The 144,179-nt window shown below is 39.6% G+C and overlaps 2 protein-coding genes across 12 annotated transcripts in view; both read left to right on the plus strand.

Moving 5' to 3' along the window:
• The first annotated feature begins 14,778 nt into the window (after positions 1-14,778).
• Positions 14,779-82,859, plus strand: ACTN2 (actinin alpha 2). 4 transcript variants are annotated; one of them, XM_061365722.1, is made up of 22 exons: positions 14,780-15,194; positions 39,397-39,511; positions 40,068-40,187; positions 46,062-46,148; positions 47,211-47,298; positions 49,338-49,416; positions 52,721-52,802; positions 56,144-56,229; positions 57,655-57,747; positions 58,764-58,994; positions 60,128-60,275; positions 61,783-61,933; positions 68,064-68,172; positions 68,940-69,080; positions 69,474-69,656; positions 70,807-70,941; positions 71,421-71,600; positions 71,957-72,103; positions 77,803-77,880; positions 79,027-79,092; positions 79,995-80,153; positions 81,511-82,859. In XM_061365722.1, exons 1-22 carry the CDS (start codon positions 15,060-15,062, stop codon positions 81,667-81,669), a joined length of 2,772 nt encoding a protein of 923 aa, XP_061221706.1. In that variant the 5' UTR covers positions 14,780-15,059; the 3' UTR covers positions 81,670-82,859. The 4 variants fall into 4 exon arrangements, with proteins under 4 accessions (XP_061221705.1, XP_061221706.1, XP_061221704.1 ...); XM_061365721.1 differs by lacking the exon at positions 79,027-79,092 and having other exon boundaries at positions 14,779-15,194; XM_061365720.1 differs by lacking the exon at positions 77,803-77,880 and having other exon boundaries at positions 14,782-15,194.
• Positions 82,860-91,293: 8,434 nt separating this feature from the next.
• MTR (5-methyltetrahydrofolate-homocysteine methyltransferase) overlaps positions 91,294-144,179 on the plus strand; it is a 54,344-nt gene continuing 1,458 nt past the window's right edge. Inside the window, exons 1-30 of one of the 8 annotated variants that reach the window (XM_061365719.1) lie at positions 91,294-91,356; positions 98,333-98,547; positions 101,078-101,167; positions 101,979-102,048; positions 105,368-105,460; positions 105,552-105,658; positions 106,799-106,858; positions 107,218-107,312; positions 111,856-111,956; positions 112,305-112,366; positions 113,296-113,363; positions 114,270-114,346; positions 115,478-115,590; positions 116,934-117,074; positions 117,733-117,918; positions 118,471-118,650; positions 119,645-119,761; positions 119,873-120,013; positions 123,162-123,251; positions 123,875-124,027; positions 124,611-124,718; positions 128,394-128,494; positions 130,556-130,623; positions 131,464-131,584; positions 135,917-135,998; positions 136,782-136,880; positions 138,099-138,174; positions 139,360-139,515; positions 140,195-140,391; positions 142,822-143,022. In XM_061365719.1, coding sequence (XP_061221703.1) covers positions 91,320-91,356; positions 98,333-98,547; positions 101,078-101,167; positions 101,979-102,048; positions 105,368-105,460; positions 105,552-105,658; positions 106,799-106,858; positions 107,218-107,312; positions 111,856-111,956; positions 112,305-112,366; positions 113,296-113,363; positions 114,270-114,346; positions 115,478-115,590; positions 116,934-117,074; positions 117,733-117,918; positions 118,471-118,650; positions 119,645-119,761; positions 119,873-120,013; positions 123,162-123,251; positions 123,875-124,027; positions 124,611-124,718; positions 128,394-128,494; positions 130,556-130,623; positions 131,464-131,584; positions 135,917-135,998; positions 136,782-136,880; positions 138,099-138,174; positions 139,360-139,515; positions 140,195-140,391; positions 142,822-143,022 — 3,405 coding nt within the window. In that variant the 5' untranslated portion in view covers positions 91,294-91,319. Of the gene's footprint in view, positions 91,357-98,332; positions 98,548-101,077; positions 101,168-101,978; positions 102,049-105,367; positions 105,461-105,551; positions 105,659-106,798; positions 106,859-107,217; positions 107,313-111,855; positions 111,957-112,304; positions 112,367-113,295; positions 113,364-114,269; positions 114,347-115,477; positions 115,591-116,933; positions 117,075-117,732; positions 117,919-118,470; positions 118,651-119,644; positions 119,762-119,872; positions 120,014-123,161; positions 123,252-123,874; positions 124,028-124,610; positions 125,485-128,393; positions 128,495-130,555; positions 130,624-131,463; positions 131,585-135,916; positions 135,999-136,781; positions 136,881-138,098; positions 138,175-139,359; positions 139,516-140,194; positions 140,392-142,821; positions 143,023-144,179 lie in introns of those variants that run through there. The other 7 variants (XM_061365714.1, XM_061365715.1, XR_009727288.1 and 4 more) reach the window with 7 other exon arrangements.

Genomic DNA, 144,179 nt, shown 5'->3' on the forward strand with positions numbered 1-144,179 from the left:
GGGAAGTGCGGGACTCCTATGAGGAAAAGGTCTTGAAAGCTACAGCAGTGTGTATAGGCTAGATCCCAGTTGCAGAACCATAGCTTTGTAGGATAGAAGAGCCCTCAGCCAGTCTAGCCCCAGAGCAGGGCCAGCTTAGAGCAAGTCGCTTGGAATTTTGAGTTGCATTTGGAGTATCTCTTTGGAGAATTCCACAGCTTCCCTAAGCATCTCATCCCAGGTTTGGTTACCTTCAGATTAAAAAGAAATCGCTAACATTAAAACCCATGTTGGACAGGTTGAATGGGGCTTTGAGCAACCTGGTCTAGTGGAAGGTGTCCGTGCTCATGGGGGTTGGAACTAGATCATCACTGTCCCTAGAAGTGTTCACAAACCGTGTAGATGCTGTCAGTGACATGGTTTAGCAGTAGACTTGGCAGTGCTGGGGAAGTGTTGGACTTGATGGTCTTAAAGTTCTTTTACAACCTAGCTGATTCTATGAGCCTGTGACTCTATGGGTTGTGACAAACCAGGAGAAGCCTGAAAAAGGAGGGTCAGAAGTCAAGCTGACTTCAGTTGATGTCAGCCAATGGACAAAATGGTGCCAAATGTAGCCATCCCAACAATTGATCTGGAAAATTATTTCCATGTATTGCTGAGAAGCTGTATAGCTACGGCAGAAATAACAAATTTGTTCACATAGTCAAGCTGTCTTTATTGGCAACCATTTAGCATACAGCAGAAATACAAAAAGCTGATAAACATTTAGGGTTGCAGAGGATTGTTTAAATGCCTAACCGTACCATTAGGAGTGTACACTGGTTTCAACAAGACTCTTTGCTTACATTAAGTTAAACCTGTGTAGGAGTGGGATCAAAGGGAGGAAATGAAGCTGGATGTCTGACTTTGTGCCTAATTGTATTTACTGGTGCCTTGTCAGCATGTACTAACTATATATCCTGTTATTTCTGACATGGTATTACCTGGATGTAATGACAGCAGCTGCTGACCTGTTAAGAGTCGTTACCACTGGAGTTATAACAACCTTAGGGTGTTTGAAGGATATTATTGATTGCTATAGTTTTTCTGATTGTTCTAACACTGAGGTTCTGATCATCTGGCAAATGAGCTGGGTAGGGGTGGTGCAAACTAAGAGACCAGATTATTGCACTTTTCCACATTCCCTGTGGTTTCTGCGCATCTGGTTCCTTTATGAAGGAATAAGGTCATGTGACCTTATTTTTAGCATAGTTTAAATCTGCATAAATATGCATGTTTCTGTGTCTAAAAATACCAAACATTAAAATATGCAGATTTCACAAGGGACAGAAAGCTGTTTCTAAACCAGAAAACTAGCAATTTTTTAGCAATATGGTTCATTATTTAAATACTCTAGCCAGAAAGATAAACTAGAGAAGTTTCAAATGCTAAAATGTGTTCTTCAGGTTTTCCAGTACTCCAGGTTTTCCGTGGAGAGCTGCAAGACAAGAGTTTTATACCTTTGTGCTTTCTGTTCCATCCTTATTTGGTTTCAAAGTAAAGCTGGGATTTCCTTTGGAAGCTGATTGGAGGAACAGAAATACCTTCTGCAGAAGGAAAAATATTTGTTCTTCATGTCATTCTAAAAACCTTTTTCCTGGGGAAAATTCAAACCTAGAAAGTCTATTAAATATGCTTAGTTTGCACTGTAATTATCCAGTGGTGAAGCTGAATATCACAGAGATTTCCTCCATGCTGGACTACAAGGAAGTGCTTTTCCAAACTTAAATCCAAGCCACTTTCAGCTAGTTGCCTCAGTTCTCAGTGCCTGTATCTTCACATAGCTCGTCTGTACAGATGTACAAAGCCATACTACAGGAGAGATCACCTCTGCTGATGGCTGCTATTAAACTGCATTTGACCAATTAGATTGCCTGTTAATAAAAACCACTAATCTTTATATGGAAAAAAAGATCTGTTTCAAGTGTTTTCTGCCAGCCTGTTCACTCATAAGCATTGGTGTTTGACAAGATTTGACAGAATTGCAAACGTTGTGGCATATTTAATGTTCTTTACATCTGGGTAAATTTGTGCTATTGCTGGGGCAAATATAATTGATGTCTTTGCAGAGAGAACTATCTAGTCTTTATATCCCTTTACTTCCAAGTCACCTCACCAGCTGTGCGTATATAGGGCTATATCTACCTTGGGAAGTGATGCAACCCAGGAGGAAATTTGTAGAATGAAGTGGTGCTGAAGAACCCTCATGGCATGGTGTGTCAGAGGTTTTATGCAGACTAGATCTTGTTATGCCGTATACACCAAATTCCCATTAGGTACAATCCCAGAGTCCATCTTCTGGTTTGGTTTCATGTGTAGGCAACAGATGGTGAGGGATTTCATTTTAAGAGGAAAAGAGAATAATTTCCCATACAGAAAAGGAGTGTACAGTAGCATTCACTAGCAATAGATCAAAATGAAGGTAAAGTACTGCCTATAGAATTTATTGTTTACATACAAAGAGTGTTCTTAAGTACTCTTAAAAGCTTATTAATTCATTTGCTAAGATGATGCTTCTTTTTCCTTCTTGCACCACCTCCTGTAGTCCTGCGAGCCACCATGATTTTGGATTGCTACAACAGTTTGGAAGGAGATTGAAGGGAGCCACCTTCTGTGTGCTTCACTGTCACTTGCTAATAATCTTGGTATGTTCTCTGACGTTTCCCCATGCCATTTCTAATAGGGAGTTTGACAGTGCCTGACATCTAAAATGTAATCTGATTGCAGCATAATGAAGTAATACTAAAATCTTTCTAATACGTGTGCAAAGGAGACTGTAACTTCCTTAGAGTGTATCAAGTTTTCTAAATTTTTAAGCAACAATAGATTGTCTAAACAAACAGGTATCTGTGTTTAATGTGGCTACAGGTATGCTAACTGACCTGTAAACCAATCTGTATTCTGGAGCAATGGCTTCATATTTTGTAAGTCAAAGTAACCTTATTGTCAAAGGATGTATTTTGTTTTGCTGTTGATTGTAAGAGGCATGCCAAAGTTTTGTAGTTTTGCAGGCTGTGCAGTTAAATCTGCTACTAGGAGCTAATCTGTGTCCTTTGGTCTTAATTTGTGTAAACATCTGTTCCCTGTTGGAACTTTAAGATTGCATCAATGGTCTCTGAATTTATAGAGTTACTGTAATTATCAGGAAGAACAGTGCTTCATGACTTAACACTGCAGTAATGTATTTTCCTCTGTTTTCAGTTCTTTGTGGTCTCTGTGCCAATGCAGCAGTCACTCTTCACCTCTGGGCATTATGAAATGACGAGACAATACCCTTCTGCAGTGTATACTTTGATAAGGCCTTGAGGCCATTATTCATTGCCTAAGCTTTTGTTAGAAGCAATGAGATTGGAGCCATTTTATCATGTAGCAATGCAAATACATAAACCAAGACAGTTAAGGTTTGTTTTCTCTACCTATACTTCTTTCGTGCTCATGTTAGTGAAACTCGGGGGTAATTCTGATGAGGTCAGTGAAGTTGTATGAACGTACAGCTGATGTAACTGGAGGCAGAAACAAGCATGATTTGATGATGGTTACAGGGAATTGTAGTTCTCATTGCTGGAACATGACTGAAGAGAGAATAAACCTTCAGCTGAACTGAAGGGCTGGAAGAAGCTTCCATGCTAGGCAGTGTATCAAGCACGTCATCAACTTACTGACCACTGTGGCAGGCAGTATCACATTTCCCTGGCTTTTCTTGGAAAATCTACTGCAGCTTCCCCCAGCCGTAAATTCTCATGTGTAGCTGCATTCCAGATCTAATAATAAATAGAAGCCCTCTGGATGGGGTGATGGGAAGCTATTTGGGGGATTTTACTGTATCAAAGGCTTTCTGATGTGGTAGTATAAACTGGGTGCTTTTGCATGAAAATTATTGTAAAGGAAGAGTTTAAATATGTATTCTGAATAATTACAAATAAAACCCAAATAAACAAGCTAGCTTCAGCTAGGCACATGCAGAGAAAGCATTGGCTTGAAAAGGGTAGGTAATAGTCATCTTTGTAATTTGTAGGTCTAGTTTGTCCCAAAAACATCACAGAGTGTAAGGAAGATAAATGGAGGTGGTGAAAAATGGAAGAAAAAATCAGTCCTTTCAGTGCTGAGCAACTTGATGAATTGTGATTTTTTTTGTTTATTGTTTGAAAACTCAAACTAGAAAGTTGAATTTTAATGACTGAACAATTGTTGCAATGAAAAACAGGAAGATGTCTCATAATTGCTGTAACTGTGATAGTCCCTTGTCATGATGTGATTATTTATTAGGCTGGGAAATATAATACTGTGTGCATATGTTAGCTGTTTATTATTGTGAAATTGTGGTACCTGTGCCAGCCAATATACTGAGAGAGTAGGTGTTATAGATCTACTATGTGGTAGTTGTGGGTCACGCTGTTTAATATATTGGGAGAACTTTGTAATCAGAGTATAGCAATGTGGCCATTAGGGACTTGAATGTAATAAGCAGTAAGGAGAGTTTTGTGTATGTGTACTAGATATGTCTCATTTTTCACAGCAGGGCTGTAAACAGTAAAAAAGACAACAAAATGAAGGATGTGGAGAAGGAAAAAGGGATCAATAAGGAACTTACTTAACACAGATACATTTCTTACTGCAGTATACTGTCTTGCTATCATCTCCTTCAATTGCCAGTTATTCAGACAACTGCCAGGCACTGGAATAGGAGTAGATTTCATATGGTGCAACTATCCATTCCTGATCTGCAGCTGTTGGAACCTCTATTTGCTTGTCAGACAACCATTTGTTGGGGGTTTTTGAAATGCTGATACGGATCACAGCTCTTACCCTGAACAAGAAAGTGTCATTCCTGTCTGGACACACATTTCAGCCTTTTTCCAGGCTGGCCACTGGAGCCAGTGCTGCTTTCATTTCTTCATTTGCCCCAGTCATTGCCAGTCCATGGGCCTTGTCCATACCTGGTGAATATGTGGTTTGAACTAGAATGAGCTCCCAACTTTACATGGTAATGCCTGAAAACAGTATGATCCACATTTAGTAGCAGAGAGAATAATATATATCTGCCAGTTTTGCTGTTCCATTATATTCAGTTACATGTTTTTAGAGAAGAATATATATCTGCCAGTTTTGCTGTTCCATTATATTCAGTTACATGTTTTTATCTATCCACTTTCAAAATTTTATTTATTTTATATATTTTTTTTGTGTAGGAATGAGTCATGTGTTCATGTAGTGTCCACTGGGAACACTAGGAGCAACTGAACATATTTTAACATATATATATGTGTGTGTGTGTGTGTATCTGAGTTTCAGTGCCATTTTAAAACATTTTTTGCTTTTGTATTTGCTTTTATTATGCATTGGAAGCTGTTTACGCTCTTATGTGTCTTTGGAATGCTTGTGAAAAGCCCCTGTTATTAGAAGAAATAATGTGTTTGATTTAGATGATGAGAGCATGCAACTGAGTTTACTGGTGGTAAGCCTCGATTTCCAGATTTGCTGATTTACTAGATGTGCCATGTTTACAGAGTTAAGATAGTGGCCCTGCTGTCTCGAGGTGATGTAAAGATTCTGCTGCCTTTCATAAGATAATCTTGACAACTGGAAGTGTTCCTTGTAACGGCTAATAACTTACTGACAAAAGTATATGTCAGTGTTTTCTTTGATGCATTTCTTACACTCTCATTCCGCACACTATGTGTATGCCGGTGACTTTAACAGAGTTCTCTGCAGAGAAACTACTTGAGAGAGAATTAGAGGCCCAGTGACATCAGAGGCAGCTCCTCTGCTATTTCTGCAGAAGGCTAGACAGGCACTTAGTATAGCAGGTAGGAAGGCAGCCTCATCTTGAACATGTGGTGAAGGGCAGTGTGTGGTGCTAAGAATCACATGATTCTGCCATTGATGCTGATACGTCTCTTATAAATAAGCCTGGCGGTCAGGGATAAAACAGTTCCTGCTGCAATGCTCTCAAATACAAAACCACTTCAAAATCTTACTTGCTTTACTTGTAGTAGCATCTCTTTGGTTTGCAATGCCATCTGATTCTTAACAGTATGGTGATGTATGTGCCTTGTTTTAGTCTGCGGAGGGGGAACAAAAACGTTGCAAACAATTTATGACTCATTTAATCTTGAAAATATGCATTGTCTGACTGTGTCATTATAACACATTTAAAGACTTTTGTGTGAACTACAACAGACAGATCTGAGATGCAAAACATGGTGATCTTTCTTGAGCAGAAGCTGTAATGCTTATGTAACTGTAAGACTGCACTGAAAACCTTGAATACTTTCCTTAGTTTTTTTATTAAATGTCGTTCAATTTTGAGCTCATTTCTAATTATTTAATTTATAATGTATTTATAATTAGTTGTAGAGTGTATATCTTAAAAGACCATCAAGATCACAAGTCAGTGGTTGATGGACTATGCCAGTTAAGTTTTCTAAGTGATCTTAATTCAGCTGTGTCACAATGCAGACCTTGGTTGCATAATCACAAACTACTTCACTTCCAGAAATCCTTTTTCAGAGTATTGCATAAGCAATAAACAGTGCTCTGCAGCATTATGATTTTTCTACTCAATGAAGATCTGTTGCACTAATCTGAAGCACGTTCATGATATGTAATTTGTGATTTTCAGCTCTGGTCATCACAGTGTTTGTGTTTGTCTTCAAGTATTCCACATCTATTGGGTATTTGATTTTCACATATTTCCTTATTCTTCATAGCATTAGTATTATTCCTGGCCTACAGAAAGAAAACTGAGGCACATACTCCAAACTGTGGGTAGTTTTAGGAGAATGAATGCTGGTACTATGAAATTTGTCTTTTCCCTAAACATCTTAGTACAATTACATACTGTCCTTTTGCCTGCTTGGTGTTTTGCACCTTCAGGTCCAGCAGAATCCTGTATTTGTCTGGTATTTTCATCGCACGTTTTAAACATTTTCTCCTGCAATTGAAAGCACAGTCTGAGACTCTCCTGACTTCCACACTTGTACTTACCAGTAAAAAATCAGGCCCTGCAAAATAAGAGCCTGATTGGCCTTATTTTCCGTAGATCGTCTGTGTGGCAGGTTTACCCATAGAGAAGATGTAATGGGGATTGCTGAGCCATGTGGAACAACTGAAAAGGTGTTTTAGTGTTCTAGAAGTGCATCTGTAACTGAATAGACTCCCCTAGAGAAGTCCAAGCTATATTTGAATCTGCCTATTTGAACTGCAAAATAAGCATTCTGCTGAATGCTTTTATCCTGGGAAAAGAGGCCAGGAGAAGATGTGCTCAGACATCCTAACTAAAAAATGAATTCCTAAGTTTGTATAAATACATGCCTTCCAGCCTATAGGGGCAGGTTCACTTTTGTCCTGGTTGCTGACTCCACCTCCAGTAACTGTTGTCCATATGAACTGAAAAAATACCTACAACAGCATCTGGCTTGAAAATAAAACCAAGTCTTGAATTTGGCTTGAATATGGAATTCTGGAAAACTACAGGTATTCTGGATTTAGCTGTGGGACACGACAGAGATCTAGACTGCACATTAGCATAACTCCTCTGCATTTATCCTGTAGACAAACTGATTTCAAAGTGAAGAAACACACAAATACTCTCCTCTCCTCTTTTGCTTATGCTAAATGGGACTTACACACAGCGAGAGCTGAGCCAGTTAAGAAATAAAGGACTTGTCCCCATTCAGAGGGACTGAGATTCTGCAAGAGCCTTCACCATGAGTAGGTTTTGCTGGTAAATCTGAAGAGCAGCTGGTCTCATACTGGAAAGTATGTTGTGCAAAACTGATATCATTGCTCCTGAGATGAGAATATGGCCAAAGTCAGTGAGAGAGATCATAGTTGGACAGAGAACAATTGTCTTCAGAACAGGAATTGGAAAATTCAAGCCTTGCTGTTTTCATGTCAGGCATAGCAGGAACGTTGCTCGTTTTCTCAGTGTTGATTCTTAATACAGCTGAGTGTCAAAGTAAAGCTTTGTGGGGCAAGATGTAAGCGCAACAGTTCTGGAAAAAGAAAACTTGCCCTATACATGTTGCAAAAAGAACATGTTATCCTTGTTTGTCAGTAATTCAGGTTACGCCTAACGCTGCCTTAGAGGTGAATTAATTGTCCCTTTTACCAATCTTTGTATTGCTGCTGTGAAATGAATAGTAAGTTGTAGCTAGTATTCATTGTGACAGACTGGCAATTTGTTCAACCAGCTTTCCTTTTTGAATGTGTAACCTTAATTTCATTAGTGTTAGTGAAATTACACCAGTATATCTGGAAAGAGAAATGAGGGCATTAAGACTGCAGCTTGTCTGAGGTCATTGGGTCAATCCATACAAATGCTGAGTGTAGAACACAGCAGTGTCTGTTATCCTGTGCCCATAATCTCTCTACCTCATACCTCAGTGACTTAAAACCTGCCAGGTCTCCTCTGTGCCCATTAGATAATTATTGTCTGGAAACTCTGACTTAGTTGATGTTTGTTTCTAGATAAATAAAGGCATGTTGTCTGTGCATTCCTCACACACATCTCTGTTCTCTCTTTTCAGTGTGGCCAAAACTATTGCTGAATAACATGCTTTTTTAGACAAATAGTCTTGAGTAAGTCAGTTATGGGTCAGAGGCTGGCTCACTAAGGGATGTTTTAACTAGTTCTATTCATGAAGTACAAATTGTATAGTCAGTTGCAGGCTTTCACATTGCTCTGGTCACACACTTTCTTCCTTGCCTTAATATCTTTGTGTGATAAGGCTAAGCCAACATAAAACAGGAGCGCAGCCAGGATTCTGGAAACACATGAAGGTTTCTTCAGGAGGTTTGTAACAGGCCATGCTATACCCCTAGTCCTGCCCATTGCATTCTCGTCACTGAACCATTTTTAAAATCCTGGATCTGCCTCACCATTTTTTCCGATGTTATGCCAGCACTATTTGTAGTTTCCCCACCTGTTCCTGTGTGTATTACGTTGTAACTGTGCGTATTGCTCTACTTCAGAGTGCTAGCAGTCCAACTGCACCGTTGTGTGTGAATTGCCATATACGTTTACGAGTTTTTCCTTTGATGTTACATTTCTAATCTGTGCAAAGCATTTGTTGAAGCTTCTGATATTATTTATTTAGTGATCTGTCTTTGTGAGTTGCGTCTACCCAGACAAGAACCATTAAACACAAAAGGCACCCACAAGAGGCTAGCTGAAGGGATAATGGTTTATTCTGAAATGTTTAATAGAAATACACCAGAATGTAAGGTCTGAGGGCTCTTCTCATTCAGGAAAGGCGTTCTTGTGTAGTGTTGCCTGGCAGTCGCCATCACTAGGGGGTTTGCCGCCTGCTGTATTAGGTCTTTCAGCACTCACATTGCTGTTTTTGATTGTTATTATGTAGCACACTACTGCCTAGTGATACTGTGACAGAGACCAGATGTTGAACGTTTGCTACTACTGTCTGCCTTGAAACCTCTCTAAGAATCAGGACCATCTGCTGCGAGGGCTGCAAGGCAGCAAGGGTGGCCCTACAAATAGTAGGGACATCCCCTCCAGAGTCCAATGCCTGAGCAAGCCTGACATACTAGCTAATGCTAGGCGTTTTCTGGTGCAAGCTGCACACAGACACGAGAGACAAACAGAGAGGTGAAGGGTGTACGACAGGTAAAGCATGCTGTAAACGTTAATTGTAGGCTTCTCAGGGCTTTTAGACAGGAAAAGCCTCTACCTCTGAGAACTTGTGTTGTAGGTGGACATTAAGGACCAAAGGAAGTATTGCTGACACTATTTTAGAGATGGGATAGTACAGCACAAGAAGCTTGTTTCTCTTTCTGTCAGCAAGGATAGTCTGATAGGCCAACACTTAGCTTTTGGGCAAAATTTTATCTGAATTGACATGCTCAAGGTCACACAGGGCATGTTAAGCCAGTATGGATCATCCCATGTCTCAGCCCCGTGATTTTTGTTCCACACAAAGGGTTGGCAAAAGCCAGTGATCTCAGCGCAGTCAGCATTTTCTCCATACTCCTGAAGGCCAAGATATGCTTTGGTAGTATTTGTCTGTCCTATAAATGCTTCTTGATACACTTCATCCGTGGCTGAATTTCAGGGACAGAGTAAGTTGTCTCTATATATAGCTGATGAAACACTTTGGGATCTTCTGACAATTACACTTACTACTATGAAGCCAGCAATGCAGTGTTTTTCAGATTTCTACGCTTTTATTTCCAAACCTGTCCCTTGAAACAATATACTTAAAAAAAATATAAGGTACACTTGGTTCTGTATTGTTAATATCATCAAGTATGAATAGAATGGGTATTTCTCAGTCAGAGTTTGTGCCTCTTGCTTCAGGATATGGGAGGGCTAATATGCGCAATGCTCTCAACATTGCTTAGCTCAGGCTAAATCAAAAGTTTGGTTCCCAGATAATGTTCTTTTCTTCTTCCTTTCTGCCTTTCTTCTGTAGTGTTCACCTTGGGAATATGAAGCGAGTGTAACATTTATTAATGTTGTCTTTGTACTGGGTTTAATTCCTTATTTTGTAAGTTTTTCCTAAACTTACAAAATAGTGCATTTCCTCCATTGAAGAAGATGGGTTGTGTTTTTTGTGTTATAAAAAAAAAAAAAAAAAAGGCTATTTCTCCCAAACGAATAAAAATTAAATACATTTTATAGTACACCCCACCATTCTGTTTGGCTTTGTGTGGGAGATTTAGCATAGTTTTTGATACAATCCAACATTTTGGCCCAATCTAAATTATCAATGTCTTTAAATAATTCAGATACTTGTTGGCTAAGCTTTAAATGAGTGGATATTTACCGCAAGCAAAAGTACATTTTTAAGGACAGTTATGACATGCTTTGAAAATAAGAGGGCTTTTTGACACACTGTTATTATTCTAACAATTTACAGCAGAGGACAATGGCTTTGAATTTATTTTCTTTTATCTTTCATTGACTCCTTTCTTGAGAAGCCATCCGACTGTTCTTTTTCACAAAGAAACAGGCTGTGCCTACGAGAAGAGGATTGCTTGAAGACTCTTTAAGTTGTCATAAGGTTCTTTATTTTCCTACGGCCTTTCTGAGGCAGTTTTGGCAGAGATGAACTATTGTATTCCTGCACATAAGTGTAACACCTGAAAACTAATGGTAATCGTTTTCACATCAGTTGCCTGTTTCACATGTGATTAATTAAGTAGAGAAATCTGGCTAATTTCTTATTCTAAATCTCACTAAGTTCAAATAGAAGAATGATCTGGTGAAACATTGCTGCAATGTTCAGTATTTTGGAAGTTTTATTAAAAATCTAAGGTTTTGTGAGAACGAAGAGCAAGAAGCGGGTTGGAGGGATTGAAAGTCTGATGAACATCGAAAGTACAGAGGAGTGAGTTCTGGAAAGAATATGATGGCTTTTGGGGAGCAATGGGTATTAGATATAAACTGAGTGAAACAATTTTCATTTCATTATAAAAAATAATTATAAAGGTTGAGACAGGAGGTGAAAACCCTGTTTTCCTTTAGTTAGAAAAGCCCTTTGATTCTCAAGGAGCTTAATGCAAAGCATGCCAGGAGGCTTTCACTTAAGTGGTGTTAGATTCAAAGATCCCTCCTAAGTTGGAACAGTGATATGAAATGCTGTGTAAGTTCACCCACAGGTCTGCTGCTGCTGTCAGGAAAGTTCTGGCCTTCTCATGGGCAATGATATCTTGTTGTCACGGTGTTCTCCTGGGGTAAAGGCATTCTTCTAGATAGTCCCTTACTACCGTGTATGTTAGCATGAGCTCACAACTTTTCCCAAATAAAAGATAAAAATAGTTGACAATTCAGCTCTGCCATCTCCATTTCTGACCTCCCTGTGATACCTGATTTCTTCTGGTCTGTTTGGCAACCATGATGGTGCTTGGGTATCTTGCCATGTCATCTTAAAATTCTGTATATATGGTTTACTGTGTTTCTTCCTCTTTCTCTGCTTTAGGTTTTTGTCCTTTCTTTCCTGCTCAGCTCCCCTATTTCTGTTTTGATTTGATTTTCTTTCTCCTTAGGCATATATAGTTTGTAGCTGTGAGGCTCTGCCAGCTTCACTGGTGATAGTCCTAGCCTGCCTCTGATGTGGGAATAAGCTGATTGAAGTACACTGCCTTATTCATAACTACTCTGCTGGGGACAGCTTTCCTTTTCTCTAGGTGAGCTGGAAGAGGAAGATCCCTTTCCATTTCAAGTTTGGCATCAGAGTTCCATTTTGGCTCTCTTTCCACTACAGACCTCCATTCATATGCTTCCCATTTGCCATCCACACAGTTCATTTATAAAATTAAATTAAAGTAGTAAACAAAACACCAGATACTCCTATTAAAGCTCCATCTATAAATATCTCCCCTGCTACTCATGCTGTCTGATTAAGGGGAAGTAAGCAGTTATTTAAAGAACCTGAAATGGGTCAGATTCCATCAAGATAGGCAGGTTTTTAAAATGGGGATATTCTCTTTAGCTTGCTGTTTCATAGGTAAAAACCCAACTGTCTCAAATGCACACTGAGGAAGTCGAAACCCCTTATGTTGAATTTTAAAAAAAAACCACAACCAAACCAGATTTTTCATTCTGATATATTTTCTTTTTCATCCAAAATGAATTAACATAACCTACACAAAGTGGTTTTTGAAATATTTGCACCTTATAGAAAAATGTGAGTTTATTCCTGTTTGGAAATAACTTGAAATCTTTTTATTTTTCAGGCTAGATGAGAGATACTCTGGTTCTAGCTGTTGGTTCCCTTAGGACAATGGTGACTCCATCGCTAATCCATAGTGTGACTGGATACTCTTTGTCATCATAGTGCCTCAGGTTTTATTTCATGACATGAGCACTCTGGCCTGTGTTATAGGATAAGGGTCAGCAAATAAAACATGGCTTTTAACTAATACCTCCCTGTATGAAGACACCAGTACCTGTAAAGTTCCCCTGTACTGCACAGTGAGAGTGATGTCGTACTGTCTGACTTCATCAGCCCTTAAAGGTTGGAACAGATGATCCTTAAGGTCTCTTCCAACCTGGTGTTCTATGATGGCATTCTATGATTCATCTGAATAGACCCTCAGAGCAGGCAGTGCCAAGAAAAGACACGAAGCTGGTTGCAATGGCTCACCTGTAGTGAGGTAGTGCGTAAAAAGTCACAGATCTTGGCAGTGCAGAACTCTGCATGGGAGACAGCTCTGGTTCAGAGCATTACACCTTTGCATGTGTACTTCTGGGACTCCTCTGGCTTCTCCCTGCTTTTCCTCTAGAAACTCTTGTGCTGTGTATAGTGAATAAGAAGAAATCGTTTTACTGACTTCAAAGGCTTACATAGTCATTTAGGTGATTGAAATCAGACATGTATCACAATCTACAGATATCTGCCCAGCTGTAAAAATAAATCACACAAATTACACCAGGATACACATAATGTGTGCATACATTAAATATTTTGGTTTGTAATTGCTATTTGGTATTGTCTGAGAGTATCCTAAGAGAATGCTCATCACAGGTGGAAATGTAGCAACCTTGAGAATATTTGCATTGAGCAGGTGAAAAGTGTGTGATTCTGACTTTGATGCTTAGATTTGAAATTGGATTTGTAGACTGTTTATCTTACAGTATGTATACATCAGTCATGGGAAGTTCAGCTTGCTTTGCACGAAACGTGTTGCAATCCTCTTCTGAATTCCAATCTGCAACCTTAGTGCTACATTTATGACATTTTTTGAGCTGATGGGTAGGTATTAGTGGTGCATGTATGCATGTTCTTCTAAATTGTGTGGACTCCTGGGATAGAAGGTGGCTTGGCAGGAAGTGCACCTTTAGTTAGTAATAGGAAGTGGAGAACACATGATGTTAATTGCACTGGTTATTCGTTCACATTGGCTTTGAGACCTCTGGTTGCCTCTACTGAGCATAGTTCTCCCTTGTATCTGACTGTCTTTTACAGCTTCCAAAAGCTCAGCTTTTGTGAGCATTTTCTTTTTCCTAGGTAAGGTTGGAATTGTATCCAGTGTGAACACTGCCGGAGGGGATGACCTTGGCTAATGGTAGGTGCAGGCATTAATGACAAGCTACATGAAGAACCTAGTAAACTTGTCAGCTCCCAGAAGAAACATTGTCGCCAGGGCAACTGAAATGATATGTATGACATGGGAGATAAGGGACATGCTTGCCAGGATGTGTGATCTCAGGGCTGACTTTTCAGATTTTTCCCTGTGGAAAGCATGGCTAAATGCTTCCTGCCACATATTTATAAAGTTACTAGTTCCAGAGACCTTTGTATGTGCTTCTTGGGATGTACTGAGCATATTTCCTCATTAAAAAAGACGTATGTTGCTTTTCTACATTGTGCTCCTGTACTTTCTGGCTTAACACCAAACCTGAGCGCCGCTGGAAAATTGTTTTATCTTTTGAGTATCCTTGTCTGCACTGGCTCTTGGGAGCCTTCGTCTGGAAAGAAAAGCATAAAGAAGCGCAAGGGTCCACTTGGACTTCAGACTAACGGGAAACAGTGTCCAACTCCATTAGCAAATTACAGATGAAGTAGAAACCGTGTCAGCAGGGGAAAAAGGGGGATGAGAGCCAGGCTGGAACGAGGGAAGGACAGACAGAGGAGCTGGCAGAGCGCTTGCAGGCGGTGCGTTCCTTACCCCCTCGCAAGGCGGTCCCGCTGCCCCGCCCCTGGTGCGGGGGGTGGTGGCCGAGCCGCGGGAGGGCTGGGTCCCGCAGCCGCGCCATGTGACAGCCCGGCGGGGATAATAAGCGGCAGCGATGAGCCGCGCCGGGCTTCTCCGGAGGGTCAGCCGCAGGGACACGTACAGCAGCAGTAGCAGAGAGAGAAGGGGCAGGAGGGAGAGGGAAGGAAGGTCACTACAGGTCAGCACCTACCCGAGAGTTTCAGCTTCTGCTCTCAGCAACTCATCAGTATTCACTGCCTGTCACCTTGGAAAAAGAAAAAAGGAAAGAAAAAGACACTGCTACTTACAACCCATCAGCAAGTAAACTAAACTTAAAACACAGTAGAAGCCACAGCAGCTGAAGCTGATCCCCAGGTAGCATGAATAGCATGAACCAGATAGATACAAACATGCAGTACACCTACAACTATGAAGAAGATGAGTACATGACCCAAGAAGAAGAATGGGACAGGGACCTGCTCCTGGACCCAGCATGGGAGAAACAGCAAAGGAAGGTCTGGAAGTAATGTGTGTTTGTGTATGTGCCTCTGTGGTGAAGGGTGTCCTTTCTTACTGCCATGGTGCATCTGGAATTGCCAGGGCTGTGCAGTAAGGGCTTCTAGTTTTGTAAGAGAATGTAATTTACATTGTATAAAGTATGTGTATGTTGTATATTAGCTATGCCATATTTTGAGAATAAAGTATTCACTTTTTTAATTCTTAAAACCTATGTAAGGTGAAACTAATTGATGAGAGGAGTTTCTTTTTATATTGCACTGGAAGTATTCTGTCAGTCCCTCTATATTTATATATTGGTATTTCAGTAATTTTAACTTTAATTCCTGGGTCTTCCTTTCAGAAAGCAAACTCTGAAATGATGTCTGTGCCTGGTTGCTTTTCAAAAGCAGTAAATGGCAATTATAAACAGGGACACGAAGGAAATGGTTCACAACTGGTGTACTAACATTTTTGCAGTATTCCCGAGAACACACTGAGAAATCACTTTTGAGATTGTGATCTTGCAAGTCAGCTTTATCCTGACTGAATGGTCTGACAAGGAAAATATTGCCTAGAAATAGATCCAGGCTAGAACTGAAGAATTGTATTTCATGATTAGGTTCCCACATGCCAATTTGCTGACTGGGAAGAAACAGGTCTGTAAACTCCTTGCAATATACCATTGCAGAAGAAATGCTTCTTACCTTTTAGGTGTAAGAAAACTATTGCACAAGCGAGTACTGCGCATACTCTTTTTCTGAACACAAGCAGAGATTATATCCCATAGTACTTTTGTGAGTGCTTTGATACTTTAGTAATATTTGAGAATCTAATTTCAGAACACCGACTTTTACGCAGCATATAGAAAAAGAAGAATGTTGTAAAGGATTTGTTACTTCCTGATGTAAAAGGTGATGTTGAAGGCACAGCTGACAGATCTGGGATTAGAAGGTTATCTGCTGGTTACAAGAATGAAAAAAAATAAAGAGAGGGACTGGTGCTCTGGGCAAGAAGGTTGAATATACTTTTTGTGAGCAGCTCACTTAGTAGAAGTTGCCAGCTTATACTGGTGACAGTCTGGCCCACTGTTACCGTCACAGCTTCTAGAAAAGCAATACTATAAAAGTATAGCTATAAAAGTAAGAGCTGTTAGAACTGTTGGGGCCACTGGGTTTGCTTTCCATTAAGATTGCTAGACCCAGTATTTTCGTCTCAGTTTTTACTTCCAGCCTTCCTTCTTCCTGAGTTTTAGGTGGTTTTATTCATTTTCTTGCATTTACACTTGTTAGGATCCTCCTGTACAAGTATAGTGGGAGAAATTCTGGGGGAGGCTGAAGTTCACGTTTGTTGATCTACCACCTGCTGCAACTCCTAAGCAATTATTAAGCTGTACTCATCAACACATTTGTTTTAATTTAGATGGTGGACGATGCTGCTTTGTTTTTATAGTGACAATGGAAATTGTGTTGGTGCTTCAGTGCTTTAGTGATTTGAAACTGCTCAGCCAAAACAAGTCTTGATTACATCTTATTAGGATTCAATTGTCCAGCATTTCGGATAATTCTGTTTCCAAAATAAAGCAATAATGCACTGGTTACTAGATAGCACTAAGGTGCAGTTTTCCTACGATGCAGATAAATAAGGAAAAATAAAGCTAATTTGGATTCTCTGTACAGTAAATATCTTGAATTTTATGGAAGAGCAGGGAGCAGTTTGTATAAGACCCCATAGCAAATGTTTTGTTTCCATTCCTCCAAACAGACAGTGGTTTTTCAGAAAGTCCGGTTTCCACATTGATAAATTAAATCAAACTTTGCTTTACTTCCACAGAGTAGAAAGATTGTGGCTTTGCTCCTTTCTGTTGGCTTAGTTTTGATATTGAGGTGGTACCACTTCCAAATAAAATTCATGAGAGGCAATCCTCATTCCTTGTCCTGGAAAAGAGCCTAAATTTATTATTACATGAAAAATAGGTACTTCTGTGATAAAGGGCCTGCTAAACTTTATAAAATTTCAAGGCTTCTGTGTTTTTTTCTAAGTGGTGCTAAAAGAGTTGCAGCAAGTGCTTTCTTTATTTCCTTATTTATGAGGAGAAGATTGCAGATACGTGGGCACAGATCTTTGCTCTAACTGGTAATACAATATTGAAAAGTGATCTCAGTGGAGCCCTGGCAGTTGGCAGCATATATTTTCTATTAGATAGTCTTGGAACAACCAGAAATAAATGCCATTGTTTCTATTGTGGGCTGCCCTCTCCAGATTTGCCATTTCAGTGATATGCCTGGTATGAGATCTGTCAACAGATGCTGGTAACACATGATGACGTCCATAGGATTACAATGGACGTGACGCCTAATTATAACCATGGTTCATAGAGTATTATGGTCTGCTGTAATCCAGACTCCTTGGTGGTTGCAGATGTCAGATTAAATATGAAGTACACTATAGGAAAGGAGGCTGAGTTGTACCTTAGCTCTGTCTATTTTGGATGGGCATGTTGTCTTCAGTAGGAAATAATTAGAGAACTAATTACAGCCTTGGTGACTTCCAAACATGTAGATGGGAAGCATGAGATTGGTAACTTCTGAAATCTACTTGACCCAGCACACTTCCACTGGCCACGTGTGCTTGAACAGCAGTTGAAAGATCTATGCAAGTGGTCCCTTGTTCCTTCAGCACCACATGGAAACACAAAAGTATACAGGAAAACAAAAAGTCTGGCCAGAGGGGGTGGGATTCTCTTGTTCACTCTGCTCTGTAACCTTAGGCAAGGTCAGCTCACCTCAGACCTTGGTTTTCCCACGTTAAAAAGATGACAGCAGTGATAATTGTAACAACTGATAGAAGTGGTTGGTTCTGTGGGATGTCAGACCAGCGATTAGTGGTCTTTCAGTCCCTGCCCTGATGGAGTGGAAGTAAAAATCATGCTAGCTCATAGTAGAAGACTTAAAAACTCATTTCTCTTCTCTGGATGATAAATTTATTTCTTAAACTTCAAAAAAATTTCAACAGATTCCACAAACCTTTTAATTTTCACTGAGCCTGTGTCTTAATGTAACTAAAAGGAACATAGGAAAATGCAGCCTCCCTTAGCATAGGAAACCAAGTGCAACAGTGCTACTCAAAATGCAAACATACTATATACTGTTTGCAACATGTTTGAACTGCCAGCCCTGCTTAGCGAGCTGTGTGTTAAATGGTGCTCTTTCTTATTTGTAACTTTTGCTATAAATACTTTATTTTAGGAGTGTGGGGGTTTTGAGCTCTGACATGATATGTGGTTTGTTAGTTTTTCAAGGAAGTCTTCAGCCTTCAGGATAAAGAGCTGAAGCTTGTGATTTCTTCTTCAGGGCAGTTGTATTGTAAAGCACTCAGCTGGCTCCACGTATTTCATGTGGGTCTTCTCCAGTCATTCAGACATGTCTGTGACACTTCTGCATTAACACATGTAAGAAAATAAACAGAAACATACTTCTTGCCTTGCTTGTATTATTATAGATGAATGATCTTATTCTAGCTCACTTTATGGCCCTGATACCACTGCTTTCTTAATGCAGAATGGGTTTTAATGTAGGTCAGTGCAATTTCTGACCATTTTGATGGGCTTTTACGTTGGTATAGAATAAACAAGCAGACTCAGAATATTTATTTACCTTCATATTGCACTCTGTGAATGCAAATATTCTTGATGACACTGAATGTTGTGCGTGAGCGAGGACTTTGGAAAAGTTTTTTGGGAAAGAAGCTGTGTCTTTCCAGTCTTCAGCAGTACATAGCAGATTACATTTTCAGTGTGACCTATAAGGATTATCTGCATTACCTCCTTTGGCTGGTAACACAGCTCCTGTTGTCCTTGCAAATAAGTAAAAAAAAACAACAAAAGGCATTTTGAAGTTACATGCATGGCAAATTCTTTGGAAGAAACTACCAGGACTATGAATTATGGATAACATCCTTCTTTTTCTAGTGTTGCTGCAACTTCTAAGTTCAGCAGATTTGAGAGGTTCATTGCAGTCTGAAAGGAAAGTTGACCTTGTGCTCAGTCTGACTTCAGTGTCTATAAATAGAGGTGCAGTCAGTGTCCTGGATTCACTCTGAAGCTTGTGTGGTCTTCTATGGATGGAATCTAAACTGATTTCTTATCAGAAACCTTTTCCTGGGAGAAGTCTACTGGTGAATGAGAAGACGGATGTAGTGGAAAGCTTTATGCTTCAACCAGGAGGAGAAGGAGAGAAATAACCAAGCCTGAATGAATGAAAAAGAAATGTAAAGCAGAAAAATGTTGACAGGAGAGGCTGGGTGCTACTAGCAAAATTCAGTACTGTAGAACCACTCCTCAGGGATTTACAGGCTCTGAATTGAAATCATTGTCATGGAGAAAGTGCAGGTCTAACAGTAAAACAGTCAATGGAGAGGTGGTTCCAGCTAGAGATCCTCTCTTTCTGTCCCAGTACTCATACAGTATTGAAGCATGGAAGGGTCACAAGAAAGCTCAGGGGGTGCAATGAAAGCTGAATATATTGGAATGGAAAAATCCCTATTTTCACAGTTCATGTGGAAGTCCAGTGTTGTGGTGTATGTGAATGGTGGAAACCCCTTGTGAACTTGAGGGTTGGACTAAATAATCTTTAGAAGTCCCTTTGACCCAAAACATTCTGTGATTCTTTGAGAATACAGCAATATCTACAGTGTGTCCAGGGCATTCCAGCCTAGGTCTTGCCCTTTTACAGAGGTTATCTGGAAATAATCAAAATTGGGGGTTTGCGTGTGGTTTTGAGGGGAGGCAGTGTTTGGGATCAGCTCCCATAGCACACAGAGAAACCAGCCATCTCGAGGGCTTTAATGGAGTGAAACTTTTTACCCATGTGGAACATCAGTGGGGTTGTTGAGAAGGCACAGAAATTCATCTCAGCAGTGAATGTAGGAGGTGTGAGGGAGGCAAAAGGTACACTCCTTTCTAAGGAAGCCTTCTCATTACTTATTCCCAGTACTGACCTGTTAACAGTTGGATATTTCTTATAAAGGTGGTGGTCCTGGGTTGAGTATATTTAGGACTAAATTCAGGAGGTGATTGAATTTGTTAGGAGGCAAATCCTCCAAAGTCAAAAGCGGAATGGTAGCCAGTGGGAAAATCATGCGCTGTACTGAGACCTACATTGCAGTTCTTTTCCTCCCTTCCCCTTTATGCACCGAATTAGGATGACATAGGTACCTTGAGAATTATACAGCCTGAAATGCAGGATCTGTAGAAGAGCAGTGTCTTGCCAAATGATACATGCCACTATAGATGCTGGTGTGCCTTTTGGTAACATGAAGTTTCAGCCGTCCAAGGGCAAATGCTTCTCCTCCAGGTGCATCAAGAATTTTCAAACAGTGGATGCTAAAACCTCTAGCATTATGAACACACATGTGAAAAATGTTATTCCCATTTGAATCCTGGGTGCTCTTCAAGTGACCCTCTCAGTGGTAGGTGGTCCCACACAGGGTCTGACTCAGAACTTGCTAGTCAATGGTCGGACTTCAGGGTTTTTTTCCTGCCCCATCATGTCTTGATTTTTCAGCAAATACTACAACTGTCCTAAACATTAGACACTGATACAATAGAAGGGCATGAAGTTGCAGTTTCTCTCAGCCTAGGAAGAGTTGCCATGAGGGTAGAGGGACTCTGTATAGAAATATGGGATGTGTTTATGGCTTGTTCTGTACAACTGGCCTCTTAGAGATTAGTGCTTTTTAAAATAGTAACATGTTAAATTCCTCTTGCTGATGTTACTTGCATGGAATGGTGCTTGAGAGGAGCATGCTGAAAAGATAGTGGAACAATCATATTTTGTCTGTGTGCTTCATATTCTGTCTTGGAAGCTGTCAGTAAGGTGTGCAGCTAAAGAGGGCCCTAAATACTGTGGTGCTGGTGTAGGAAGGAAAATTCAAAGAAAGCTATTGTGAAATTCAGTTAACTAGAAATGTTTATGGAGGTAGTTTTTCTTTTGAATGGGAAATCAATATCTTACTCAATATTACATTTTTTGCTTAAACTCAGATGGCCCTCTGAATGCTGACCCCTTCCAGGCTCTGTGTGCTTTTGTTAGAGTCATCAAATGGATAATTCCTACAGTCCCAATTCAGCTGCTAATTGCTAATCACCCCCAAATATCTGCCAGCAACAGAACTTGATGGTTATGAGAATAAAAAAGAACCATTTTATAATGGGAAGCAAAGACTGCCTCCTGCCTGCACTCACAGTACACACCATAGCTTCCTCTGAAATTCATATAGAAAAATGTCTGCAGATACACTGATCCAATTAGTAAGACAATAAGGATGAGAAGAAAGTATGGGTCTAAGTGGGTTTCAGTAAGCTGCAACCGAGGTGCTTAAGAGCTAGAGAAAAGCTGTGTGTTAAGCAGTGGACTTTGCTATAATCTATTTGGGGTAGGAGGTCTGCATCTTGCTGTGGATGTGTTTGGATCACTGGAGAGCTGGAGAGGCATGGGAGGTGTTTGCTTGGAGAAGCAGTGAGAGTCTTCAGCTCTGAGACTACAGAAAGCAGGGAATCTGTGCTCAAACAGTTTGTAACCCTGTGGAAGCAAAGCAGAGCTGCGGTGTATTTTGTAAACTAATGAATTGTAGTAAGAAAATACCATGATTACATCATCAGTTTCCAAATTAAACTAAGTCAGCTCTGCAAACTGAATTTTGCTCTTTGCCAGTGGGGTAACACAGTTCAAAATCTTACACCAAACCCCTTCCATCCTCTTACAAGCAAGGCAGAAGTGGTTTCATCTTTATAATGGAAAAATTGGATACCAAATGTCTCATATAAATCTAATAGCTGTTGTAAATTCTGACCTTATTTAATTATGTTTAGTTTGAATAGTAATTTTTGTATTGCACTGTACAGTTCTACTGAATTCATTTCAGTGTAACTGAGCATTAGGATTTTCTTCAGTTCAGTTGTGAATGATGGAGGTTGAAGCTAGATGATCTTCAAGTCCCTTCCCAACCAAACTATTTATGATTCTGTGATAATGGTAGTATTTTAGAACTTGTACTGCAGAGCCTGCTTACAGGAGAATGCACTGGATTTGTATTTGGATTGCAGAGGGACATAATGCAGGAAGAATTGTGTCAGTGAAATAGAATTAGGTGGAAATTTGTGCTGCTTAGCTTTGTCCCAAGTCAAAAGACATCCCTCCCACATGTTATTTTATATCCCTGCAAGCAAACAAATATAAAAGTGCTTACACAGTTGGCAAAGTTGAGTTGTTCTGAATAGCTTTACTGCCAAGCATACTTTCTTCTGAGCTCTAATTGTCAGGATAAACAATGTGTAAATGTGGTTATATTCCTTTACTGTGAGCAGTGAAAAGTTGGTGACCCTGAATGTGTCTTTTATGGCTATGCATCCTTTACTCTCAGCTGATACCAGAAGGAGAATGCATTCACATCAAGCACTCCATTTCCTCCTAAATTAAATTTCATTCCTAGTAGTTTAGGGTGATTTTAAGTTCTTTAGTGTCTGAAGAACATAATTTCTTGAAATGCTGTGAAGAGAGTGCGTGACTTTTGTTCTTATAATTTCACTGGTTTTGTTGGTTTTAAATATGCCTCATGTTGAGAGGTGATGCGTGAAGCTGATCATAACTATAAAGGTGCTATACAGTGCTCCTTTTCTACCTGATAAAATCGGGCAGGTATTTAAAGATAGAAGTTATCTGTTTCCACATCATTTAACTAGCAAATACAACGTTGTGATCACCCTCTGTGACTGTTTATGTATTCTGCTGGCAGTACAAGTAACTCTTCAATACAGATCACGATGGCATGGTCCTAGTAATCCTCAAACTACTGCTATGAAATGATTACAGGCCAGGTGTTACTGCCCAGCAGAAACAGAGCATCTGCAGAGATATGCGCAGCACACTTTGAAATGCAATGTTCATCTTTTAGGAGGTGTTCCTCTTGAAACGGTAGCTGTGGAAATACATTTGGTTCTTTAGAAAGCCTGTCCAGAGGGAAGCAGAAGCTGACAGTTGTCTGGCTAATGTTTAGTTAGTTTGTATACTTGTACCTCAACTTTATATGTGTGCTAACAGGTGAGAATTCATGAATTTGTGTCCTATGTGCAAGAATGGGCACTGCTGCTCCTGTGTCTGGTCCTGGTTTCCCTTTTTGAGCTGTAAGGAAATACCACTTTATGTCTTCCTCTCAAAAATAGTGGTTGTAATACATAAGTCCTGGCTTTACAGATGAAAGTACTAAGTGTTTACCATACTTGGTATGGGTAAGATTTTCCCTTTACTTCAGATGCTTCCTCCCAACTATTCTTAACTGTCAGAATCCTTCAACTTGAAGTCTGATGCTTGTTCTTATTTCTTTTCAAAACCAGTGAGAAAATCAGTCCAGCCGTCCGTTATTTGGATAAACGGCAGAACCTAATTTAGAGCAGATGGCTTCTACTCTGACGATCCCCATAGAAAAGCCTTGCTCACCCCCACTACCATAGCAGGAATCTGTGGAAAGTGACTACCCTAGTCTAAAATTAGTATCTGTGATTATTCCTTAAGTGTCTAAGGAAACGCTCGTATTTTTTATAGGTGTTGAACACCCAGGCATTTCCACTGACGTCAGGAGGAACTTCTGTCTCTTTTGCACCTCTGAGAATCAGCCTGCTATTTTGGCACTCACAGAAAGGCCTCACATCTAGCATTAAGCGGTAGTTTTATTTAACTCCGTTTTATGTTCAGTCTTGGCACCAGTGTAGCTTTTCACTGCTGCACGACTTAAGACATTGCACTCTTTAATATGAAGAAAATTGTTACCCAGCTGCACTAAATACAAGCAAACCAAAAAAAAAGGATACTAAATGATTGTGTAGCTCTGGTGTGTTATTTCACCTGGAGGAGTTTCTTCAGGCTAGGGAAAACCTCTATAGCCCAAGTTTATCTCCAGCTGTACTCTGGAGTGTTAGTTCCACCATGAGTTTTCTTTGACAGAGCAACAGACCACCTTTGACTCCTGTCCATAGACTTCTAGTCCCCTTCATTCACTTCAGTACAAGGATCTTCTACTATATACAAGATCACTGAAGAAATTTGAAGCAACCCTCAGTGCTCTTAGCAGTTCGTAAACCAGTTTGCATTGCAGCCCCACAAGCTGTGTGTGTACACATTATGTAAATGAACTTACCATCCATCTGACATGGATACCAAAAGACAAACAAAACACCATACACGAGGCTGAAGTTGCTTTCCTTTTGTCTATAGCCTTTATTTCCACGACCAGGCACAGTCCCGGTGTGTTTCCTGTTAAGAACAGATGTGTAATGAACAAAGAACTGGGTGTTTAATTGACAGAGCAGTTTGCTTATCACACTGTGCTGTCTAAAACACAGGTGTTTATGCTTTCAGCAGTTACAGCCATCCTTGTTTGTTTACCCGTCTATTCTTAGCTAAGTACTTGAGAACAGGTTACTTAATTAAATTTCATATTCCTATATAATCAAGCCATCCAAAGATCCGGAGTAATTATTTGCTTTTTATTTTGGTTTGTGGTTTATTTTGTTTGGGTTTTTTTTGGTTGGTTTTTTGTTTTGTTTTTTTTTTAGAAAAGCTCAGTAATTTCGGAACCTGAAGCTCACTAAAAATTATTTAGGAACTCCAGATCTTTTCTGCAAGTCTGCTGGTGTACAGGATATTTAAAATAGCTACGGAAATGTTACTCTGTAGCTCATGTCTCATTAAAAAAAAAAAAAAAATTGGAGTTAAAAAAAGAAATCAACCCTATATGTTTTAGTAGTATCTTGAACAGCAGAGGCTACCAAATTCTTATAAAAACAGGTTTTTATAACAAACATGAAATAAATTTTTTTAATCATTATTTACAATAATAAAGAAATTAACACAGATTATATACTCTGTGCACTGAGAAATATTAAGTAAGGGTAAGCTGGCGTATATATCACAGAGGAATTTTCTGTTGCATAATTGGGAATTAACGCATGAGGTTTTCCTTTCTCCATCAGACTCTCAGCTGAAACCTTAGTTTAGATTACAAGTAAAACTAGATTGGGTGATCTTCAAATGTACTAAATAGGAGAGAGCAAAGATGACAATTTCTGTGCAAATATTGTGGGTTCTGACTATTGATATTCCTTTCCCATCATTTATTAATGCCTAGGACTTAAAGATGTGTGTTGGTTTGTGTGGAATTGAAAAAACTTCCAGAATCTGTTTTAGTTTTTTCAGTTAGAATACATGCTTTTCTGATTATGGAAGTGTTTTAAGGAATGTCGATATGTAGGACCATACTTTTATCTCACTCTGACTGTATTGACCAATTTACAATGGATTTACTTACTCACCTGGCAATGTAGTATATAATTACTGGATAAAGATAGCATGGTGAAGAAAATCAACAGAGAAAGCAAGGGAAAGACATTTGGAAATCCAGTCAACTAAATCCTGGATTAGCCTACTTTAATAAATCCCTCTATTTCCAGAGAGCATACCTTTAGTTCCTTCCATACTATAGTGTGAATATTTCTTTAATCTCATCCTAAATAGTACTTGGTTATTTAAATTTGTATCTGCTGAAACAAAAATGTTAGCCAGCCCTCTCTGCATACAGGAGCACTGTAGAGCACAGCTGGAGGAAGGAGGACCTGAGACTGGAAAGGAGAATAGAAGATTTGATCTCTTTATAAGAAAGCTCATTTGGCACCGACAGGGTAGTGGTAATGCATCTTCTTTGTTTAATATACTTGAGAGAAAGCCCCAGGCAGTATGAAGGGCATAGACTCCACCTGTAAAGCACACATGCAGATTTGTCCCTTTCAGATCCAGCACAGTATGGGACATTTTGGCTTTGAACTCTCCATGGGAAGAGGCAAATATAACAGAGATTGGATTTGTTCCATAATAGCAAATATGTGGCCAATTGGAAAAGAATATAGATGACAGATAAAAACCCAGAAAAATAACTGGTCTCAAATCTTTTATCATTGTTGAAAGTTTCCTCCAAACCTGTTGGCATTTTCATTGTGAATCCTTTTTGGAAGATGCCTTCTAGTTTGTTGGTGCTCTTGTGAAGTAGAAATGCTGAGCATGGAAGGTAGTGCTCCAGAATTAGCTCCTTTTGAGCCATGTTGCAATGAATGGATTTCTTTTGACCTCATGACGGTTTGACTTTTTGTATATGTTTTGATTCCATGACATACTAAGTACCTTTTTCTGCACTGTGTTTCTTAGTTTTTCAGTAGTTAGATCCAAAAAATGTGCCTTAAATGTGGTTTTGTCTAACTAGTGCTTATAGTGAAACCTCCCAAATATCACTTTGCTCAGAAGCGAGCTGGAAAGCACCAGAATGCAAATAGCTCACTGTTCCATTGATTGAGTATGCCTTCAAAAGTATCAGGAGTTTTGATTTTGTTCACAAACCTGTAAAGAGCAGGAGAGAGAGTGTGCATGAAAGATGTGGAAGCAACCATGCATCAGTACATTGGAGTTTCTAGCAGTACTACACTTGCTCTGCAAGCTCACTGCTTAGGTCCCTAGTTTCCTACATGATTGGCTGGGGAAAGGTAACTTTTGGGCAGCACTTTGAGAGATGAATATTTCTATATAAATGCAAAGATGCAGTCTTTGTTGCATGGGTGATAGAGTCCATTAAAGGTTTTACAAAAATGTGTGAAATGATTCTTTGCTGCACTCAACTTTGTGCATTGGCGAATCCCTATGACTGGGTATGAAGTGGCTTATCTGTAGATATGCACTGTAAAGTTTTGTGGTGTAAAGTCATCAGGAATGCTGTGTAAGGTGTTAGTTACTATAGCCATACTACTTCATGTTGCAGTGTTAGAATTATTTGGTTTTCTAGTGTAAATTCAAGGTCTGCAAAGTGCAGTGTATTAGAACAGAGACTACGTTATGTATGTTAGTATGCTCTAAAGTTAGGTTACCCCATTAGGGGAAAATACTGCAGTGCCATGCAAATAGTTGGCAGTCCTCAGAGGTTCTAGGTGCTGTACACTCCCAGCCATGCTGTATGGAAGTACTGTGGTACAGTCCTTGTGGGCAACGCTGCTCTATTTCTACAGATTTCAGTAGGAGACAGTTTAAAAGGCAAAATTTGGCAGTTACATGTAAAAAAACCCCAAACCTACCATGATCTGTTTATTGTTAAATTGTTAAATGCTAGAAACAGTATGGCCTATTGAAAGAGATCAGCATGTTCATAAACGTTTCCTTTAAAGGAAATATGAAATAAACACCTGAAAACAAAAGAAAACAGAATCCTTGACCAAAAATAGATTATTCAAAAATGCATACTTGAATTGCTCTTTTAGTCCCTTTTTTGTTTGGTTTTGGTTTTAAAGCTTTAATCTCATTTAAAGAATTGTATTCTGAATATGCTTGATTCACAGATACTTTTCTCAACAATATTTGTTTTTTGAGGCTTGTGAAATAAGTTTTTTCATTTGCTACAGCATTTCAAATTTGTGAAAAGTACATCAGACTGTAAAATACTGCACAACCAAATTGAGAGATGAACAGCGCCCTCCTAATTCTGCATTTAGAGCTCTTAGTCCATGGGGCATATTTACATTCCACCTCTGCTGTGGGGTGAAGTTTTTGGACAGATGTGTGAGAGGTTTTACTACTTGAAAGAAGTCGTACAAAAAAAGCAAGAAGTCAAATGTTGAGTCTTTACTTGCTGTCTTTTCACTCTCATTAGAGAAAGCAATCTGAGGGCTATTATAACTCAGAAATTTGTTTGTGATTTGAGAACTTTATGTTTCCTTCATAGATTATACCACTTATTTACCATTCTGTAGTGCTAATCTTGTACGTTGAGAGTTTTAAAGCGTTGAATAATGGTATGTAATCTGACAGAGGTATTAGTTCTAGTGTAACAAGATATTAGCATACCTGTTTTTTTACATAAAGGCAAAGAAAGTAATCAGAAAGGTGGTGTATAACTGTAAATGATGTCATGCATATTGTTATCGAAGATGAAGAGGTAAGATCATTTCAAGCAGCACTGAATTACTCCCTGTTACTCCAGGGCTGCTGTAACACAGCCAGATATTCTCATTTGAACAAAGTGTTCACAAAGAGTATTACCTGTGAGCTGTTTGTGATCATATTTCCTCAAGGATTCAAGCATATGATGTGAATGGAGAAACACTACAGCAAAAATAGTCATTTACGTTCAAGAAAAAGCTGACTTGTAAACCCCCTGACTTTCGTCACTGCTTTGCAAAGTGGTCACAATATTCATTAGAAGTATCAGTATTGCAAAGCCTTTTGAGTGGAATAGTCTAATAACTCCTACCCCCCAACTCATGATGAAAGATAACCTTGTACTGAAGATGGACTTTTAATTTATTGGTTGGGAATGCATGGCTGGGGGAACCTTTCACTTTTAGGTCAGCGTTTTGAACCCAGGCCAGGTGAATAAGTGACAAGGTTGCTAACACACGCAGACTGTTTGGTAATGTCTATGAGGTGAGTTGTACTCTCAGTTTAGCTCTCTGGGGGACAGGTGTCCCCATCATTTAATCCACCAGAAATGGCAGCTTCACTGGAGGTGCCCAAAACTTACCTTATTAGTGAGAGGTAGCAACAGTGACTTTTCAGCCTAGAGGTGAAAGCTAAAACAATTTCTGCATGTGAAAATGCTTTCTCAGATTGCATCTCTGGGGTTATTCACAGACATTGCTCTTCTATAACAGTTCACTTAGCAACTTCTTTCTCCATACTTAAGTGGCTGGCACATTTCATAATTCACTAAGTGTTTAAGAAACAAAAGATAAGTAGCAAGAACTAGATTTACAGTAGTAAGTAACTGGTTCACGCTAAACACCTACCTTTAATTTTTAAATGTAGAATTAGCTTTGGATGACTGAGAACAAACGTTGAAGATGTTGGTAATTGTGTTGTTTTCCATCTGTTCACAGTAGGTTCTGTTTCTGATTAGTTTTAAAGTTCTTTAATGACAAGGCATTTATAGTTTGTCAACTTTCTTGCTACTAGCTCTTTTTTTGGCTTTTTTAAGGGTAGTATTTGAGCACCTCAAAAGCAATGGTGATTTTTCCCCCACAATAGTACTGTGGAATATGGTGGGTTTATTATTATCCTTGAATACCGAAGTGGGACACTTAAAAATACTCAGCTATGGCTGACATCTGCTCCCATTAAGCTTATAGTCCCATATGAAGAATCATGGGTCACAAAATGCTTAGCATTTAGGACAAAAACATTGTTAAAATTCAAGTCTTAAATTACTTACAGGCTGTCACAAAGCTGGGGAGAAAGTACAAGTGTCAGGATCTCTTCTCCAGGATCATAATGCACACCTTGGGAAATGTGTCTACCTATAGAACAGATCATTGAATCCACTTTCATTTTAACCCTTCATTTTAATTTAGTTTAACTTTCCATGAACACTCTGCTGCCTGGTGATTCTGAATCTTCCTCTTTTATTTTTTTTTTTTATTTATTCTCTGCTTCCACCCTTTTACTTTCTGTTTCTCCCATATCCATGACAAATTTCCTCCAAGATTATATATATATATATATATATTTTTTTTTTTTTTTTTTGTGAAGGGACATTAGGGGTCATATGAAAGTAGGAGATGGAAATGGGGATCACCGTAGAAAGAACATGCTGACAGAACCAAAATTTGCAGCTATCTGTTGCATGCCAAGTGCTTGGATTCCTAAAAGGGAGATGCTTTCCGCTGCTGACTGACTTCTTCTTTTGTAGTCTTTGGATAACACATATAACTAAGTTTTAGGGCTTCTCAGCCACAGAATCTGTAAGGAGTCTTCTTGCTTATTCTCCCTTTTCAGCACTGCAGTGTAGATGCCAGTTAGGATGGAAATCTTTCATGAACATCATAGCAAGTATGGCTGGAAAAGAATTTAGTCCTACTCTTGGGCAGGAGCAAGTATAATCATGCTGTTCCTGACATGTTTATCCAACTTGTTCTTGATGATGTTCAAAAAGAAGAATTCACATTTACCCAGCCAGTCTCTTCCAGTACTTGGATGTTTCTAGAGTTAAAAGTTAATCTGAATCTTCCTCGTTGGTTTTTTAAGATCGTCTCTATCTATCTATCTATCTATCTATCTATCTATCTATCTATCCATCCATCCATCCATCCATCCATCCATCCATCTATCTCAAGCTCTATCTTCAGTGAACACAGAAAACTGGTGTATTCTTTTCTTTGCTGTGACTTCTTAAATGTTTGAGGCAAATATTACTCTCTTTTCAAACTCCTCATGGTTGAATCCATGCAATGGTTCTGTTATTCATAGATGAAGTTTTCTAGAATTTTACTCTTTTCATGGCTGTTCTGTGGCTTCTCTCCAACTGGTCCATGTTCTTCCTGAATTTCATGCCCCAAACAGGAGACAATATTACAGCTGATCTCTTTCCAGTATTGAGATTGGAAAAAATACTTCAGATGTTGATACACCATTCTTCTACGGAGGCATTCCAATATTGTATTTGCCTTTTACAACAGCACAACTTTTTTTTAATCAGGTTAGGTTGTGATCTGCTGTTACTCCTAGATCCTCTTCTTCAGTGCTACTGCCCTGCCAGCAGTTCTCCATCCTGTGTTTTTGCACTTTCTTGTTAGTGGAGGAGGGCAGTACTTCAGACTTGTTGCTAATCTGCATCCAGCTTTCTTCAAGTAATTTCCCTGATTTGTTAAGATCAGTTTGAATTGTAGCTCTGTCATGAAACATGCCCACAGACCCTTCATTTTGCTGTAAGTGAAGAGTACTACAGGAAATGCTTCAGGGCAGCTTCCTACAGAAGTATACTTAATAAGCCCTTCTACTTAATAGTGAGCCATTACCTACCATTCGTAGGAATAAACACAGACTTGCTAAACATTTATTTCTCTCCCTTGCCCCCTTGTATGGTTTTGCATTTAGTTTTGCTTTTAGATAAATAGCTCTCTGCTTTTGCAACCAGCTTAGCTATGTGATGTAAAAGAGGTTTGCTGCTGTAGAATCCTGCTGGGGGGGCAACCTTTAAAATGCTATAGCTTAGCTGGTGGAACTAGGAAGAATGGCTAGATAGGCAAAATCATGAGGAGAGGGCATGCACGTACCAAAATGCTGGCTTAGAAAGGTAACACACATGTATTTTTTTATTGCTTGTCCTTGGAAGTTTAATTTTTCAAATATAAGATTGGATTCTGCAGAAGTTGAAGTTATATTGTAAAAATAAGAACAGGTAAAGATGTCTTGCAAGTTTTTGTAGTGCAAGATAAAAGCATGCCTACGCTTTTACTAAAGATTTTAATAGTGTCCTTGCCTCTTTTATTTCTGTGTTGTTTTTTTTTTCCTGAGCAGGGTTCTCTTATCTGAGTGGTTCTTGAAATTCCAAAAATGAAAAGTAGACTTAGACAAGAATTGTACCTCAGATCCTGGACACTTTTTAGCTTCAAATAGGATTTTAAACATTGCATATGCTTTTACTTCTAAAACACCAATGTTTCTGATTGAAATACATTTAAAACAGACAGAATTATTTTAAACTGATCAAAACACTAAAGTGGACAGCCCTGTGGTGCTGCATGTATTTTGAGAAGTTGCACATGCAAAACTTTCAGATATGGGTGTCAGTAATGAAAAACAAAGGGGACTAGACCTGTTGTAGCATTATACTGATGGTCCATCTAAGTCCTGAGTTGTCTGAACACTTACCTAAATTTTCATGCTTAGACTGACACTTCTCTTTCACACATAAAGATGAGCTTCTGTGCTGAAAACTTCTCTATTTCCAGCTATCTTAGGTGATACAATAAAGGCATTATGGGTCTACTCCTAATAAACCTTGCAATATTTTAACTGGTTTAGTCCCTCCAAACACCTTGTGAAACCTCTTCTCTTCCTTCTTTTCCTTCCTGTTCTTCCATTAAGAAGAAAAAACTGAGGTGAGGGCAGTGCAGGCAGTGACCATGCTGAATTTCCAATACATCCTGCTGCCTCCTGAGTTTTCTTCCATTTTAGTCCAATGGGACAAAGTAACCTTTCTTCTTATCTCTTCTGAAAATAAGAGCAACACTCACTTTGTAACAAAAGGCTCAGTAATCTTGACATTTACCAGGGTTCAGCCTTGCCAAATTACTCTTGAAGGGATATTTACATGCTCTGTTTTTTTAGTTAATAGTGAGCAGTGTTAAACAGACGTGCAATCATTCAGTGCTGGGAGGGGGTTGCATGTTTTATGGGAAACCCTAGACTCTTGTAGGATTAGGCCACCTGCTTTGTAAGGGCTGAGGTCTCCCCATGCTTTTCCATGCAAGCAAATTGCAGAGTGCTACCAAGACATGTGCAGTGTCCTGTGTGATGAATGCATCCCTTTGATAATGTCTGCTGTGAATGATAAAATTAAGGAAGGATGACCAATAATCAAGGGAGGTGATTCTTCCCCTCTACTCCACTCTTGTGAGACCACACCTGGAGAACTGCATTCAGTTCCAGGGCCCCCAGTATAAAAAGAATGTGGACCTGTTGGAGCAGGTCAGCAGGAGGTCCACAGAGATATCAGAGGGCTGGAGCACCCCCCCTGTGGAGACGGGCTGAGAAAGTTGGGCTTGTTCAGCCTGAAGAAGGGAAGGCTCCAGGGAGACCTTAGAGCAACTTCCAGTGCCTAAAGGGGCCTACAAGAAATCTGGAGAGGGGCTTTTTACAAAGGCCTGTAGTGATAGGACAGGGAGAATTGTTTTGAACTGAAAGAGGGGAGATTTAGATTAGATATTAGGAAAAAATTCTTTACTCTGAGGGTGGTAAGGCACTGGCACAGGTTGCCCAGAGAAGTTGTAGATGCCCCATCTCTGAAATTGTTCAAGGCCAGGTTGGATGGGGCTTTGAGCAACCTGATTTAGTGAAAGTTGTCCCTTCCCATGGCAAGGGGATTGGAACTAGATGATCTTTAAGGTCACTTTTAACCCAAACCATTCTATGGTTCTATGAACTGAAAGTTGCCTTAGTTACTAGAGCAGATCTGCTGACAGTGCAGAGTATGCTGGCATGTCACCTCTGACACCATCTGTTCAGCTATATATATGGATGTGGTTAAGCAGGGAAGGATTTCCCCAACTTTGAATTTGGGGGGCTTGTGATAAAGCTTCTACTGACTTCTTTTTTAGCCAGTTTCATGGTATCCTCTCTCTTCTTCCCAGGAATTTGGCTTTAACATACTGCCTATGATTTGAGGGTTTCCTTTTAAAGACCTTTTGGAACACAGTAAACATTTCCCCTATTTTAGCCTTCATATCAGCCTTCATTATCCTTTCACTGTGTTTCACTTGAGCTGTTACTGTGTTCTGGTGTGTTCTGTTTTAAAATCCCATTTTGTCTACGAATTGTTTTGACATGATCAAGTTGTACTACTGAACCACCTCTCCTTTTATAGTCCTTCCAGCTTTTTTAATAACATGTACCAATGCATTGAAGCAAGGGGAAATAAGAGCAAGGGGGCAGTTAATAATAATTCAAACCAACAAACTGTAAAGGTCTATTTATTTTCATAAAAATAAGTTATTGCACCTAATATGCTAAAACTGCAGCCAATCTAGATGTTCTAGGAACATCTAAAAGATACATGCATAGTCATTGGTTCACATCAAGCTGATTAATAAAGGCTGTGCAATTTTCTGCTGTGTGTCACCTTAATGCCCCTTCTTTTGGGAGCAGAATTAAATAGTTGAAAGAATGGGAGCCAACACAGACCCTAGCCCAAGCCCAGAGAAAAGCCCTGATCCTGCAGTCATTAGAGCACTGTGTGGTTACATGAGCCAGGAGATCATGTTGCAGGTTCACAACTTGTATTTTAAAACATGGATAACAGACAGATGGGAAATTCTTCAAGGGGGAACCTCAGTCTGGCCTAGTGGGAATGTTCTGGCAGAGCTCTTCCTGTAACACCATTGCCGTGTGCTCAGAGCCCAGTAATGTTCTGTATAGCTACAGAGTGAATCACTGTATCCCATTTAGCCTAAAAGTAATGCAGACCCTCAGCTAGCTAGAGAGAAAAAAAACTTTAGAAGAAGAGTTATAAAGAAGAGCTTTAAGAAACAACTCTATCAGGCTGAGCTAATCAGGGATAACATGTATGTATATAAATGTGTTCAATGTTTACCTTTGAAGTTAGTTTTCTTTAAGTGTCTTCTGCCCCGGGTGTTAGAATTTAAGGTCCACTTGAAATGACTTGTGCTTCTGCTGTACTTAACAGATACAGGAAGTACCACGTTTCCTATAAATGCAATAGTTTTCATAGCTCAGGTAAAAATTGGATTTTGTCTTTATTTTCTTATGTAAATGTTACAGAAAGTCCAGAAACTCAAACCTGAATGACTCATGTGGGCTAGTAGCCTTTTTGGAAGCATCACAGACAAGCAGACACATGCTTTCTAAAATCAATATTTTAAAACTTGTAAATATTATAGCAGACAGGAATAGATTTGCAATGGAGAGAGTTAGGAGACATAGGTACAAAATAGGATACAGGTCTGCAATCCTCTATTGGGCTGGATCCACTTCTCAATTTCAGTTCTGAGGGCAAGTAAATAGATCTTCCTGGCATGTACCCTGTACATGTCCCTGTGCAGGGTATGCAGCTGTTTTGGTGATGTACATTTTGGACTTGCGGTAGGTGCCAAACTTGCCCTGAATCTTCAGCAGGGGGAACAAGTTGTCTTGTGGCCCACTGACGGGTTACAGTTTTGGAGAGGGTGGTTACCAGTGCCTTCTCAATTCTCTTTATCCCTATTATCACATGCACATATGAAAATTAGTATTATAGCATCTTGTTTTCTGGCTTTGAAGCATTATCAAAAGTAAGTTATCATTACACTCACATAAAAATGATGTGTGGGTTTATTCAGGAGTGTAGAAGAATTCATCTCTTAGAGATAACCACCTTTTTCCATCGAAGCATATTCCTTTACTGTGCATGTGTAAAAAATATTTGCACAGAATGGGTGTACCCTGTTATTTTTTTTTGGAATTAGCTGCAGTTGATTGATAATTGATTAGGGATAGCTTCTATTTCTGCCCTTTGGTTGCACTCCTACTTGTCAAGGGCTTGTAAAGTTAGGTGGCTCAAGTAAATTACCAGGTATAGTTCATTTTCTTTTTCCCCTCAGGTACACACTTTGCTGTCACAGCTTTATGAATCCAGATTATGGAGAATATGCCATTGCCACTCTTCATAATGAGGCAAAGCGGGCATAAGACATAAACTGCACTCCCTTTTCTAGAGTTAGCTTTTCTAAAATAGACCTGTGACAGCAGTGGATAATTAATAGTGCATTAAGAGAACATTTACCTGTGGGACTGCAAATTCTTTGGCTTCCTGCCCCGCAGCCTCTCTTCTGTGGTCTCTCGTCTAAGAATGCCAGCAAAGTTTCTTCTCTAGTAACAACTTTGGAAAGGAGAAAAAGTGATTTATTTATTTTTAAAGTTAGTACAGCCACCTATGGTAAATACATTATAAAAAGAAATGCCTAGCTTTCTAGGCACTTACTTGTATCCCTCCTGGTATTCGGCTTGGTGCCTTCTGTCCTGCCTTGTTTCTCTGGTCAATCTGATATTCTGAAATGTGCTGTACAGTTCAGCAGAAAAAGGAATTTGCATTGTCTAAGTCATTTAATAGCTTTTGAATCTCAGTGGATTACAAATTTGTGGCGTACTACATGCTGGCTGTATCTTGATCTCCCTGACTTAAACGTGCTTTGAATTGTTTCTTAATAGCTATGAATAGAATTGTTAGTTAAAGCCAAAGCAGTGAGAACAAGTGGTGTCACAAGAATAGAAGGATGATGGTGAAGTAAAACGTGGGTTATGGAAACTGTTAAAATTTGCAAGTTAAGTTTTGCAGTCGCTTTAATAGAGTCACTTATGGGTTGCATCACTGAAACATAGTAAACACTTCCTTAAGCAGCATTCCTGAAGCCATGTCTGGTCCCAGGAGAGTAAGCCAGTTTGTAAGGCATCAAGCTATTAAGCCACATGCCGAGAGTCTGCTGTAATGTACTGCAGCAACACTTCCCATGAGGCTCAAGACAACTGTCATGAAGGGATAGCACCATTTCATGACCTGGTGCACTGGTGAAACAGAAAGCTCTAAGAAACTGTGGTTTATATAAAAGATCTAAGTCTCATATTCAAGATACAGAAGATAATCTAGGCTATCTAGATACAGATAGTCTAAGTAAAGAATCCACACACAACAGAGTGCTTCAGCAGAACTTCATATGAATGGAAGCTTTCTGGCTAATTCCAAGTTTATCCTTTAAAATACTACAATATTGATGACAAACTCCAATGCTACTGGAAAGAATCTTAAATAACCTGCAGATATAAAAATGCAGCCCATAAAACCAGTGACTGTCATCAAACTGTTTACTGAAAACACTCTGACTCAGCAGTAGTAGCATCTTTTCCTTGTTTATATCATAGCAACACTGGCTGTTTAGTGTCTTCATAAAATGAACAAGGTTCAGAAGAGAGCTTGTTTCTCAGCAAATTCAGTGCCATAAAAATGTCTGTTTTCAAGAGAAACTATTTAAAATACATGAAAACTTTGTGATCTCTGGGTAAAACTTATGTTGTGTATCAGTGTGGCACCCAGTAAGTTGAGACAGCTGTTGTAGGGGCAAAGTAGAGGACCGCAGTGAGATTAGAGGTGGACAAAATTCTAATTTGCTCTTATATATATATATTTATATATACATATATAAGGTAAGGAGTGCCTGGTTCCATTTTTCCTTAAGAAACTGAGAAGTAGCTTTCTTCACAATAAGAATCAGATTTGTATTTTAAGACTGCTCAACCGGTGGGGTCATTGCCATTAAACTGTTAATTAAATACATTAAATAGTATCTGCAGAGAAGCACATCACTTAACCTTAATTCATGAAAGGCTCATGCATTTACTGGTTCAGCTTTCTAATACTTTTGCCAAATTGCCATGCAAAGTTCATGTGCATTTACCCTTGTGTTCTTTCAGCTGTTTTTTCTGTATTACCATAACATTGTTCCTTCCAAGGATACTTGTTATAATTTTTTGGTATTAACAGATGACTTAATGTGGTGCTAAACCTTTCTATCACTAGAACAAGATACTGCCTGAGGCAGGCAAATTAATCTTATAAACTGGATCCTACCCCTATAATGATCCAAACCAAATATTATCCTAAGACTCCATCATGTTGAGCCCTGAGGGTAGAGGTGCCTAGTATCTCTGCTGTGTTGCTTGATACACTGATTTCAGGTCTCCCTCAGTAAAGCTAGTTGCCTTAAAATGAGGAAAAGTTCTACCTTCCTGAGTGACTGCTTTTCAAGCTAATATCCCTTTATTAGAATAGATACATTTGCAGAGGTGCTTCAGTGCAGCTATACTTATCTTCATCTGTACATGCAAAGATTTTCTTATGCTTCTACTTGCAACTCATCCCCTGCAGGTCAACAGAAACCGCCCAGATCCACTTCCAGTACTATTTTTTTCTCTTCCCTTTGAATATCAAGAATTAGGGATTTCACTGAACAGCTCCCCAATATCCATAGCACTTCTTGCTTCTTCCTTTCAATTAGATAGAAGTGGATAAAACTAAAGTTTAGCAAGCTGTTCCTTGTCACTGTAGGAGCTCTGAGAAAAGAGCCGAGCAAGCTGCACATGAGTTCTTTGCATAAACTGAGTGTAACCCAGCAGAAAGTTGCATTTTCAAGAATAAGCCATTTTTGAAAATTCAATCTATATCTTCTTTAAGGTATGAAATCTGTCTAAAATTTATGAGGGTCAGTTTCAGGGAAAGTTTTTGCCTTTCTTATTCTGTTTCTGAAAGGTCAGAAATTAAATAGCTTAAAAAAACAGGCAAGAAAAAAGCCAACAAAAATTTCATCTTGACAATGGGGATTTAGAATGTATTTTATTTAAAAAAAACTAAATACATTACATCTTTTTAATCATGGTAACAATGTTTGAATTATATATTATAATATAATAATATTATTACCATGGCAAAAAAATATTTAAAACATGGTAATTTGAAATATCAAAGGAAGGAGAATTCCAAATATGTGGCAGTTTTAAGAAGCTGAAGTCTAACTTACCAAAATGTATGACCTTGTTGTATACCTAGAGTTAAATACCTGGTGAAATACCTAGTAATTTTTTTTCTGTATCTTAACTGAAAAGCAAGGAGAATTTGTCAGAAGGCTGAGAAGTAGTGGGCATTTGAAAAAGGCTGATTTTAACAACTACATTTCCTACTAGCCCATATTTTTATTTCATTCGTACAAAGGTAACATATATATGACCTGTGTATATCAATGGAGTTAGTTCTGCTTTTCTCTGCAAGTTAAAGCAGACTTGGTTATTCTGCATGGAGAGGGAAATGTGCATGGTTGCTTTTGTGACCTATTTCCCTGCATTTGTGTGTTTCCTGAAGCTGTAGCAGTTTTCTGAAAACCATACAGTTAAGAAATAAAACCATTGGTAAGGCAGCCCATAGCTACAAGATCTGAATGCAAAACTTCTGCACTTGAATTATTGTAAGCTTTCAAAATCTATTCTAATTGTCCATGTTTTCAAAAGGCATTCTGTTTCTCACTGTAGTTGCAAGTAAGAGAAGTCTTTCTTCAGTTACTTCATCCTAAAGAGTGTTCTCACAACTTCCTGCCTGGGAGAAATGCATGCTATTTGCCCCTGGCATAGATAATCTGTAGAAGAACTGTTTATCATGAGTTCAGGTAGTGGAATTTTTTGCCTCTGTGCTTGCTATTGCCTCCATTTTTCTGTTACAGAGCTTCCTTTATACTACATAAATCTTTCCTTCCAGAAAGAATGTGTAGCAGATAAGTCCTGACATAAAATTATGTGCTCAAAGAATGTTGAGTAATAATAACTATTAGATAACTTTTGCCTTTATGTGCAAATCTTTTTTTTTAGGATACATTTATGAGCAGAATCTACCATATTGCTTCTAATCAAGCAACTCTGCATCTTCGTGAACATCTGGGATAAGAATTTTGAACTCAGCAACGTGTAAAAAATTAATGGGAGTTGGACATCCAAATTTTAAGACTGCAGTAGTGGAAATCTCAGATGCAGCTTTTACTCACATGGCTTAGCAATTGTTTCAGAAAATGCCTTGTTGATAAGATTCTTTTTTAAATTATTATTACAGACATTTACAGCCTGGTGCAATTCCCACCTCAGGAAAGCGGGCACGCAGATTGAGAACATTGAGGAGGACTTCAGAAATGGCCTCAAACTGATGCTCCTCTTGGAAGTTATCTCAGGTTGGCTGAAATGAAGTTTGTTATGTATTTACAGCATGCTAACTGAAACACTTAAAGAACAAAACTGGTTAACAATTCAAAACAGTGAACACATCCTGCCTTCTTAATATTCAGCTACTCTACCACAGACAGGGGCAATGACCTAGAAGTTGGGTAGCAAGAAGCACTCACCTGTCAAGGCCAGGTTGGAAGAGCCTTGGGTGACATGGTTTAGTGTGAGGTGTCCCTGCCCATGGCAGGGGGGTTGGAACTTGATGATCTTAAGGTCCTTTCCAACCCTAACTATTCTATGATTCTATGTTTAGGGCAAAGATAAAAATTTACCCTGGTTTTACTGCTATATCAAGAGAAGTCTAAGTCAGATATTTCAGCATTTGAATTTTCTCCTTGGGGTGTTGTTTAAAGACCTATGACATGCTTTCAGAAAAATACCTGTTAGAACGACTGCTAGCTTTCAGACAGTGTTCAGGGCACATTCACTCCTGAGTTCTAATCGCTTGTGTGTCGGGAGCCAGGTGAATGTAACAATAAACCCTTTACATTTGTTACTCTGCAGGGGAAAGACTACCGAAACCAGACAGAGGGAAGATGCGCTTCCATAAAATCGCTAATGTCAACAAAGCTCTGGATTATATTGCCAGCAAAGGAGTGAAACTTGTGTCAATTGGTGCAGAAGGTATGTGACAGAGCTTGATAACGCATTGTGTCTAGATCCTAGGCCTTCACATGGCAAAGATGTCTGACAGAGACACTTGGCCAAATCACACGGGCTATTCTCCATATATGAATGCCTCAAAAATCCATTAATATCGATTGCTGACTTATATCTGTGAAAGGACAAGAGGTGGAAATTTGTGGACACCTGGAGAGAGATGGGGTATAAATGGTCTCTAAGATCAGTTTATCTTCAGTGTTAAATTGAATTGTCTGTGTTTCAGTGGGTGTTCACATAATGACTTCTTCTTTCAGAGCATTATGTTTTTCTTACACATTATTACAAGCAAGGAGCTCCTTTAGAAATCAGGTTGGATTCTAGGGTGTGCTTTATCCAGTCTGGGACATTTTTTTAACCTTCAGGAGGTATTATTCAGTTAAGACAAAGGCTGACATCACTACCAGGTGGCTGGGTCCTACTCCCCTTTTATGATGAGACTGACTGTGGATGATAGCTGTGTTTCTAAAATTTGCACGTTGAGTTAAGGGACTGATCAAAAGAAATGATAGCTCGGGAGAGACTGAACATATGAAGACAGTGGGGTGGGATGTTATTTACTAAAGTTATTATTTTTTTTATTGTTCTGTCGTTCAGGTAGTTAAATACCAACATGCAGTTGGCTAGCTAAATGCTCACAGACGTAAACTCTAAGCAAAAGAAGGCAGGCTCTCACTGCAAGTGAACCTACACTTCCCATGAAAGTCAATTCATTGTTTAATTAGGGTTAAAAAGGTCTGTCTAGAACTAGCTGCTCCATGGAGATATTGCTTCACAGCCCTAGGCCTTTTAAGATTGATTTTCTGATTTCTCCAGGCTTATATCTGTCTTTATTCTGGCTTTCAAACCTTGATCTCAGGGAGTTTAGTGTAATTGTGGCTGAAGCAGGAGAATTCTTAGGTGGGATAGGAGCACCTGTAGAAGTAGTGGAGAGATCAATCAGCATTCATTGATTCCTCAGTGGTTTGACCTAGCCCATTTTGTTCTTCAGGTACTGTTTTCCAACTGTGTTCAGTTTCTAGATCCAGAACTCCAAAATCCCAAGAAATATGTGTTCTCTGGGCAGAGCAGTTGTTTGAATTCACCTTTACTCGTTAGAGTCTGAACTGGACGGCCCATCTGAGGCTAAATCCATGCCATCTGTCTTTAGGCACATAACATGTTTTGGGGGGAATATGCCATCAGTGGGGAGAAACAGGCAGTTCCCTAAGCTATTTCAGATCTCAGAAGAGCTCTACTGCAGTTCAGAAGTGGCTGCCTCCCTCCATAAGCTGTACAGGCAGTCAGGGGCAGCTGGGCCTTTTGCTTAATTAAATGAAGTGGGATGGAAAAATATGCCACTACCTCTAAACCTCTGCTATTAAAGTTATTCTGAGAGTGACATGGCATTGAACAGACAGCAGAGGGTACTGAAGAGACAATTTATGTGTGGAAATGAAAATTTAGATCGCTGGTGCAGAAATACTGAGAGTACGCAATGTGGAGCAAATGAATGGTAGTTTGTCTCATATCATGCTGGGACTCTCAGGCTTCATGACAGAAAATAGGAGTGTAGCAAGAGTGTTCATGGGACAGAGTGGTGATTGTCTCTGATCACAGGTTCGTACTATGGTTTGCACTACTGTTGTCACACCTAGGTCCTTCAAGTAAGGCTGGAGTATTTAAACCAAGACACATCAGTCATATCTGCTCCTGAAAGGAGCAGGCCAGCCCTCTGCACACCCATCTCCCTCATTTTGCCCTGCTTATTGCAGCTCATTACTTCCATGGTACTCAGCCTTGAGCACTTTCTGTATCACCTGAAGGCAAAGCATCTGGGATGGCTCATATCAGCCATTAAGCTCATTTAAACTGTTCTCCTTGGCAGCAAGTGGCATGAGTTTAGATGCTCTGTCACAATAGGCAATTCCCTCTGGGAGTGAGGCAGGAACAAGAGGCAGTAAATTCTTCCAGCTTCTCAGCTAGTTGCTGTAAGGTCATGTCTGTCCATATACTCAATATTTCTTCCTGCATGTAACAGCAGGCCATACTTAGTGAGCCAGGAGATTAAGGTGATGTTCTTGGGTGTGCTGCAGGCTTTTATTGCCTGTTTCTGGAATTTTTGATCTGTAAAATGGAGGGATTAGAAGCAAAAATTCATTCGTTAGCATTAAAAGCCATGTGTTAAATTCTTGGATGGAAGCACAGGAGAAAAATCCACTGCTACTGTCATATCTTAGCTGCAGAGAGGATCCTGTCATTGTAAGACATTGCACTATGTCAAGTATGGCTGCTAACGCACTTTAGATTACATCCATGTGGGCAGGAGCAGATCGATTTGTGTGCCTTCCACTCCTACTCTAAGCAGACTGAACACAAAGCCAGGTCTGGCCCAGACGTGCTCAGTGCTCTGTTAAATTTACTACATCCCCTCTACTAAATTTCTTATCTAAGGCACAGTGCCGTGCTGATGCAGCAATGCAGTATCACATCTGACTGGGTATGGTTTCACAGTGTGGGATCTCTGGCACCAGTACATGTTTAAAGAGTCCCTGTGCCCCCTTGTCCTGCATACTTGCTCCCACACTGCCCAGCCCTACCCTGTCACTTAGGCTGACAACTGTTTCTTGAGCTATGCTGGAGGCTGGATCAGCAACCTGATCTGGTTTTAAAGCACACTTCAACTCTTTTTTGTCTTTTGTTACATTTTTCAGCATTCTTGACTGGGCAGTCATTTTAGGATGAAGATGGAATGAGTGCCAGCAAGAAGGCAGAGGACAGGCTCCTTAAGCTTGTATTGTTATCAGAGTCCTTAACCCCTTAACTCACTGTCCCTGTGTGTAAGCATCGGGTATATGGGCTTGTCTGCATCCATCTGTCTTGGCATTCTCTGAGTTACATGGATGCTTGGAATACTTTTTAATTTCCAAAGCATGAAAGTTTTGCATCCAAATCTGCTGAGGATCATGTTTTATTACCTGACATGCTGAGGGATGTATAGCGTGTAGGCCCAAGGAGACCAACTGGTATTTAAAATGGGGCCTCAAAACAAAGATTAAACTGTGATTCCTGTAGGAAACTAGTACAAAACTCAATTTAGTACTTTTAAAGAGCCAGGAATAGTGTAGCAGAGACAGGTGATCACCTTTAACTGTGCAGAAGTCTGATTTAGCTACTCTAATCTGCCTTGTGGAAGAGTCTTTCTCTCCACTGGTGATGAAATGAGACTAGAGAGTCAAGAAGCTAAAGCAAAAGCTGTGAAGGTAGTCCTTATGAGCCATGCACAGTCCAGGAGTTAGAAGTTTTCCCTTAAGCTTTAAGAAGTGCAATAACTCCATTTGTAAGGTAATTGCATCCAAAAAGAAATTAACTGAGATATGGAGAAACACAACAGCTAAGTATCTTGTTAATAGGAAACACTTCTTTTACAGTTGTTATTCTGCAGGGGAAATGTATTGCTTTTCCAGGGGGCAGGAGAAATCAAATCAAAAAAGATCCAAATGATCTGTGAATCTGCTACAAGGAGGTTAGAATAAAAATACATAAATAAACCCAAAGCAGAATGAACAAATGACCCTAAAACCTTTGAGAACTTGCCACACTGCCTTGCTTAGCTTTCTCTTGAGGTAGTTTTTATTGTTTTCCCTTCCCTTTCCCTTCTCTCCTTTCCTGTCTTCATAGGCCAGCAAGAGCTTTTATTTCCAGAAAGCTGTAGCTTTGTGTATGTGAGACATAGGAACTGTATTCCTCCCAGAGCAAGCAGACAGTGTGAAGAAAATACTGAAGTCTTTTTACTGACCTGTAGAGGAAAATGATAGGATTGAATAGGTATTTTTTCCTCACTGATACTTTTCAACATTTAGCAACTTTGTTTTCCTTCTGTTTAGATATTTTCCTGTCTTTTATACATGCCTTTTTTGTATGTTATGCTAGCAGTAGATAATAAGAAACCAAACCTGGCAAATTGTTTGAAAAGTCTCCTTGAGGCACAACATAGAAAAGTCCCTCTCTTGCTCTTTTATTCTGTCTGTGTGTGCATATGGGTATGTAAATCAAACCAATGATGCAGTGATTAGGCGAATCCATGAATTGATTGCTTGACAATCAGCAATGCCTCCTGAGTATTTAAACTCATGTATTTTACATTTGAAGAAATTATTCTTTACCGTATATACGTATCAGACATCCTATCAAAATACAATTAAATACTTGACCAAGGAGGCAGGAGTAGAGAGAATTAGCTACATGCCGTAATCGCCATTTGGACTTTTTTGGCTGGGAGAGTTTAGTTCTGAAATTTGAAAAGACTTGAGGACTTTCAGGAGTAATAGGATAGTAATAGTTCATGGAAGGCAGGCTAAGTGAGGTAAGAATTCTGGTAAATTAGTGCAGAACCAAAATGGGAAATCTGAAAAATAGCCATTCATATATCAAGTTGGGTTATCACACAAGAAAAGTAAGTATAGAATAGTGATGGGTGGTATATCTCCTACTACATTTGTTAATTCCATAGGTTCAGATGACAGCTTTGTGTCACATACTGCTGCAACTTAACATGTATCGTAAGTCTTGGAGGTAGCAGCTGCTTTGCTCTTTAAAAGTTGCCCCTGGATTCGGAGATCTTGTAAGTAGCAGAGAGACGGCATTTTCTGCTGGCACCTCTATTGGCATTTGATGTTAAATTGAGGAAATTCCTCCTGCTGCAAGTTCCTCCTGCTCCTTCCCTGGAACACCAGTGGGCCCCCAGGCAGCCACAGCTGCTCCACTGCTAGAGGAAGGCTGGAGGTGACTTTCAAGTAAGAGAGCAGCTGGTGCCTTCCTGCACCAGTGCTCTTGGTGTGGGGTGACTGGGAAGGCAGCCTGTAGTTTCCCTTTCTCCCTGTTCCACAGTCTCCCCTGCTAGTACTAGACCCTTATAGTCTCACTATGTTTTCCTGAGTCTCTCACCATACTTTTCAGGTTGATTTAACATTTTCACCATGCTTAAGTGGTCTGGCTGTACATTTTTTTGGTGTTGAGAAATTTAAGTGGTATCACTGTTCATATTACAATGTAGGAGCACTGAATTCTGACTTAGCTTGTGGAACGGACTCCCATGGATATGTGAGAAGGGTTGGAGAAAGCACCTTCCTACAACCCTCTGTTATAGGTTGACTCAACCAGTTCTGAAACAAATTGAAACCTCAGAGGTAGAAAATCCCTTTTAATATCAAAGATACATAAATGTGCATGGCATCAGAGCTGTAAGATATTACAACGTTGTGGCCATGTTTTTGAGCTGCTTGGCAGGAAGCTATGTAGCTTAGACTCAGGTAGTGCTATGTCTCTTGAGCTGTTCTTCATATCTAGTCTGTGTTGGTACTATAGATAAAATGTTCAAAAAGGTCTTAATAATATAGGGGAATTTTTGATATCTATTTTATTAAAAAATAATTGTTAATGGCCTGTAGTTTCTTAAAATTTGTGGCAAGACTGTATTTTTTTCAGTTCCTTTGTATCTGAAAGCAGTAAAGCCAATGTTGTTCAGACCTTAAGAATGAATTTCCCCTCAGGGTGTCTTAGAAAAGTCAGCCTAAAAGGTAAAGATCTGGAGCAGTTAAAACTACCTGGAGAGAAGCCTTTCAGTGTGGAAGGGCTGAAATGACCATGGCTTCAGTGATCTTCATTCCAACTGCCAGGGTAGCACAAGCCTGAGTTTGTTGAAAATAGAACCCAGATGAACTCTGTCTAGATAAAGAAATATGGTCAATAGATAAAAAATGTCTTAGATGCAATATATTATTTACTGAAATACATGATTAAAATAAGAGAAAATGGAAAAAAGTCTAAAAACTACTACTATCTCTTTTCTCACCTTAGAAATTGTTGATGGCAATGTGAAAATGACGCTGGGTATGATCTGGACTATCATCCTTCGCTTTGCTATTCAGGATATTTCAGTGGAAGGTAATAGTAATGCAACTATGTTAAATAGGAAATTTCTTCAAGGCATTTTTATGTGAATTGTGCCCAAGGGAGATGACTGTTTTAAAAATTAATTTTTTTTTGACAAAAAATGATGCTGAAAGTTCCCTACCTGGTGACAAAATAGATTTCTGGAGAGAAAAAGTAATTACCCTCCTTATCCTGACAGAGACCTTGAGTCAGCTTTCTAAATGCAGGAGTTCTGGGCATGTCTCTCAGTTATAGAGATAAATACATACGTGGGTTTCTGGGCTTCCATGGCCTCAAACTATGCTTACTTTGTATGGTTGTCCTATTCCCAGCATACTTTCTTAGTACTATTTATTCCTTCCATTCTTTGCAAATATTATCTGATTATATCCCTCTTCTTTCTAAAATTTCACCCCTTCCCCCACTTTGGATATTTTTTTCTTAACTCTCATTGGTAACTGGCTCCAAATGTGTGTTATAGTTACAAAATTATTTAAATCAAGTCTATGCTGTGAAAAGTCTAGAATTCTAGAAAACTTGTCTCAATTTTCAACACAAGTAGTCCATTCAAGATCAGCACCCTGTTCTACCCGTAATCTGTGGGACATTAAATGTGGACCTAGTGGTCTGTTTGATCGTTTATGTCCTTTACTTATGCATTCAGATGCCCTTAGGGTTCAGATAATAAAGGTATTTGTTCAGCACTTATACCTTCCCCTAAGCAAACGAATTGAGACTACAAGTGTTTTCTGTCTGGCTCTATTATGTTTGTATTAGGTATTTTTATCCAAATATACATTCCGTTAACCCATATAATTTCCTAAACTTCTAATACCCCAGAATTATTGTGCAGGCGGGGACTGTAGTCTGAGTTGTTGCATTTGAGCTGACTTCTGGGTCCTAATGGAACCTCATTAGGCTATTTGTATCAGTTATCTTTTAGGATTAAATGTTGGCTTATGCCAGGCAGTTTCAGGTGGCTGACCACATTGTAGATGACAAGAATTAATTACTTAAGCACTTGTTACATGATTCCTTTTATTTTTTGTTTAAACTCGCTGTTGTCTTTTACAGAGACCTCTGCCAAAGAAGGGTTGCTGCTGTGGTGTCAAAGGAAAACTGCTCCTTACAGAAATGTGAACATTCAGAACTTCCATCTTAGGTAAACTTCCATTATTTCAATGGCTAGAAGCAGTCTAAAATATTATAGGTAATTTTTTTCCTACAGTTGTGTAGGAATATATTTAATAGGGGAATTTCACTGTTAACTAGATTAGTTTCAAATGTTCATGCTTTATCTTCGAAGTTTTTTTTTGTTTAGCCTTTGACATTATTTACCATGGCTTACATAGCATTTAAAAGAAAAAAAATACTACATATAGAATGACCATATTACATTGTTAGAGGTCCTTGGTATATGGGAATATCTGCAGCATAGTGACTTGGCAAATGACTGCTTGCAAATGAAAGCCACTGTAGCTATAGACTGGTTTTGGCAAAAACACCAATGTGTGGAGTATGGAAATATCTAATTATGATGAATCAGCCTTTATAATTTTGTAATGTAACTATAAATAAAGAGCCAGAAATGCACTCAGTAGACAGCATCAGCACTTTAATTACATTTTTTTTCCAAATCAGGACCATGACCTAAGCTGGAAAATTTAGGGAAGCTCCAGCCTTGTGGTTCTGTGTTTTCATTAAGGGCTAGAAAGGGAGTTCCAGGCCATATGCAGGCTGCCTGGTTTTGGGATTTCACTGGGCTAGTTCCTGTAGCTCTGCCAGTGACCCACCTCATTAAACTATATGACTTGTAATTTGCACTGTTTAACCATGTAATCTTGCCCTCCCTGGAGCCCTTATAGTACTTAAAACAAGAGCTCTGTATTATAGTGTTCTAGTGTTTTGAATTAATTTGTTATGACAGCACCTAAAGTCCATGTAGTGATAGAGAAGGTACAGTTCACACATGCATCCACAGATAAAAATAATTTGTTTTATTTACAGCCCCTACATTGTCTTTAAGAGATTTGAAATTATGTGTTATTTTCCTTGAATGTACAGAGGTATATTTCAGTAGAGATTTATATGGGTGCAAGGTATGCTGTAAATTACAGCATGAGAATCTTAGTATATTTGCATATGTATGCTGGTCTAATAAATGGTATGGGGAAAACATCTTGAGTTGAAGCATCTTGCTTCTTGTTTGGGTCGATCAACTCTTACAGAGCTACTTTACAATGGGTTTTCCAGACTGCTTCAGTGTACACCTTTTGGAAAAAGAGCTTTTTGTTAGTTTGGTGCTCATTTTCATTCAGTTTTACCTTCTGAATGATTTTATACTATACACTGTATGCATTTTCTACTTAATTGTATTACATTTTTACTGGAGGTGGATCTATTATTTGACAGACCTAACCAGACATCTTCATGACAGGGATTCTAAGAGTCTTAACATGTTTAGTAAACACAATTACTGCACAGGGTAAGACCTCAAACTCACAATCCCAGTGATTGCATGAAGTGTTTCCATAAAGTATCTCTAAGAATAATTGATTCTGGCTGAAAGAAACCTCTCATAATCTTTCCAAATAGATGTTATTTGTAGCTCCATTCATTGTCTGTTCTTGCCTCAAAAGGTAGTGGTCCTGAAGTCACACTGAAGTGTAAGAGCTCAGATTGAAGCTGTCATACGTGTGACGTGTTTTAAATAAACTATGCTGATTTATGACTTCTTACTTCTATGAGCATGACATTGTTGTGCTATTAAAATTGTCTGAAATAATTGACACAGAAAAAGCCAGTCTCTTCAGCAAATTCAAGTAGTTGCAGGTCTGCTCTCCTTTTATTTTTTTCACAAACATGCTGTAGGTGTAATAGGAGATTATTCACTTTCATCAATGAATGTGTAATCCTGGAACACTGCACAAATAAAGCAACTGAAATTGGGACCTGTTGTACATCATGTACACTGTCTAGAAAGTATTGTGGAGTCCCTCTGTGTGTATGGAGTGTAGAGTAAGAGATGTACTACAGGAAAAGGAGCAGAGTAACAGAAAAGCTCAAAGGGATGAGAGTTGACAGAATGTGTCAGAATTTGACAGGAGAGTTTCTACTTAATTTAGGCCTTGAAAAAGGATCAGTGTAAAATGCCATGACTTTATTAACTAATCTTTTTCCGTTCTATTTTTTATTGTAAAGCTGGAAAGATGGACTTGGATTATGTGCACTTATCCACAGACACCGACCTGATCTTATTGACTACTCCAAGCTAAATAAGGTCATCAGTCTGGGTGGTACAGCATGCTATCCTGCAGTGATTTGGCTCACTTCTGGTTTGCTTAGCATGTTTGCTACAAGACAAGCTGAGGAGTGCATACTAATTCTGACTGGCTTTCTAAACTCCCTGAAAAAAAAACAGTGACAAGGAGGAAAGGACCCTGTGACTGTCCTGTGTCCTTTCCATTACAATGATTTTAGCATTTAATTGCAAATAACCTAGTCCTCAGTGCCAGGCAGTTGATGAAGTCTTTTGCACCGCCCAATATGGATATTAAATCTGATGCATTGGAATTCTCTATTCACCACCAGTAGTATTTTACAGTCTGTCCTATTCTGAATCTGGTGTATATGACTGTAGATTGCAGAGCAATAAACAATGACTTGATGATTAATCCTAAGATTCCTTAGAACAAAAACCTTGGTAATTAGGATTACTCAGTAAATTACTAGTCTACCATGGAAAACACCAATTTCACCATTATACTTTCAGACAAGTGGAAACGAAACCAATGCCTTTACTTCCTTAGGGTAGGACCTCATGGGGATTACAAAACTGTTTTATTACAGTGTGCTACTCTTGGCAAAATTCATGCTTTCTAAAAGATACCAGCTGCTTTGGCTTGAGGGGGAGGAATGAGGAGCAAGTAATAATGTGAGAATTTCTGAGTACCATTACTGCAAAATAGAAACTTAAAAGAAAGTGGAATGTTGTCTTTTCATGTTAGCTCTCAATTCATACATACTGTTTTCTGCCCCCTCGAATGAATGCATCTTAAGGTCTCACATAAACATCAGTAAATCAGAAAACTTAATCATGGGTTTAATTTGTTGAGTGTAACTTCTTACTGATGAGAGAGAATGGAAATCATAGACTATATTTTTGATTCCATGCACTTCCATTACATACTGATTTTACTAGGGATCAGCTGCTATTAGAAAGCCTTTGATGAGGGAAAAGATAAATGAATGAAATTATTTGAAAACTTAGTTTGCTTTATATATATGTCAGATCTATGCTGGGGTCTTCAAGGTGTGCAGTGATGAAAATTAAATGAACTAACTCCTAAACACTCAAGATTTTAATTTAGGCAGTTGTGAAGACAGCTGCAGATCTGAACCAAAGGGCAAAATATTAACTACCAACACTAGCTTGGTCTCTAATGTTATATATAACCTTTCCTACAGATAAACTTATTCATGGAATGAATGCAGACAGCTACCTGTCTCTGCATACATGTGCTAAAGCATGGCACAAACAGTAGTTAGCTTGATAGAGTTTGTGCTTTGAAAAGTGGTACACAGTAGCAAAGAACTTCACAGTACAACCATCCTATATGAGAGGACTGAGAGAAGGGAATAGAACATAAGCAGATCTGCTTCAGTATTACTATTTCCCTCTTAGAGGTTTCCAAAATAAGAACAGGTCAGGTTTCAAACTGAGGCTGAGCTGTGGCACATACAGCAGAAAAATCCTAAAATAGATCTTGCTTTTCTGACCTGGCTGTGTTTGATTGACTGCTCATTTTGGTTACATTAACAGCTGTCTTGGTGTCTTGTTTCGTGGTTACTTATCTCCTGCATGCTGTCCTTTCCTTTTCTCACCAATGTGTTTTGTGTGAACCCGTAGCTGGAAAGATGGCCTTGCTTTCAACGCCCTTATCCATAGACACAGGCCTGATCTTCTTGCTTATGACAAATTAGATGAGGTATTCCTTTAGCTGTAGCAGAGATTTTTAGTTACTGTAGCTTGTAGTTTTGTTTAAAAGGATGGATGATGGGGACCTCCAATTATTCAGAAGTGTCTGTGATTTTAAACAAATCCTTTCCCAGTAGAGCACTATTTACTCATAGACTTAGTAACAAACACACAAATAGGAGGTGCTCATCACTCATCCATAAGCAGTGTTTTAAACTAGTCAGTAGGTCTCACTTAGATTTAGTGTATTTTTGTCCCATTTAATTTCAGTAGGAGTTTTTGTATACACAGTTATGTACATACAAATGTTTTATTACATATAGTGTCTTATGTAATAGAGAAAAATAAGTTCATGGGTTTTAAATATTCTTCACATTTGAAGCTTCTCTTACAGTGATGCATGAAACTGCTAAATAATGATAAAGTGATAACTTATAATTAGAAACTTTGTATTCTATTATACCCAAGTTGTTGGGTTTCAAAATGTAAACTGTTCCTCATGACATTTTATTGAACATGCAACTTTTAAAGGAAAGGCTAACTAGTAGTGTATGTTTATATGATACCTGACGTGTATGAGCATGAGGAACAGACTTCTGTGAAACTTCAGCAGTTGCTGTCATTGCATATTAAATAATCTTACTAAGTTTATTTCAAAGGAATACAAGAAGCATGCTTGAGACTAGATCCCTTTCTAGAAAGTGTTTGTGTTCAAATGGAAGCCCTGGAAATTCCCCATTGAGAGCAAATTAACATTTTTTCAGTGCCATGCAACTTCTCTAACTTTGTTCTTCTGTGTCTTATTTTCCCAACCTCTCTCTGTAGACATTGGCATTGTTCAGAATATGTGAAAATAATGAAAGCATTAATGGCATGGACTGCCATTTCATGTAGGGTGTTTACTTTCCAAGCTGATACAGGAAAGACAAGCCTTAATCTGTCACTGTCTTCCATTGTCTGTAGTGTAAAATATGAAATATGTGCTGTTTATCTGAACTGTGCTCCCTGTTTCCTTTCTCTTTCCTTCAAAAAACCAAAACCAAAATCTCAAACCCAGAGGAAGTTCCATTTGTAGAGGCATTACAGATTTGTCTGTCCAAGCCAAAACTGAGAAATTTCACTCCTTCTGGAGAGTTGTTCTGTCTGTGCTTGCTTTCTCTCATGCATGCACCTGACCAACCAAAAACTCAGTAGAATTTGCATCACTAGAACGTAACATAGAGTAGCTATAAGACATGCAGGATTAACTTTATGATCAATTGTCTAGTATAGTCTACTGGACCAGTGGCCTTGACTGTATGCATTACTGCTGTACTTCATTCAGAATTAGCTCAGAATTATGAGTGTACACTGCATACGTTATTTATGTTCCCCTCCAGAATACCTGTATCAGAGTCCTAGTTGTACATGATAGGCTGTTACTGTTTACTTTTGAAAGTATAGCAGTAGATAAACCGAAAGTTTACCTAGACTCAGCTTTTTGAAGAATAATAGTTGTGACTCCAATTCCCAGTTTGGAAAACAGAGTCAGTTTTAGTGTACATACTGTAGTCTTGCTTCAAGGAAAGACTATCTTTAACTCATTGTCTTTTCTTCTTTGATACAGGATGACCCCATAGGAAATATCAACCTTGCCATGGAAATTGCTGAAAAGCATTTGGATATCCCTAAGATGCTGGATGCAGAAGGTGAGAGTTGTATCTTACTGAAGTTTGTGTTACTCACTAGTAGACCACAGTAAAACATCTTTTGTAACTAGGAAATTTTCAACATTCCTTCCACCGGAATCATTATGGAGCAACCTGCTTTGTTTTCAAACATTTTTTTTTCCTTCTTCTTCCCCATGTATTGGATAATTTCACCCTAGTGGTTTGCCATTGTCTATGTTTATTATAGTACTTTGGACCCTCATCTCAGGACATCTCAGCCCCCACAGTGATAATTGGGGTAAAATGCAGGATCAAAAGATAATCCTTGCCTTCAAGAAATAAATATCTAATAAAGGGAAATAGAACTGTTAGCAGTTTAAAACATATTCTCTTTTTAAAACGTTTAAGTGAGAGGGACAGAAATAGAAGTACAGAACTTTGAAAATACGCTAACAACATGCGTCCTGTGGAAGAGAGCTAGGTTGAGAGAAGCACATTTTGTCTTTATTTTAGCTGTAAACCTTTTGCAGCGATGGTTTTAACAATAGTTTGATATTTGGTTTCTCCAATAATCTTTGGAATTTGTTGACAAATAACAAAAAATATTTATTAAAGTTTCTGGAATTTCTTCAAGTCAACCAAACTTTTGTGCTCCGGCAAAAAATGCTGCCAAAATACTGGAATTTGCCTAGACTAGTGCAAAGCCTTCTTCGCCAAGTATGCAGACTCTGCTCTGGTGGTTTGTCAGTAGAGCGGAAGTAGCAGGAATTATCCAGAACACTCATACTGACAGTGTCTGCTCTTCTTGATGGCTTTGGCAGGAAAGTTAGGCCAGTCCAGAATGATTTGGAAAATCCAGGTTGTAATCCCTTTATTGAAGAGGTTTCTTGGTTTCACCTTTATGCTTCAAAACAAATTGTTTTAATCTTTGGAACTGCAATTGCCATTTGAAGTAATACTTAATTATTTTACTCTGAATTACTGTGCAAGGGAATTTACAGAAGTGCTACCTCCTTACCATTGAACCTCATTGTTTGCTCTTCACATACAATGTAAGACACCATTTTTTCTCCTCACCGGATTTTCTATGCATTCTAGTCCTTATCTTACTATTGTCCTTCTTGCAGAGGAGGAGGAAGTAAAATCATGCTGCTTCTAATAACCTTTAAGTATCCATCATCACTTTTTGCTCTCCTTATTTCCACTGTGTTCTCAGTGGAAACTTTGCAATGTTTAGTTCACAGCTATGTGAAGTAGATGCAAAATCAGTAAATACTTCAGTCCTGAACTTGGAAATCTCACTGTTAATACAAGAAATTGTCACCTTATTCCTGGGTCTTTTCACACCGGTATCTTCCCACTCCTTAAATTGGCAGGAATTCTTACAGCTTGCACTGGCATCCTTCAGCACTCAGCTCTAACTGGTGTAAAACCACCTTTTTCTACCTTTCTCTGTTAAGAACTCTAAAGGTCCATTTTTACCAATGTATCCGTATGTTGATTGAACTCTCTATACTTCTATTCTTTCTTGCTGTAATAGGGACAAAGCTATCAGCCAGCCAAGCCAAATTCTCCTGTGATTTATGCTGTTAACCAAAAGGACAGAGCAGTTCAGGGATTGCAAAACTGTTACTATCCAGGCTTTTCTTAGCACAAAATATATTTCTACACTGCAGGAGTTAACTGGGTTTCAAATATATGTCAATACCCTGCCAGTCATGGAGACCCTGTGCTAATGTACACTATACACTCTCCTATTTTGTGACTGTCAGTGGTTAACTCTGGAATAATTCTAGTGATTTAGATGAATTTGCTTTGGAGTGACAGTGAAGCTGAACGCAGTAGATCTGCCAGCCATGCCATTTGCTTGGAAGTTTACACAAACCAGAAGGTAGTGATACAGCCTCAGCCTTCAAATGCTTTTCCATTTCAGGGAGCGTTTGATCTTTTCCATTTACTGATTCCTAAAGCTTGGGTAGTTTTGCACTGGTATCAGTAAACAGATGCAACCTGAATAATAGTGTATTTATTTTGAATCCTTATAGCACTGAGGTGGCATCATCAGCATAATCTGGTGGAAGTACCTTGTGAGAATTTCTGAGCAGTTAACCCTCTTCTCTCTACACAGATGTAGTAAACACTGCCAGACCTGATGAAAGAACCATTATGACTTATGTTTCCTGTTACTACCATGCATTTGCTGGTGCTCAGAAGGTGAGATTGTAGATGATGGATCAGATCTCATCCTTCACCTTCTGCCTTGTTTCTTTCAGCAATTTTTCCTTTTCTGATCCTTTTCTCGCTAGTTTCTAGAACAGCATCTTATAGCTGAGCTCATTTCCTGTTGCCTGATTTTCTCTGTGAGCCGCTGTCTCAGTAGAGCCAGTAGCAGTCTATCCACTTGCTCCATAGAAACAAACCTTCCTATCTCATCTTTCTGTATATTTACTAATAATATCCAGTAGGTTTTTGATAGCTGGTTACTAAATGGAATAGAGGACATTATTCTCTTTAACTCGTGTTAACTGAACTTGTGTGCATTCATTTGAAGCATCTATAAAAATGCAAGATGAAAACAAACTCATAGTGGAAAAAACACCTACAGTAGCAGAATGCCATTGTTTCCCTGCCTGCTGGATATTATTCCTGTTACAGATGTCAAAATCATCATAATAGATGCCCAGAAAATAAACCCTTCTCTTATGCTTTCAGGATTGTTTTTAAAATGTTAAATGCATAATGGTAAGTACATAAATGGCAACATAAAATGTTTCTGCAATGCAAAATGGACACAGAATCATACAGAGGCATCTCAGAAGAGCTCTGGAATCATGTCATAATGCAAAGAGGGAAAATTTTAAAAAGCAAGGCGGTTCAGAGTTGAACATACTTCAGGTATTAATAATATAAACAATACAGATATGCAATGCTAAGGTTATAAGTAATCCACATGCAACTTCCAGAGAACATCTCCCCAGATCAAAATGTAGTCTGGCTTTCCTGTGTCTTAATAAACCCCCCCCCACATTCTAAGTCACCAGACATATAAATGCCAGTTCTAGTGCAAATAGTCCTGGCAAAACCAAGGCCACTTCCCTTGTGACAATACTGCAGGATCAAGCTTATTAAAAAAAGTCCATCTCTTTGTAAGAGCTTGTGTTGAATTTCTAGTGTACGTTTTATTCTGTCAGCACCCATCAATCTAACACTAAATTTATTACAGCTTCGTAGAGTTTCTAGAACACAGCGCTATGGACAAGAAAACAATCACAATGACACAAGTTGTGCTTTAATTTATGCATTCTGTTTTCTACTCTATTCTTTTTGGGGTTTTGGAATCTTTTTGGGGTTTTGTTTTAATTTCTCACCCCCTCTTGTAGATATTGTGAACACTCCCAAACCTGATGAGAGAGCTATCATGACATACGTGTCCTGCTTCTACCATGCTTTTGCTGGAGCAGAGCAGGTATCAACTGTCCCTTCAGGTTGCTGTGGTTTTGACTGGTTGTTTCACATTTCCAGTAGTGTATTAAAACCTCCCTAATTTAGTTCTTTGTGGTTTTCATTAACAATTGCAAGTATTATTTGAGCACTAATACTTGTTTTTAACCAACACTTTAACCTGGTTTAGTTACATGTTGTGTAGCAAGCTGAACTTCCTTAATTCCAATGGACCTTTCTGTTTCTAACTTTGGGTCTTTATTTGGTGGTTATAAAGACTATTTCAGAAAAACTATATTGGAAGATACTGTGAAATGGAGTTGTTGCTTGTTGCTACATCGACATCTTATGCAGCTGCTGCATAAATAATGTTTGACTTTTGGAGATGGAGAGTATTCTAGACATACTCACGCTGAGTAGTAATGTAGGACTAGATTTTCAAAGATGCCTAAAGACACAGAAGGGCACAGAAGACATCCAACACAGTATTTGTGCCTGCTTCCCACTGAATCCAGCAAAATTATTTGTGGATCAAAGTACTAATATAAAAGACAAGAACAGCAACAGCAGATCTGTCATACAGAATGGGATTCTCACTTACGTATGTGTCATTTCCCACTGTTCTGCTTCATACAGTTCCAGCCTGTAAATGGACATAAACCAAGTTATGTAGGTAAAAAACAACTAACCAAACCAAAAAGAACTTTTAAAGTGGGCAAATTTTGCTTCATCCTCAGGATTTAATTTCCTTTCCTTTCTAGTAGGCCCCCTACTCTCTACACCTATGCCATTGTGTCCTCTTGCTTCTGGGTATGAAGGTTTTGCTGTTTATGCAAAAGGGGGATTCCAAATACTCTGTAAGACAGGAGTCTCCACAGATATTTATTTGATTAGGTGTACTCCGGACTCACATTTGTATGGAAGTGTGACCTGTGATGTCAAACTACTAATGGAAATGTTAAATATGGCAGAGCTGCACAGTGCCTTCACAAATAAATTTGGCAGGAGGCATGAAAAGATTTGCTGTCAGTGGTTCAGCTGCGTATATTCTCAAGGGTATATTTACATATGATGTGCAGATATAAAGTGGTCTGGGACTCCTGAACTGCATGTGGTGTCTTTCCAGTGTAGCTAACAAACCTAATACTTCTTGGCGTGATTTAAAAAAACTAACCTAATGGGATAACTTTAGGAATTGCCTAAGTCATCTTTGGAAGTAAAAGATTAATGAGATGACTGTAGTAGCAGTGCGCAATTCCCCTTGTACGGTAAGGCCACTGGAATCTGTGACTACAGAAGGAGATAAAATATACATCCAAGTAACCTAGGAGCACAAATCAACAACTATAAACCAGTGTGATTTTTATTTTCAGCAGCCACATTCTTCAAGCCTGTACCTTGCTCGGAATGTGTTTATGAATATGTCCTGTTTATTTGCTGTGTTTTGCAGGCTGAGACTGCAGCTAACCGGATCTGTAAGGTGCTTGCTGTGAATCAGGAAAATGAGAGGTTGATGGAGGAGTACGAGAGACTAGCAAGTGAGGTAAAGCCAGCTTTTATCTGTAATATGGTTACAATTATGTTGGTAAAGTACTGAGAGATTCATGCACTCTCTGCAAGACAGCAAAGTGAAGACACTATAAGGATAAATGTCGCAGTGGTAGGGTACAAAGCTCAGATGCCCAAGGTATCAAGGTTCAGTGACTCCTTTGCCATAGACTTTCTGTGTGACCTCCAGAAAATCACTCAGTCTCATTAATGGGCCAAAAAGGATGTTCTGAGAAGTGTCATCGGTCTGCCCCAAAACCAAACTGGCTGTCCCTGTAACATCCAAAGGCAGCCACCCTTGTCCACATGTGGACCATCCAGATTCTTGTCACTCCAAGCAAGCCTGTTGGCTTTGTGCACTGTAAAGCACCCCCAGACAGGGTCAGTCAGCGTGTTCACAATGCACCTGTGAACGCAGGCAGGAATGAATGAAAAAGTGGACATGCTGTTCCCCTCCTGTCCTTTCTTGGTAAATGGCAAATTGTCAAGTCAGGACTACAGATGTGTAGTGCACAAGTCAGAGCTCACTTGTGTTTAACACATAACATGCAAAAACACACTGGGACCAAAGACACAAAGACAGTAGCACTATGCTGGTGCTACCTGACTTCTGGGTGAAGGTTTTTATATGACCTGAGTTACTTGGCTGGTTTCTGTCCTGATGTCGTAACTTTGACTACTTGGGACATCACAACCAATAATTTTGAAAGTGGCAAGTGATTTTAGTTAACTCAGCTTTTGAGTAAATAGGTAGAGACACCTTACATGTGTGTTCATCTTCTGAAAATTGGGGTATTTCTAGAAATACATAGAATGTCTGGGAAAACTAGTTACAGGAGTATTGCTCATCCTTAGAAACATTATGCTTACTTGCCTTTAAGGCACTGATACCAACTGAAGTCATTAATATTAAAATGGAGCAAACTCAATTAGGATTTGTGCATTCAATATGATCTTTTTTTGGTTGCTTTTCCATTGCCTTTATTTCAACTGTTTGTGTTGGTTTGAAAGCTTTTAGAATGGATTCGCCGGACAATTCCTTGGCTGGAAAACAGGACCCCAGAAAAAACAATGCAGGCTATGCAGAAGAAATTAGAGGATTTCCGGGACTACCGCCGCAAACACAAACCTCCCAAAGTCCAAGAGAAATGTCAACTGGAGATCAATTTCAACACCCTGCAGACAAAACTGAGAATCAGCAATCGGCCAGCTTTTATGCCGTCAGAGGGGAAAATGGTTTCAGTAAGTAAAGGAGGCATCAATATTCTGTTCTCCTTTTTATCAACATTCTCACAAAAATTTCAATGTGAAGGACTGAAATGGTGTTTTAAGTGATCCTCAGAAACTTCAGTTTGTTGCACTTTAATAATATCAAACCACTCTTTTTACTCATCACCTTTCATTCTAGAATCTTGCTTTCTCTTAAGCATGCTCATGCCTCTTTGACAGCTGTCCCTAAGAGCAAATTGTCTTGAAATGTGAGACAATACAGAGCTTCCTTTGGGAGTGTTATCAATACCTCTCTGTCAGTGAGGCCAAATATGGTTTATTTAAGCAGAACTCACAGTGGTTTCACTGATATGTTGGTCATCAGACTCACACAAATAGACATTGCTTGATGTATGTTTCTGCTCATTTATACTTATTAAATTTATTTATTCTGTCTCTAAAGGTGAGAATAGTCAGTACTAAGAATTCTCATCTTCTGAGAAGTATTGTGAGTTGGCTGTGGGTCACAACATTTCCTGTGGAAGACAGCAAACCTGTTTCTGTATTCTGTTCTATCATTGTGTTTTGGCTGCTCAGATTTGATAAACAGAGGATTGTGTTTACTGGAAAGGGCCATTGTCCACTCCCGTGTGCAGAAAATAAGGGCCGTGTTACTTCAGTTTCCTACTTATGCCTTCTGAGGAAGCTCACAAAACTTTGTGCACTACAGAAAGTGAAATGAATTTGTATTCCAGACAAAATATGCATCAAATCCTCTTGATGCTAATTATTTTGCTACTGTCAACTTCTGAGAGTAAAGCATTTTGATTCTGGGAATAGATAGGTTTGTAATAAAAGAACATTGTAAGATGGGAGGTAAAAGCAATGTATCATGAAGAAACTGAATGTGTCTACTCTTGAAGCCATTTATGAAGGGGTTCCTTTATGAACCTACCTGAATAGCAGGCACTATTAGGAATAAGTGTCTGGACTGCAAGACTTCCTGAGCTGCTTGACAACGTTTTCTGTGATTCTGTGATTTTACAAAATCTGGACATAAAAACTTCTGGGTTTGGAGCAAAATTGTGAATGAATCTGAAATCTGCAAATCTGAATTGAAAAAGGTTATAGTTTCATCCCTTTCCTCCCATGTATTCCCTCCACAGGATATTGCCGGCGCTTGGCAGAGACTTGAACAAGCTGAGAAAGGCTATGAAGAGTGGCTGCTGAATGAAATACGAAGGCTAGAAAGACTTGAACACTTGGCTGAGAAATTTAGGCAGAAAGCTTCCACTCATGAACAGTGGGCATATGGTGAGCAGAGATGGCTTCTAGCAATTTTCATGTATAAATGTTCGAAGTTGAACTGTCAGTGCTGAATATTTGCCAGCCAGGAGCTCACAAGTAGTTTGGACAGGTTTAGAAATCTAGAATAATAACAGATAAAATTGCAGGTTTTGTTGACTGTAGTCATGATCCTTACTTGTAGGCATTGATGCTAATGAAACTGTCAAAATGATACTCTTGAGGTAGTGAGTCAAACTTCATGGGAATATTCAGCATTTGAATAGAGGCCATTAATGGTAATGGATTCCTATGTATTTGTGCATCAGCAAACCAGTGACAGCACTGGTTAAGTGTGAAATTATTAACAAAGTTATTCTGAGTTGATTATCAGTTGGTCATCATGATGTTTTGAATAGTCCACATAAACTACATGATAATGGACTCATTTCTGCTTTTCTCCATACCGTGGATTAGACCTCATTTCTAGTTCTGTTTTTTAATGGTAACCTAACCTTACATGAAGTTGTAACAGCCAAAGGACCATACACTGACATACAGTTTTGTTTGGGACAATTAAACATAGATCTGCTCTATCATCCTATCGTTTGCTCTGACAACAGTCTTCCTGCTTCTGCCATGATCCTGTTTTTTTCCAGTGAGAATCTTTTCACACTGTGAAAGGAAACCAGAGTCCACACAGTTGCTTGAAGCATACAGTGCTGTAAACAGCTGCCAAGCAGATAATAGAAGGGAAACTAAAATGTTTATCAGCACCAAGAGCTTATTTTCTGAGCATAAACTACTGGTGACATGTTACATGTTATGCAGGGAAAACTTCACATAAACTGGTACATAGCAAGGAAACAATAGTCTCTTATGGCTCTAGAATTCAGAGAGCTGTGTAATGCCATGTGGTGAGCTGCAGTTGTAGGGGCTATCTGCATAGATTCAGTTGTCCAACACAGGAGCTACTCAAGAGTGGTATTTCAGTTTCTGGTTTCTGCTTTGCTTCTCTACTTTTGCAAATAGGTTGGCATTTTCCATTCAAAATTCAGTGTTTGATACAAAAGGCGGCCACACATTTGTTTTTTAACCCTCCTTTGGATGTGCTAAAATGAACTGAAGGCAGGACATGAAAAAGTATAAAAGGACATTAGTAAGAGTGAAGCTGAGCATAACAGTGTGATTTCTGGTTTCATAAGTCTACTCTGCAGACTTATCACAGCAGTTTAGAGCTTCAGTTTTTGCCAACACACCATTTTTATGCCAGTTTCTCCAGCAATGTGTTACTCGCTATTTTAGACTAGTATAAACAGACTATGTAAAAATGAAGGAATTACTGACAGATCTCTGAAAAAATGTATTTCTAAATAACACTTGTGCTGACAATTTCCTACTGACTTCAGTGGGGGTGGGACTTCATCCCAAACATGTGATTGCCACTGTGCCTAAGTTTAAAAAGTTGCCTAAATTTGCAATTGTTCTAACCAATAAATTAATAAAATATTACTAATACTTAAATTTCCTCCTTCAGGCAAAGAGCAGATCTTGCTTCAGAAGGATTACGAATCTGCTTCTCTGACAGAAGTCCGCGCCATGTTAAGGAAACATGAAGCTTTTGAGAGCGATTTGGCTGCTCACCAGGACAGGGTGGAACAGATCGCTGCCATTGCCCAGGAGCTGAAGTATGTTCCATTTAAAGGCTTGCAGCTGCTGACATTTAACTTTGCGATAAACTCTTTCCAATGAATTTGATAGTCATAGGTACCAACGTAAGAATTCCAGAGATAGCTTTGTAAGTATATTATCTGAGCTGGTCACCGAGACCTTTCCCTCATCTCCCCCTTACCCCCAACCAAATATAGACATTAAATAGACCAAAATTATTTGAAAACAAACATTATAAAAGTGACTTAACAATAATCTTTTAGCATTAGCACTACTGATGAGTCCATTACATGTTAATGGGGATCCTGGAGGTGTTTATTTTTCAGTTCATATGGTCTGCTGAGAGGTACTGGCTATGAGCTGCTTAACTTGGAAAATACTTTCACTTACACAGATTACAAGTCTAGCATCTTCACATTAAAACTAAGGATTTTCCCCCAGGTATATTGGTCCTTTCAAAAAGCTTCACATCCCTAAATTATCTCTATAGCAGTAGAAAGTGCACTGGCTTTTCTGAAGATTAGTTGTCTCTAGCGTACTTACTTTCTTATTATACTGAGAAGTGCCATTGTTTCCTTTTCACAGAAAGGACAGCGGGGCATATGGGAACTAAATAACTTGCTCCGAGTCACACAAGCAATCCAGCACACCTATAGGAGAGCAGGAGTTTTCACCTGTAGTTCTGTCAGTTTAGCCACAGGACCAACATTTGCTTACTCAGCATCCTATGCTCAGTTAAGGCTGTTAATTCACCTACGTGAAGCACAGTTTTGTCAGCAAAGCTCTGCTCAGGACTGTACTGTCACATACTGATGTCGCTAAGTAGTAAAATCATCTTGGTATATGCACCAAGGAAGCACATTTGATTTTGTAATCTTTTGCAGTTAATTGTGGTGGGTTTGTACTGTAAGTCAGTGGCACTACCCCTGATCTTAGCAATCTGGCACATAGTTAAATTCATTGCTCACTCACAGTATAAATCTGGAAAGCCAACAGGAACAAATGTGCAGTAGTGGTCGAAACAGGAGCCAAGATCAAAATTCTCATATTCCTGCCCTTGGCTTCAGCTCTCCAAGTTTCAATTTCTCACCTTCTTGAATAGGCAAAAGAGTTACTACTCAAAAATCAAGTGTTAAGAACCATGCCCTCTTTTCACCTGGTGAAGGACCATGACTCATAAACAGCTCCACATTCATTAACAATTTAAAAATCAAAGAGTTGTCTAAAAATGTAGTTCATTCCTGATAGCAGCAGCACTTACAGTAATCATCTAATTCAAATGGATTCAGAAGAAAAATCCTATTTTTTTCCAGACTATTTAAAGGAGGAAAAGTAAAGCAGGGAGAGTACTGGGGCTTAGTTAGTGTGAAAGAAGTCTGAAAAACACTGAGAATGGAGATTTCATCGAGTATGTGAACTTATGAAATACCTTCTGGCATGCCTTGATCTCTGCTGTGAAGTTATTTCATAGACTTACAAAATGCTTTGTCTTGGAAGGGGCTTTAAAGATCATCTTGTTTCAACCCCACTGCCATGGGCAGGGACACCTTCCACTAGACCGTGTTGCACAAAGCCTCATCCAACCTGGCCTTGAGCACCTGAGGGATGGAGCATCCACAGCTTCTCTGGACAACATGTTCCAGCGTCTCATCACCCTCACAGTAAAGATTTTTTTCCCTACTGTCTAATCTAAATCTCCCGTTTTTCAGTTTAAAGCCATTATGCCTTGTCCTATCACTACAGGCCCTTGTAAAATGTCTGTCTCCAGCTCTTCTGTAGGCCCCCTTTAGGTACTGGAAGGCTGCTGTAAGGTCTCCACAGAGCCTTGTCTTCTCCAGGCTGAACAACCTCAACTCTCTCAGCCTGTTTCCATAGGAGAGCTGCTCCAGCGTTATCATCTTCATGGCCCTCCTCTGGACTCACTCAAGCAACTCCACATTCTCCTTTTGTGGGGCCCCTAGAGCTGAATGCAGGACTCTAGGTGGGGTCTCATGAGAGTGAGTAGAGGGGGAGAGTCACCTCCTTTGATCTGCTGGTTACGCTCTTTTTGATGCAGCCCAGGACACAGTTGGCTTTTCGGGCTGGAAGTACACACTGCCGGCTCATGATGAGCTTCGCATCAACCAGCACCCCCAAGCCTCAGGGCTGCTCCCGAGTCCATTTTCTGCCCAGCCTGTAGCTGTGCTTGGGATTGCACCAAGGTTTGTTCCTCTTTATACTAAAGAAAAATTGTGGAACACCTAATCATTTTTAATGCAGGTTCAGCTTTACAAGTGTTGAGTAACTTTGGGAATGCAGTATACATAGCGCAGCATCTGCTTACCAGTGTTTTGAACCCTGTGTCCTTTACCTCTGGTGAGGCCAGTGAACACTGTACCCTGTCTATTTTAGGACTGTCTCTTCTCAGTTGTTTCAGTAATTTGCTGTGTGAAGTTAAACGAGTTATTTGTGTCCTGGTCTGCAAAGGTGCTGAAAACCCATTGCTTCTCTGCTTCCTTATACAATGGACTGTCAGTGCCTGATTTTTCACTGAGACTCATAGTTCAGTCAGGCTTAATGCCCTTGGAGAACACTGAATGAAAGGTCATATAGGTCAAGTTTTATTATTAGCTGCAAGATATGGGCAGCTTTTATTTAAATACTGATTTCAGGGATAATTCCTCACACAATGCAATTACAGAGGAAAACTCTAATTTATTTCTCCATTTGTATTTTTAAAGAAGGATTGACTGATGTCTGAGTGCCAAGAAATGAGCATTGGCTCCTGATAAGCATATTTTAGTCAATGTGGGTATTTTTTTCCTTTGCTTTTTTGTGTTTTTTTTTCATCACTGGATCAGGCCCTTAGAGAAATCATCATGAACTGTGTCTAAATGCCAAGGCAGTACAGCTCTGTGGTTTGTTTCAGCAAATCTCTTGGCTGCCTGATGTTGCTGTTTCCAAGCAGAAAAATTGCTGTGTGACCTTGCACTCTACCAGTTACAGTTTCCTCTCTGTTTTGGTATTTTCTGCTGCAGCAGCTCAGTTCACTGCACACTTAAAAGTCGCTACAAGCTTGTTCATTGGTGCTGTTCAGATAGAGGATTTGTGTTTATGTGCAAGCAGGTGATTCCAGCCAGGATACTGCTAGAAGACTGATGTTGTGTTCCAGTCTGTATAGACTTAGATATTCCTTGGCAATGAGGCATGACAAGGCATGGATAAGGCCATATACAAAGCTGTAAAAAGTCAGGCAATTCTAAAATGGAATTTGCCATTTATGACATAGCAAATGCTAAATAGAACTTGTGTGAACTGTACTATGAAATGCTGCATTCGTTTATGCCATACACATTTAGTAACTCGTGTTCATTTCAGTGAAAAAATTTTTAGCTTGTAATTTCTTGTACATCCATGACTTCTAATACAACAACTGATTTTCAGCCAAGAAGACCACTATCTGTAGCACTGATTTGGAGAGTATTTTTGTTTCTGGGAACCTGGGCTCAAATTGTGCTTACGTGTATGATTAACCTGAGCTGGTTCTGAAGCTGTATTAAAGCATGCTGCTCAGCAGGTTATTTTTGTGACCCTACCACTGTTGCTAGAGTGACTTCATACTTAAGTGCTTCTCTAGATCAGGGCAAAATTTGAGTAAATTTTTAATTCTTTACGACTGAATTATTTGTAGGACCAATAGGAATTGCTTACTGTTTTTTAAATTCCAAAGTCTGTAGACTTCAAACATCCAAATTAATAGAAATGACTGTTTTTTTAGAAGGTCTGTAACACATGTGCAGCAGTACTTCGTGACAAGCAAAACTTCCTTTTACAAAATGTCTCTTCACAGCTTAAATGTTGAAATACAAAAATGAATAGGACAAGGAATGTAAAGCTGTGCTTCATTTCTAAGTAGATAATCTTCTGAGAGTTGTTATTTCTACCTCTGCTCCTGCTATGAGCAGAAAAATGTTGTTTGATACCTACAATATACTTCAATATTATACATATAGATATTTGAAGTAAACTACAACAGGCCCAGACAGGTAGTGGAGCGATGCTATTTGATGCCACTTGGAAATTTAACTTACAATTTTTGACCCACCGGTGCCCTTTGTAAAAGTTATTTTGATATGATTCCTTTCCTACCTATTTGTCCACAGCACATACGCCTGGAAGAAATAGGATAGCAGAGATCTTATGTGGAATGACTGAACCTCTGGCAGAGCTGGTGGAGGAATGTTAGCACATTAACTTCCAGAGCTTTGACCAGAGCTTGTACAATCAGTCCCTCACTTTCATAGAATGTCACCTGCCCTTATCCTAATTGACAAAAGGAGATAAGTGATCCACTGAAGCAAAAATACAATTTGCAGTACTGTCAGGGATGTGACCTGGAGCATCTGGAAAATCACCCTGTCCATATTCTGGTATATTAGATATGGTACATGAAAAGAGACCAGAATACAAATCTCCACATCCCATCCCCTTAGTGAGCTCATAGCTCGCACAGAAGCATCATCTAGTAATCTCAATATGCTATAATGAAAAAAAAAACCCAACAAACCAACTTCCAGCCAAAAACTTATAGCAGCAAACTATCTCACCCTCTTTCATCCAAAACTCCATGCTTCTGACATGAAATTTCTTAACAGATAGATGGCTTTTGTTGTATCACATAAAGGCTTATAAAAAGGCTTGCTCCAAAGGAGGAGTAAGTTTTCAAGTTCAGGAGGCCTTTCATGGTATGACTTGGTAGCAGCTTTCTCTTTGTGTGTAACAGCTCTTTCAGTTTTGGGTTGGTGTTGCTATTTTTTAAAATTGTTATGGCATTTTATTTTTACTTGTTTTAGCATTCTTCACTTTCAGCAATCAATACATTGCAGCACATATGAAACCTCTTTAAACAGGAAGGTTTACATACATCTCAACTTCATCCCAACTACTTTGCTCTGACTGAGCTTAGAGGAGGAAGCATGAACACTGCCCCTGCCCTGCAGTGTAGCTTCACAGAGGAAAGCTACCTATTGTCTCATTTTGACCTCTGTGATTCTCTAAGTTACCAGCAAAGGGATCTGTACATTCCTCTTGCCAGTTGTCTAGAGACGAATGCTCAAAAGAAGAGAACAAATTTTATTTGTATTTAATGTCTTGTTCATGTCTTAAAGTAAATCTTAGCTTCATATTGCCACGCTGTCACGTATCATAGGCTCTGCAATGTTTAGTATTGTGCAAAGTGTCCTCAAGGAACAGCCAAGAGCTAAATTGAGTGGATGGTGATTCACCAATAAAAGTGAGCTTCTAAAGAGCCAAATACATGTCTTTTATTATGGTTATGATGGCTGCAGCAGAACTAAAGGGACTATCAGCCACTGAGGTAAAAAATTCAATTTGAGATAGACTTAGTGCAGAATCTCAGGACAGAGCCTTAAAAAGTTACCCAGTCTTAGGCAGAGTAGTAAGTTGCTTTCTGTCACGATAATATAAGCTTATTAAGCAGGTGAAGAAGCATGACTGCTACATCCTTTGCAGGTGTGCTGATTCGTGCTGGTGGCATACATGTGTCTGCTGATCCCTGTCCTCTGAACCATCCAGTTCTGGGGTGTAGCTCTGTGGGGAGTTCCTGGAGAGGAAGATGAAAATTATTCTCTGTCCCAGATCTGTGCAGCCGATGTTAGTATTGATGGGCTTGTGAGAGAAAGACTATGCTTTGAACCTGTGGTCCATTTCTCTGTTAAATCATTTCAGAGCATATGAAGCTGGAAAGGATCATTGGATTATTTAAAATGAAATGTATGTTTCTGAAACTCTACCAATCTTCAGAAACTTGATGAATCCCCAGACTGAAGCATTCTGTTCTTCAGGAGATCAAATTGCTTATGCCACAGGAATAGCTGAGACAAAGATGGTTAGACACCTTAGTTCTCTTTAATACCTGGATGTCACAGATAGATACTTCATTTTTCTCACAGTAGAGGAGGCTGATCCTGTTCCTGTGCTACACTTCTTGAAATGCTGAATGTCTAGATCAAACATGTCTGTACTGCCACACTTGCTTACCTGGAGGAGAAATATCACAAAAAAGAGGGGAGGTGGAAGACTGTGGACAGTGCAACTGCTCCTGTCTTTCAGAAAGTCACACAGATTTTTGTCTTCAATCTTTCTCAGTGAACTGGACTACCATGATGCTGCAAGTGTCAACGATAGATGCCAAAAGATATGTGACCAATGGGACAGCCTGGGAACACTTACTCAGAAAAGGAGAGAGGCACTGGAGGTAAGCCATGTAACAGTGATCAGCAGCTCAGCTGAGGCAGGCAGGGCAACGAACCATTTGTTTCTGAGCTGGAAACAATGCCATTGAGCATCCCCTTTGGAATCCAAAGAACAGGAAATCCTTTCCTTAAGTCTCCGTTTTATTTTAGTGTGCTTTAATTTGCGGGTAGAATTGCTCAGAGCAGACTTGACAGTACTCAGCTGTCAATGACAGTTCTAAAGAAACAACAAATGGCATGCAGTTTGTAGCACCACTCTTTGGGAATTTAATGTCCAGCAAAGATAACAAAAGCCATTAGTTGCTTACCTTTTCACACTTGTTTGAGGTTAATCAGGTGAGATACAGGATAATAGCCAGCACTGAGTTAATCTTTTGGTAGTGAGTATTCCAAAACACTATTCCAAAACCTTGCTCCTTAAGAAAAGAGGAAGTCACACACATGTATGCTAAGCTGGAAAACATATGTTTTAACTCTTCCTTTCTATACTTACAAAGTAAGATAAGCAGACTTTAATTGACTTGCAAATAGTAATTTCACCTGTCATCCTTATTTTGGCATGTACCCTTTTTAGCATGTTGCACATGAAAGTATCTACTGCAATTAGTCCTGTTGCTTTGAGTGAGAACCCTTAAAGCAGGTGGTGAAATCAGTCATCAGTACAATCAGTCGCTTTTGAAAAGAAGAGGCATAACTTTGTGCATGGATGGGTATGTGCTTGGAGTCTTGGCCTGATTAACAAGGATTGTACCTTTCCTGATCTGTACAGAGGACGGAGAAATTGCTTGAAACAATTGATCAGCTTCACCTGGAGTTTGCCAAAAGAGCTGCTCCTTTCAACAACTGGATGGAAGGTGCTATGGAAGACCTACAGGATATGTTTATTGTTCATAGCATAGAAGAAATTCAGGTACATAGTTGTTTATTTTTTGGCATACAGTCACAGGGAAAACAAGAATAGAAGCTTTTCCTTCTTGGAGGGTACAACTCATGTAAGAAAAAACCAGAACCTATCTGTCTTGACATTTTCTTTATGATAGGCAATGTGTCTCTATTATAAACAGGGGGTTTCACTGGTATGAAAGAATATTCCAGAGGTCATGGAAGAAGTGATAGTTCTGATAAAGTCAATGAGGAGCAATTCATGGATGTATCTACCTGTATTATTTTCTGTACCTACAGATACAGGTAGACAGGGTGTTTGAAAGGCTTAATAGGATCTGTGCTTCTTTACAGCAGATCTTCCAGATGTTGGAAGAAATGTTGAAGTTATCATGCTTTCCTTCTCTCTTTCTGATTTTAGAGTTTAATCTCTGCACACGATCAGTTTAAAGCTACTTTGCCAGAGGCAGATGGTGAAAGACAGGCCATACTCTCAATCCAGAATGAAGTTGAAAAAGTTATTCAGAGTTACAGCATGAGAATAAGTGCAACTAATCCTTACAGCACTGTTACTGTGGATGAGATTCGCAGCAAGTGGGAAAAGGTAATGTATGCTAAGTACATAAAAGGCATTTTAACATGGTATTCTAGGTTAGGAATAGTGAGAATATTCACTGAATTTTACACTAAGTCTGTAAATTATTCTAGATCATCAGATGCCAGAATGAACTTTCTACAGTATCTTATGCTCTCTTACGTTTGCTAGGCTTGCTCCACAATATCCCTTCCTCCCATCACTCAATCTTACCTATGTCCTTTTTGGCTTTTTGGCAGGCAAGAGAAGCATGAGTTAGAGGTAGTGCAAAGGTGGTGGCTAGCCAGGGGGTGCTCTCAAAAGAACAGGAAATGATTATGCTCTTGGTATAAACAGTAGTTTGTGTGTCTCCTCTACCCCGCTGCTGCTTTGCACAAATGTAAAAAATTAGCATCTTTGGGACCATTAATGTCCTGTCCAATTAGATTGAAATCAGCAATTATCTTAAAAAATTACTGGGGAGGGATTAAAGAGAGGCTTCTAGAGCAATCACACAAACTTTATTTCATTTGTAACCAAGACAGATAATATGCTGAAGGTAAATGATTGTGTAGAATGTGTGGGTTTACCAAATACATAAACTTACACAGACAATAACGCACCTTCAATGGGTTATAAAAAACAAGCAATCAGGACTAAATTCAGAATGTCCCAGGCAATCCAGAAGGATAAGCCGTAAAGAAAAAAAAAAAGAAAAGCATTTGCACTGCCTTAGATACCTTCAGATATATATGATGGACAGAATGTGTCTGTTATCCTATTGTAAGGGCTGTGCTCAGATAAAATGTTTTGCACTGACTTTTCTTAGAACTATCACTTGGAGACTGAAAAATAACCTGTGTTTCAAAAGAAAAACAAAGTAACTGCTGTAATAGCAGTCTGAGTTGAGTAACTGTGTTGAACTTAAATCCAGACAGAGGTGAGAATTTATTTTTCCATGTCAGTCGCTCTCTCTGGTCAGGCTAAGACCATGTTAGTAATTTCTTATGTTAGTACAAAATTGGTAAATAAAATAGTGATCATGTTTCTGGCTTGTCCTGCTATCAGCCTTCAGACTAATAAGAAAAAATAGTAACTGTAGACTTATTTGCTCCATTTGTTTTGCTCCACAACTGTTCAGTTGTGCCTACTCACGCTCAGTGCTTTCCCACTCTAACAGGTGAAGCAGCTGGTGCCTCAGAGGGATCAATCCTTGCAGGAGGAACTAGCCCGCCAGCATGCCAATGAGCGCCTGCGTCGCCAGTTTGCTGCTCAGGCCAATGTTATTGGGCCATGGATCCAGACCAAGATGGAGGTGAGTCTCAGACCCTCACACAGAAGTTGATGAACAAAGTGGTTTATAATTTTCAGTCTCTGCTTTGTATGCAGGTCAGCAGCAGTCTCCATGATAGCTCACCAGCTGTTTGATTCTGAAGTACTTAGCACCTGTTAAACTGGTTTTTAGAACTGTGGAAGCTTGTACAAGTGGTAACTTGATGGTGAGCAGGAGATGTATCTTTGAAAAAATCAATCACTAAGCAATTACTACTTAGCTTCTGCTAAGGAAAGATACCAGGATCACTGGGGTCCCAATACTAATTCCTTAAATAAATCTGCCTCATTTATTTTGAAATATGTTTTCTACTGTAAAGTTTATCATCTTCAGTGTATGAAGGTTTTATTAATATTGCCTCTTACTATGAAAGTATTATGTATTTTTATGAACATTGGTCAAATTAGCAAATCTGAAGCTTAAACACTGTGGGTGGGGGGTATCTTTGTCTCTTTTGACAGGAAATTGCCCGCAGCTCTATTGAAATGACAGGGCCTTTGGAGGACCAGATGAATCAGCTGAAGCAATATGAGCACAATATCATTAATTATAAACACAACATTGACAAACTGGAAGGAGATCATCAGCTTATACAAGAAGCTCTGGTGTTTGACAACAAGCACACCAACTATACTATGGAGGTAGCCATTTACTCCCTTTTGTACTTGTTAGTTTATTCTGCCCTCTTCTGTCATGTAACTACCTTCTCTGATCTGAAGAGCCTGCAACAGACAATGGTCTTTGGCAAACTTTCTAATAATCTCAGAAGACCTGTTTTATTTTAACTTATTTTTACTTTTAGTGAAGAAGTACCCATTTAGAAAACATATTTTTATGAAGACCATTTATATTTTTAATGATCTTTGATCATAATATAGAGATAGTGGTATGGAAAAGGTATCATAAACACTTAGAGCTGATATTTTGCTTATTCTACTTTTTATACTCAGAAGAATATATTTGATCCTTTAATAAATTAGTATTTTCTCTCTTATAGCACATCCGTGTTGGATGGGAGCTCCTACTTACCACCATTGCTCGAACTATCAATGAGGTTGAGACTCAGATCCTCACAAGAGATGCCAAGGGTATCACCCAGGAACAAATGAATGACTTCCGAGCATCATTCAATCATTTTGACAGGGTACAGTACTCCTGCTTTTTCTCAACTGACAACATGCATTGTTCCCAAAAGCAAGTTTCTTTTCCTTCCAAATGGAAGCCTTTTAAAAAACTGCAAATGTAGTTTCATGGTCTTTATTTTAAAAGAGCAAAAAGACATCAGTTAACAAAGAATTGACAGCCTTATGAAATCACAGCATTGTACAGATAAATTAAAGATTAATTTCTACTCTTTAAAGGTAATGAAAAAATACAGTTCTGCTAATAGGTAGTTCAAATAACAGGCAGAACTGGATAAATTTCTGTGGTTTGGAATATAACATGCCCCTTTATTTTAAGGCAGTGCAGCACGTTCTACTTTCCAGAGGCTTCCATCTCATTAAATTTAGTTGTAATCTGGATTACAGGTTTTTTTCTTTGAATCACAATTTTCCCCTAGAAAAGGTTTGTAGGGAATATAATTGGGGCACTGATAGCTGTCAAGGAAAATCCTTTTTATTTTCTGGCTGCATGTGGGAAATACGAGGTTGGGGTTTTTTTTGGGTAATCTAATCATGGTTGAATAAAAGTAGGAATGAAAACACTAAAGAAACTCAACTCACTCCTTCTGTAAGTTATGCAGTATTCATGGATAAAAGATTAAAAAGAGAGCTACTAATTGACACAATAGCAAAATACATGCAGACAGCAACCTAACATTCCCATCTGGAGAACAGTCTGTGTATGTGTTAGCTTTGCTGGCTCCATGCTCATGTGAACCCACCTTCAAAACCAAATTCACGTTTATAATACTGACAGAAGATTACCATAATACAGCACCAGGCTGTGCCTTTTTTCCCAGTACAGATTCCTGAAGTTAGCAGACTGTGCTTAAACCCTAACTCTAATTATGATTATTCTGTAATCCCATGAGTCAGATCCTTCAAATCATTTCAGGCTATAACAAAATGCTGCTTTCTTTTCACTGATGTCCTGTTTGTACAGATCTACTCAAAATGGTTACCCATACCTGGACTTCTACTTGATGTGCATTGGATGCTGACAGTCATCATTTGCTAAATGTTGTTTAGAATATCCTTAATTATTTGGAAAGAAAATCAAAATTGTCAAACCTCTGTTTTCTGAAGAAACACATAAGCATAAGGAAGGTCAGCTACACAGGAACCAGGAACAGATGTTATGGAAAATCTTAATGTGATTCTAGTGCAGCATAATCCCTTTTTGTATTTTCTAAGGAAGCAGAAGATAACATCACAGAAGCAGACATAAATTTGCTGGGGTGGAAAGAAGTAGGATACTAAATGACTTTCCCAATGCACTGGAGCAGATAACTGAGCAATTTGAGTTATTAACAGCAGACAGAGTACCAGGCCTGGACAAATTACAGGACAGTATTTGGGAGACCCTAACCCTATCAAGGCAAATGAGGGACTTTGCACAAAGATTTGATAGCTCTCTAAAGATGAGGACTGAATCCTAGTATATCTTACTCTAGATGGCCATTTCTAGCATCCATGTGTCTGTAGTTCATAGATGAGTTCTCTGCCACGCTTGTGGCAAGGCTGGTTCAGTGGCTAAGGGGATATTACAGGCATCTTTGGTGCCTCGGAAGGTTTTGAAGGGAGAAGCTAAATCCTACACAGCCAGTGTTATTGTTATGGACCTCTAGGCTTTGCAGATACAGTAAAAATTTGAAATAGCAAAGGACACAATAGAACAAGGCAGGTTGTGTGGCCTGGAAGAGGGTGCTGGTGTCACACAGCTGCAGGCAGGTTGGAGATGGGCTATGACAATAATGCATAACATAACAGCTACTAGATCCTTGCTTAACCCTGGCTGCCTCCTTTCTTCTGCCTGTAATGAGTCATGGCTTCAGGCAGTGTGCTTCTGTCGCAGGAAGCCTTAATGGCTGGGTCAGAAGTGGGAGATGCTTCCTCAACTTCTATGGCCTCAACAGCCTGGGTCTGGACTGCAAGTTTAGATGCAGACCTTACCTTCCCTTATGACAGATATAATCCAGAGACTTAAAAAAGAGACCTGGAAGGATCATGATAAGAAAAGAACCATTTTGCATATGCCTCCTTTAGTATACTCCTTCCTTTAGCATCCAACATGGTAAATTGGTCTAGAAGGATTTTTGCATCGACACTGCAGCAATTACATTCTCAGTAGCTTAATGCAATTAAAGAAAGGAAGAAGGTAAGATCTAAAACCACTCAGTCATCAAGCCAGGCTTTCTGCAGGAGACATATAGTAGAAACACTGATAAAAGAGAAACTTAAACTGATTAAACTACACTGTAGTTTGATGGGCAGATGCGACTCAATCTGCACAGGCTAGGAGAAGACACTGGGCAAAGTGTGTTTGAGAGAAGCACACTTGTTTTTCATTTTTATATCCTTCCTATGTCAGATAGAATTAGCAGTGTATGTACTAAGTTTTGTTGTGTTTAGCAGCATTTCTGAATGCCTGACATGGTTTAAAAAAACATGCTGAAAGAATTGGACCTCTATTCACAGTGATGAATAGCCGGAAAAGATCCCCAAAATGAATATTGTCGCTGAGGAGCAGGCTTTAAATACCTAAGCACAACAGAATCATTTATGCATTCTACAGCTCTGACTTCTGTGGTATTTCTCCAATGTAAGACATAATTTAATGTCTGACTCTTCGTACGTGTTGAGGATGTGAGCAAAGTACTAATACACAGACTAGTTCCCTTCCCCATTTTAAAGAATGTATTTTGGTAGACATAAACCTAACAACTTCTTTTGCTTATAGATCTGAGGAAGGAATCGCTATCTTCCTCCCCAGGAAGAATATGTATAAAAAATAAGAATCTTACCATTCACAATTCATTATGGGGCTTAATTCTGCAGTTCTTAATCCTTTGAAAGAGAGCTAAATAACTGGGTGAATTGTTTTAGCTGGCTTCTACATCTTAAATATTTGGAAGAGAACTATTTAGGATACAAGTGTTTTTGAGGGGGCTACATGCCTCTGACTCTCAAACTGCAGTAAGTGGGCACCAAGCATATAAGAATTACACAGGCAGGACAAGTTGTGCCTCTTTCAGTGCATCCACCAGCAGAAGTGAGCTAGCACAGAAACCATAACAAGTTACCTTGTTAAAGACAAGTGGTAAATATGCTATCTCCCTTGGGTCATGGGGGCAGCCCTGTAGGTTTCCGTGCTTCCGGCAGGCATGTACACACACTGATACCCCAGAGGTTCATATTCCTGAGGAGGCTGCTGCTTACCTGCTACTCCTTGCTGGAGGCTGTGCCTGCAGGCACAGTCTAGTTGTAGGTATAAATATACATCTTTAGCAATGCAGGTTTTATTTCCTTCCTTAACATGACTGCATAGAGAAATAAAGTGGGACACAATGTCTGAATCACAGAAGCAGTTTAGAAGGGTTCAAAATGGTGCATAAACTGAATAATGGGATGCAGACAAACTGGGACACCAAGGCAGATGCATTGTCAGTCACTGATGTTGAAGTCTTTCTATGCAAGGATTCCTTTTTCAGATTCAGTATATTTAGTACATTCTAATAAGATTGCAAAATATGTGACAAAATATCTGCAACTGCTCCGCATGTAATATCCTAATGGCTGTTAATGTATTCTACTATTGATTTTTGTGCAAACTACAGATTTTAAGTAGGAGCTCTGCATGCCAAATGATAGCATCATGCCACCCTGTATTTTACTAACAGAAAAACAAGAGCTCCCTATTAAAGGAATCACATGATCAGGCGTATGCAGGTCAATTAGCATTCAGGAACCTGGAGGATGTATTTAAGAATGGATTACTTGGGCACAGAAGCTTGCTTTTTTAAGAAGGCCACATATAAATCACAAAAGGGAAGGAAAAGATTTCTGGAGACTAATAATGAAACAAGAAAGGAGATTTCAGTGTTTTACTTTTTATTGGCAGGAAAGGATGAACAAAGAAAAGTTATTTATATGCTTAAAAAAGCTAATTTCTGTGGTCTAAAACAATAAAAATAAAAACAAAGAAACATTTCCCAGTGATACAGCACTTGCATGGACTTGATCTATGCATTAACTGCAAAATACCATTGTATCCCATGAACCTCTGATGCACTGCAAAGATCCCTTTTCAGGACATACATGATGCAGATTAGAAAAAATAACTATGGGAATGTGAAAACCTGCTGTAGCATGTGGCACAGCTACTTGGATCCTCACTGGGGAGTCTAACTTAACCAGATGATGGTTGTGAGCTCCAGCAGAATTATTGCTCTCCTCTCCTAAAGAAAATGGCTTCTTGGTAGAACTGCTGGCATTTCTTACTCCCATCTGCCTTTTGATATCTGTTGCACAACTACCGCTGCCATGTGTGCCTGGTTAGGGGGCTCATGCACATACTGAGCTGGGATAGTCAAGTAGCTAAGTCTTCTACCAACACCTGATAGGTAAGGTCACCCAGTATATCTTCAGCTTTAGAAATAAGGTTAAATGAGCTGACTTCACTCCTGGTGCAACCTGTCTCTGCCTGTTTCCAGGATGGTATTTTAGTTTCAAGTCAGCCTAGTTCATCATATTCAGAATGATTTATAGCAGGAATTATCTTATAAAATGGAAACATTAAAGGAAAAAAAGTTTCACTTTGATGGCTTTTAACTAAATGCTGCTTCAGTTTTGCAGCTTTGCTTTATCTCTCATCAGTGACCTCCTGTTGTTATTCTTCATCTTTCCTTTATGGAGCTGGTGGAGGTTGATGCAGAGTGAGTCAACATAATAACAGCAAGATATGTCAAAAATGCATGGTGTTGCTAACTTTATAAAGCACCATTTTATCCTATGTTAAATTAACCCAGTGCATTTGTTAAAACTCATATAATTTTAGTTGTGCATAACTATATAGAAATTAAAAAAATAGATTATTCATTTAGGAGGCAAATATGAAGCAGACAGAAAACCTTGGATCTTCTCCAATCTGCCAGTCTATAAAATCAATAAGGGTAATATTTCATCTTAGAACATCTCTTTAATTGTATTCAGGTTAACTCAGTTTGAAGTACACCACTGATAGAACACATTTGGTATGGACAGAAAGAAAACTATGAGCCAGTCTGTTTTTAAGACATTAATGTGGGTTTCTTGACCTGCCAGATGGAAAATAATATTGGTTCAAAGCAATGATCCAGTTTGATGTGGTGTTACTAGAAGCCATTTAACCTGGAAGTCAATGGGACTTTTTGAAAGTCAGTTTTTAAGCAAAAATTTATGTATAGGTTATTAAAGAAGACAGATAATTGAAAATACATTATGCCAGTTGCAAATTCATTTTGTACTACTGTCTTTTGAGATATGCACACTCTGTTGTAAAGTAATATTATCGGTGGGAAAAAAAGGTTTTGCTCAGATTCAGTGATCTTTTTACTGCATCTCGCATACACTATATGACAACAGAAACTGAAGGAAGCAAATGGCAGTTTGGTGGAATAAAGGTGCTTTGTCAGCAAAAATGTTTAAAAAGGACCTGTAGCTGAAGTAAGGATCTGTAGTTGAAGTAAAGACCCTCTTCTACTAAGAAAAAACCTACATCACGAAATTGCAAAAGTTGTATCCTTTTTAGGTAATTCATTGCAATATGTAGAATGCTCTTTACTAACCAACTAACCTGATCTGTGGTTTTTCTTTCTTTCCTTTCACCTTCCCAAATGCATGACCTGTGATGGGATGCTAGGATGAATCTGACAATCTGCATTCTGATGAATTTAAAGCCTGCCTCATCAGTCTAGGCCAGGTTGGAAATGACCTGCAGGTAGAGGAAACCAATATTGTTCTGTTTGCAGATAGATCAGATAATAGCCAAAGAGATAGTGGGTTTAAATTCCAATGTACTGGTCATAATGCTTTGAAAAGATTCTGTCTCTGGGAAGACAACTGGATTAGATGGACTGTCAGCATCACTTGGAGCTGAATTTTTCTATGCATTTTTCAAAGATCTTTCAGGTTGTTTCTTTCACTTGGTTTGAGATGGCTTATTTGGAATCTACTAGGTAACTCGAGGAGCTCCTGCACTTCTTACACTCGGACTTTTGCTATTTTTTCTTTTCCTCAGGCTCTATACAAGCTTTCTATTGCTATGTCCTGATTTAGGATGAAACAAACAATTCTCCCCTAACAGCTACATTATATCACAACATAGAGGAAACATTTATTTACTTTCTACCTATAATACATTTAATGTTTACTCAGCTTTGAGTCAGGAGTGCCACAGATACGATATTGCCTGGAAAATGAGCAAACTCCTTTTGTACAAGGTCATCTACTGTTCTCCTTCCAAGTCCTGTAAGTCTCATCCTTTGAGCCACTGTGCACATCTGTGTGCTGTAGTCCAGGTCTTGCAGTCAGAAGAAAAATCCCTTTACTTACTTCCTGTATGTCAGCAGACATCTCTCATAATGTACCTACCTTAGCCTTGGAGTGGAGTATTTGAAACAGTCAGTGACACACTATTTTCAGACCGTTTTTAACTATACTTGAAGCCACTACAGCATCCCATGTAGAACCTTTCAAAGACATTTCACATTAGGGAGGCAGCTTGAGCATCTCCTGAATTTGACTAGTTTAGTAACAAACTTTTCTCATTGCCCTTCTCTTTGTCTTCTCTGGTTGTGTTCTCTGTATTTTTGTCTTCTTCACCTCCTTTTATCCTTTATCTCTCCCTGACCTTTCCTGATGTTACTTTTTTTGTGGTGAAAACGTCTGTTTCTTGTGTGTAATATGTTAGTTACTTCTTCCTCCTTTAAAACTGATGATGATTCCGGTGACCTGCTTGGGCAATATCAATGAATATGTTCATACACTGGATCAAATGTACCAATGGTCTAAACTCGTCATCTCTCTGGAAACTGGATTCTTCAAACCTTCTCTTCTATATTCCTTATGTTATTTTGGTCAATAGAGGAAGAATGGATTGATGGACCACGATGATTTCAGAGCTTGCTTAATTTCAATGGGTTATGATTTGGTATGAATTTTAAGAAACAATGGCAAATGATTCTGCTTACAGTTTATAACATTAACAGAGTGGCACTAAAGCTTATTTGTAATTGGCATATTACTAACAATGTAATTGACACTTTAGAGATTCTTGTTTGCCTTTTCTCTATTTCCAAATGGTGAAAAAAGAAAATTAAAAGTAAAATTAGGCACTTGAAAACCATATTCTGTGGTTCACTGCACTGTTCTTTGAATTAAGGAAACTTTAAAAGTTGAAATTAACAGTTAGTTACTGATTTTTTGTTTTGTTTTATTTTCTACTTTTTAAACTGCATGAGGAAGAATGAGTTTGATGCCATTTAATTCTCCTAAGCTATCTTTGGGCTTGCATTTTCTTTCCTTCACTTATTTATTCTAAAATTTCACCCCCAAATGCACCATTTTTAGTGGAAAAAAAAGGATTAGCCTTAGTTAATCTGTCCTATATTTGGCATGAAATTTTCCGAATTGTTTCCCTTGTAGACACACTGAACCAAGAAGTAAGTACACTGATTCTCAGGCTACCGTTTCACCTCCCTTTCTGGTACTTAAATTACAATGGATTTAGGATGGGTGGAAAATTCAGTGTTAAAACAAGCTAAAAGGGCACTGAGGGAGGCTGGGAGGGGGAGAAGTTACAGAAAGTTAATTGAAAGGTACATACTTCGTATTTAGTAGAAGGAGTGCATTTTTTAAAAGCACTGAATCCTTTTTACAAAAGAGGGGTGCAAATTCAAGATCTCAGATTTCACTGACATTTATGTTCCTAAGTCAGGAAGATGCTTTAAAGACTTGGTAACCACTGGTCCCTTCTGGTTCATGAGAGACACAGGCTGTTGGTGACTGATGTTATGGTGACCACTTTTTTTCTTGTTTTGGATTCTGTGAAAGGGTGAAGCAGAGTTTGCCCGAATCATGTCTTTGGTTGACCCCAATGGGCAAGGAACTGTCACTTTCCAGTCCTTCATTGACTTCATGACCAGAGAAACGGCAGACACAGACACGGCTGAGCAAGTGATAGCTTCCTTCAGAATCCTGGCTTCAGACAAGGTCAGTCATCATGCTGCTGTCCGGGAATATTCAATAGCTCTCCTATTTAGCTCTTCTTTGATGAAAGTCTTACACAAGCCTTTTAGTAAGAGTGAAGCTTTATTTTCAGTTTGTAAGACTTCAGAGAAAGCCTTTGCCTTTTCTTCTTGTTTGGAACCAAGACTCTTAGCTGACATAGGTGCAGAATTCAAGACTTTGTCTGTGTACCCTCATATCACAAAGAGGCAACATACAATCGGACATCTTAGACAAGACTTAGGCAGTTTGTCTGTATAACGGATAAACTGTACGTCAGGTTGTTTCCACACAACAGCCTTGATTAGAGGGGAAATCATTCTGCCTTTTGTGCTGCTGTCTGGATGTTTCAGTGTGGAGTCTGGCTCTCTGGAACATAGCCAGGGTCAGTTGCACAAGACTACACCTAGTTGTGAACCATGTTGCAACCTGACAGCTCATTCAACAGGGTGATGCAGTGTGGTGCACCCCTATCCTAGGAGGAGCAGGAGGAGAAGGAGGCCTCCTCTAGTCACTGAGTTCATGGAGGAAGCTTTGAATTTGGCACACTTTCCTTCCCACAGCCAGATCCACTGGTGAATGAGTGGTGTATGAAGATGAAAGGGAGGATAATGGCAACACAAGAGCTTCTGAAAGAGTCAGGGCCATAAACAGTGCTGCCAGGAAACCAATTCTGTGCTATGGAGAAAAAAGAGATCACAGCAGCCCTAATTGCCCAAGCTCTCTCTATTGATTTTCTCCTTTTGGCTGTTTGCATTGATTTTGTGATCCCAGTTACTGCAGATCACATTCTGAATTCCAGACACGCTTTTAGTAGGAATTCATGTGGAAGCTGAAAGTCAGGGTCTCAGGAAAAAATGGTTTTCTTTACATTGCTTTTCTAAATAATGTCAAGTCTCTTAACAGGAGGGTATCCTTCATATCATAAATACAAGCAATTAAGAGCAATAATGCATCTTTATTGCAAATATATTAGGACCTAAAAACTAACAGGATCTAACTGAAAATGTGCCTGTCCTGTTGCTGTGGAAGGGACAGCAGTGCGCTTTGGAGATACTAGCTATCCATGGATGGATGAGCTGTTATCAGTAGCAGTTTACCCATGGCTGCACACTGCTTGGCAGCTAACACTTAGACACATAGCCTGAGACTGGATTTTGATCTAATCAGTTTGCTGGTAGGATATTCCCCTTCAACTCAACATCAGGGATGGAATTTACTGAGGAAGATATTGGTCTCAGAGAAACAGCCAAGATGTCCAAGCTTAATAGTCACAGATATAGAAAATATTTTGTGTCTGAAAAATACATTCTGAATTTGTCAATCCTTTCCCCCTTCCCAGCCTTATATCCTGGCAGATGAGTTACGCCGAGAGCTGCCTCCTGAGCAAGCTCAATACTGCATCAAGAGAATGCCTCCATACACTGGCCCGGGTTCTGTTCCTGGGGCTCTGGATTACACTTCATTTTCATCAGCACTGTATGGAGAGAGCGACCTCTGAATCTGTAATTGACCATCTTCATGGTAGACACTAAAAATACCCACCTTGTTGCCCAGATTGCTTCTCAAAAGCTTCGACAAGCTGATTTAAAAATGAGTTTTACAAATACAGTAGGTACTGTCAGTGTAAAGTGCTAGTAACTAAAGTAACTAGTGTATATTCAAGTGTGCAGCATGCTAGATTTCTGCATTGTTGATTTTAGGTTGTCTGTCCCATACAGTGATAGAAAAAATATATAAAAATATTACAAGCTATTAACTTTGGAAATACCCTTTCAGAAAACAGAATGTAAAACCTAGAAGTATTGAAACTCACAAAATATTTCTCCGTTTTCAAAAGGTTCCAATGCCATATGCGCTTCTTTTACAATGTTCATGAAAGTATATTAGAAGTCATACTTTTTTCTTTTGTAGAGCAATATTATTTTCCTCTATTGATTTCTGATTTTGTATGCTTCTATTGGTGGAATTTAATAAAATAGTAAAATGCATTTTTTCAGGGAAGACATATAGCAACCAAGTAAACTACTTAATTGCAAAAATAATCCAGAATGCTACGCTTTTGTCTCTTAATGATGGTTTTATCTTATCACAAACAGTTGTAATATAGGGGAGAAAGCTGATTAAATTGCAGGTTTAGAGTTCTGTAAGCAGTAATTTTCTTTAAGGCCTTTAACTTTTACATCTGAGGGAGTACAACTTTTATAATCTGAAATAATACGGAAGCTAATTTCATGTGAGCTTTTTGTTTTGAAACCCTCATTTTTGTCTTGTGTTGGATGGTTTTTGTTTCTCAGTATGATAAAGCCAGCCCCTTGTTTTATTAGTGGGCAACATTCATCTTTATCCTGCATAATGCAAAATCCCATCTGAGCAAATGTAGTGTGGTTGTCTTGCAGCTTTAACTGTTCAGTACTCAAGTTTCAGTTTGTCTTGACTTCTCCGGGATCGCAGGCAGTTCTGTCTGTGTTATGCTCCTGTGTGCTAGTTGTTTACTGTTTTTTTGTTTTTCCATCTTGAGAAACGACAGAGAAATAAAAGCAGTAACTTTTTTACTTGAATCCTACCGACACTGAGGAAATGCAATGTAATCAAACAAAGCCATTTACAAATGGTGACGTGAGCTGTGCAGCCCAGTGCTATTAAAGCAATGATGTGCCTATTAAATAAAGTATGCTTTTCGAAACCTTATGAGACTCTGTCATTGGCAGTTATCTAGTGGTGCCCTCCAGAAGTGGAAACACTTCTGAACATTAAAGGAGGTTTCAGTCTGCTAAAAGTTCAAAAAAGCATGTTATGCATTTCTGTACACTGTGCTTGAACAAGTTGCTGCATGCTGGAGGGAGACGTTATGACTTCACAAAGTGAAGGTGGAACTCAGAATGCATGGGTCAGAGTTTCCATTTAAGTCACCTGAGCACAGATGTCCATAGCTTGTTAGATTCCTAGCTTAGGTTGATTTCAGTAAGGCTTAGGCACTAATGCTTTTGAAGATGTTGGCCTCTTGTGTATCTCTCCTTTTCCTCATGCAAAATAGATGTTAAATATGCAATGATGTTTTAATGGCCTTTGCTCTGCAATCAATGAATGGGAAGCATTAAAAATGTGTTTGTGATTTCAGTTCTGATGCAGGCATCCTGCAGGTAAGGTGCATGTGGTGGCAGCAATTTCAAAACAACCCTGGAGGGGACAGGCAATGACCAAATGCCACTTCCTCCTCCACCTTGTGTTCAATGACCAGCAGAGGACTTACTTAGAGAAATACTAGGCCTAGAACCACATCTCCTACAGTGCATGTGCAGCCTTGAACACAGCCAGAAGCTGCTGCTGCCACTGCTGATACTGGCATGTGCAGTGCTACCATCTCTTTTTGTGATGACAGTGCCCATTCAAACTAAGTTGGGAAGCTCTGCCATAAACTGCATTTACAGCTAAATGACTGCTGGGCAGGCTGAATCCTATTAAGAAATAAATCTGTATATCTCATTGAAACAGTTTAATCCAACTAGAAGAATAAAACCTTCAGCTTCCAAACATGGCACAAAAGCAAAATCTCAGTGCTACAGGCAGGATTATGCTAAAATTTGGCATAGAGACAATTTATATCTGACACCTCTATCAAGTATCATTCATGGTCTCTACCTGCTGATTTTTTGTATTGTGATATTTTTCCTAATTTTCATAGTATAGAAGAGACTTCTGAACTGCTCCTTTAGCTAAATGTTCTGTTGATCAAAGAATGTGAGAGATAATGCTATCAGCAGCAAGAGAAAAAGACTTTTGCAAAGTAATTCTTTCATTCCCATATCAGGTTTCTGATTTCTAAAGCAGAAGGAATAGAACCAGTGGCAGAGAGCTGCAGGGATTTCTTCCCCATCTGTACTTGCCTAAAATGCTATACCATATGAAGTAATAAATATGGTATATGGTAAAAGATGTATTCATATTTATTGAATACATCTTTAACGTAAAAGAAAGGTGTATAATAAAGTTGTTTCTGCCAGCATCAATTATTTTTAGGGTAACTAGATTAAATAAGACAGATGTGCTATTATATCCTGAACTTTTCAGGTTCTTTCGTCAAGTTCCAGGGCTATGGGCTTAGCAGAGAGTTTTACTTCTCTTCTGAGGCTCCGTTTTTAGTAGATGGCATTTGCATTTTTCTGTAGAATCACTCTGATCACATCTGGAATCAATGCAGTGGCACTTTTTGTCTATGCAGTTCCGGCAGCAAAGTAGATTTTTAGTGTAAAAAAAGAGCACAGTAACAGCACAGTAACTTAGCTCAAAGCTAAATGATACAGGAAAACTAACAGTTCTAAGCTGGATTTTATTTTTGTCTCTTTATAAAACATGTGATTCCTCCTTAATTTTAAGCCAAGGTTTGGGCTGCCACCGCAAAGGACAAGTCTATGTATCTCCACTTTTCAGTGATCCTATTTATTTACAAATAGACCAGTTCCCTGGTCCAGTTACCACACTGGCTGGCAACACATATCCAGGACATGATAATGGCAAATTAACCCCTCCAGCAGCAGCCTGTATTTGCATTGCCTTAAAGTGATGGTGTATCTGTGGAACTGGGGACACAGCCATACACTTTCACTGGAAGTCCCTTGTTATTCACAACAGAAGAATGTTTATGTGTAAATAAATCTTGAGCCAGTACTAGGAATAGCACTCATTTCCCTTATAAAGTAAGAGAGCTACATTAAATGACAAGCCCAGTCTTTCCTGTATGTGAACTTGACAAGGATTTTATATTCTAAGCTTCAAAAGAAATTCCTTTGCCAATTTGCTAGGTTTTGGGAAATTTTGTTAGCATTTGTAATGCTGCTTTGCACAAATTTATTATCAGCATATTACTTTAATTACTTGGAAATTAAGTACATGACATGAATGTCCTGAGGGGATAAATCTCCTGAGCCTATTATAACACCCATCCAGCCCTCATCTACTTGCCTCATCTACTGGCTGTTCTGTCTCAAAACCTGGCTGTTTTATTTGCCCCCAATTAATGGAAATGTTATTCCCTTCAAGAGACCTGTTAATGCTTTAAGTGAAAAATACACTTGAGCTCTGTCCTCACAAGGACTGGTTATGACATGTGCTCTCCTGAGCTGGAGCCTTCCAACTGCCCAATGGCTACCTGTGTCAGCAGCTCAGGCACAGAAGAGCTCTGCAGCCAGACCACAGACACAGAGGCTCCTGCTTCAGGTTTTAGCTAGTCTGCTGACAAAAGGAAATGTTTGCATAAATTGCCAGCAAGTCTTGTCTTGATTTGGACTGAACTGGCAATATAGGCACACCAAATGAATGTAATTTGAAGAAAAAAAAAACACCACAGCAAAGCCTAGAATGCCTATATCAAACATTTGGTTCATATTTGCATCCTGGCTCTGACAGTTACCAGTAGTAGGCACAATGGGAAAGTATAAAAGTGAGCCAGTGTGTGGCCTTCTGTGCCCAGAAAAGCCTCTGAGCCTCCAGCAATTTGTGGGTCAGGAAGTTGTGGAACTGTGTGGCAATGCCAAAAATTTAGCCTGTTTTTTTCTGCTAAAGCAGTATCTTCTCTGAGAGCTCTTTTTGTATTCCTCTCAATAGGACCTACTCCTATAAATTCTCCAGCAAGCTACTGGATATGCTTAAAAAAGGTCTACTATTTGTCCCTTTATCTTTTGCAAACTGTTCCTCATACTCTTTTGTTTCCCTTATTATCTCTTAGACTTAACCTGACAGAATTTATAATCCTATTTTCCTCATATGGACATGATGCCAGCTTTCTGAAGGATGCTTGCAAAATGCAAGCAGTCCAAGACAGGGGAAATCCTACCTCCTGTGAGATTAAAAAAAGAACAAGAAGCAAAAAAAAAACAAAAAACAAAAAACCCAAACCAACCAAACAACAACAACAACAACGAAAAAAAACACCAGTCACAGTTTTAATGAACTTTTTAGCAAACTTGATTATTTAAATGAAAATCAGACACCAGTAATGTTTAGTGGATGCCTGGGTGAGCACGATGAATGTATCTGGCAGACACAGTGCTGTCAGACGTTACATCCGTGAGGTCCTGCCTACTGACACTGTGATTAAACCAAAGGCACAGAATTTAATATTGTACAACCTGCTGATTAACAGTCTTGCTGTTATTTGTGCATCATCTTGGGACAACACTCCAGGACAATTCCAACTTTTAGCTTTGTTGCTTGCTAACAGAAGGTGAAAAAGCCTGATTTGCCACAGCAAGTTGGTGAGCAACCAGACTGTCCAGCAAACAATTTTGCCTCTTATTGTAAGTAACAACTCTGTCATTACCTGAAACGATTTGTGGGAGAGGGGGCTGTACCATTTAGATTTTGATATAAAAATGTACAAGTATTATATTCTTTAGCCATCATTCTATTGTTTCCTATTTGTAATTTGAATATAGTTGCATATTCACTTGTAAGGAACTAAATTATTCATTCTTCTCCTTAACAATACATTTTTATCAGCCACCTAAACTTAAGATGACTGCCTCAACATCACTCCAAATTAAATATTTTAATTATGCTTCCTTCCATCAAAACTGAGTAACTGGCTTTTTCAGTTTATTTCAGCAAGGAAATCCGAAACCATCCCACTACGACTGACCCCAGCTGACCACCCGGCCACTCTCCCTCTTCTTGGGCAGGTTTTTTGTAAGACTCATTGTTCCTTCCAGCCAGACCAAGAACCCAGATGGCCCAGCTCGCTGCATTTGCAGAGAACACCTGGAATAGCCACGGCACAGTAAATATTCTTCCAAAGTCCTCTGGAATAGCTCCTTATGGTAACACCTATCTCAGAGCCATTACCCTTTTTTATAACAGTGGCATTTAGCTGAAGTGCTGCTCTGCAGACAGGACTTGCTTTAGCAGTGCCATCTCCCTGCAAGCATTACTGTCTCTTCTCATTGCTTTCCTTTCTCAACCAGTTACCAGCCTCTTTCTGTCACTGCCCTTTTCCCACTTCCAACAGCTGTCCTTTAGAGCTTAAATGTTCCTGACTGGAGATGCTAACTTAAATCTAATTTAAAGATCTAAAGGCTCCCTTGCATTCAATTTGTAAAGGAGACACTTTATTTCTACTTGATCAGAATGCAGTTATTCCTGATTTGTACTAAGGCCATTAAAATAAAGTATTATTCCCTTTGGTTTTCTTTAAAAAATATTTAATGTATTTTTTATATCTTAAGATACACAAGACTGTCAGCATTAAGGTTCTTTTCTTTATGGTAAGTTTATACTGTTATATCTCTTGCACATTTCTTTCATTTCATGATTTGAGAACAACTTTCTTCAGGGTTAATATTTCCAGCAAAAACAGTTCTCTAGAAGGGTTCATATTTCTGGAACTGGTTCCTTAAACTTGTTTTGTAGGTCATGTCTGGGTCTCAGATCCATGCCCTCTGTCACCTTGCTCCTGACCTCATCAGATTCCTGCTCACCTCTGTTCCTGCTGTCTTACCTAGAATGAATCAAACATGAGAGGTGAGAGCATTGCTCAAACCACTCTGAAAGGAGTATTGTGATTTTACCCTCTATGAAGGGTAGAGAAAAAGTCACTGCTATGTCTGTTTATAAGCAGTTTTCACAAAGAGTTGAAGCCTATCGGGTTAGACATTAAAACAAACTGAAGGAAGCGTGCAGTCTCAAAGTCCTTTAAAGGAAAGAGGACTGCCTGTAAAACATGCTTTTCTAGCAGATAGTTGATAACATACAGGATTGTTTCTATATGTAGGGCAGAGAAAGCCAAGTAGGGCACTGGTCTTTCAAGGAATTTTATGCAGAAGTGTTTCCTCTGCCCTTGTAAAATATGTGAACAAATTCACTGTTCCATGAAAGCCATCTACATTAATAAAGGCTGTTCAGCCCCTGGAATGGAGTCATGACTGACAGCCAGGAGCACTGCAGAATCTCTCCAGTGCCACTCATATCCTATGACCTGTGCATGTCCCTATTCTCTGCCTTGTTGTGCTATGTCTGCACTACCAGGATGCAGATGGCTGTGTTACTTGGCTATGTCTGCACTTCTCATGTTGGCCACCCCTCCAAGTTTGCCACACGTTTCTACAGTCTTCCTTATTAGACACATTTTCATAGGTCTCAAGCTGTGTTGAACACAAACTGATGTGCTTACTAGGTGAGGCGTGATCCCATTTATAGTGCACAAGCACTTGTGTCTGTATCTCCGAGCTAGTCCACCTGTTGATAAGACTGTAAGAACACCAGCAGGCTCCAAATGCCCTCAACGGCTACACATCAGACCTTAGGTTCACCGAAGCACCACTTACAACCACCTTCAGAAGTCATGATTCTCACCTTGATGATAGAGGTTTGCATGATATTTAAATAGGACTAATTTCCAACAGTTTTAAGATCAGGTTGCTCAGATGTGGGAGTGATGTTACCTTTGTGTTCTCCGTTCCATTAGGCCATTGCTCCAGCAATTCTAAGCTCCTCCTGGTGTTACTCTAAATGTATAAAAGGGAACAGTATTTCTACAGCCTAATTTAGTAAAATAAAAACAACAGTCCGTAAGACAGAGAGAAAGCATTTTTCAAGCTTAAGGGCATGCACACTGCAAATCCTTGAAGGTTTCCTGCAAACACATCATTGGTAGTGCTTCTCACAGAAACAGTTCAAAAATCTTAGAACTGCGGATGTGTGGCAGCTTCAGCACAGGGATATGAACCAGGATGCTTAGCCCTGTGCAGTGCTGTTGTTACTGAAACTAAACCAAGAAGAGGGACCTCAGATCCTCTTAACGCTGCAGAACAGTGTGGCTGAAGTTTTGTGTTGGTACTCGCTTTGTTGGATGAGGTGGTGCAATAATCACTACCTTTAACTGCTCATTCCTCTTTCTTTCACCTTCTGGCGTGTCTTGCCTTGGTTGTGCTCACTCAATTGTCTGTACAATTCCAGTTTCTCAAGGAGATAAACACAGTCTGAGGCCAGGCAGCTGCTGCCCTCTCTTCCTGCTGCTGTTCCCATATCAGCCCTGGAGACAGCTCAGCTGCAGAAAAATTGGACCAGAGACCTCTTCCCACTGTTCCCGTTCTTCCATCTTTAAGGAAGGATTGTGTTCAGGGGTTAGCACCCACACAAATAAATGCATGGAGATAGTAGAGTGTTGTAGGATAGAATTTGGGACTGACTTTTCACAGCACCACACAGTCAGACTGGCTCAAAGGGGTTGTGAAACTGCAGAGTAAATGGGGTATGTGAAATGATCCTTTTCAAAAGCACCTTCAAATTTTCAGCTTGCCTTTTTTTTTTGTTTTCCGCACTGACCTACTTTGCAGCAGTTACACAAACAACTGCATCAGCACGCAGAAGGACATGCCGAGCTGTGGTACAAAGATCTGTCACCACAAAGCAACTGTGGAGGCAGTGAGCTTTTTAACCTGCATTGCTGACAGATAAAATTGTCATAGCGTTATGTGGCATGACAAAAAGGTTGGAAGTTGTCTAGAAGTTGAGCAAAAAAACCAAATACACACCCTGAAATCACTGACTGAATGGTTCTCAAAGCACCGCCCATCTCTCTTATGTCTGCAAATCATGTATAAGAAGGATAAAATGAAGCACTCTCTCGGAGTACCTGACTTTTACTTCTGGGTAGCACATTCCACTTCTGTTGTTAGGCTTTTAAAGTTTATCAGTTTCCAGACCTTCGCATCTTGCACTGGAATTCTGGAGCACATTTTTGCAGTGGGAGCTCAGGCTGACCACTGCACTGGCTCGCCAACAGGCAAGGTCTGCTCTCCAGCAATGTCTCCTGGCATTCAGAACCAGTGCATGGCCTCTAGAACTGACACTGGGCTGCTATCTGTTTAATTCAGACATACACATTATTTGAACATAAAGCTACATTTTTCATATGTACTTGCACCACCACTGACCAAAGTAACAGCTGATCATAAAAGTTCCTAGATAGCTTTGTACAGAAAGTGTTTGTAACCAATTGGTTTGCATCTCAAAAGAAATATCAAGAATAAACATTTAGTTTTCAGGAATCCCCTATACTGAAGGATTTTCACTAATTTTGAGCCCCCTACAAATTTTCCAGGAAAAATGCATCTTCACCTGCAGTATTCACTCTGCTTAAAATATTGAACCAGCCAAGGACAACAGGACAGGCTGGTCAATAATCCATTTCACAGACTTGCTTCTTGTTTTTATATTTTGAACGATGTACTAGTTTAAATGACACTGCTGTTCATGTGTATTGCAGGCTTTTGATTTATCAACAGTGTAAATGAGAGCAGTGGTGATCCCCTTGAGTTGTTCTGACCCTTGACAAGCAAGCATTCGCTATGCACTGTGCAATGCCAGAAAGGCTGCTCCACAGTTGTAGCAGGGAAGTGTTCTTTTCTTTGAAAATGTGAGTCCTCAGATAATAAATTGTAAGGATGTATCATCAGCAACTAAACTCTTGCATTAAAATAAGGCACGTTTTACTTTTGTTCAGCTGTCAAACTATGCATTTATTTGCTCCATTATAAACTTGTTCCAGCTTTACATGCCATCAACACTCATCCATAAATCGCTGCCAAGCCTGATTTCCAGTTTATGCAAGGTGTATTTACAACCGCTTCCTTACAGCACTAAGTTTGTCTTTAACCGCATTAGAAGTGCTGTCGGCATTTTAAAGACTTCTCCTAGATAAGGTGACGTTTCGTTTAGCTCTGCCTGGTACCAAACCACCCCCCAGTGACTACAGGGGCATCTAAAGCTACCGGTATTTAACGTCAGGGGAGCTAGGTGGCCAGGCTTTGCTTTCCTCATAAAGCCCGAAGTTTAAGAGCTGCCGTCCTCAGGCTGCAAAACGCAAACTAACCAGCTCCTAGGGAGAGTTTGCAGCCCGCTACTGCGGCTGTCGGCCCCAAGTCTGCGGGTACCGCTGCTCTCCGGCCACGCTCATCCCGGGGCAGAGAGCTCTGAGCGGGGCAGTACCCAGAGCCTCGCAGCCTCCCCCTGAGGCAACGCATGTAACAGGCAGGAGCACACCGCCCGCCCCTCTCTCCCGCTGTCCGCTCCCCCTCAGGCCGCTAACGGCTCCCGCGCGCGGGGCGGAGCTCCGCTGTCAAAGGGGTGACGCGGCGGCGCTGACGTTTCGGCAGCATGGCGCCCACGGGGCTGGCCGGACCCGACCCGCCGGGTAACGGGCGCGAGGGTTGGCGGGTGGGTGGAGGTGGTGCGTGGGTGCGCACACGCGTGATGTCGCCGTCCCATCCCCTCCCTGATTCAGGCGGCGGCGGGCAGGGTCCCGCCACGTGCCGCTTGTTGTGGGACCGGTGGGCGCTGCCGAGCGGCGTGTGAGGGGCCGGCGGGCGCCGCGGTCCCCCCCCTCAGCTCCTGCTGCTCGCCAGCTCTGGGCACACGCCGCAGCCGCGCTCTGGGGCGGTTCTGGCGCGGCGCTGTCAGGGGTTGGCAGCAGGTAGCGTTTGTAAAACCCGCGTGTGGCGGCTCGGCGGGCGTGTGAACGCGTCGCCCTGTGGTGGTGCTGGCGGCGGTGGCGGCGGCGAATAAGGGTGCTTGCTGCAGGAGCCGCGGCCGCCCAGGTGCAGAGCCGGTCCCTTGGAGTAGGCTTCGCTCTGCCTAGGAGGGGTGAGAGGACATTAGTTAAACCGGAAAAATAAAAACTAGCTGAGTGAGAGGCTGCAGCTTGGTGTGGGGAGTGCGCCAGTTGCTCCGGGGCTCTAAGGCAAAAGCGCCTTTTTGCAGGTTAAACGCAAGTCGCTGTAAGGGGAGAGAAATAAAATCAGCTTTAAGTTGGCATTGTTGGTGTCTTAAAATGGACAGTTCAGGCAGTGGCTGCTTTCAGTGGTGCTGCTACCTGCAGAGATCGCCAACACCTTGCTTTTTAGTATTTCTGAGGGAATGCCTGTTGCTGAACCTGTACTTCAGCCTGGGCTTGCATCCCTTGGCTTGTTAAACAGACCTGCAGTCCTCCTCACTGCAGAGCTGTGTAGGGTGTCGACTTCATAATCAACTTCAGTGGTCTGAGGTTTTTCCAGGTTCCTCTGGCAAAGAGGACACTGACCTGCCCTTTCTTCAGTGGTATTTAGGGTCAGGCCATGGCTAGTGACTGTCCTGGTGCTGCAGAACCACGTTTGGGTTGGCTGAGATAGGAAACATGGGAGGCTGTTTCGGCGGCAGCTTGAGAAGTAGTGGCAATGAGAAAAGTTCTGCTTGGATGGAAGCAAAAATTGTGTGGCGGAGGTGTTTGTGGAGCCTTTTGAACAGGCAGAAGGCAGTAGATGGTGGTGTGTACCTCTGGCAGTGATGCAAAGGACCAGTGTTCAGGAGCAGGCTGTCAGGAAGCTGATCGAAGCACTTCTCCCTAGCCTTTCAGCCAGTGGCAGGGCATGCCACAGAGTGAGACCACGTTGGTCCCGTGGCTGGTTTGTTTCCCTGTGGCTCGTGCCTGTAATACCTATCAATCTGTTGTGAACAGTTTAATGCTAAGAGATGGACAGTTGTAATTTAGGTGTGCTGCACAGTAGCTTTTTGAATGACAGAGAAACTTGTGTTTGGAACTGGTGGAGGAAATGCTGGTTTGCTGAATTGTAATGTATAAATGTGGGATGGCTGTGTTGACCATTAGGACAGATCAGTCTGGGAAATAAAGGGTTCCGTAAGTGCCTAAAGCTCCTCGTAGTTCTTCAATTTCTATTCTTTCACATTAATGTGACAAAAATACTGTAATACTGTCACAGCTGGGTTGATCCTTTATTAAAAGCTTTGGAAGCAACTTGCAGTCCTTTATTTCCTTCCAAGTACTTGTATACCAGAGTGTTTTATACTAAGAATAAATTCTTAATAGAAGTGTATAATCATAGGATAGCTAGGGTTGGAAAGGACCTTAAGATCATCTGATTCCAACCCCCTGCCACAGGCAGGGACATCTCACTCACACTCACTCATGTGGAGCCCCTGGTAGGCAACACACCTCCCTCAAGACCGGGTGAGCCCGACAAATGCGTGCCTCTGTGCCCCTCAAAGCCGAGTCACCTACTACTGTGACCCGCTGCTTTTTCCGGGAGGCACCGGTAGTAATGCTCTTTGCTGCTACATCAGCAGGTTGTTCCCTTGGTGCGGTGGGCGTTTCCTCGTTAGCCCCCTGCAAGAGCTGCAAAGTGGTCTTGGATGGGGAACGTCTGATTTTGGAAGAAGCCCCTTGCTTTTAATTGGCCTCCTCCTTTTTTGTTGTGTTTTGTTTTGTTGTTACTAGCTCCCTGGATTAACACCCTCCTCCTTTTCTGCATGCGCTATGTCGGACTCTTGTGGCCCAGGCACAGTTTGGGCCTGGAGCAAGCAGTCCTGTGCCCTCTCAGCTCCCCTGACACCTTTCAGCCTACCCACAGCGTCCTGCAGCTCAGCCCCTGCTGCAGGAGGAACTCCACCAGGGTGCACCGAGTGCGGCCCGGCTCCTTGTGCACCCTCGCCTCACAAGACCAGTGCAGGCACTCTCTAAACCCCGAGCTCTGCGCTGCTGCCTCCCTTCTAATCGGCTCTGTCTGGTGCCGGCGCTGCCACCGCCGGGACAGCCACAGCAGAGCTCCCAAAGCGGGCCCTAGCCCTGCGGTCTGCCCAGCTCATGCTGCCGGCGCCAACTGCGGCACCACACCCTGTTCCCGCGGCACCTGGGACGGGCTTTAGCAGCTCAGGGCGGGACCGTTTCTCTTGACGCCGCTCCCTGTGAGCTCCTGGTCTCCCCAGCAGCGCTGCCAGGTCCTGGGCAGGGGTTGGCGACGGCTTGAGGTTCTCTCGGGGGCTCTTGCCGCCGAGAACTGGGGCTCCTGGACGCGAGGTTTCCCCTCGCTCCGGGTTGAAGGCGTCCCCTCCGGAGCCTTGCAGTTCGGCAAATGACCGAGGTTTTTCACCTTTTGAGAATCTTTTCAGACATCAAAAAAATGTCTTTTTAAGCAAATCGTCAGCCTCGGTGTCAGTTTTTGTTTGTTTGTTTTGTTTTGTTTTGTTTATCCCTTCAGTTATGTACACATAGTGTTTCTGTGGGTTGAGATGGAGAAATACCATCTTGCATTATCCCCTAAGCCGTTTAGTTGCCGCATTGTGGAAATGTAAGAGTGCAGTTGGACAAAGTTTAGAACTGTTTAGAACTGTTAGAATGCCTGTAGGGGTGAACAACTGTACCAGAGAGACCCCGAATGCTATGCAGACTTACTTGGAAACATCTGTAAGATGCAGAAGTTGTTGTAGCTCATACAGTTTTTCCTTTCCAGACTAGTAATTCCCTTGTTCACATGGTCCCAAGCCCTTGGGGAAGTGAAGTAGGGTTTTAAGATTTTTTATTCTGTGTTCCATATCCCACTGACTTTTAAGCCACTGCTGCTGGGTCAGTTTTGTTCTTTCTTGGTATGGTCTGCTAAACTAGTTCCAGCCCTAGAACACTCTGTGGTAATGTGCTTTATGTTTTAAGTTTCTGTAAAGTGTAAACCCAAGGTAATTTGGCCTGGGTCCTGTTATCACTGCCCATTTCTTACGATTTCTGTTATAGCTGCAGAGGCAGTTCTTCTCTGGAGGGGAATCCATTTCACAAAGTTCGCCAGTGATCTTCCTAAACCAAATCTTAATCAACTTCTGGCTGAGCAGAGGTAGGAGTAGGGTTTGTAAACAAAAGACAAAGCAAACAAACAAAAGGCTGGACTGATTTTTTGCTGTTTAGGAATTTCTCCAAACATTTTTTCATTTATTTGGTAACAAACGCTTGTGCCCTCTCTGTGCTGGAGAGGGGAATTATGTGAGTTGAATGCTGAATTAAGATTATGGTACTTGTTTAGCAGAACTGACTCCCAGCTGCCTGGCTGCTTTTCACCCAAGGGCAGAGTTCAGCACTTTTTAGTATGGCTTTATAAATCATAAAGTTTTTTTTCAACTTAATTGATTCCAAGATCATCAACTGCAACAGATTCCCCAGGGCTGCCAAGTCCACCACTAAACCATGTCACTTAAGAGCCCCATCTGCATGGGTTTTGGACATTTCCAGGGATGGTGATTCCACCACTTTCTTGGACAGCCTGTTACAATACTTGACTACCTTTCTGGTGAATAAATTTTTCCTAATATCCAATCTAAACCTCCTTTGGTGCAGCTTCAGGCCATTTCTTTTTGTCCAATCACTTATTACTTGGGAGAAAAGACCAGCCGCCACTTTGCTCCATCCTCCTTTCAGGTAGATGTGTTACCATGACCAAATTGATCCTTTATGATTTCTGTGATCTTTGTCGGACCTCTTTTCAGGCTTTGTTTCCAACTTAAAAATTTTATTGCCAGTGTGCCAGAGCACAAGTTCAAGTAGTGCAGACTCCTAATGGAAGAAGAGTCAAGTGTTACCCATAAGAGGCACAGGTAAACTGGGGCTTGGTGGGCTTGGAGCTATGTCATCCATTTGTAAAATTTAGAGTCTGTGTACCTCTGGCACTGATGGCCACCTTCATGATTCCCATCTTATTCCCTGCAGCTTTTTGAGATGATACTGAATCAGCACAAATCTTGAAAGCTTCTTCATAAAAAGAGAGAAGACTTGAGGCAGATCTGCTCCTATGAGCAGAAACCCTTACACAGAAATAGCATCTGTTCAGTGAGGAAAGCTGTAGAGAAAGCAGATCAGACTACATGCAGTGCAGGATTTAAACCCATAGTATATATATTTCTTTGCTTTCCAGTGTGCATGAGAAGATAGTCAGGAGTAACATAGATAAGAGGGACAGAAGCCTGCAGAAAGGAAGACTGGTTCTATGAGAGCTCCAATGGCCTGGCTCAGCTGTCTGGGCTGCAGCTCTAGCAGTCCAGGAGTTGAGTCAGGAGGCTGCATTAAACCAAAAGCAAGCTCTAATATGTGTGTCTCATTGGGTCATAGGTCTTGCAGAGCATGTAAATTATGCTCCATGGGAGTCTGCATTGCAGATGTACTTTCAGATACAGATTTTTAGTCTTGCTTCTGACAGCCTTTAGCTCAAGGACTGATTTTATTTTCATGAATATTTTGATGGCTTAAAGTTAGTAGGTTTAAGCTGTTGTATAAGAAGATGCTGAGCCTGCCTGTGTGGTGTTAAAACTTTCAATTTGAAATGAGAGTGGCTTGCTTTTTTGTATTTTAATCTCCCTTCAAATTTTACATACTTGTTAGAGAGCAAATTCTATTTGGCTTCTCTTATTGCTGAGACTACGTCTGATTTAGAGCTCTTTTTCCAAAGTGTTGGTATAAATGTAACCTTGCAATACCTTACTCCTGGCCTGATCTTCTCTCCAGCATAATCATTTTTAACAAAACTGATGTCAAAAGAGAAGTTGCATTGCAAGAAGACAGAAGGAAAAAAGTCAAATCAGCTAGCAGTTGCCAGTGATTTTTAAGTACTACTGTTGCAAGTTATATTGAGATGTAAGGATATTTTTGTGCTTCAGAAATTACTCATTTTTGCAAGTGTTTTGATGATAGTGCCTAATCAAAACGCAGAATGGGTTTACTGAAACTGGCTAAGCCCAAGCTGAATGAAGGAGAGAGGTGAAGAGTAACACATTGTTCATCTACGTAGTTGTGACAGATAAGCGAGGTCCCATTCTTGTTAATCGGGGTTTTTGTGGTGATTTTTTTTTTTTTTTTAATGCCTCAGTTTATAGTTTTGACTTTTTGCTTGATGTTTGGGATGGGTTTTATTTGGCATCTTAAAGCTGTACAACTCTGCAACTTCATTCATAATGATAGCTCTGAAATGTCCATAGGTTTCTGTTTCAACCATCCTTAGACTTACCCTGTCTAGTACCGTATAATTAGCATGTGACTTGCCTGATTTGTTTTCTTCTGGCAGAGTAGAAGAACATCTTGCTGTGTTTGTGCAAAATAAAGCCCAGCAATTTTCTGTTGTTGGCTGAGTGGCATTTGCTCACTTAACAGAAGTACTTGGGGGTGTTGGTTGATGAAAAACTGAACATGAGCTGACAGTGTGCACTTGCAGCCCAGAAAGCCAACTGTATCCTGGGCTGCATCAAAAGGAGTGTGACCAGCAGGTCGAAGGAGGTGATCCTGCCCCATATGCTGCTCTCGTGAGACCTCACTTGGAGTATTGTGTGCAGTTCTGGTGTTCTCAACATAAAAAGGGCATGGAACTGTTGGAACAAGTCCAGAGGAGGGCCATGAGGATGATCAGGGGACTGGAGCACCTCCCATATGAAGACAGGATGAGAAAGTTGGGACTGTTGAGCCTGGAGAAGAGAAGGCTGCGTGGAGACCTCATAGCAGCCTTCCAGTATCTGAAGGGAGCCTGTAAGGGTGCTGGGGATGGACTCTTCATTAGGGACTGTAGTGATAGGACAATGGGTAATGAGTTAAAACTTAACCAGGGGAAGTTTAGATTGGATATAAGGAAGAAGTTCTTTACTGTGAGGGTGGTGAGGCATTGGAATGGGTTGCCCAAGAAAGTTGTGAATGCTCCATCCCTGGTGGTGTTCAAGGCGGGGTTGGACAGAGCCTTGGGTAACATGGTTTAGTGTGAGGTGTCCCTGCCCATGGCAGGGGGATTGGAAGTAGATGATCTTTAAGTTCCTTTCCAACCCTAGCTATTCTATGATTTTATGATTCTGTAAGTACAAAATCATTATTTAATCGGTTGAAGAATTGGTTTTGTTCACTTTATCATTATGGTACAGGCAATTAAACTAGTTGGTTTTTTTTTGTTTGTTTTGTTTCAGTAAAGTTCACTAGTTTCTGGTTTGCATTTGTGTACCACTTACAGTGTGGTGTCTGGTACTAAGGTGCAGCTCTTTGCTGCTGTTCAAATTTTGCTGTGGTGGAAATTGTAAGATTTTTCAGTGTTGGAGGCTGGCTTATATAGAGCATTTGTTGTTTGTCCTTGTGAACTTTTGATGCGCTTTTTTTTGTGTGCAAGTGACTGTACTTGGGTGAAGGACCAATTGAGTCCTTCAGACTTAGATGCAGCTGTTACCTGACATCAGGTGATTGGAGCTGTAGGTGAAATAAACCAATTACTGTTTGATTTCAGTAGAGAATTGGTTATTTTATTCAGTTTCTTAAATAGAAAGAGCTCAGATTGCACGAGTGTATAGATAGGGAATTTCAAAGCTGCTGAAATACTGGGTTTATTTTCTTACAGCAGATCTCCATAAAAGTGTGGAAGATGAAATTGAATCAATTCTGCAAGAGCGGATAATGGTTCTGGATGGAGGGATGGGTACCATGATCCAGCAACATGCCCTGTCTGAAGAGGATTTCCGAGGGCGTGAATTTAAAGATCATTCCAGGCCTTTGAAAGGCAATAATGACCTTCTCAGCATAACTCAACCTGATATAATTTGTGACATACACAAGGTAGGTGTTCTGATTTCTGCCTCTTCACAAGAGAAGGAAGGAAAATTGGGCCTGTGCACTCCCTTTTTCCATGCCACAGGCTGCTGGCTCTCCTGAGTCTTTCAGGAATAGGGAAGAGAATGCTAGGTAACCATGTGAAAAAGAATGAGCAGATCTGACTGTTCTGGTTGTGTGAGCACAGCATTCATGTCTTGGTTCCTGATGTCTCCGAGGCAGTGTTGTTTTTAAATCCCTTTCTGACTTATGGCCCTGATGCATTCCTATTAGTTGCAGATTCTGATTTATTTAGTTTTTCTTTCTTTTTCTCCTCCTCAACCAGCACTTGAAATGTGTCTAAGTAGGACATATTCTGGAATTCTGGATGCATGTTTCCGTAATTGTGTATTAAAGAGCTGTTAAATGTGGCAGCCTGAAGCAGGCCTCTCCACAGTTAATGACTATGTGAGCTTCCTAATGAGTATATATGTTTCCATATTCTCAGATTTTCCCTAGAATATTAATGTGTGGCCCAGAGAATAAAACAGTCTAGGGTTGATCATTAGAAATTTGCAAACAGATTTTTTTTGTCTTTCTGTCTTCAATTATACTTCAAAAAGCAACTTCCTAAATTGTGTATTTTTTGAGTTGCAGGTATTTATTGGTCTTACTGTAATAACTGGCACTTTTGAATAGCATGGCAACTTGTAGATGTTGGAACAGAGCCTTGCATCTGTTCTGGGTTTTTCCAATTATTTATTAAAAGATCTGTATTTAATTGACTACAATCATAATTGGTTTATGTCTATGAAACTTGTTATGTAGTCTGTCATTCTTTGGATTTTAAGAATGATGAGTTAAAAATTTCATGAGGAAATATTTGTATATTGAGTTCAGTCCCTAGACTGTCAATTGAGCTGTAGTGGTCATGAGCCTTGGAATTTCTAATAGCCTGTGGTTTTAATTCAGTAAGCGGGTTTAACAGTTGAATTTTGTAGGTTTAGCAGAGCAATAGTGAGGTGACTTGAGAATTAATGTATTGAGTCCCCATGCCTGCAGCGACCTTTTGAGTCAGGTGCTTTATGAGCCGTGGGTGATGACTTGGTATTTTACAGCTACCGGCTGTTATTTCTTCTGAGAATCAGACATAGATTAAATTGAAATAGATTAAAATATTTCTACAAAGTAACTGTAATCCCACTATATGTATGGTTGATGGTGGGATTTTTTTGTTGTGTTTGTTTGTTTGTTTTTTGCTTGTTTGTTTTGGGTTTTGGTTTGTTTTTTTTTCCTTAATGCCACTTTGACTCATTTACTTAATGAGTCAGATGTCACAGGTATCTGTAACTTGAAAAGTAAATATTGGACCTCAGCTTGTCTGACAAAGCTGGTAAGAGAGGGGATGTATTTTCAAAGGCAAAAATGATCTTCCTGCTTTTAGCATATTATTTACTTTATGGTGGTAGACAGTATAATTGAAGGGCTTTTGCTAAAATGATAGATCTGAACTAAACAAAAGCTGGTATAAAGCTGCACACATTTAACATCTTTCTTTAGGTGGTTTTCAGAAACTTCATTACTTGGTTATTAGTGTACACACAAGACTTTGTATATTTCCATATACCTATTTGTAGGTGTTTCCATATGTATCCAGGAGGACTTGAGAGAAAGCATAGTTTGCAGCAAAACACGTTTAAAGCAATTTAATTGTTTTCTGCTGTTGGATCAAGACTTTATTTGTCTTGTTGAAGCTGCTGTGCTCATCTGCTTCTTGCAGGAAAATCCAAGTGGTTTATTTCTTAATGTTTTTTTCACTTTTTAGCATTTTAGCATTTCTCATAATTTTCTTGAATATGCAGGGGTCATCTAAGGGTTAACATGATTAAAAAGGGGAATTAGGGAGGGAGGAGTGCAGCTGATAGAGGTTATAAAACCACAGGCTAGGATCTGAAAAGGTATTTCAACTTGCATTGATTTCAGGTTACTTGGTTAGGAATTAGAGAATCAAAATGGAGCAGAAAGCTTAATTGTGTTGAGAATCTGGGCCATTAGTTAAAGTTTAAATGTGATCTGCACAAAGCATAATTCCATTAAGTTTATAATCTGTCCCAGTATGCTCATGTGCTGTACAGCTCCTTTCAGAGTGTTTAAATTCTCTAATTCTCTGTTGTTGTTTAACTGGTGCCTTTTCTGAGTTTGCCCACAGCAGCCCTTGCTTGCTGATGGCATTTGGACTATGTCTGACCATGTCTCTGTGGAAGTCTAGAGTGTGCTGCAGGTACTGGACTTGGTGGTAGAGGTGACTATATAAATGTCCCCTGTTAATAGAAAGTGTGGCTGACACAAGCACCCCAGAAATTGGTTACGTGGAAGACTTCTGTTGCTTTGGCCCTGTGCTGTTGAGTAAGGTGTTCCGAGTTTGATCTCCTTTGAATTAGGAGATGATTTGTGACTTTTTGTCAACTGAACAACTTCGATACAAACTAGATGTGTTGCTTTCATTCCATATCTCAGATCTGGAGGTCTTGGAGTTTTTTTCTTTCATGTCTTGCAGGAATACTTGCTGTCAGGTGCTGACATCATTGAAACTAACACTTTCAGCAGCACTCGAGTTGCACAAGCTGACTATGGACTTGAACATTTGGTAAGAATGCTGAACTGTTGATACATTAAAATGTTAATAAAGATTTCTGTTTTAGCAGCCAAGATTAGCTTAGTCCCAGAGTACATTGCTGTTCTGTTTATTGACTGTGTGCTGCATCTTGAGCCATGTGATGGTGTTGTAGCTCACTTCCACTGCTCTGGACAATTGTACTTGCTGTGTATTGTAATCATAGCGTGCCCCTTGTTGATGAAGGCACAGACAATAATAATTTGGCCTAGATTTTGTTTGAATATTCACAGAATGCTGCAGTTCTGTTTAAGAGGATGTTTTGCTTCAGTCCTTTCAATTTACTCAATGCTACACTTGGTAGCATTTGGTTATTTGTGTCGTTTTTGTGCTGAATATGTAGAAGTCCTTTCAAGCTTGCATTTGTCATTGCATTTGATTCTGTGTTCTGTTGGTTTCAGAATTTGAGAAATAAGTGAAAGAAAATACTTGGAAATATGCTACTTGAATATAAAGTGAATTGAAAAGTATGTTAATTTTGTCCTCAAAGTCCTGGTTTTCAGCGTCTGTTAACTTCAGCAGGATTTACCTGGTGCCCTACAGAATGAAATGTTATAATAAGCAGCTGTAGGCTGGGGCATACGTGAGATGAGACCATGTAACTGTTGCTGAGATGCATAGATCTGTTCCTTTTAAAGCTTTGTAATAGTGCTTACATGTATTTGTATGACTTAGGCAGCCTTCAGTGTACTGTGAGCTACTGAATGCAAGTGCAGTGTTTCTTTGAGGATGAGTTATGTTCTACAAATTAAAGGTTACTTGGTAATTTTTGTAATTGTTCTAGGCGTATAGGTTAAACAGAGTCTCTGCACAGGTGGCCAGAAAAGCAGCAGATGATGTAACTGCTCAGACAGGTAAGCAATATTAGCTTTAATTTCTTGTTCTTTTGTGGTTTTGGCTGTCTTGTTACAATCTTTGAGAAGTTGCTAAACAGAGGATAGCTTGGTGGTTTATTTCACAGGGACATGCAGATATTTACACTCTTCAGTTTAGACACAGGAGCAGTTTTGCATAGTGCACCAATTTGAGCATGTTTTCAGGTTCTGACCCTTTACTGTGTTCTGCAGGGATAGCTATCCTGTGCCCTCCTGTTTTAGACTGCAGGTGATACATGTATTCCAGATGTGTTGTAAGTTGCTTAGGTTTGTATGGCACAGGTCTGTACTTCAGAGATGGGATAGCTGATTGTAGGTAAATGTGGATTACCAGTTACTCCTAATTGTTTTACTTTACTCAGCAACTACTAAACTGCTCTTAAGTTTGTGACTATCATTTGTAAATGTGCACTCATTTTATCTTCAAGGCTTTATATGAGAGGGTTACAGCTCATTCACATTGCTGTAGACAGTGCTGTCTTTTCAAAGACAAGTAATTTCCTCCTGTATTCTAGCATCAAACTGTATTTCAAGTTAACAGTGGACAGTGAAAAGAGTGCAGCGAGCTCACTGCTCTGGACTTCAAGAGAGCAGACTTTGGCCTCCTCAGGAACCTGCTTAGTAAGGCTCCATAAGATACAGCCCTAGAGGGCAGGGGAGCACAAGACTCAAGGACCACCTGTTATAAGTTATAGGAGTGTTGCATCCTGACTAGAAGAAAGAGCAGCAGGAGGGCCAGGAGACCTTCTTGGATGCATAAGGAGCTGCTGAGGAAACTTTGAAGGAAAAAAGAGGCTTATAAAAGGTGGAAGCAAGGACAGGCAGCCTGGGAAGAATACAGGGATGTTGTCCGGAAAGCTAAGGACCAGGTTAGGAAAGCTAAGGCCCAGTTAGAATTAAACTTGGCTAGGGATGTTAACGATAACAAGAAGGGATTCTGTAGCTACACTGCAAATAAAAGACAAATGAGGGACAACATGGGCCTTCTCCAGAAACAATCAGGAGAACTGGCTACCCTGGATTTGGAGAAGGCTGAGGTTCTGAATGACTTCTTTGCCTCGGTCTTCACTGGCAAATGCTCTGACCACACCACCCAAGTCTTGGAAGGCAGACTGTGAGAATGAAGACCTTGGGCCCACCGTAGGAGAGGATCTGGTTCGAGACCATCTTAAGAACCTGAATGTGCGCAAGTCTCGTGGGACCTGGTAAAATCCATCTGTGGGTCCTGAAGGAGCTGACGAATGAAGTTGCTAAGCCACTGTCCATCATATCTGAAAAATCATGGCAGTCAGGTGAAATTCCTTGACAAATGGAAAAAGGGAACTGTAACGCCAATTTTTAAGAAGGGGAAAATGGATGACCCAGGGAACTACAGACCAGTCAGTCTCACCTCTGTGCCTGGCAAGATCTTGGAGCAGATTCCCCTGCAAGGCATGTTAAGGCACAGAAAAAACAACAAGGTGCTTGGTGACAGCCAGCATGGCTTCACTAAGGGGAAATCCTGCCTAACCAATTTGATGGCCTTCTATGACGCAGCTACAGAACTGATGGACAGGGTTGGACAGCAGTTGATGTCATTTACCTGGTCTTGTGCAAAGCATTTGATGCTGTCCCGCATGACATCCTTGTCTCTAAATTGGAGAGACGTTAATTTGACAGATGAACCACTTGATGGATAAGGAACTGGCTGGATGGCCACACGCAAAGAGTTGTGGTCAATGGCTCAATGTCCATCTGGAGACCAGTAACAAGTGGTGTCCCTCAGGAATTGATGTTGGGACCAGTCTTGTTCAACATCTTTGTGGGTGACATGGACAGTGGGATTGAGTGCACCTTCAGCAAGTTTGCTGATGACACCAAGCTGTGTGGTTCGGTTGGTATGCTGGAGGGAAGGAATGCCATCCAGAGGGATCTTGACATGCTTGTGAGGTGGGCTGATGCCAACCTTATGAAGTTTAACCATGCCAAGTGCAAGGTCCTACACCTGGGTTGGAGCAATCCCAGGCACAGCTACAGGTTGGGCAAAGAAGAGATTCAGAGCAGCCATGTGGGGAAGGACCTGGGGGTGTTGATCGATGAGAAAATGAACATGAGCCAGCTTCAGTGTGTGTTTACAGCCCAGAAAGCCAACCGTATCCTGGGCTGCATCAAAAGGAGTGTGACCAGCAGGTCGAATGAGGTGATCCTGCCCCTTTACTCTGCTCTCATGAGACCTCACTTGGAGTATTGTGTGCCGTTCTGGTGTCCTTAGCATAAAAAGGACATGGATCTGTTGGAACAAGTCCAGAGGAGGGCCATGAGGATGATCAGGGGACTGGAGCACCTCCCATATGAAGATCGGCTGAGAAAGTTGGGACTGTTGAGCCTGGAGAAGAGAAGGCTGTGTGGTGACCTCATAGCAGCCTTGAAGTATCTGAAGGGGGCTTATAAGGATGCTGAGGAGGGACTCTTCATTAGGGACCGTAGTGACAGGACAAGGGGTAATGGGTTAAAACTTAACCAGGGGAAGTTTAGATTGGATATAAGGAAGAAGTTCTTTACTGTGAGGGTGGTGAGGCACTGGAATGGGCTGTCCAGGGAAGTTGTGAATGCTCCATCCCTGGTGGTGTTCAAGGCGGGGTTGGACAGAGCCTTGGGTAACATGGTGTAGTGTGAAGTGTCTCTGCCCATGGCAGGGGGTTGGAAGTAGATGATCTTTAAGTTCCTTTCCAACCCTAACTATTCTATAATTCTATGATTTGAACCGTGCTGCTGCTTCTGTCCCGAAAACACCTTACTGATGTGCTTCTTAGTATCATAGCCAATAAGTGTTCATAGGCAATATGATTTGATTTGCCAAATGAAAAATATTTGAAATATACTTTTAAAAAAGTGGGTTTTATGAGCACATGCCAGAATATTCAGGTCAGGTTATGTGGTGAAAAATGCCACGACAGTTCTATGCTGTGCATTTAGATTAATTGAATGAAGCTTCCTGTGTCAGAGACAAGTGATACTTAAAAGAAAAATTGAGCCGGTTGCCTTCTTTGTAGATGTTCTGTCTGGTGTGTATATGCTGAACATCTTGTTGAATAGGATTAAAGCACAAGTCAGCTGGGCTCGTAATCTTGTGTAGAACAAACTCTTGATTTGAGACAGGAGTTTTGTGTTTTGTAGTCATCTCTGAATTATATCCATGCCTTGTTGTCTTCGGGGGATTTTTACATTGACATGTCTGTCATTGTAAAACCAGAGGTAGATTATCTTGGTATTTTTCTTTTTTATTTAATCTTCCCCCTCTTCTCCTGTCTTCATTTAGGAATTAGGAGATATGTTGCTGGAGCCATGGGTCCAACAAACAGGACACTCTCTGTGTCACCATCTGTGGAGAGACCAGATTACAGGAACATAAGTAAATGTTTCTTATCATGAAAATATTTAACTTAGTGATGGTCTTGAAAGAGGTAGCTCCAGATGAAATTAACATAATTCCCATTTTACAGCATTTGATGAACTGGTTGATGCTTATAAGGAACAAGCCAAAGGACTTTTGGATGGAGGAGTTGATATCTTGTTAGTGGAAACCATATTTGATACAGCCAATGCCAAGGTGAGGCTCCTGGAAAAAAAAACAATGTAGTAATATAAGTATTTTGGGTACTACCTAAGGAAATTCAGTGTAGTGGTTGTAAGAGGTATCAGGTGCTGGTTACGAAATACATGAAAAGACTCTTCACTTGATTGCAAACAGGTAGAATATAAGACGTTTTTTTAATCAACTTATTCCAGAGTTTTCCTTTGTCTTGTAGTATGTGCTGTTAGTATGTTTCTGGCTGCCTGTGCTAGTTCTCCTCTTATTTCCAGAAGCTCCAAATGCATCTGATGTTTGTATTTTTGAGGGTAAGCATGCCTGTCTATTGTGATTCACACTGGAGAGGAAATGTCCAGTGCACTTCCTCTTGTGAGACAGGGGGTTTTGCGAACTCTCACACTCTGCCATCAGCTTTAAAAAAGAACGAGTGGAAGTAGAGAGTTAAAAGGACAAAATAGGAAGATGTGGAAATATGCCACAGTTCATGTGATTTTTGAAACCTCCTTTATTAGATACCTGCTTAGGGCAAGTGGTGGAGGTGTTGGGGGCTTAAAACTGTCTTGCAATTTTACATGGAAAAGTCTAGCTGGATATGCACACAGCATTTCTTAAAACTTTTGCCACAAGCTAATTAACATGTGCAGTGGCATGACTTGTGCTTTGCAGATTTGACCAGATTTCTTGGAGGTTTGGGTAGCATTCTATAGCTTAACATAGTGCTGAGCTTGTGTTCACATGCAATTTTCTTACTCTAAGGAGGCAGGAAGTTTACAGGGCTTTCCTAGGGGTCACTGCAGTCCTTACTGTTAAAATTTGTGGTGGTTAGAATCTTCTGCAAACTGCATGTCTAAACAGAGTTCAAGGGCAGTGAATGTCCTGAGAATAGCCCATACAACTGTGTTTGAGGTGGTGGTTGTGCTGCAGATGTGAGGGAGAAGTGCATGCTGATGTTATTTAGGTTTCAGACCAGTACTGGTCTTAACTCGGTTACTTCCTTTCTACTTGTTATCAGAATGTGTTTTGGAATATCCATTTAGGGGTAAGGGTAAGGTACAGTCTTGAGTGTAGTAAGTAAGCAAACCCACACAAACAAAAAATCCAACAAACTGAAGAATTTCCCAAATGTCCATTAATGTTTTGCAACTTATTCTTCTGTAGGCAGCTCTTTTTGCACTCCAGATGTTGTTTGAGAAAGAGTATGCCACCCGACCCATATTTGTAAGTATATATTATTTATTTAATATTTGACATATACTTAGGCTTGATTTGCAAACTAGGTAAGGTGGCAGTTGATTAAAGTGTTTTGAAATGGAGGAAATATATGTATTGGAAACTTACTTTTTTCACATTATTCTTAAAAACACTTGATGTTCCACTGCAGCAAAAGGAATAACTTGTTTTTAAGGCCAGCCCTGTTCACTCTTAGCCCCCCCTGCAAGTTTTTCTGTTTAGGTTGTGCCTCAGCACTTTGAGTGGCGCACAGATCCCTCTGCTTCGACTTTTAGCAGTTCAGCTGTTGAAATATTTTTTTTTTAAATTGAATTATTTTCCTTTCTCTGTGTTCAACTGATATTTAGGTTTCTGGAACCATTGTGGATAAGAGTGGACGTACCCTCTCAGGCCAGACAGGAGAGGCATTTGTCATCAGTGTTTCCCACAGTAAGCCCCTTTGGTAAGGAAATGTATCTTTCTCGTAGTAAGTTAACTGTAGATTGTGATTCTTATCTATTTTACCCCCTTGCTTGCAGCTAAATGGAATCTATACTAACAGTGATCATACTTAATCGTGTATTGCTAATATGTTCTACTATCATTCCCTTAGCAGAAATTATGTTTCCAAAGAACACTGAATTTTTAAAACATTGCTCTAAATAATCTGGGCTTTCGTGTTTGCATCAGCTGCTGAAATAACAATTAAGTCAAAGCGTTAAAAAAATAATTCTGAAACTGTAGTTTGCTGTCTCCCACTGTCTCAGGTTGTGTGAGGAACTAATTCCTGGTATGTGCAAGGTTTACCTCTCTTTCTTAGAGGGAAGCACTGCCAGCTCAGAATATTCTTCAAAGAATAAATCATAGGATTTCATTTCAGTGTCTTATTTACTGAACTCCCACAAGCATATATGTATTCCATGGGTGTTTTTCTCAAGGATGTGCATTGTGTTGATAGCTCCTAATGCCTCCATTTACTTGCAGTCTTTTCTGTCCAGGCAGAAAAGTTGAAAAAAGTATGAGATTAAGATCTGTGAAAGCACATAATATAGCAGATTTTGGTCACTGTGCAAGGTTTTGCACTTTAATTTGACTACTATTCCCTGTTTCTCTGTTCTTCTCAACTTCTATGTCCTATTATAACTCCTTCTTGCCTTCTCTTCCCTCTTTGCCATTTCTTCTCTCTGCTTGGTTCTTCGTATGAAAACTTACACTGGAAATTGATGGGTTTTTTTTCTAGAATATTCTAGTTTAAGACATTTAATTCACTGTTAGCAATGCACACCATGCGCATTGTGATGAGCCATTGTTTGTTTTTACAACAAAATTCCAGCTAAAATGTGCAATCTGTCATCTTGGTAATACAAAAGCAGAAGACTGCATTCACGGCTTTCCTGACTGCCCTTGAGGCTCCACTTTCCCAGACCAGACGGTGCTCCAGAAGTAACATATGGAGCCTCTTGGAACAGGATGATAGTTGACTCCTTCTCTCAGCATCACAGCCTAGTCATCCGTTCTTGGCATGAGTCTGTCTCAGATAATCTTGTTCATAAGTCTCTTGCCTTTGAAGAGAAGGGCACTGGAGCAGAAATCAGGAATTTATTAAACCATATTTTATAAAAGCTACCTTACGGGTTTGAGTCCTTTGGCCTCTTTCTCATTTCTGCAAAAGCTACTATCCAGCACTGTGGCAGAAGCGTTTTAGTTCTGGGAGCAGATTGCATTTAATGTTTTTTCTCTTGCCAAATTGGTACAGAGTGGCTTTAGGGTTGTGAAAAAGCTGATTAATAGTATTATCCTAGGAATCATGTTATGCATGCTCACACATTTCCATTTGGGTTTTGTATGTTCTGTTTAGCGTGATGTGTTGTCTTTAAGACAGTTTGGTTTGGAGCCCCTCCTCCCTCCCTCCCAAAGTGTATGCTTTGCATCTGGTTGACACAGGTAGCTGAGAAACTTGTGAACTGTGCTTAGTAAGTGCTGAAAGATGTGTGGCAAGCTGCTTGCTATAAAAGGTGCTCAGATGTGTCATGAGTTCCCTTCATGTTCTTTGTGATACTGTAATTGTTTCTTTTGTGGTAGCATTAGGAAGACATAAGCAGTGTTTAGGGCCCTAATGTGGTGTTCTGGTCCCAAGGGTGCTTTGCAGCCTTAGCTTTCACAGGACCGATGTGTGGCTGGTGTGAAGAGATGAGCAAGGGAGGGAGGTGATATTTTAAGATGAGAGTGTGATGGTTATTACACTAGAGCAGCAGTGACAGCATACCAGCAATCTGATTGAAGGCTGCTAGCTTTTAACAGTTAACGGTTTGCTTTACTCAAATGTTTTCTTTCATGGTACTATTCAGTGCTGTGGGGAGATAATAACATCCACAGAAGATACTTTTCTGGAATGAAATGTGCATGACTGTGTGTAGTTTGTCTTGGCAGTTTTGAAACAGGTAATGCTTGGAGAGTGTTCTGTTCATAGATATATTTGTCAGCAATCCCTGTGTTGGGTAATCATTCAGGCAGTCTGGAGGGCCAGTATGCTGTAAGTCAAGCAAGAACATCAAGAAGTGCTTGTTTGCTGAGTATGTTGGCTGCTTTTACAATATCTCTCTAGTAAGGTAAAGTAAAGAGAGTGACAAATGAGTTTGAATTCAGAACCAGAGACTGATTTGGTATTGATGCGCAGATTGACTCCACAACTCATTAAAGTTGTAAAGTAGGTATGCTTTTTATTCAGCGATGAAACGCACGGGGATAATTCCTCAAAGTCATGCGTACCTCAGTATTGTTTCCCTCTACATTTATAAGGTTGCACCATACGCCTATACATATTCATGTCCTATCCCCTCTTCGTATTACAGTGAGCTAGAAGGTCCTTTTCGCCTGCGCAGTGCCCCCTCTGGTCATGGGCAGGGGTCTCAAGATGAAGTAAATGAGTCTTCCTCCTGTGGGTAGGGGTCTTCAAGATGAAGTAAATGAGTCTTCCTCTTCTTGAACTTTTCACCTTTTAGTCCTCACGTATGGCCTTAGGGTTTGGTCCCAGCCATAGACCATCTGCTTCTCCCCCTTAACAGTAGATTCAGGCATCTGCTTTTCCTTATCAGTAGCTGCTTATCAGTAAAATCAGGCGTCTGCTTTTCCTTGTCAATAGAACCAGGTGTCTGCTTTTCCTTATCAATAGTTAGTGCCTTTGTTCTGCTTAGTAGGCATGACAGGTACAGACAATACCTTTGATTAAACAATCGAATTCCTCTACCCCCCTTGTAAAACCCCCTTGTACAACCCTCTGCATCAGTATTAAATATGGAATAGAGAGATGAAGCTGCTTAATACAGGAAGGAGTTTAAAAAGAGGGCATGGGGAGTGTGAGCTGAAAGTTTGTGAACAGAATGACTCAACAGTGGGAAAGACATTTGCATCTGATAAGGATGGTCTTGTTAACCATTTTTACCTTGCTTTACTTTGAAAATCCTGAGAGATGAGCCCCACTTTGAAGTAAATTCCAGAACCTCGTTGCTGGAATTAACTGTGTATTCCCTGTGTATGCTGTTTGCATCCAGGAGAACTGTATGAAGGATTTAAATGTATGTAAATACCAAATAGGGAAATGGGAATTAAAGGGTTCTTTTAAAACTTTTCTGTTTAAATGGAATGGCCTGTATGAATGCATTACAGAAAGCACTTCAAAGGTAGAGCTGGCTGCTTCAAAAAAACAAACATATATGCCTACCTGCCCCTAGAAAAACCCAAATCAACCCACCACTAAGCTATTGGAAGAAGGGGTTTGTGTATTGTTTGGTCTTGGTATGTGACTGTGTGCTATTCAGGGCCCTGCTTTTGGATGTTGCTGTGAGTCCTCAGATCTCAAGGATTTGTCATTCTGTCCAAAATTGACACTGGCTGCAAGCATCTGCTGCTACGACTTGTGAAATTACCAAGTCTCTGCCTACTCCTTGGAATAGGGAAGGAGGTCAAAAACCATTTTGTGCTTCCAGTCCTGTGCAGGGATTTGTTGGTTTTGTCTTCTGGGAAACTACGTGGGCATACATGTAATTCATTAATTTAGCTACCTGTGAGGCAGCCTCTGCATCTCAACTAGTTGGGAGATATGGCTGTTATTCATTCCTGTTTCAGTGGGTTAGCTTGCCATCCCCTCCGAGACTGCTTTTCCAAGAAAGGAGAAAGCTTTTTTTATGACTTCCTCTTCCAGCAGCACTGTGGGCACCTTTTGAGTTTTGCAGCCCTCCTAAGATGGTTTCTAGAATGGTGCAAAGAGATCAGGAAACATATGTAAAAGATCTTTTACATGCTCTCTGAAAGAGAGAAATTTCCCATTTTAGTATCAGTGTAGACACTTGAAGCACCAGTCACGTTTATGTCTGTCTGTCATTCAATGAAAGAAAGCACAATCATACCTTAAATTGGTTGAGAAGCTTATTCATGCAAAAATGCTTCTGCTGCAGTGCTGTCTTTGTTACTAAGATGTTGCAGATTTAGTTGGCCGAGCTTAGTGCTGCCATGAGGCATTTTGGGGGATATACTTGGTTTCTTCTAAGATTGGCATAATTAAGAACATTATGACTTAGTAGCTTGAAGCAGGTCTTGCTTTTTCAACCTTTCTCATACTACTTTCTGTAGCACAAGTCTCCTTTCCAGTCTTTCATTCTCATTCCACTTGTTTTCTTTCTCACCTGGAAAATACAGAGCCATCATGTTGCTGCAGTTGCTGTCAAAATGCTGCCACTTTCCTCCTGGATTTTGAAATGAAATCTTGATTTGCTGTTTCCAGTTCAGTTCAGTCAAGCTGCCTTCTCCCTTGTGCTTTTCTTCCACCTGGGAGCTCTCCTTTTGCAGAATCTTGCTGTATTGATGATGATGATTAAAGAAATTGGAGATCAGGTTGGTTTTGTTGTAGATGATTGTGGGAGTTAGCAGTTGCCAGCACTAACATTCATCTGTTTTGTATGTAAAAGGTGTTTTTACCTCAAAATAATTTTTGACTATTTATTTTCCAGTATCGGCTTAAATTGTGCTTTAGGGGCAGTTGAAATGCGACCATTCATTGAAACAATTGGAAAATGTACAACAGCCTACATCATCTGTTACCCCAATGCAGGTGTGTTGGTGCACAGGTTCCTGTGCCTACAGGCAGAGAAAATGTAACTAACTATTCTATCTCATTAACAATAGTAGAGTTGAATTAGCTTGAAAAGATGGTTGGTTTTACTATTAAGAAGAGATAAAAAATATTATAAATTGCTGAGAGTAACTGTTTTTACATCTGTGACAGTGAACACAGAATGCTCTTGCATAATTAATAATCTATTGAGTAATGATTGCAAAGGTAATGAGGTATTTTAGTTCTCATACAAGTGTAACTACTTTAAATAGGTCTTTTATGAAATTTAATTCTGTTCTTGTGGGCTTTAAACAAATAGTAATACTAGAAAAATTGTGTTTCAAGGTCTTCCCAATACTTTTGGTGGTTATGATGAAACTCCAGAAGTGACTGCCAAGCATCTAAAGGTACAAAGTATTTCTTGTGAGTGTGTCATATCTAACATAGTAGTAGACAAAAATTTTTTGCTTGTATTTTTTGCATGTTTGTTATGTGTTGGAGGAGGGGGCTGGTGGTGGGTTTTCTGTTTGATTTGGTGTCCATTCTCCTCCCCTGCCACCGCGTGGTGTGTTTCTCCCCCCCGCCCCGCCTCTCATATGGCTCTATATATCATTTGTATTGTTTATAGGCAATTTGGTGAATGGTAGGGTTTTGAGATACCAGGTTAGGAAAAACTACTTGGGATACTCTGAAAACTTTAACTTTTATATCCTACATTAAGTAGCTTTCCTGCAGCTTGGTCTGTGAATGTTACTCATTTGCGCTCCTATGTTCTTACTTTTACATTTGGAAATTGTTCAAAAAGCCAATTCTTTTTTATGACTTGCCAGAATTTGGCAGAGTTGTATATCTAGGAACCACTGATGTTGGTGGTGTTCCGGTGCAGGGTGTCCTTCCACATGCCACTTGATCTGTGCAAGATGGAACTGTGTGGCTGGAGCTGCAGAGTATCAGTGAGAATGCAGGATCTGCTGCTTGTTGGTTGCCCTTTATAATACAGTATGACTAGTCTTTGATAATCATCCAAGTTGTCATCTGGGGCTTCAGTATAAAATAGCCCAGTTTATTTCCTAAAATTAAGTGTTGAAATTGCTGGTTAGCCTTGGAAATTCACATCTCAAATCATATAGAGAAGAAATAGTACTGATTGGGTTTTTTCGTATTTTTTTTTCTTGTGATCCCCCTGATCACAAGATCTTGTGATCTTGTGATCCCCCTGATTGCTTAACATACAGATAAAAGAAGAATAAATATGTATCTTAAAAACAAATATATGTATCTTAAAAAGAAATACATATATAAAAGACACAAAATCCTCTTTCCCTTGCTTTTACAGAATTTTGCTTTGGACGGTTTGGTCAACATAGTTGGAGGTTGCTGTGGTACTACACCAGCACACATCAGGTACATTGTGCGCTACAGCTTCAGGTGCACTGGGGAGTAAATTAAATGCTGCTTCTGAGGATTAGTATTCCATGGCTTGCCTTAAAGTTTCCTGAAAAGATGGATCACTTGAATACTAATAGCAGTGACACAGGGAGTAGAAATAACCTGGCTTCTTATAGCCATGTGTCTAGTGAAGAATGAGAAGAGGCATGGTGTTCAATTGATTATTATACCTCTGCTGTTTTGTCATCTAAAGTTGTTTTGGAATGTAAGTTTGTGCGCGAAATGTCAGACAGAATGTGGGAATGCCGTACAGCTGGTGCTTGTCCTGGCCAGAATTTTATATCTTTCTCACTGGATGTAGGTCAGTGGGAAAACCTCCCTTTTACACCTGGGCTTGAAAGAGAAGAGGCCCTTGTGATTAATTTTTACCCTGATAAAAAATGGAAAGAAGTGGTTTATGAACATGTAGAGGACACTGTGTGTCGCTCCTGACTGTAGCAAAGAGAAAGTGAATGTGAACACCATGAGTCATTCTGGCATCTGAGAAATGTGTCTCAGTACAGAGAAAGGTTTGTCCCTTTTTCTTCTGCAGTCATCAGCAATTGCTTAGCAAATCATGACTATGGTAAGTGTGGTTGAGGACTGGTTCTGATATCCATCCAGTATCCCATTGGCATAATATCTCATGCTCTATATTTGATAGGTCTTCAGCTTTTTAAATTCCTGACAAATAGATATGATAAGGTCTTCTAGGAGTATTTTTTTGCCTTTGACCACACAAAGTGAAACTAGCTAATTAATCTTGTCTCCTGCAGGGCTAAATCGGGGGTGTAGGTATATGTCTAATATAATCTGTTTAAGTCTTTTCTCGAGTGGTTTAATTTTAACTGAAAACTACTTGTTCCTCTTTCTGTAACTCAGGGAAATTGCTCAAGCTGTGAAATTCTGTGAGCCTCGAGTTCCACCTTCTCTCTCTCAAGGATACATGCTGCTGTCAGGTAAAATGGAGTGTAACAGGTTGAGCTTTATAACTCATGCAACTTTCTTTTACAAATTTATTTGCTGTTTTATGCTAATCAGAATGGCACTCTGAGTTTCTGGTTCTGCCTGAATACCAAGATTATGGGTGTGTAATCAGATCTTAGTGATTTGGCCAGAGGATTAATGGAACATTTTATCGCAATCTAGTAAAGTATAGCCAAGATAGCATAATTTATTCTGCAAGTCTCAGCCACTTTGTAATGTTGAGTGAGGTTTATCCTCACTTTGCAACAGGGCAGGGCCAACCACAGAGAGATCAGTTAATTTAACTATAGTTGATGGCAGAGCTAGGATGAGATCCTTGTTTACCTCCTGTGAGGGGGCTGTCCTGTATTGCCTTGGATGGCAATCCAGTTGTACTGGAACAGTGTTCCAGCAATATATCCAGGTGTAGAATGTGATTTGTTTTAGCAGAGTCTAGATCTGTATGTACTTCAGCCAAGCCTGTTTTTAAGCCTTTGGGACATGTATCCAAGTAAAACAGTACCTTCATTTTGGTCTGGTGTTTTAATCCTAAAGTTTAGTATAAATTAAATAAGTCATAGTTGTCCTGGGGTGGTTTCATGCATCATCTTATTTTGTTCTGCTCTAAGTTACGTTTGCCTCCGAGCTGCCTGTTACCTAAGGGTCCCAATTGCCTTGTTTTTCTGAACTTGGGTATGTGATTAAGAGCTGTCCTTGGTTGTCAGTCAATTCAGCGCGCTGCTTGTCTAGCGGTGGTAAGGTCAAAAGATAGCATAGTTGGAAGTTGAGAGAAGGCGTGCATGTGCATACACATAGGTGCCCAAAGAATTGTGGATTCATGTCATTTTGTATTGGACAAATTGGCTGTTACTTCTTTTGTTGGTCAGGTAAATTATTGACTGTCACTGAGGAAGAATAACCTTTGGCATATGTGTTGGGAGTTGTTTCATTGCATTTCTTTGCTAGTTACTCATTAGGTGTGCTGAGATGTGTTACATCCTGATGTGCTGAGAAATCACTATTCCTAGAGATCTCTATTTCACAGTTTAGAAAAGGGATTTTGTCTGTCTTAAACAGTTTTTCTTTTCTGTTTTTACAAATGTGTTCCAAAATATCTTTTTAAGGTCTGGAGCCATTCAGGATTGGACCGTACACCAACTTTGTTAATATTGGTGAACGCTGCAATGTTGCAGGATCGCGGAAGTTTGCTAAACTCATAATGGCAGGCGACTACGAAGTATGCATTTTAACAATAATCCTTATAGCTGATACTCCAGTTGTTTCATTGCTCCATTGCACTGTTGCTAGTTGGTTGTTTTTCTGGCACAAGGCATTATTCTACACCATTACAAGAATAAGAAAGCAAGGGGAATCCACTTTGTCACTGTCCTTTGCTTCTGTGCTTACCATCTCGTAATATTTTTGTGAGAAGGATATTACAGGTATTGTGGATTTCTGTTTAGAATTGAGTTACACACCTGATAATGGTTTAGAAAATGTCCTGGTCTGTGCTGTATCTAGGGATGGGTTTACAGAGGAGGGAGGAGGGAATATGGCTATAATAACACTTCAAACATGTGGGGCACATATGACTTGAAATAGATTGTGGCAGCATGCAGCTCTCACTCTTACCCTCACTTTCCCAATCCTGGTCAGCATTATGGTTGCATCTAATCTTTATATATTTTGATCACTGGCTCCAGCATGCTACATGAGGAGTTGTTACAGAAGAGTTGCTTAGAAAGTAGTTCCTTAATGAAATAGCTGCAGGGCAGGTCTGCTGGTGAAAATTGCTACTGTAACATTCAAACAAATAGTAAAGTGACATTTCTTGAAAGTGGAGACTGCCTCAGAATATGCAGTGCTGTTCTAGTAGATGCAAGCAAAATTAAAGCCTTAATTTGTTTTTTAAGAAAGTCAAGTTAGAAGTAACGAAGCAGGTTAGACCTCTTAAATAAGGAATGCTTTAAACACAGGTTATTAAGGACAGGGAGCAGCTATAAACCTTTTCCTTTTTTTGTCTCCTCAGTCTGCAGAGTGATAAAAAAAGGAAATGAATGGGTATAGGTGTTCAGATAATTATGTGGGCCAAAGGAAAAGCTTTAATATTTTCTTTGTAGCACTTGGTGATTATTCTGCAGCTGGAAAAAGTGTTGAACCTCCTTCAAAAATCAAGTACTTTATGTTGTAAAACAGCAGAGGTTGGAATGCAAGACCCTTATTTCATGCCATCACAGAGACTGTTCCTGTAATTTTGTGCAGTCAGAAGTCCTTGTAACCATGCAGATCTTAAATCATTCAATTACGTGTATGACCAGCTGTCTAAAATCAATGAAATTACGAGCACATTAGGTCTCTGATGTCATATTTTTGTGAACAGATTAGTTACCAGTTGTGCCATACTAACAACTTTTGTATGTTGTAGTGTATTACAGACTGCTTCCTTATTCTTTTATGGTATGTCTTAATTCTTTTAAGTTTTTGGCTGCATGCGTATCTTTGAGCAGTGAAATGTTATCCTGAGAATGCCTAGGCTTTTTTCTACTGACTGTTGGTTTTGTTTTTGACTTTGTTCTTTAGGAAGCTCTGAGCGTAGCCAAACTGCAAGTTGAGATGGGAGCCCAGGTTCTTGATATCAACATGGATGATGGGATGCTGGATGGCGCTGCTGCAATGACCAGATTTTGTAATTTAATTTCTTCAGAACCTGATATTGCAAAGGTTGTAATTGAGTCACTCCAAAGCACAATAAAAATAAAGATCATTTTATTGAGTTGGAATTTGCCTTTCAGACAATTTTGATAATGATTCATTTAGTAATCAGTTTATTAGATGCCTAATAAGCAGATGTAAGTGTCCCCAAAGTGGAAGAGGTACTGTTATAGAGAAGGCCTTTGGGGTAGCAGAGGTTTTAACATTCTCTGTGTGATTTGAGCTAAATATATGCCAGACCTTTTCATTGGTTAGAAAAGCTGGATGCTGGTTCTTTTTGCAGCAGTTATGAGCCATAAGCTATATATTGGCTGTGCATAACAGTATTGCTTTCCATAAAACTTAAAATTGCTCTGGATATAGATGGTTTTAAAGGATACTTATGTGAATTTTCTAAAAGTTAGTATCTAATTCGGAAACACAAGACAATACATGGAGAAGTAGGGGTCTCTCTGTGATAGTGATGGAGTTGCCATAGAAGCTCTTGAGTTAAATTTGTTCCAAGTTTAGCATTTAAAGCAAAGTGAATCTACAAATACCATCTGGAAACTCTCTGTTCATAAATGATGATTAATGTTGTGTGCATTTTTATGTCCAAATGGGCAAACAGCATATGGAATGAAAATTTGTAACTTGTATGCCTGGCTTACTTCTTTGTTATTTACAGGTGCCATTATGCATTGACTCCTCAAATTTTTCAGTGATTGAAGCAGGTTTGAAATGTTGCCAAGGGAAATGCATTGTAAACAGCATCAGTCTGAAGGAAGGTGAGGAAGACTTTTTGAAGAAAGCAAGGAAAATTAAGTTGTATGGAGCAGCTGTGGTTGTCATGGCTTTTGATGAAATAGGGCAGGTGAGTGTTGCTTTAAAAGAGTTATTTTTCTTCTGGAGTGCAAGTCTTATTCTTGTACAAGATGAATTTGTTTTGTTTTGTTAACTCAGGTGATTCAAGGAAGTCTATGTAGTCTTAGCAGTAGTTTTGACCCTGATAGAAGAATCCAGGTACTGTTCTAAGCATAACTCTGCTTGCACATGAGCGTATCTCTTGTTATTAAGCTATTCTGAACTCTTCCTTCCTTCACAGAACATTTTTCTTTTGAGTTCAGAAGCTGAGTTTAGCATGAGAGTGGAATCCTTGTGAATTAATTTAGTTATTAAAAACCAGATATTAAACTTTGCATTGGATGATAAAGTGGCGGGGAACAAAATAATTTTTAATGAGTTAAAACTCCAGGTACACGTGTGGGGATATTTTTAATACAAAATTCTTATATAGGCAATCCTTTTCTAACACTTGTGATGTGCATATTCTCAGTCTTGAGTCACTAGAACTATAAATGATTTCTGGGGAGTTTATTTTTGTGTTGTGTGTAAGTTTCATGTCAAAATTCTTTTTCTCCACTAGGCAACAGAAACTGAAAACAAGATTGCAATCTGTTCCAGAGCTTATCACCTCCTTGTGGAAAAAGTGCACTTCAATCCAAATGATATAATATTTGACCCTAATATTTTGACCATAGGAACTGGAATGGAAGAACATAACCTTTATGCCATTAATTTTATAAATGCTACTAAAACCATAAAAGTAAGTTGTAAGCTTATTTTAACTGGAAGTGTTTTGCTGAGATTACTTAAAAACCCAAAGCACAGCACCCCTCACTCCATCCCCAAACAACCACAACAAAACACTGCTGTAAAATGATACGCATTTTAAATTAGTGAGGGGGACTATTTCTCTGAATAGACGTTTCCCAGTGTTGCTGTATTTCCAGTAGGAGAACTTCAAATATTTCTATAAATACATTTCAATCAGTTATCTCTACTATAAATATACTACATGAACTGAATGAGGTAAAAATCACATTCATGTTCTAGCTAAATTATGACTTCTTTGAAGCATGTGAAAGCTGCCTTTTTAAATTAATGAAATTTATGTTATAGTGGAAGGGATTTGTGCAGTAACCTGAGCTTTTATTAAGCCAAAATGTGTGTAAGGAGGTACCACAGTGAAGAGAATCACCTGAAAACAGCCAAGGAAGCTGCACTGTTGTGTTTCACAAGGCAAATTGATGCTCTGGTGGTGCTCTGTCTAGCAGTCTTGGGCTTCAACACCCCACAGGCCATTTTGTCACCCCGGGGCTTCTGGAAGGGAGGCTACACCCTTGATGTTAGCTGTTCAGCTGCAGGCTGCTCCTGAGACATGTAAGCAGGTTGGCCACTTCTGTTTCCAGAGGAGTTGGGGGATGGAAGAGGCATAAATAGGTCTGCATGTGCAAAGCATGGAAGGCTGCTGTGGGAGGACTGGTACATTCAGAATAGTGCCTGTGACTATGAAAAGCATGGTAGTTGCTTGCACATAACTAGGCTGGATCTTTCCTTCTACTTGTATCTTTTCTACAGAGATTCAAATAGTTTTTTATGAATTTGAGTAACTAGAAGGATCTGGAACAGGTGAGACAAAAATGGTGCATAGGCAATGCACTGCAGCTCAGGGGCCAGCTGGTTTGTAGACTGAATGCTTTGCTTAGGTTTCATTTTTGGAAAGTGCTTTTCTAAAAACGTATGGGCAATTCCCATAGGAAACACTGCCCGGAGCCAGGATAAGTGGAGGTCTTTCCAATCTCTCTTTCTCCTTTCGAGGAATGGATGCCATTCGAGAAGCAATGCATGGGGTGTTCCTTTACCATGCAATTAAGGTACGATGTTCTTTTTGCTTCTGTATGTTTGCACTTGCAGATGTGCAGTCCTGTGTCTGACAGCCCTGCGTGGGGGATTCTTCATGTTTGTTTTTGTTGTTTTTTTTCTAGTGTGGCATGGACATGGGAATTGTGAATGCTGGGAATCTGCCAGTGTATGATGATATTCACAAGGAATTATTACAGCTCTGTGAGAACCTAATCTGGAACAAAGATCCTGAGGCAACAGAGAAACTCTTACAATATGCTCAGGTAGCCTCCGATGTTAAACTCTGAGTAGTAGATAGCTTAGCACCTGGCCTTTAACACCTCCCTGCTAATGATAGATACAACAGCCTATAAACTGCGTGTATCAATCTAGTAGTGGGGTTAGAATTTACAAGTGGTTCAGTTATTAAAATAAAATCTGAACTGTGTGATAGATGGAGCCTGTCGAATTTCATAGGTGCCTTTAAAGATCGTGCATCAGAGTTCTTCATATGTTTCAGGAGACCAAGCTGCACAGGTGTTCTTTCTAAAACAAACAAACTAAACCCAAGAACAATAAGAAGCAAAAAATTCCAATCAGACTTCCTAAAAACAAACAAAAAATAACAACCACACACACAAAAGCAAAACCCAAACAAAAACCCAAAACAAACAAACCCAAACAAACTAACAAGAACCCAGGAAAGGCTAACACACAATTGAAGCAAGTCTTGGTGCTCAAGATTGAGTGACAAGAGCATTGTGGGAGACAGAGAAAACCTGTCTCTTTAGTTGTAAGGGTTTGCTTGGAGTATATGTAAAAGGTAAAAGTAGTCACTTGCATTTCCTGGCTGTGCCATAGACTTCCAGTTCATGTAACTTGTGTCCAGTGAAAATCAGCTATTTAGTGTTTCTGAGATGCTTTAATGATTGTGGTGATTAGAAGACAAAGATTGCACAGCTGAAGGTTTCCTGATTATGCAGCTGTAAGACAACTGGTGAAATCCTGTTCTGAACAGAGCATATAGCAAAAATCTTTCTGAGTTAGGTGGTCCTTAGATTTAAGTGCACAAGAAGGTTTTCATGTTTTGTAGCTGTATGCATGTTTTGTAGCTCCTGGAGTTATTATTTCTGTGCATTGCTTCATTTGGCTTGTACTTTGCCCTATGGTGGTTCATGCTTTGTGGGAACAATGACAACAATTGAAAACCAGTACAAGAAGACTCTCTCTGTCTCCTGTGGTTGGGCTATTTTAAATGGTGCTCTTAGTGTGTAAGCAATTCATTTGAGAGTGACCTTCTCTGTATAAGCAGAGTTTTATCATTAGGGTATTCAGGGTTGCATAAAGAGGAGGGAAAAAAAAGAAGGGGAACTAGAAGGGGATTGCTGAAATAGTGTTTCTGCAGAAGGCAGAATGTGAATTTAAATGGAACCTGAGAAGTAAAAATGGAAGTGGATAACTGCTCTGCCTAGGTCTAGAAGTTTTGGAAACCACTGTTGGAATCTCTGCTTTTGTTCATCGTGATAGTTTTACTGTGGGACTAAACTAGTCCCCAGCTGCAAAAAAGGCAGATGTTCTTGATTTGAAACATCTTTAAAAGCTCTATTAAAACATAACCAAAATATTACAACTTTCAGGTTTTCACTGGAGGTAACCATCACGATTTGGGTTTCATCTTGGTTCTGGATAAGTGTGAGTGTCCAAATAGATAAGTCACAGCCAGTGAGAAGCATTATGACATAAGGTTTTGGAGTTTGAGGCATATGTCAAAATAGTTATTCAGACTTTCCTCTGATAATAATGGACTTGAATGGTTCTAAATTCTTCTGTCTAAAGGCTTTTTTGTTTGTTGTTGTTGTTTTTTTTCCCCTAACACTAAGGTGTACTCATTCGTTGGTAAGTGCATATGTTCTTTTTATTTTCAATCACTGCAGTTCATTCTGCACAAAGAACATAGAATGTGCAATCCATTTCAAGTACTGCACCTCTAATAGAGTGTCAGTGAAGTTTCTTCCCAGTTCCATCAGGTAACAGTAATGTACCTTGCCCGTTGGTTGAATGCTAGACCTTTGGGGGAAAATTAGGAACTTAATCTTTGCAGATTTAGAACATCAATTTTAATGTGAAATTTGAGATTAAAAAGCATCTTCCATAAAGTGCATAGCTCTAGACATTTTCAAACTGAAACTTTGTCCCTTTTATGACAGTGGGAGTTGTGCTTCCAAAAGCAAGGTTTTTTCATCCTCAGCATGCAGTGTAATCACCCTGTTTTAAATATCTGCATGTAGTGCTTGCCACTGTGGTCACTGCATGCCCACCCTACAGCTTCATGGGTTATTTTTGTGTTGGAACGGTTTCCTTGCTGAGTCTGGCCAGAGACTGAGCAGCAGTTGGTACTTTTTCAGTGAATCACAGAAGGGTTGGGGTTACAAAGAGACCTCTGGAGACCATGTAGTAAAAGACCCCTGCTCAGAGCAGGGACAGCAAGAGCAAGTTGCTCAGGGACATACCCAGTTTAGTTTTATTATAACCAAGGATGGAGACTCTACAGCCTCTCTGGGCAACATTTTCCTCTGTCTTTCATTCTCTTTTTACAAACTAGACCTATGAGGAGAATAAGGTTTGGCAACGAGAAGCTGTGAAGTTAGCTAGCATGTCATGAATGAAAAACTTGTTCTGGTTTCTGTTCCCATGAGTGAGATCTTGCTTCTGTGAGTTTTCCCAAGTCTTAAAAATTTGCTGATGAACACTCAAGTATAGGAGGTTCATAAGGACTGAAAGATGTCAGATTGTGTTGAATAATGGAGCGAGGAAAAGAAATTACTTGCCTGAAGTGTGGTGGTCGAAGTAATCGATATGGTGCTCTTCCGTGAGCCTTCCTGGGTGGATGCTCACAAGCTTTCTTGTATTGCAAAGCCCTTTTGGCCTCTGCATTCATAGCAAAGGTGAGTGTGAGGGTTTGTGAGGGATTAGCCAGTTTGTGTAGAGGAAAAACAGTAATTCTGTTGGCTGCCTGATTGAAAACACATCTGTGATATGGAATAACATAACCTATTCCAGCAGAAACTGAATTAGTGCCAAATTAATTAGAATGAAGTGTACTGTGTGGGCCAGGAATCTATTTAAATTATGTTTCCCAAAGTAAAACCCTTAGGATTAGTCATTTCATCGTTTTTAAGAGCGTGAAAATTAAACTGCTCCTTTTTTAACTTTTGTTATTTTTTTCTTTGTATGAGGTATATACTCTCTGGCATATAGCCCCCTTAAGTGTCTGTGGTATATCACAGATGTTTACAATATGATTTGCATGTATATAAAACACCACTTGAATAATCTAAAATTATGTTAGTACTTGAAATTATCCTCACTTTTCTAAATGTAAAGTCATACTTTATATGTTCTCAAGCTCTTATGGATGTCTTTCCTTTTCAGAATCATGCCCAAGGAGGAAAAAAAGTTGTACAGACTGATGAGTGGCGGAAAAGCTCTGTGGAGGAAAGGCTGGAATATGCTCTCATAAAGGTGCATGTGCAGAAAATTCTCCTACCAGTCAACTTTGAGACATGATCTCAGCTCAGACTTTAAGGGACATTTTGGATTTAGAAATTATTCAACTGCCATTCTTTTAAAAGCTATTAATTAATAATGAGTAATATATTTAATTAACTGCAATAACAGAGAAAATTGTGGTGATTTGTCTTTGAACGTCACAAGCTGAAGTCTTTGACAATATTTTATTCTGCTAGTGTGGTAGAAAACATACTGCTTTTACTTTCTAGGGTTTCTTCTGGTCCTTTAACAGCACTTCCCTGAGGAGCACTTGCACTGAGGAAGCTGCCTTTGAATGTCTGGGTTTTATTATGGCATGGTTAAGAAAAACAAACCAACCTGTAAATACTGGCTGCTTTTACCTTGAATATTTATATATGTGTAAGAACTAGTGTTTTGTTTCATATGAAAACCTATTTTAAATACACATTTGAGGTATTCTTGAAGACTAACAGTATCTAATGTACCTTTTTGTACTTTCATTGTGCTTTTGGGGTGTGGGGGAGAAGGCAACTAGATAAAAGCTGTATTTCTAGCAAGATAAAATATTCTCTTATTTATTCATTTATTTATCTATTTATTTATTTATTTTCCAGGGCATTGAGAAGTATGTCACTGCAGATACAGAAGAAGCAAGATTAAATCAGGGGAAATATCCTAGACCTCTAAATGTAATTGAAGGGCCTTTGATGAATGGCATGAAAATTGTTGGTGATCTTTTTGGTGCTGGAAAGATGTTTCTGCCTCAGGTAATGAGAGAACGATTTCATATATTTTCCTATTTTACAAAAGTTAGCATTGTAAAATGTAGCCAACACCTTCTCTGCTGGCTGTTGTCCAGATATACCATGTGAATTGTGAAAATTCAGGTGCTGCTAAGAAGCAGCCCTATTTTTTCTTTACTTTGAAACTCGACTTTCTTTATGTAATTTTACATGTTTGTCTCCTTTCTTCCTTAGTGTTTTAGCTTTATTTGAAAAGCACTTTTAAGTCTGGGTCTGTGAAAAAGAAAAAGAGAGAAAAAAAGATCCAAATAAAAATTGCTGTGTTTAACACCTTCCAAGTCTGGGCCTGTTTGTAGCTTCCAGTTGTGTTGTGAGTGGTCCAGGAGGCTGTACTGTGAACACAAATGTCACATATAAAATCTTGATCCAGTAGGGCCAGCAGCCTGCCACCCCAGAATGCTCTGCAAAGCTGTAGTCTGGGTTGGCAGATGAAGATTTGTTTATTGCTTGAATGGGTGCAAAAAAAAAAGTTGATAGAAATCTGAGGTTTTTCCTATACCTGCTCATTATTATTTGCTCCTACCCCACACCTTGTTTACCTATGCAGGTTATAAAGTCTGCTCGAGTTATGAAGAAAGCAGTTGGTCACCTTATTCCCTATATGGAAAAAGAAAGAGAGGAAAGGAGAGCCCAAAGAGGTGACACAGAGGAAGAGGCAAGACATGGTCCTTTGTTCTTTAACTTTCATAGTGTGCCATAACAAATACTGAAATTATTTTTTGCTAATGACATCTATTTTGCTTTAATGCTGGAGGATTGATGCAGTTGTATGGAAACTGACAATCTTGGCATAGTTTAAAGTAGGTCTGAAATTCATAAAGTGCAGATTTTGTGGAACTTTGCTTGGTGTGCGCTTAAGCTGTTGTCCAAATTTCCTGAAGGATGCTTTTGTAGGCCCTTTATACTAGTGTTACTAAATTCTTTTTTTTTTTTATAAGGTTAGTTAGTTATGGTGCTTCTGACTTTATGGCAAATTTTGCCATTTGCTTCTACGACTTCCGCCCTTGGTGGACTCTGGAAATCCCTTTTGCATGTTCAAAGCCTGTTGCCATGTTGAGCTCTTCCCTTCCCTCTTCCCCTGACCATTCTCTCAGCTAAACAAACCAAACTCTTCCATCCTTTTTCTTCACAGGCTTTGACTTTAGGACCTCTTGTTACAATGGAATAGTATGTTCATCGCATGTGTAGCCATGATCAAGTTGCAGGGGACAAGTGCTTATGCAAACAGGACCTGAATGTAGTTGTGTTTTCATATGTGTGTTTTTCCACCAGTTTCTGAAGATTACGTGTTAATGCAATATATAAAATATATATAGTTGAAAATATGAGCCTTCATAGCATTTCCTGTTTCACAGCCAACAGCCGGTGATTCCTGAGAATAGTTTTATCAACTACCAGTGCATATACTTGAACTAATTTCTTTCAAATTTAGTTAATGGAATATATGATAGGAGCACTGGAAAAGGTGAAGGTATAGGATGTCCCTTGCTTCTCTGTACTGACAAGATTCTACTCCATAGAAAAGAGAGGTCAGATGAACTGAATAAAATCCCCTTTTAAATCCTCATGTCTGCTGCTTTCTACTATATTTAGAATAGAATATAATATTCTAACTCTAAATAAATATAAGTTCTAAATATAAATAAGCCAAAAAAATGTTTTGGTTGTTTAAATATATTTCTTCTCTTGTCATTATTTGACTATCAAATTTAAGTTTCATGTATATTCACTTTTCGTTAGTCCTGTAGAACCTTACCTTCATGGCTCTCAAAGACAACTGTTACCAGAATCTGTGTGTGTGTTTTAAGACACACACACAAAAAAGAGGAAGAATAATAGATTTTCTCTAAACTGTGGTATTTATGCTTTTCCTTTGGTTTCTGTTGTGTAGATTTTTGAATGGTTCCTAAGCCTTCCCTTGAAATCTTCTTACACTGCATCTTTCAATTTACTGTGGATCTGCTATGTGATTGTCCAGCATAAGTGGAATAATTTATAAATAAAAGTGACCTGATAATCAGACTTGACTGATCTTAATGGAAGAAGGAGAATGCCTAGTCTCTTTTCCCATGCTCTTTCTGGATGTAAAGAAGATGTCTTCTTTCCAGTATCTCAAGCGGGTCCGTTCTCTGGCTGTCATGAGTCACCTTTCAATGTGTCATCTCTCTCCTGCTCATCCTGTTCTTTTTTATTTAAATTCTGATGATAATGCAGGTATCTGGCATCTTCTGGTCTGTTCTGATGCTGTTTGAAGTCAGGGAAAATCATTACCCCATTGCTTCCATGAGCTTTGGATTAGGATCTACTGTGAACATTTTGGCACTTAATTCTTTGGCTAGAAAGAAGTGAAGCAGAATTTGAGAGGTTCTTAAAAATACAGGTAGCACTCTGGAGAGATTAGGAGATACTCTGTGTGGCTGGGGAGAGCAGGAAGGAAAAACTAGGGCTTCTGTCCTCCTGCTTTCTCTACCTTCTGCTGGGCAAGGGATGTAGTTCCTTCCTCTTAAAAAAAAAAGAAAAAAGAAAAAAGGAAGAGTCACCGTGTAGAGAATTGGTGACAGAGTTAAAACCAGCTGCATCTATCTCCAAAGTTAGATGCTGACTTGAAGGAAAATGATTTGTAGTTTCTGGTAGCTGATCTATCTGGTGCTACCCAGGCTGTTATAACCTTCAGGAGAGTTTTACTCACAGACTGCCAGGAAATGCAAAGCATTGAGAGTTGCATTTAAAGATAAATAGCTGTGTCTGTGGATCTCTATCAAGATTAAAAAAAAGAAGCCCTTTGGATGTATGCCCAGAACTTGAGGACCTCCTTGCTTGAGACAGTTGAAATCACAGTGTACTCTAAATAAGGTTTATTTAAAATGGCATGTGCTCTGGCCCAAGTTGTTTGCTGCCCAGCATAGATTTTCCTTCTTCCATGTGCAAATCATTTTTTTTTCTTCGATATCAATCATTAGTGTCAATCATCAGCAGTTACTGGGTATGATACATGTGGGCAGCACTTCTTGTTGTTCCCCCAGTCCTCAATTAAGCTCTTTCCACGGTTTTCTCTAACATTCCAGCAGTATATTTTCAGCTGCAATTTTTTTTTACTGATGTACTGAGATGACTGACTTGCAGACCTCCATTTTGCCTTCTCTGTTCCACAGTCTTCTGTACAACAGGAGCACTGGGGAGATAATAAATTTTTGCAAACAGCAGAATTGATTGGGATCCAGGGATTTTATTCAACAAATGTATTAGGAAATGTTATTATCACTCTTGTTAATATATAAAGTTGCTTTCTCCCACAAAATTGCAACCACAGAAGGCAATGCAAACTCATGAAGTAGAGAGCTACTTGTACTGTCCAGAAATAAAACATGCTTCATTGAAGGATCTATTCTTCCAGTTCTGCCATCTGCAAAGGAGATGAGATGCTGGCTGGAAAACTGTTTTGTCGTTTTACATAGAATATGCTCAGATTTCTACTTTATTTAAATTCTGTGCAATTCAAGTAGTCTGTTACTGGCATCTCGATCCAGCTCCTGCACTGTGATAGCCTGGAGCCGCTCCAAATGACAACACTGATTATACAACTAAAAAGTGTATCACTAAGGGCTGTGCCCTGATGGAGAATTGCTGTAGGAAACTGCAGTTACCCTGCCGGAAGGCCCCCTTGGTCAGGGCTGAATCTCATCTAGTGTAGGGACCAGTTTGTGACAGTACAGCTTCCCTTCCCTTCAGTGAGATCTTTTTCTAGCCTGTTTGTTCAGCTTGGGTAATATGAATTAGCCTGATCACTACACTGAAATGTCTCCCTTCCTGTTAGTGTTGCGTAAAAAATTAGTCTGTTCTGCTTTTGCTAATTCCTCTCATTCTTCTGAGCATTGCGTTGAAAGATTGTTCTTGATGCACAAACAGGAGTGTAATTATGAGCGTTCATACCCTTTTGTTCTGAATATCTAATCTATTTAAACTCTTTATTGGTGAGGTTTCTATTTGGAGCAGAGGTACGTTAGGAGTTCAGTTACTGGACTGAACAAAATGCTGTTCAGATCTGATTATTTTTTTTTAGCTGCTGTTTGTTTGGGGTTTTGTTTTTTGTTTGTTTATTTTTAACACAGCTTTTTGAATAACATGCATGCAATTTTCAAGAAGAGTTCTAGTACCTGAATCTTTTAAACAGTTTTTTCTTTTTATTGAATGTATTACGTCTGTTGTGCTTTGCAATTTCTTGTACTATGATAGTAATCTCAGTCATGGAGTAAAGTTGCACTGTTGAAGGATCTGTGCAAACATACTGAGTCTTCTGAGTAATTTAACTCCTGTGTTATTTGATCTTCAGGATCCTTACCATGGTACAATAGTGCTAGCAACTGTGAAAGGAGATGTACATGATATTGGCAAGAACATTGTGGGAGTTGTTCTGGGCTGCAACAACTTCAGGTAAGCAGACTGACATTAGGTAGCTGGGAAGCCGACTGGCTAATTAATGTAATTAATTAATGCTAATTAATGGCTAGCCGCAGCTGTGGTGGTAACAGAAGTGGGCATTTCTTGGGAACTGACCTCTGTTCCTCAAGTTGTGGTTGGGAACATAGATTGTATCAGGTAATACTAATGGGGAGGCAAGAGGGAGTTCAACTTCCTCCTTCAATACTTTTTATTTCCTAATAAATTGGCATCTGAGGTGAATACAGTTTAATATCACCTGAAACTTAGATGAGAGCGGCAGTTTTTGGTTTTGTTTTATATTAGTTGAGTATAATGTCTTGAACACAGAACATCTAAAGAAATCAGGTACGACAATTGCAGCAGGCAAGACTATGTGTGGGCTGTGTATTCTGTTGTGGAAAAAATGAAGTTTTGTGAGATTCAACTCAACCTTTTAGTGTCTCTTTCAAGCTGTTTGCTAACTGTGAGGTTTTAAAAGCATTTTAGGGTATGTTTTGTTAAATAAGAGATGAGATTCTCCTCTTATTTGAGCTTTAAAATATGGAACTTCAGTATATGTCAGCTCTTTCAAGCCCTGTGTATGTGCAGGGGGGTTGGCAGCAGTGTTGGAACAAATGGTCACGTTTCCATCAGAGCCCTTTGCCAAGTGTCTGTCAAATGCTGTGCAAAGCTGAATCTGCTTTGGAGCTCTGGCTTACTCTTCCTTCCTTCCATTTGTTTTTTTCTTGATTTTACTTAGGGCTGTAATTTGCTCTAAAAGGAGCCAAAATGATCTCTTATTTTAAAACATAAGAGGTTGAAGCCAGTAGCAGTGCTGTGTATATGCAGCATGTTTTGTTTCATTATCTCTTGAAAAATCTGTTGAGTGGTTTCAGGCTTTCTTGAGCTTTATTGGAACTTACTGAACTGAAGCCATAGTGTTTTCTGTCAGTCTGAGTATGAGCGAGGCTGAGTGAAGCTAGGAGGCTGGGGTGGCTTACTTGGAAGAAGTAAAAGTCTTGGGAATTGCTAGGGTTAATAGGAATAAAAAGCCTCATTCATAAAATATATGCTTGAAGACAAAAAAAGCCCTCGATGTGAATTATTTTATGTTTCTGACATAAGATGTGATGTCCACAAAACCTGATCATGTTGTCCAAATAACCTCAGAAATGCTGATGCTGTTGGTTAACCCTGACAGGCAGTTAAACCTCACACAGCCATTCACTCCCACACAGCCAGACTCAGTGGGATGGGGAAAGAGGACATGAAGAATAAAACCAAGAAAAAATGATGGTGGAGATAAAACATGTTTAAGAAGTGAAGGAGAAGTGGAAGAAGAGAGAAGGAAAAAACGAAACAAGTGATGCAGAAACAGTCAGCTGTTAGCTCCCATGGGTAGACCAATGCCTAGCTAGCTCCTGAGCAAAAGATGGCTAACCCCTGCTAAATTCCTTCTTCTCCCCTTTTATTGCTGAGCATGACATCCTATGCCATGGAATAATAATTTGGTTAGTTTGAGTCATCTGTCTGGTTGTGTCTGCTCCCAGCCTTTCTCAAGGTTGTGCGCCTTCCAGTCTATCCTCTGAAGGGTTAGAATGAGAAACAGAGGCCTTGAGGTGGGACAAATTGATAGTTAAAATGTGTATTGTCAGCATTGTTTTGGTCACATCTAAAACACAGCAGGATACCAGCTGCATGAGGAAAATTAACTCCCATCGCAGCCACCCTCAGTACAACCACAAAGAAAATGGTTTTGATTTGTTTTTTTTTGGTTGTTTTCTTTTCTAAAAAAGAATCCCCAAACCAAAACCAAAACCAAACCCTCTTACACTTGTATTTTCTTATCTACTGCATCATCTGGAACTCTGATGTGTTGAAAACTGTGCCAGACTCAGAGGTATTTCTTATATTAAAATTCCCTACAGAAGTCTTAAGAGAAACAAAACCCCCAAAATCTCAATATTAACTTCCATTTTAGGCCAGTCATTTACAGTAAGAGCAATGTATTTGCCCTTTAGCAGAAATATGACCTGTTTTTAAAGAATCCTGTCATCTCACTTCTTTTCACAGAGTTATTGATTTAGGAGTCATGACTCCATGTGATAAGATACTGAGAGCTGCTGTTGAGAACAAAGCAGGTATAGAGAGATTTCAGTAGTACTCCTGAACTGTTTGATTTTTTTTTAAATCCACTTTATATTGTTACTCATTACATTCCTATGCTGTCTATGATTTAATCAGACTATCTTCAGATGATCAGAGCTGTTGCATTAAAAATATAATAATTATTTAGTATTTGGCACTTCTGTGTAACAGCTTCAGGAACTAAATACCTGTATCAAAAGGAAAACTCCAAGAGAGATGTTTCAGTATTTGTTTGGTTAAACGGAGACTTGGAAAGATTAAATAACCTTGTGTTGGGCCTTAAACTGGCAAAAGAACTTGGCATTCAGCCTGCCAGATCAGCAAGTGTGAAATCAGAACTAAATTGTTCTAATGGATAATGAACGTCCTGAAACAAGTTTCCGTTGGTTTGAAAGAGTCTAATGCATCTTGGGAGAGATTAATTGTGTCGAATATTCTAGTGAAGTTGAAAAGCATTTGCTGTTTCCAAGAGCAGAGCTTATAATTATTTTGTCTTTTTTCCCTCTTCAGTGCCTAACTTCTGAGATTTGATGCTTGCTGATTAGAAGTACTGTGTATTTATTGCTGAAACTAGAGGTGTTCAGCAGCTGTGAAGACTAAGAAATGTCATAAACCAGGGATTTGGAATCACTTTCATTCTTGGAAAGCTTTTACTTTCTAATTAGGTCAAACCCCACTTACAGGCTATCAACCACCCTGCTTTTTATCTCACAGTTTTCTATCTGACACATGAAACTATTTGATGTATGAAGGAAACCTTTCTGTAATAAGTCCTGTGTCTGGAGTGTATTTACTGATCCTTTTGTGTATATTTGTTTGTAAATTTGCAATAGATATAATTGGCCTGTCTGGTCTCATCACCCCTTCTTTGGATGAAATGATTTTTGTCGCCAAGGAAATGGAGAGATTGGCAATAAAGATTCCTTTGCTGATTGGAGGAGCAACTACTTCTAAGTAAGATACCTGAGCTGGGAAGATGGGGAATGTGTATGAAAATAGTATTAACCTTGCAAAAAGCAAGTTTATAGCTATTTCTCTCTCTCCTTCCTTCATTTTCCCCCAGCATACATACCAGTATGTATTTGTTTAAGAGTGAATGTATTTACTTAAAAGTGAATGTTATTTCTTCTACCATAAGTCCTAGAATATAGAGGTAAAATGTAATTGAGACACAACAATTAATAGGTACATGAAACATTTAGTTTTTGCAAGTATTGTGTATTTTGCGTGTGGATATTGTATGTGGAAGTACTGTATTTCCTCCTAAAAGTTCATGCATGTATGCATTTAAGTACAGTTCTGTTCTTCTAAGGGGTTGGATGATCTGTTTTGATTCACCAAAGAATTGCAAGAATGCAGTGTTTGAGACTAGAAATGGTCATGTTGACATCGGGGAGCTATTACCTTTAAGTTAATGTTTTTTTCCTGTAATTCTGTTGGGTGCTGTGCTGACTGGGCTGGCTCCAGTCCCATTTGGGCAAGCGGATAGGGGATAAATTCTATCTGCTTGCCTTGAAGTAGTTACCATGTTTCTTTTCGATAGTCTGAGCTTTTCTATTGAGATCTTGTTCTCTTAGATCTGTGCAAATGAAGTAATACAGGTGCTATGATATCCTGAAGACCAATGTTGACAGCTCACTGACACCTAGTTATTAGCATTAGCACAAATGTGTTTTGGGCACATGTAATGCCCTTGGGTCACTCTTTGCTAGCTGGTTTATGTACAGTATGGGCTCAGAAGGCTGCAGAGGTCCTTTCTTGCGTACCTAAAAGCTGTTAGCATTGTTGCTTGCTTTATCAGAGCCACACACACTGTAGCAGAATGATTGCATTCTGTATTTTTTGCCTTAGCAAATCGTCCCATAACTTGATAGACAGTGAAGAGCATGATCGCTACCTGTCTTTAGTGGTCCTGTAGTTATAATGTAAGGTTAACTGGATCCTTTTTTTGTTTCTTTTTTGTATGAGTTGCTTTTCCTGTGGCTTTAATACTTTAAAAAAGAAAAGAGAGAGAGAAGGGGGGTTTGGGGGGCGGGGGTGTTGGTCTTTATTTTCAGACCTTTTTAGTGTTTTATTCACAGGACATTAATGGCCTAGTAATTCATGTTAAATAACCAGCATCAAACAAATCTGTAGAATTCATTCATATGGGTGAATGAGATGAATGTAGCCCTCAGCAAGGCAGCCTCAGTTTTATTCTTGAGTATGGAAACTATTGAAGAATATATAATTTTGCATACATAAATAATATTTTTAGTAATGTGAACTGTATATAAATGTATACCTATGTATATGCCTAGACACATACAATTTCTATAAAGTACACATTAAGTAAAGATATTCTTATTGAAGACTGGATTGGTAATATGTCTAGTTTTACTTCCAGAGTCTCAAGTTTAATGTTTTGTGTGTATTTTCAAAGGTTGTGTACGTGTCAGAGGTTGATAGTGAACCATCTGCACTTTTTCTCTGTAATAAGTAGACATTGTTACTTAGAATAAGGAGACCATAAGTACTTGGAAGGGTCAAAAGTGAGATTAGTTTGAAAGAGAGGAGGCTGATTGTAAAAAAGAGGGAGGCTGGACTTGTGCAAAGCATTTGACACTGTCCCACATGCCATCCTTGTCTAAATTGGAGAGGCATCAATTTGATAGACCACTCGGTGGATAAAGAACTGGCTGGATGGCCGCATGCAGAGTTGTGGTCAATGGCTGAATGTCCATTTGGAGACCAGTAACAAGTGGTGTCCCTCAGGGATCAGTGTTGAGACCAGTCTTGTTCAACATCTTTGTGGGTGACATGGACAGTGGGATTGAGTGCACCCTCAGCCAGTTTGCTGATGAAACCAAGCTGTGTGGTTCGGTTGATACGCTGGAGGGAAGGAATGCCATCCAGAGGGACCTCAACATGCTTGTGAGGTGGGCTAATGCCAACCTTATGAAGTTTAACCATGCCAAGTGCAAGGTCCTGCACCTGGGTCAGAGCAATCCCAGACACAGCTGCAGGCTGGGCAGAGAAGAGATTCAGAGTAGCCCTGCAGAGAACTCGGGGGTGTTGATTGGTGAGAAAATGAACATGAGCCAGCTTCAGTGTGTGCTTGCAGCCCAGAAAGCCAACCGTATCCTGGGCTGCATCAAAAGAAGCGTGACCAGCAGGTCGAAGGAGGTGATCCTGCCCCTCTACTCTGCTCTCGTGAGACCTCACTTGGAGTATTGTGTGCAGTTCTGGTGTCCTCAACATAAAAAGGACATGGAACTGTTGGAACAAGTCCAGAGGAGGGCCACGAGGTTGATCAGGGGACTGGGGCACCTCCCGTATGAAGACAGTATAAGAAAGTTGGGGCTGTTGAGCCTGGAGAAGAGAAGGCTGTGTGGAGACCTCATAGCAGCCTTCCAGTCCCTGAAGGGAGCCTATAAGGATGCTGGGGAGGGACTCTTCATTAGGGACTGTAGTGGTAGGACAAGGGGTAATGGGTTAAAACTTAAACAGGGGAAGCTTAGATTGGATATAAGGAATAAATTTTTTACTGTGAGGGTGGTGAGGCACTGGAATGGCTTGCCCAGGGAAGTTGTGAATGCTCCATCCCTGGCAGTGTTCAAGGCGGGGTTGGATGAGGCCTTGGGTGCCATGGTTTAGTGTGAGGTGTCCCTGCCCATGGCAGGAGGTTGGAACTAGATGATCTTAAGGTCCTTTCCAACCCTAACTATTCTATGATTCTATGATTTTGTCTACAGAATCTACAATAGAGTTTCTTCATAACTTACAATAATGATGATGATTGCATTCTTACTGTACTGCTTTGCTAAATTCAGATGGTGAGAAATGTGACAGTTTTATTGTAATGTTTATTTTTTAAAAATAGCAAGATATTAGTATGTACAAGTTGATACAGTGCCATTGTAGAACCTGTTTATTCCCTTCATATGTTCCTATCAAATAGAAGATACAATATCTTCTTCTAAGAAATAGAGCTGCTGATATTTAAAGTGCATTGCCTAGAAGCGAAGTAAGATCTTGGACAGTTGGTTACAGAGTTGTGTTGCGCAGTCATCAGTAACCTCCATGTCCAGGTGCTTGAAATACTTGACAGAACCTGAAGAAAAAGGAAATCTTTGCTGTGGAAGATTGCTTCCTGGGCTCTGATTTAAATTTGTTTAAAACCCAGTGTTTAACCTTAACATGCAAGAAAGCAAACTGTACTTTGGCCTGCGTGGTCTTTGTTCCTGCGCTTGCTTGCAGTTTGCCAGGACTTTGAGGAATGTGGGTAGTCAGTCAGCTGCAGTTCACATGATAGCTTAGGCCTTGATTTAGGTCTCCAAACTTCAATTTGATAAGCAAAGCACTATAATACAGAAGTGATTCTTTATTATATGCTGAAGTATTTGAATGAGGACTGGAATATGAGTAAATGCTAAATAATTGGCTGAATTGGGAGTTTGTGAATGGCCTGACTGACTAAGCTGGTACAAGTTTGCAATATTTGTATGACCGCTGGCCAAATTCCTTCTTTAGGTGAGTAAAGGGCTTGTGCCTCAAGTTTTGAAGTAGAGCATTGTAAAAATGGAGTAATCATCACTGAAATATGTTAATGCTAATCCAGAGTCCCAGAAACTAGCATGTGGGAGGGAGAAAAGTAAGATGACAAAAATAATAAATAAATAAAAAATTACTTGGGTAAGCTTAGTTTGGAACAATCATCACTGAAATTCTGAGACTCAAACTAATGAGCTGCTGATTTTCAGTCAGCTGATAAGGCAGTGACGGGATGTGAGTTGGCACATTATTTATAAAGCATTCTCATACTCTTTGAAGAGAAGTATTTATGTACCTGTTATTAAAATCTGTGTTTAATCATTCATGCGTAACTGTCCTGCTTTCAGCACGCATCACCTCCTTCTCTGGTGACATTTCAAAATCTTTGCCCTCTGGCCAGTCCATGATGACTTCTAGGATGCCTGGGTAACTGGGATTTCCTGTTGGAGCTCATTGTGCAATCAGAGTAAGCACTATTTAGTAACAGTTAAAACACTGGTGTGTTTTCAGCATTGTTCTCAGACTAAAGCCAAAACACAGCACTGCACCAGCTACTAGGAAGGAGTAAAATAACTGTTACAGCTGAACCCAGGACAGTAGCAGATGGATGAATTGCTTTCTTTTATTAAAGTTCTGGTCTGTGCATTAAGTCAGGATTTATTTTGCTGGGGATTGTCTGTTTTTTGTTTTATTTGGGTTTTTTTGGTTTTTTGTTTGTTGTGAAATGCTCACTCTTTCTCTTTTCCTTTGAAGAACACACACAGCTGTTAAAATTGCCCCACGATATAGCGCACCTGTAATTCATGTCCTGGATGCATCCAAGAGTGTTGTGGTTGTAAGTTCTAAATTATAGTTTTTCTTCCATGCAAAATCGTATGCCCTGTTTTTCTGTTGTACCTCTCATCCTTAACTCTAATGTTACGGCAGAAAATTGAAGGGGCATGATAGGAGACCAGTTTCTAAACTACTTGATTCAGTTACTTTTTGTTGCCACATGGTTATCTCCTGTGCCTTTTGTCAATTATTGTCACTGGATACTTTTGTTTAAATTTGCTACCTTGCTACCATTTTTCTAGCAAGGGTGGCATGATTCACTTTGAGTCCTTGAGTGTAGTTTTGAGGTGTGTTACAGTGAAGAGCAGTGGGGTTAGATGTGAACTGCTGTTCTTTCTGAGTATTTTTCTGAAGTTAGTAGTACAGCAACATTAGTACTAGGAAATGTGTGGCTGGAGTTTTCTGGGATAGACAAACTCTTCATCAGAGAAACAGGTAGTCTTAGGTGGCAAGTACTTGCTGGAAAGACATAGGCCAAACTGTGTGTTGCTTCTGCAATTATCCAGTCTCTAAATTCTTGGAGTATTCTCCTCTTGGGTGTTTCCAGAGCCAGACTTGGCTCTGCTAATATCACCTGAGTGTAGGGCAGTGCTCTCAGTAATAACCAAGTTCTAAATATGTTTCCAGTCTGGTTTGCAGATTAGTGGTAAGGCTTAGTTTAGTGTTGTGAAGTGTAATTGGAAGTGAGTCTGAAAGACAGATGGCTTAGCCTGAAGTTCCTACTTTGTTCTCACTATAATACATTGCAGTATGTACTTAGAACTTTCTCTTTCCCTTATTTCAGTGCTCCCAGCTCTTAGATGAAAGTGTAAAGGATGATTTCTTCGAAGAAATACTAGAGGAATATGAAGAAATTAGACAAGAACACTATGAGTCTCTCAAGGTACAAATGTAATTGATTTAGCTTTTCTTTTGTCAGCCTCTTGTTACTTGTCTCTTTACCAACTCTCAGTTTCAGCTCCTTTTGAAACCTCTCAAGTATATTTTGTTGCAACTTGAAACATGCAGTAGAATTGATGGAAAATTTCCAGAACTGCTTATGAAATCAACTTTTCTAACCTATAAGGGAAAATTCTGCCTGAGCCTAACATATACTTGATGATCCTCAATGGGCAGTCAGTGGTATCTAGGACATGTCCTTGGAGCTGGCAGTCATTTCAACTTAACTAACATACAGGAGACTAATGTATTCTTGGAACAGTAGCTGGAAACAGGGAGCTACACTGGGATAATTAAAATGGCACTGGTTGCTTTTGCTGATACTGAGCCACACTTGATTGAGTATTTTACAACACTGTGTTTTCCTGATGTGTTCATACTGTTTTTAGATGAAGGATCTGAGAAGTCTCAAAAGTAGAGAGCTGAGGCTGCCATTTTAGGGAAGTGAGGAGAAGAAAGTAATGAAATATGGAGATGGACTGTGCAAATTGACAATAGCAAAAAAGACCCCATATGACTTCTCTGAGGCCAACTTTGTGAATAGACACAGAAGCAAGATGAAAGTCATCCAGCTCTTACCTGGTCCCTTCTAAAATATAAAGTGTGAGGCCTCTTACTGAGAAAGATTGGCTTGAGCAAGTTTAAGACTGTCTTTGCCCAGGGAGCCAGTCCATTAAGCTGAGATCAATGAGTGCAGCACTCTCCTTTAAGCAGAAGTCAGCTGTGAATTCATGGACCTTACTGAAGTCACTGTCAATCTCCTGTGCCTTTCCAAAGAGCCAGTGTTTTGCCCAGAGTCATGCTGCAGTCAGTGGTGGTGTTGTCACTGCAAGCCTAAGCTTTTTGCAGGCAGTAGGAGAATATCTTGCTGTACCTGTATTTTCATGTATTTGAAGTAATAAAGGAACTTTTTGTGTAATTCAGGGGAACTATAAATCCTGTAGGCCAGTTTCATTAGAAGTCTGCAGGAAAAAATAACGCTGTGGTTGTGATGTAATCTTACTTGTGCTTGTGAACTGGGCATTGTTGGAACTGAAATTGTCAGTTGTCAGCTTTGTCCCAGGGACTGTTTTGAGTAAAACTCTACCACCAAATCAACAGTTACAGTTTATCTGTCTGAAAGATGGCTGGCTTTGTGAAACTAACCTTTATGTCCATATAGGAAAGAAGATATTTGTCTTTACAACAAGCTAGAAGAAAAGGTTTCCATGTTGACTGGTTATCAGACCATAAACCAGGTCAGTTTAAATGTTGTTTGTTATTGCTGTGCCTTTCTTTTATTTTATGCATTTATTTAGTATATGTTTTTAATTAGATTATACTTCATTAAACTTTGGGGTATAGTAGAGCAAAAACTTAAGTAAATTCAGTGTCTGAGCAGAAGGGGATTTTTTGTTTTGGTTTTGGCTTTTGCATTAATTTGAGCATCCTGTTTCTGCTTTTTATTTTTCACAATATATTTAAAAAATAATAGTTAATAAAAAAGATTGGGAAAAAAAATCCTTAAACAGTGCGTTACCCATAACACCGTAGAATCAAAAGTAAACCTGATGCCTACTTTGCAAAATAACGTCGGACTGTCTTTTTCTATTGCAAAGCTTACTATACCATATTCAGGGAACTCACATAGGCATTTCTACCAAATTCCTCCTTACACTTTTGCCTACACTTCCCCCATCAGTTTCTATACCAGTTTGCTTTGATTTTTTTTAAATTAGAGACCAGAAGTATAAAGAAAGAGCATTCCAGAAGAAGTTGCACCCTGTGGTGACATTAACGCTTCATTGCATTCTGTCATTTCATTTACAAGACTCAACAAGATGCTCATTTTCATCTTAAAGGCTGTGTTATGAAGTAGCAAACAGCTCAGACGAAACAAGTGCAGAGCTTGTGGCTACATCATAACAGTGGTCTGTCTCACTTTTTCCTTTGTGTGCATATACCTGAACAAGTGCGTGGTGGTTGCAAAAGTTCTTATAAATTGCATATTAATTTACAGAGCTATTCTACACTACCATGGCACGTAATATGGCTGTGTACAAAAAGCAGGATTTGTATATGACAGGTATATGCCTGTGGAATATGTTCAATATTGATAAGTTGTGTAGGTTTTTTTGCTCTTATGTTTTGGCCAATGAAATAAGCTCAGGAGTCCAACACCTAATAAGTGTTAATTTACATGAAAGAACAAAAGGCCTTAAATTTTCTATTTCAACTTTATATGCCTTTTATGCTTTGAATCCTGTTGTAACTGTAGAGTAAGGTAGGACTTGGGAACTATATGACAGTGAGAATTCTAAGCCAATTATTTTGAAAGAGGTCATTTGCTGTGGTAGAGGCTGGTGAGCATCAGTTATGCTGCACATACAAGAGTAATGTTAAAGTATTTCCATCATATCAGATTGTACTTTTGATTCCTACAGTTAAACCAAAATTCATCGGCACAAAAGTCTTTGAAGATTATGACCTGAAGAGGCTGGTAGAATACATTGACTGGAAGCCTTTCTTTGATGTCTGGCAACTTAGGGGAAAGTATCCCAACCGAGGTTTCCCTAAAGTCTTTAATGATAAAACTGTAGGTGAGTATTGAAATTGTGTTTGCTTCATGTAAATAATCCTAACAGACCTACCATATTACATTAAGATTCTGAATGTTTTGAAATACATAGACATAGGGAAAATACATGGAAACCTAGTGTCGCTGAAATAATTTGTTGAAACCCCAAGTATTGGCATGTGAGGCAGAAAAATAAGTAGAGAAAAATGCTCAGTCATGTTATTTAGAATTCACCCACAAAACCACAGAGAGGTATTTTAATGAAATGGCAACAAAGCTTTTGATATATCTGTGCCCCTGTTGTGGGTGAGGATGGCAAGAGGGCTCTGTCTCCTTTTGAAACTATTCAGCAGGCATTGAAATAAATCATACAAATGCAAGGGTGATGCTGAAATTGGTGTTGTGGGTCTGCTGGACTGTAGTAATATAGGTGCATGCACATGTTGTCTGTTGCACATTTTATTCTGCATCCCCTGCCTATACTAGAATGGTGCTGGCTGAAACAATTTTTTCCCAAGATATATGTTGTTACAGCTGCATAGACATAATCGCACTGTGCTGTCTCTGTCTGCTGGAGCTGACAGATTGTTGCAGTCATCAGTGAATTATGTGGAAAATGAACCAATCTTCAGCAATTCTTAAAGCTATTTTGCTGGTTGTGAAAACATAGCTCTTCTAAAGGTATCTCTCTTATTTGATAGGTGAAGAAGCAAAGAGAGTTTATAATGATGCACAAAATCTACTGGAAAAGTTGATTAATCAAAAGAGATTACAAGCCAGAGGTGTGTTTGGGTTCTGGCCAGCTCGAAGTGTCCAAGATGATATCCATTTGTATGCTGCAGAAGAGGCAGTGGGATCTTTGGAACCAATAGCAAAATTTTATGGCTTGAGGCAACAGGTACCATGAAAGAATATTAAATAAATAAAGTGACTTCCTCCCCCAATCCTCCTGAATTGCAAGAATGCAACTGAAATGCTCTATTAAAAATCTGTGCAGAATTGGTTGTTGTAATCTGTCTGCAGATGCTGTCTTGCCTTTTCTTTCAGTAATAACAAGATCTTGTTAGTGATGACCCATGTATTTTTATTGTAGTAACTGTAATATTTGGAATTATAGTAGTTGTACAAAGTGCCTTATAGATTTGACATCTTCAGATAACAACGTGCATTTTCTGGCTTCATTTTAATATTTAAAGTGTCCTAAAGCACTGTGCTGTATAAATTCATCACATGGACTCTGTGTGCTAAATTAAAATCTAATGAACATCAATTTTCTAATATCACTGGATTCTGCCTTAGATGAGAAATTCTCCTTGAATGCGTAAAGGTTAAAATCACTTAAAATTCCAATACCTGGAAAATAAAGCTCAATGGAGAGAAGTGGCTTTGATAGTCTTAATTTTTACATTAAATCCCCCATATGAAGAGACAATTCTGAATTGATTAGCTGGCTGCTAATTCTGATTGAGAAAGTTATTACTGTAAGTATTCATGCTTGAGTCTTACCTAGATTTCTATTTATTTTGATAGATTGAACCTTTTCAAGATACTCTGCCTCTTCTTCCCTAGTCTTCTGACTTGGCTTCTTGGTAATTCACATATTCAGAGCCATCAAGCATGGCAGAAACAAATTTAACAACTACCTACATTTCTGGAGTACAGTATTCTGTGGGAATGGTGCTGTGAGAATACTGGAGAACTGTGCTAGGAAACACATGACTTCAAGTTTGTCTGTTCAAGGGAACTGGAACAGATTATCTGTTGCATGGAGATGGACCTCATGTATCTTGACAGTCCATGGCAGATGTTTATATAAACTCTTCTCACAAGCATTCAGGCAGGGCTGTTCCAGAGCCTTACCACCTAGTTAAGCATTTTGGTATCCCCCATAAATCAAGTATATTACAGGTTCTTTTCCTAGACTTTTCCCAGGGTTCTCTCAAGGAGAGATCTCATTTAATGTTCTTGTAACAATTTTTATTATTGTAATACCATTACTTTCATTAGACTTTCAGATTCGGCTTTTTTGAAAGGTTAAGTTCATGAAAATCTGTGCTATTATGGGTACTATTCTTCTGGACTCTACGTGTTTCATTGTGGTGTATGTAGTAATTCAGCAGAGGCTTCAGCAGAGCAAAGCTGAAGAGAATAATTGCCTCCTGTTTCACATATAAAATGTTCCTTTCAATGCACAGTTCTCTCCTTGACACTGACAATATTAAGGATGTGATGTAAATGTAAACGTTGGAAATGTTTTCCTTAACTGTATTCCTTACAAAAGGATCTTAAAAGTATAATAGATTTCACCTGTGGAAAAAGGCTATTTCTTCAGTTTTATGGTGCATTCTCTAACCTAGTAGGCTGTAGAAACTAAGGAGTCACTTGACCATTTTTCTTCAGTTTTTTTCAAGGGGCGGAGGTGTTTTGCTCAGTTTTCATATAGTTGGTTAAAATACTGTCACAAGACAAGCTGGAGTGGAATCCTCAGCTAAGTGATAGACATGAAATAACTTTATCTGTAAGTTGGGTAGGTTTACAAGAGCTATGCCACTTCCTAGATATCAGTCATGTTCGACAGTGAGTACATTGATATGATCCTCAATTGTAAAACTTCCTGTTAGGTGCTATGGCCAGCATTCAGTGCCCTCTTTCTACTCCCTTTCTTCCATTTTGGAAAAGGATACAGTGAGCAGGATGTTTCCGATTTGTGTAAAACCACTTGAACTTTGCTTGGTGTTCAATTTTGTTTGCATTTGCATGTGGCCAGTGTAAAGCTACATCCTGGGGTGTCCTTTCATCTGGATTACTGAGCACATGGCTTGAGCATAAGAAACTGGGAGTGTTTATAAACTCTCACAGGCATTCTAAAATGAGAATTGTAGAAGAATTCTGCAGTTTGCAGTTTGGGATGTGAATTATCAACCATCATTTTTGCTAACATATGGGGAATCTGTGAGTGCTAGAGATGGAAAATTCCTCCTCTTACCCAGCAGTTAACATAAGTCTCCCATATTTTGTAATAATTTGTCTGCAGAATAAGCTGTTAAATCTTACCAGCTGTGAATATAAGCAAAATATCTCTGTAAATGTTTTCAGCACAGCATCCCTCATCTGATGCTTTATTCTTCAGTGAACCAAATGCCCTTAGACTAAGTGAGGTGTTTTTCTTCTAATTCATGTGCAAGAAAGCCATCATGGCTCAAAGCCTTGTTAGGTGTTTGTCAGAAATGTCTTAAGCCCTTAGTCTTCAAAATACTGGTCTTTAATAATGCACTTTTAAAGTATGTTTTAAATATTCTGATGTATTGCATCGTTTTTGTTGCTTTAGGCTGAAAAGGACTCTGCCTGTACAGACCCATATTACTGCCTTTCTGACTTCATAGCGCCGCTGGATTCTGGCATTTGTGACTACTTAGGCCTGTTTGCTGTGGCCTGCTTTGGTGTAGATGAGTTATGCAGTGAATTCAGGAAACAGGATGATGAATACAACATCATAATGGTAAAGGCGCTTGGTGATCGGTTGGCAGAGGTATGAGGTTTTATCTTGTGTTTCCTGGCAAATTTTCTAACTGTGCGCTAGATTTGCTTGACAGTTTGCTGTTCCAAGTTTTAGATTGTTGCCTGTGATGTATGCTCTGCATTAAATCTGAAAGTGAACTGGCTCTGCTGAAACTGTCTCAGGAGGACAGTCCTCTTCTGAGCCAGAGGAACTCTGCTGTTCATATCTTTCAGCTGTAGAAGCATCTTTGAGCTGTTTAGGAGGGTTTTGATGATGCATAGAATTTAGTAGATTTTAAAACAAGACTGTTTGAAACCTACCTTTAAATCTTTATATCTTGTTTTATCCACATGAGAATGTTTGGACCCATGTGATTATGTTCTTGAATTAGATATGCCTTCTGCTTTTAAATGGTGACCATGCAGATGTATCCAGGGTGCAAGTGTTTTAATATGTCTTAAGCTTAGACAGCCATGCTCTTAAAGCTCTAACTGGAGTGGTTTAGAGAGTGATGTCCCTTTCCTCTTACCCCTTTATCCTCTTCTGCTTGCCCCATGCTTATACCTAAATAACTGTGTTAAAATTTACAGCAGCTTTAGTGCAATGCAAATGGGGTTAGCTCTAGTTGTGTGGCTCAGCCTATAAGAGTTACAGAAATTATTATTAGCTGCCATCTGAAGTTATTTACTTAAGTGGATATTTCTCCTGAGGGCAGCCATCACTGGCAAAATAGTGTGAGCTGTAAGAGCAGTTAAGAGATGCTGCTACCCACTTTCAGCTAGAGGAAAAGTCCTCTGCTAATAGGAGCAGGGGCACTTACTTACATCTGATGCTAGCATGGACACAAGAATGATGTGGTCTTCCATAGCTACATCTGGACAAGATACCCAGGCAGTCAGGACATAATGACTTCAGTGCTGTAAAGATGCATTGCCACCATAGGATAATGAATTCCATCTTTTGTGGTTACTTGTCCATGTATTTACTTCTTTGAGTATGTATGATTTTAAAGCAGAACAATAAAAAAACCACTGTCTCTTGACAAGAGAAAACATTTAAATGCTTGAATAAGCAAAATATGTATTGTATGTGAATTTTAATGCTGTCAAATTTCTCACCTATGATAAGAGTTCCCTTAAAATTAAAACGGGAATGGTGAGAAAGTCTCTGTCATTGTTTGTCTTCAT

The sequence above is a fragment of the Neopsephotus bourkii genome, unplaced genomic scaffold (assembly GCF_033783945.1).
Source record: "Neopsephotus bourkii isolate Nb327-2 ecotype Australia unplaced genomic scaffold, CSIRO-AGI_Nbou_v1 NB_1292, whole genome shotgun sequence".
Classification (NCBI taxonomy): Eukaryota; Metazoa; Chordata; class Aves; order Psittaciformes; family Psittacidae; genus Neopsephotus; species Neopsephotus bourkii.

What these genes read in the sequence shown, in the direction of transcription:
- ACTN2 (XM_061365722.1), top strand. Translation starts at nt 15,060, where the DNA reads ATGAATAGCATGAACCAGATAGATACAAACATGCAGTACACCTACAAC. An exon ending in TCATGAACAGTGGGCATATG is followed by an intron (nt 60,276 to 61,782) that starts GTGAGCAGAGAT and finishes TTCCTCCTTCAG; the next exon opens with GCAAAGAGCAGATCTTGCTT. An exon ending in TTTCAATGGGTTATGATTTG is followed by an intron (nt 79,093 to 79,994) that starts GTATGAATTTTA and finishes ATTCTGTGAAAG; the next exon opens with GGTGAAGCAGAGTTTGCCCG.